Source organism: Periplaneta americana, chromosome 4, assembly GCF_040183065.1.
Source record: "Periplaneta americana isolate PAMFEO1 chromosome 4, P.americana_PAMFEO1_priV1, whole genome shotgun sequence".
NCBI lineage: Eukaryota > Metazoa > Arthropoda > Insecta > Blattodea > Blattidae > Periplaneta > Periplaneta americana.
In genome coordinates, this window is record NC_091120.1 from 151,378,028 (window position 1) to 151,522,206 (window position 144,179).

General features: G+C 36.0%; 30 non-coding genes across 30 annotated transcripts; 13 read left to right on the forward strand and 17 right to left on the reverse strand.

The window, feature by feature from the left end:
• Positions 1–1,993: 1,993 nt before the first annotated feature.
• Positions 1,994–2,065, reverse strand: TRNAQ-CUG (transfer RNA glutamine (anticodon CUG)). The gene has a single exon. It is a non-coding gene; the product is annotated as a tRNA-Gln (tRNA).
• Positions 2,066–3,265: 1,200 nt separating this feature from the next.
• TRNAQ-UUG (transfer RNA glutamine (anticodon UUG)) lies at positions 3,266–3,337 on the reverse strand. The gene has a single exon. It is a non-coding gene; the product is annotated as a tRNA-Gln (tRNA).
• Positions 3,338–7,574: 4,237 nt separating this feature from the next.
• TRNAQ-UUG (transfer RNA glutamine (anticodon UUG)) lies at positions 7,575–7,646 on the reverse strand. Its single transcript has one exon. It is a non-coding gene; the product is annotated as a tRNA-Gln (tRNA).
• A 3,301-nt stretch (positions 7,647–10,947) lies between these two features.
• On the reverse strand, positions 10,948–11,019 carry TRNAQ-UUG (transfer RNA glutamine (anticodon UUG)). Its single transcript has one exon. It is a non-coding gene; the product is annotated as a tRNA-Gln (tRNA).
• A 44,841-nt stretch (positions 11,020–55,860) lies between these two features.
• Positions 55,861–55,932, forward strand: TRNAQ-CUG (transfer RNA glutamine (anticodon CUG)). Its single transcript has one exon. It is a non-coding gene; the product is annotated as a tRNA-Gln (tRNA).
• Positions 55,933–56,000: 68 nt separating this feature from the next.
• TRNAQ-UUG (transfer RNA glutamine (anticodon UUG)) lies at positions 56,001–56,072 on the forward strand. The gene has a single exon. It is a non-coding gene; the product is annotated as a tRNA-Gln (tRNA).
• Positions 56,073–56,140: 68 nt separating this feature from the next.
• TRNAQ-CUG (transfer RNA glutamine (anticodon CUG)) lies at positions 56,141–56,212 on the forward strand. Its single transcript has one exon. It is a non-coding gene; the product is annotated as a tRNA-Gln (tRNA).
• Positions 56,213–56,419: 207 nt separating this feature from the next.
• TRNAQ-CUG (transfer RNA glutamine (anticodon CUG)) lies at positions 56,420–56,491 on the forward strand. Its single transcript has one exon. It is a non-coding gene; the product is annotated as a tRNA-Gln (tRNA).
• A 68-nt stretch (positions 56,492–56,559) lies between these two features.
• Positions 56,560–56,631, forward strand: TRNAQ-UUG (transfer RNA glutamine (anticodon UUG)). Its single transcript has one exon. It is a non-coding gene; the product is annotated as a tRNA-Gln (tRNA).
• A 347-nt stretch (positions 56,632–56,978) lies between these two features.
• On the forward strand, positions 56,979–57,050 carry TRNAQ-CUG (transfer RNA glutamine (anticodon CUG)). The gene has a single exon. It is a non-coding gene; the product is annotated as a tRNA-Gln (tRNA).
• A 476-nt stretch (positions 57,051–57,526) lies between these two features.
• On the forward strand, positions 57,527–57,598 carry TRNAQ-UUG (transfer RNA glutamine (anticodon UUG)). Its single transcript has one exon. It is a non-coding gene; the product is annotated as a tRNA-Gln (tRNA).
• A 209-nt stretch (positions 57,599–57,807) lies between these two features.
• On the forward strand, positions 57,808–57,879 carry TRNAQ-UUG (transfer RNA glutamine (anticodon UUG)). Its single transcript has one exon. It is a non-coding gene; the product is annotated as a tRNA-Gln (tRNA).
• A 348-nt stretch (positions 57,880–58,227) lies between these two features.
• TRNAQ-UUG (transfer RNA glutamine (anticodon UUG)) lies at positions 58,228–58,299 on the forward strand. Its single transcript has one exon. It is a non-coding gene; the product is annotated as a tRNA-Gln (tRNA).
• A 19,282-nt stretch (positions 58,300–77,581) lies between these two features.
• On the reverse strand, positions 77,582–77,653 carry TRNAQ-CUG (transfer RNA glutamine (anticodon CUG)). Its single transcript has one exon. It is a non-coding gene; the product is annotated as a tRNA-Gln (tRNA).
• Positions 77,654–77,707: 54 nt separating this feature from the next.
• Positions 77,708–77,779, reverse strand: TRNAQ-CUG (transfer RNA glutamine (anticodon CUG)). The gene has a single exon. It is a non-coding gene; the product is annotated as a tRNA-Gln (tRNA).
• A 69-nt stretch (positions 77,780–77,848) lies between these two features.
• TRNAQ-CUG (transfer RNA glutamine (anticodon CUG)) lies at positions 77,849–77,920 on the reverse strand. The gene has a single exon. It is a non-coding gene; the product is annotated as a tRNA-Gln (tRNA).
• A 69-nt stretch (positions 77,921–77,989) lies between these two features.
• TRNAQ-CUG (transfer RNA glutamine (anticodon CUG)) lies at positions 77,990–78,061 on the reverse strand. Its single transcript has one exon. It is a non-coding gene; the product is annotated as a tRNA-Gln (tRNA).
• Positions 78,062–78,130: 69 nt separating this feature from the next.
• Positions 78,131–78,202, reverse strand: TRNAQ-CUG (transfer RNA glutamine (anticodon CUG)). The gene has a single exon. It is a non-coding gene; the product is annotated as a tRNA-Gln (tRNA).
• Positions 78,203–78,269: 67 nt separating this feature from the next.
• TRNAQ-CUG (transfer RNA glutamine (anticodon CUG)) lies at positions 78,270–78,341 on the reverse strand. The gene has a single exon. It is a non-coding gene; the product is annotated as a tRNA-Gln (tRNA).
• Positions 78,342–78,548: 207 nt separating this feature from the next.
• Positions 78,549–78,620, reverse strand: TRNAQ-UUG (transfer RNA glutamine (anticodon UUG)). Its single transcript has one exon. It is a non-coding gene; the product is annotated as a tRNA-Gln (tRNA).
• A 68-nt stretch (positions 78,621–78,688) lies between these two features.
• Positions 78,689–78,760, reverse strand: TRNAQ-CUG (transfer RNA glutamine (anticodon CUG)). The gene has a single exon. It is a non-coding gene; the product is annotated as a tRNA-Gln (tRNA).
• Positions 78,761–78,826: 66 nt separating this feature from the next.
• Positions 78,827–78,898, reverse strand: TRNAQ-CUG (transfer RNA glutamine (anticodon CUG)). The gene has a single exon. It is a non-coding gene; the product is annotated as a tRNA-Gln (tRNA).
• A 68-nt stretch (positions 78,899–78,966) lies between these two features.
• On the reverse strand, positions 78,967–79,038 carry TRNAQ-UUG (transfer RNA glutamine (anticodon UUG)). The gene has a single exon. It is a non-coding gene; the product is annotated as a tRNA-Gln (tRNA).
• A 67-nt stretch (positions 79,039–79,105) lies between these two features.
• TRNAQ-CUG (transfer RNA glutamine (anticodon CUG)) lies at positions 79,106–79,177 on the reverse strand. Its single transcript has one exon. It is a non-coding gene; the product is annotated as a tRNA-Gln (tRNA).
• A 106-nt stretch (positions 79,178–79,283) lies between these two features.
• On the reverse strand, positions 79,284–79,355 carry TRNAQ-UUG (transfer RNA glutamine (anticodon UUG)). The gene has a single exon. It is a non-coding gene; the product is annotated as a tRNA-Gln (tRNA).
• Positions 79,356–90,957: 11,602 nt separating this feature from the next.
• On the forward strand, positions 90,958–91,029 carry TRNAC-GCA (transfer RNA cysteine (anticodon GCA)). The gene has a single exon. It is a non-coding gene; the product is annotated as a tRNA-Cys (tRNA).
• A 2,972-nt stretch (positions 91,030–94,001) lies between these two features.
• TRNAC-GCA (transfer RNA cysteine (anticodon GCA)) lies at positions 94,002–94,073 on the reverse strand. Its single transcript has one exon. It is a non-coding gene; the product is annotated as a tRNA-Cys (tRNA).
• A 2,207-nt stretch (positions 94,074–96,280) lies between these two features.
• Positions 96,281–96,352, forward strand: TRNAC-GCA (transfer RNA cysteine (anticodon GCA)). Its single transcript has one exon. It is a non-coding gene; the product is annotated as a tRNA-Cys (tRNA).
• A 4,279-nt stretch (positions 96,353–100,631) lies between these two features.
• Positions 100,632–100,703, forward strand: TRNAC-GCA (transfer RNA cysteine (anticodon GCA)). Its single transcript has one exon. It is a non-coding gene; the product is annotated as a tRNA-Cys (tRNA).
• A 4,848-nt stretch (positions 100,704–105,551) lies between these two features.
• On the forward strand, positions 105,552–105,634 carry TRNAL-CAG (transfer RNA leucine (anticodon CAG)). Its single transcript has one exon. It is a non-coding gene; the product is annotated as a tRNA-Leu (tRNA).
• The last annotated feature ends 38,545 nt before the right edge of the window (positions 105,635–144,179 follow it).

Here is a 144,179-nt window from a genome sequence, read left to right on the forward strand (position 1 = left end):
AATAATGTGCTGTAGACAGTATAATATACACTGCATAATGAATACGTCCGAATGGATAGCTCAGTTCGTGAGTAAAAACACTTATTGTTAATACAGTAGTTTATTTTGATTAAACAAAAACCTGATGAAAATTATCAAACTCAAAATCGCGATATTTCCTAGTTTACGTAAATGGATGAACTACTTTTCTTCCATCCTATACCTAGTAAAGTGATTTGTTTGTATTTTACGACAGTGTCATCGAACTCCAGTCGTGGAAGGGTGTAGCAAACGGTATTTCCGGTTCTCAATCGTTAATCCAAAAGTATAGCCAGTTAATATTAGAAATTTTAGTAAAAATAAAATGATGTCCCTGTATAACCTTATTGCTAAAGTGGCACTTTAACTACCTGAATATGTGCCAATGATTTCCGTCATGTTCTCTGCAAGGTAGACGCACAAAAATATGTTGAGACAGTCATTCGTCTTTATCGCTAGTGTCTCTTACCCGCGGGGAAGAGACTGCACTATGGTGCATCCGTGGCTACTGGCGGGTATGCTCTCTACCTCTTCCTGCTGCACGACGAGTCATATTATGTTGCTCCGCTTACTCTTTACCTATTTCAGCGAGTGCTTACGACCACTGCCTTAAAGCATCATGTCTAGACGCGAAATTTTTCTCGTGGTAACAAAATCCGGTTCCGAAAACCAGCTATAAAGGTTAGGGTCATCATAGTGGTGACCACATGTACTTTCTAACCACGGGATAAGTCAGAACCAAAGATATAATAATTGAGCAAATTTCGAAATAGTTCCGCTAATTCTCAATAGGTGACAATATTATTGAGACGGGTAAAAAAAAGTGTTGGGGAAAATGGTGGTGTAGATTAAGTAGAAATTTATCCTCCTAATGGACAATGCCAGCGGTTTCCCGCTAAACAATCATTAGAGAGGAATGAAATTTTGAATTCTATAATGCGGGTATATTTATGTACAGGGCATATCAAAAGTCCGGTAACACATTCAATATTTTATTACACAAAAACTACTAATGATAGCACTTTCAAACACATGTCAGCTTAAAGTCAAACTCTCAAAGTTCGTTTTACACCTTACAGAGATTCAATGTGTGAACCACGAGTGACTCGGCAGATGTCCAAACGATAATCAAACTCTTCCCATACCCTTTTCAACATATCCTCTGTGACCGTGACGGCAGCTTCTCGAATTCTGGTTTTTAGTTCCTCTAAATCACGTGGCAAAGGCGGTACAAACACACGGTCCTTTAGTTACCCATATAGAAAAAAAGTCACATGCAGTCATATCGGGTGACCTTGGTGGCCATGTCATGAAACATCTGTCCCTTACTCCAGCACGTCCTATCCAACGATCAGACATCTCCGTATTCAGGTAAGCATGAACTGCATTGTGGAAATGTGGCGGAGCCCCATCTTGCTGAAAGATGAAATCGTCATCGCGATCTTGTCTAAGTTGAGGCACCAACCATTGCTCCAACATGTCCAGATATGAATGTCCAGTCACAGTAGCCTCAATGAAGAAGAAAGGTCCGTACAGTTTTCGTTGTGACAACGCGCAGAAAACATTCACCTTTGGTGAATCACGCTCATGTTCAATGATTCTGTGAGGTTTCTGTGTACCCCCGACACGACAGTTGTGCTTGTTAATTTTCCCACTCGTATGGAATGTCGCTTCATCGCTGAAAATTAAGCGGCTGAATAACTTTGAGAGTTTGACTTTAAACTGACGTGTGTTTGAAAGTGCTATCATTAGTAGTTTTTGTGTAATAAAATATTGAAAGTGTTACCAGACTTTTGATATGCTCTGTACTTTTGGCGACACTGAATTATCTTCGCTTTCTATTAATAAGCGTAATAAGTAAATGAAACCCACAATTACATCTTTGAAGGTCAGTGTACAAAGTTAGCTTTAACGATAAAATCTTATTGTAATATTAACCTTAACGCTGATGATGACCAAATTAAAAATAGCTTTAAGGTCCCACCGAGATTTGAACTCGGATCGCTGGATTCAGAGTCCAGAGTGCTAACCATTACACCATGGGACCTGTTGTGTGTATGCTTGTTAGATATTGTACTCCGTCAACAGTCCTGCGCCATATAGTCGCGGTCTAAGGCATCATGTCTGGTTAAGGAATTTTCTCATGAAATTTCGGCCAGGTTATGGGAGCGGTGGCTACCTAGGATTGTGATGTATTTGGGGAGTTACGCTAAGTAACAAAATCCGGTTTCGAAAACCAGCTGTAAAGGCTGGCGTGTTTATCGTGCTCAACACACGTTACCTCATTCCGGTTGGATGATCTTTCACCTCCAGCTGAGGCATGTGGGCTTGAGACCAGCAGCAGGATAGTTGGCCTTGGCCCTTCATGGGTTGTCGCACCACGCATTACTTATTCCGTAATAGTGAATTTAAGTGAAAAAAAAATCAAGACTATTAGGACTCGGTTAAATTCTGAAATGTAGCAGACATTATAAAAAAATGGAAATAATTGGAATGGAATAAGACAAAATAATTAAAGAGTTTAATAGAAATCAAGATGTAGAAGAGATTATTTGGAAGAGATAGAAAAATCAATTACTGTATAATCTAAATGAAGGCTAATAAATTACAAGTGCAGAATATGTAGTATGTGGTTAAATGGAATAACTTTTTACCAGACAGGGTAGCTTTGTATCTCTTTTAGATTTAGTTTTAAATTTCTAGCGTTTCGTCAGTTTATTATATTTCTGTATAACAATGCACCTTTTTCCGTCTTGTACAAAAATTTTGTAAAGGAAAAATTAATAATAATAATAATAATAATAATAATAATAATAATAATAATAATAATAATAATAATAATAATAATAATAATAATAATAATTGGCTTTTAAGGAACCCGGAGGTTCATTGCCGCCCTCACATAAGCCCGCCATTGGTCCCTATCCTGAGCAAGATTAATCCAGTCTCTATCATCATATCCCACCTCCCTCAAATCCATTTTAATGTTATAGTCCCATAATTCACTTTGAAACAAATGTTTGGGTTGGTACAGACCCAAAAACAAAATTTGGGCCACTGAAGGTCCAGTTGTAACATACTGAGCATGCTCGGTACTTATGCGCAGATTGTTATAACTGGAACTTGGAAAATTCAGGTGGCCCAAATTTTGTTTTTGGGTCCGTACAAAATTACACGTAGTCTATCGATAAAATCTTACTCCAATTAACTGTAACATCGATGATGACCAAACTAAAAACTAGCTCTAAGGTCCCACCGAGATTTGAACTCGGATCGCTGGATTCAAAGTCCAGAGTGCTAACCATTACACCATGGGACCGACTACACTTTATCGCTGGCTGTCATGGCAGTCAGTCATATTCATAGCTGAAATGCTCAGGAGATTCTCATATTTGCTCTCAACGTGTGGCGTCTCACATCAGTGTACTGTACCATCATCATTCTAGTCTTTCTATAATGTACTTCTTCCAATAGCTTAACATTAGGAGCAAATAGTAGTAGAATGCGGGTAGACATATTATCGGATTTCTTAATTCTCGCGCATCTAATCCGCAGTCTCAAACACTTCACATCCACTCTATGTTTTTGTTTCAGTTTTTTGTTTATTATTATTATTATTATTATTATTATTATTATTATTATTATTATTATTATTATTATTATTATCATTATCAGTGCTTTTTTTCTGGAAAAAGGTTTACCGGAACTCTATCACTCGATCACATTATACAACAAAAACGTGGGTTTAAAAATATTAGGCCTACATACTTTATATTACAATAAATTCCAAACGGAGCTCATCGCTTTTAAGCATAACGGAAATTTTGTGATTTCGAGCTATAGTTTCAGGATCAATAACGGAAGATGGCAGCACTAGATTGCATGAGTTACTTTTGCACCAACGATAATAATGAGAAAATGTAAACTCTTGGACTCGGCAGTGGCGGTAATTTTAATTTTCAATTTCGCTTATAAAATATATCTCGTTGGAATTTGTAATGGAAAAAAGTTTACCGGAACGCGTTCCGGACCGTTCCGGCTGAAAAAAAGCGCTGATTATTATTATTATTATTATTATTATTATTATTATTATTATTATTATTATTATTATTATTATTACTAGTCTGCTCTCAAAAAATCTGAAAGATAGAATTTATAAAACAGTTACGGTATATTACTGATTGTTCTGTATGGTTGTGAAACTTGGGCTCTCACTTTGAGAGAGGAACAGAGATTGAGGGTCTTTGAGAATAAGGTGCTTAGGAAAATATTTGGGGCTAAAAGGGATGAAGTTACAGGAGAATGGAGAAAGTTACATAACGCTGAATTGCACGCATTGTATTCTTCACCTGACATAATTAGGAACATTAAATCTAGATGTTTGAGATGGACAGGGCATGTAGCACGTACGGGCGAATCCAGAAATGCATATAGAGTGTTAGTTGGGAGGCCGGAGGGAAAAAGACCTTTGGGGAGGCCGAGACGTAGATGGGAGAATAATATTAAAATGGATTTGAGGGAGGTGCGATATGATGGTAGAGAATGGATTAATCTTGCTCAGGATAGGGACCGATGGCGGGCTTATGTGAGGGAGGCAATGAACCTCCGGGTTCCTTAAAAGTCATTTGTAAGTTATTATTATTATTATTATTATTATTATTATTATTATTATTATTATTACTATTATATCATCATCATCATCATCATCATCAATATTTCTCTAGCAGTTTTAGTATAGCAAATGTTTTATAAAATATATAATTTTTCCCTCTGGATATGTTCTTATACACATGTAGGTATGGTTTGAAATTTGTTCATTTTATTGCTCAAGGCTTCAAAGATTTCATGTACAGAGTGAGCATTCAATAGGAAACATTCTCATGGGCAGATAAAAAAGTTATTTTTTTCTTCCATCATGTTAATGTCAAAACAAGTGCTTACACAAATTTTGGCTATTCGAACGCAATTATGAGAGCCGTAAAAGAGTAAGTTTCCCTGGGAACGTTTACAGAAAGAAAAGACAATTTCATGGAAATATTTATTGGAACAGATACAGCAATTGTTGAACTATTTTTCAGCATATTCCCCACCGGAATTGAGACATTTGTCATATCGTGGAACCAACTTTTGTATCCCTGTGTCTGCAGCCTGGAATCGAAACAAGTGTGTGGCAGCCGTCTGCATTTCTCTGCCGATCCCATGGTGTGACATTTCATTTAGTTCATTTAGTGTTATGTCCAAGGGCAAGTCTTTCACTGCAAACCCGGCTTTCTCCAATCTTTACTATTTTCTGCCTTCCTCTTTATTTCCTCATATGATCTATATACCAGTATTAAGAATTTTATTAGTGTTATTTCACTTCCTATTAAAATGATTAATTAATAAATTAAATTTGATATGACCTATCATTCATAATGATATTGTTAAGTTAACATTGAATAAATTAGAAAGCAATTAATATATTTTCTTCAATATTTGTTGTCCTAATATTCATTCATATGACGAGTCCTCGGCATCACTTCATTTCACCCCTTTGATTTGATTATCTGATTGGGTTTTTCCGAGGTTTTCCCCAACCAAAAGGCAAATGCCGGGTAATCTTTTGGCGAATCCTCGGACCTCACCTCATCATTGTAGAAAATTACTAAATTGTAAAACTGTAAAAATTGTAAAATATTGTAAAATTTTGTAAAAATTTGTAAAAATTGTAATTGTAATATTGTAAAATGTTAACTAGTTCCACATTTTAAAGCTTCATTGCTCATGTAAGATCTATGGAATAAAATGAATGAATGAAAGAAGGAATGAATGAATGAATCCTAGGCCTATATGTTCAATTTAAGACTAGGTTGAGATATTTCGAATATAAATCTGATTTAACCGTCCAATAGAAGCATCTGTCTCACTTCTATCACACTAGCTATCATATATGAACATTTTTCAAGAAAAAAAAAGTCGAGAAATGAATACAACAGTGTTTAATCAACTGTTCGAAGACAGGTTTGAACCTTATAATTGAAACCAATAAGGCATCATTCATGAGGAAACTAGGCCAGGAGATAATGGGATATGATAGCCAGTTCCTTTCACTCTCCATTGCATAAATTACTGACTACTTACATACTACGCTAATCAGATTTCAGATGCATACAAACAATTATTGTTCTTCCTCTGATACATATCGTCAAGTGAGATGTACTGCCAGTTAATAAATGTACATATCAGCCAGAACCAATAAGGTGGTTAAGGAGAAACAAGCAAGACGTCCGGAGTCGAAAAGGAGGGGAAGTAAAAAAGATTTGGGTAGTCCATCTACTTGTGAGGGGAAGAAAGGAGGAAATAAGGAACCGCAGAACTACAGTCTACGAAGTTGGTGCTTAAGAGGGGGAAGTGATAAAAGAATGGCAAAAGATAGAAACAATTGAGTAAGTGTTCAAGAAGGAAGAGTAACTATCAAAATAATCGGAGGGGAAATGTATGAACGAATGTGTCCAGAGAAACAATAAATGATAAAGGAGGTGAATAGAGGAAATTGAAAGTGTTTGTTAATAGGAATTGGTAGTGAAATGTTACTAATATTGGAAGTGTCGATTAAGTTAGCGTACTATCAGAGAAATTAAAACGATAGGAAGAGAGGAAGTATTTCAATGTAAGCTTACAAATGAAGGTTGAGTTGACTTACAAAAATAGTGCCTAACGGAAAATTTATCGGGATGAAAGTGAACAAATAAACATGTAATTCAGTAACTAATGGAGAAATAGGGGATAAGAGTAATGACAGAAGTGAGGAGAGGTAGAAGTGATTGTAAATTAGTGATGAAAGTGAATGATTATGATTAAGTAGTGTTAGTAAAAGTTAGTTTAAAATTAGGGAAATATTAGACGATAGGAAGTACTTCAATATAAGTAAACAATAAAAGCGGTGAGGTGTTCACTAGATAGAAGGGAACATTTTTAAGGTGAGAGGTTAGAGAGCAAATTGAGGGTATGTATTGTAGTAATAGCGGTACCAAGGGAAAATAAGATGACTGCACACGTCAATGAAAGTTTGTATATGTTACTGTAATTAGAAGTTGATTGGGAGCACGAATACAGAGATGTGGTGGCGACCCATTACTGAATAAGAGCTGTAGAAATAAATATATCATATCATATCATATCATATCATATCATATCATATCATATCATATCATATCATATCATATCATATATCATATATCATATATCATATATCATATCATATCATATCATATCATATCATATCATATCATATCATATCATATCATATCATATCATATCATATCATATATCAGCCAGAACCTCAATTAGAGAATATATATGAGTGTAGAATATGAAAGTGTATGGGAATAAAACGTTCAAAAGTAATAAACTCATTGCTAAATTTTTGCAGCTTGTACAATATTTCGTAATTGGCTTCCTTTCCTTAAATTATTAAGTGTAACATACTGAATCCAGATAGTTATTGATGTAATTTTGGTAATTAATGATATTATACAAGATACAGTTGACTGTTAAAATATCAAAGATAAACAGATAGGTCCCACCGAGATTTGAACTCGGATCGCTGGATTCAAAGTCCAGAGTGCTAACCATTACACCATGGGACCGACAGAATAACTTGCTTACTATCATAGTGAGTGTGGTGCTGTCGCGATTGTGGCTGAAGCGTTGCTGCCAAGTCATGAAGGAATTGAAATATTGATAGCAAAAATAGGACAAGTCCAAAATATTAACTTTTCAGAAAACGAAAAAAAAAAAGCTATCCCTCACGTTTCTCATACAACATAATCTGACATATTGTGTATATAGATATTCATAATTATGTATACCATACCAACTTTGGTACAAAGTTTCACTGTCCTCTTTTATATGGTTTCTTGGAGATAGAGGGAGAGGGAGAGGGAGAGAGAGGAATGAGAGAGAAAGCATTTGGACATATCAACTTTTTGCAGAAAAATTTTATATGCATACACATTAATTGAGAAAAAGTATATGAGATCATGTTTCATTCATATTGACAACTGTATCAACATACAAATAAATACTTTATAAGTGTTTTATTAAATAAAAAAATTAATGTTGAAATGATTTTCTGAACAAGGAGAACAATATTATTTTTCTCTTTCTAAATTTGTGTTCTTCAGTCTTTGAATTCTTGGCAAGTCAGATAGCCTATATCAAGTACCGAAAAAAAAATGATTGTAATAACAATACAATAAACTGGGCTCAATAAAAATATTATTATTATTATTATTATTATTATTATTATTATTATTATTATTGTTATTATTATTATTATTATTATTATTATTATTATTATTATTATTATTATTATTATTATTATTATAGCTGTTTTCACTCATCACACACACTCTTATTGTCATGTTCTGCCATCTCAACATTCTCCTCATTCTGATGACTTGCTCTTTTTTTTTTTTTTGGATCTGATTCGTTTTGATGATTGTTCATTTGTAAAACGAAATATTTAACCAATAACACCGACAATAACAGCTAATATGAGAATAGATACTGAACTTGAAGTTACCTCAACTGTTAGTTACAATCGCTGATAAATCCACATTCAACTTTCCGGAAACTCCTGAAAGCTATCAGAGCAGTTAAATTTATAAGAGCAGTTCAGTAACTGAGAGTTAACTGAGGTATACCAGAAACCGGGCGTGACTCCGAACACTAGTTAGTGATGTAAATAAAATAAGACAGGAAGCAACAGTAGCGAACCGTAGTTGGATTTTCGAAGCTTCTTAGGATATGTAAGAATAAGGGACAGTAATTGGCTTCAGCGTGTCTATGGAATAGAAGAAGATGAAAAACATAAGTTATGGAGTTGAGGCAGCAGATATTCATGACGTTTCACTTATTTATATGAATTTGATTAATCTCTAGCCCCCCCGCTTTTTTTTTTACAACTTTGCAATTCAATGTTTCTATACAACGATACTGTAAAGATGCTGTAAAGACAGGGTTGCCACACATCCCGGTTTTTCGGGATTCTCACCGCTTTTGTGTCCACTGTCCTGTTGCCCCGACAAATTTGTTCGGGACGGCCAGATGTCCCGATTTTGAGTTGGTTTACAGCTTCCTTGTATTTTAAGGTTATTACAATATGTGACCCGTTGCGCGAAAAGGGATCTAAAGCCGCGAAAGGAAATTTTACAGGAGAACAAAATAACGAGTTTGCGGTTTAAAAACTGCATTTCTATGCTTTGATATCTTGCGCTACCTGTAGGCTTTCTTTACATACTAAACCAGGTCATAGTTTTACACAGTGCTTTATATACTGTACACCTAAATCTTTCTTATAGTTGCTAAGAAAACAAGTGAAAACTTTAATTGCATTTTTCTCGACAAGTACATAATGTAATATCAACATTCAATAAGTAATATATTAGTAGCACATAGAACCATGATTTTTTAAATGCTCAATATTTGATCCTCTTTTTGAAATCACAAAAAAAAAAAAAAAAAAAAAAAAATCCGACTTTAGGTCCCATTTCCTGCAACTGGTCACATATACTGTATATCTATTGTGTGATTTAGCCGAACTTGTTGAAAACTTTAAATGATGATACAGAATATTGGTAAGTATGATCATGTTTCCTCGTCTTTCCAAAATCTGTCTTGGCTGAGACTAAGTGATCGACGAGCCCTGAATTCTCTTATTTCAAATTCTGCGCACCACTACCCCAATCTATTTGGCTTCTCGTTTTGAAAATTTATCCGCATATCATCAGCTAAGTACCAGGTCTCATCATAACAATTTACTCATTATACCCTACCACAAGACATCTTTATATTCTTCATCTTATACAGTTTCAGTTGCTAGAAATTGGAACTCTCTTCCGAGTGATGTAAGGGGTTGTTGGACAATAACTTCATTTAGGTCAAAATTACATAAATTCTTATTTAACAGATGAACTACTGATTAATATTTGTTACTTATAATGAAACAAACATCTGTCCATTCTTATTATCATCATTAATTTCTCTAAATATAATACAAAACCTCTAATCGCAAAATTTCATTACATTAATATTCTCATTATATAAATATATTTTAGATTTATATTTTTTCTCCCTGTAACATAATTCTAGGAAACCTATATTTAATTATCATTTTTCTGGCTATCTCAACTTAACAGCAATTGATTGAATTAAATTAGCTCATAAATTATGTTATTACTTTATCTTATAGATTTGTCTCAATTTAAATAGACATGTACATGTACTAGTCGTTAAAACTGAACTGAAGAATATTGCTGGAGAATCTTTTAAGTGTAGTGTAAATATTCGTAATTTAAAAATGTATTGTATTGATTAAGGCTGGTTGAGTGGAAGAGAAGGCCTTATGGCCTTAACTCTGCCAGCGAAAATAAATCATTCTATTCTATTCAGAAGTGATATAACTATATAGAAGAGACATTGACATGTTAAAAAAAAAGAAAGAAATAAGTTTAGCTTCCAGAATCTGAAGTGTTTTGATCAGTTTGTTTCAAAATATTTTTGAGTACAAACTTGGATGTTCATGAATGGGAAAGCGGAAAAGTTCAAGACAAGTGGCTTAAATTTTTTGAGACTGTAAACCATACAGAAAAGCATTCAGAATTATTAGAAAGTTGTCAGTATATTTTCGCTGTGCCTGCTCACAACGCAAATTTTGAACGCAAATTTTACTGTGATGGCAGCTAAAAATCAATTTTTGCACTATGAGCGGTTGTTTTAATTATATGTCCCGGTTTTAGTTTCAAAGTTAATGGCAACTCTGTCTATAGACATACTACAAAACTCACTTTAAAACAACGGAACGTGGTATGATGGTTCATCCTAAACGGTAAAATCTAATTACAAATATTTAAACTCTGATTGTGATTAAAGTAAAACCTTACGTTCAGGTCCCACCGAGATTTGAACTCAGATCGCTGGATTCAAAGTCCAGAGTGCTAACCATTACACCATGGGACCACGGGAACTCTGTGTCTTCAGTCGCGCTTTCAGTGAAATGTGGCCACATGAACCATTTGCCTTCAGCCGCGCTTTCCAGTTTAATGTTGGTTTCGGTTGCAGTACTGTTGGTTGGAACTGTACTCTGGCTCTTGTTATCTGTTGGAAGCCAGACTGCTCGGCGCCACCGCAACCTAACCTTGAGTCGATGCCCCTCTCGGATATCAATGTTGCCACATCTTCAAGCCTGAGCAGCCAGAAACAGGTCCATTTTATCCTGGAACCAGTCAAACTGAAAATACTGCTAAAAGAAACGCGGGTTTTCTTGTTCCACTCTGTGAGCACATAAACAGAGCTGCAAACACCCCTGCTTCACGGCTTTTAAAACTGTGTTCACGACGGCGGGCAATGACGTCTTGTACATTTACAATCTGAATATTCACTTGCTCTGCTCTCAAAGTCCGATGTTGTTTTTTTACACAAACACTTGAAATTTTATCTCCTCTATTAGATATACTACATATTATTATGTATAACGTAATGCTTAAGGAATGTTGTCCTAGAGAGAAGACAATTTCCCGTCAGTGAATTCAGTGCTGGATTTATAGTTTAGTTTAGTTTATAGTTTATTTAAGAAGTCATTAAATGACATAAAATTGCACTAGGCTTAGCCAATTTTTTTAGTGGGTTATTTTGCGACGCTGTACAAACATATCAGGTTATTTAGCGTCTGAATGAAATTAAGGTGACTGTTATACTTTTACTACGTCATACTACTTTTGACAAATAAAACGGCACGAAAGGACGTCTTTCAACTAATCATGGCTGCTTATCGCACAATTTTATGGCTTCCCTAGTATTTGTTTAATTTTATCGCTTCCCTGGCATTTGTTTGTTTTTGTCACTACCCTAGCATTTGTTTCTTTGTTTGCCAATATTTCAAACTGCAAATTCTTTACGGTACTATAAAACCTGCTTTGCGATCGTCATTTGTTTACAGCATAGACAGTCAACTGAAAATGGTGGCTCCGTTCAAACGTTTTGGCGAAGCTAACATTAGTGAAATAGAATTTCAGTAAGTCAATTAATATTTGATTGTATTAGAATACCTTATTTCTTCTAATCTTGATATACTTTCTTCTAATCGTGCATTAGTCAATTAAATCCAGCTCTAGTTTTGATTTTCTCTAGATAAATCAAAACTTCTAGTGAGATTACTGTTGATAATGCCGGTGAAATGAGTCCGGGGTCCAGCGCCGATAGTTACCTAGCATTTGCTCTTAATAGGTTGAGGAAAAACCACGGAAAAACCTCAACCAGGTAACATATCCCGACCAGGATTCGAACCCGGGCCACCTGGTTTCCAGACGTGCTAACCGATACTCCATAGGTGTGAACTTTAGTCAAATACTACTACTACTACTACTACTACTACTACTACTACTACTACTACTACTACTACTACTACTACTACTACTACTACTACTAATAATAATAATAATAATAATAATGACTTTATTTAACCTGGCAGAATTAAGGCCGTAAGGCCTTCTCTTACACTCAACCAGGATTAAAACTTGCTTACATAGTTGAACATACAACTGGATCGGAATTACGTAATTACACACTGATACAATTTAGGTACATAATGAAATCAAAAGAGGTAGTTACATAAAAATTTACCTCATATAATAAAAATAAACATAGTGGAATACATATTAATGTTGTTAGAATCAAATACGAATCACATAAAAACAGAAGCCGATAATTCAATAAAAAATGTACACAGTAAAAATAAAAATAAACACATTAGTATACATATTAGTATTAGATTACAATTAAGTAGGATTCACATAATTAAACCAGAAACCGACAATTGAATAAAATGTACACAAAAAGTAGATTAATAATAAAAAAACAACACAGTGGGATACATATTGGCGTTAAGTGATAAATAAATACGATTTACATGATTACACAATAAAAATAAGAAATAAAATAAAAAGAAATAAAATTGAATACAGTGGAACACATTCCATTAAATATTTGCAACGCGTTAGGTCTGGCAACTCATCATAAGATAATTTTTCTAATTTACATTTAAAGGAAATTAAAGTTCGGCAGCCCTTGACTTCAGGCGGCAGAGAATTCCAGTGACGAGAAGTAGCAACAATGAAAGATGAAGAATAAAGAGTTGATGTGTGGAGTGGTATTTCTAGCGTGTTATCATATTGTGACCGAGTATTTAAGTTATGATACCGAGAAACACTGTGGAATCTGACAGATAAGTAAGAGGGGGTAGAGGTGTGCAAAATTCGGTATAACAGAGAAAGGCAATGTAACTTTCTCCTCTCATTTAGCCTGAGCCACAATAATTTATCGAAAGAAGGCGAAATAATAATAATAATAATAATAATAATAATAATAATAATAATAATAATAATAATAATAATAATAATCATCATCATCATCATCATCATCATGATCAAGGTTTAGGCCTATAATCCTGTTCCGTTTCCAGTGTTCAATTGAAGTTTTTTTTAAAGAACCATAATCCAAATAATGCAGTTTTGAGATATTAAGCATATGGTGAGCATATTGTAGCGGCCATCTACTGAATTAGTTGTTACGGAGAAAATACTCCATAGGCCTTTATTATAGGAGTAGAAATTTTCAATGATTTTCGTAAAACAACCGTAGTCCAAAGAATTTTTTTTTTTTGTGAAACTGTCATTGTCCAGCCAGGACTATGGTAGCATTCACAAATATCGTTCATACCTGTAGAGTAACGGTTAGCGCGTCTGGCCGTGAAACCAGGTGGCTGGGTTCGAATCCCGGTTCGGGGCAAGTTACCTGGTTGAGGTTTTTCCCGAGGTTTTCCCTCAACCCAATTTGAGCAAATGCTGGGTAACTTTCGGTGCTGGACCTCTGACTCATTTCACAGGCATTGTCACCTTCATCTCATTCAGACACTAAATAACCTAATATGTTGATACAGCGTCGTAAAATAACCTACTTCACAAATATCCCATTTATATCTTGAAACATTTATTTACACAGTTTTAAACTGTAGTAGATTGACAGTACTGCTTCTTATGTACGCGGTAAAAGCCATCTCAGAGACAAATACTTTGGCAGATGAATTTTCGTATTAGTTATGGAATCATCCTTAGGTGCAGATGTAATCCCATTGAAGAAACATAAGCAATGAAAGGAGAAGAAACAGGATATAATAATAAAAAAAAGATTAAAGGAGAGACTCACTTCAGCCACAACAAAATATTATTTCTTAAAACAACCATTGCCCAGAGTTACCTGCATTTACACATGTATTTCTGTGAGGCAATTTAAGCTGTTATAAATGTACTTCAGTTTTCCCACGTTTCTACAACATCTTAAGAAACGGCATGATGAATTTCATACTTGAAGTGTCAACAACACCCGTGTCAGATAGCTTTTTTTTTTTTGTTTCTCCTGAAAATTTATATTTTTGAACTATGGTTGTTCTTTAAAAAAAGTTCAATTGGTCTCTCCAGCGTTTCCTTGGTCGTCCAGTGTTCTCCTTCCATTCTGTCTGTACTGTCATAATTACTCTCAACGGAATTCTTTCACTACTCATTCTATTTACATGGTCCAAACAGTTTTGCCGGTATTTATCAGTTATGCACTCCGTTTATAATAATAAAATTTATGTCGAATGTCTTTATTTCGAATATGGTCTAGTATTGTATTCATTCATTCTTTCATAGTGTTCTGCCCAAGGGCAGGTCTTTCACTGCAAACCCTGCTTTCTCCAGTCTTTACTATTTTCTGCCTTAGTCTTTGTGTTTCTTCATATGACCCATCTACTCGTATCTTAATGTCGTCTATCATCTTATATCTTCTTCTGTCCCGAATTCTTCTCCAATCCCCATCCATTCCATTGCATCTTTCAGAAGATAGTTTCTTCTCAACCAGTGACCCAACCAACTCCTTTTTCTTTTTTTTTTTTTGATCAGTTACAGTATCATTCTTTCTTCATCTCTTTCCAACACAGCTTCATTTCTTATTCTGTCTGTCCATTTCACATGTTCCATCCTTCTCCATGTCCACATTTCAAATGTTTCTAGTCGCTTCTCTTCACTTCATCGCAATGTCCATGTTTCTGACCCATACAATGCTTGTGTGTCAATCCGTCTGGAGAAGTCCAAGTATATTTATGTATATCCTTATGTACTTTTGACAATTAAATTTTTTGATGTGGCTAAGTTGACTAACCTAACTCCATTGTCATTACTAGTTACGTGTAGGTTCTCTTTTCCAATAGTTGGTTTAAAAATATCCTCCCGTTCTACTTTAGCGTTGAAATCTCCCAGTAAAATTTTCATATGGTATCTAGATAACTGATCAAAAGTATGTTTCAATTCCTCATAGAAGCTATCTTTTATATCGTCGTCTTTCTCTTCTGTAGAGGCGTGAGCATTTATAACTACGATATCGCACCATCTACCCTTAAGTACTAAATATGATAACCTTTCACTGATAAATTCGACCTTTTTTACTGCTGATTTTATTCTTTTATGAATAAAGAATCCTGGTGATTATTGTTTCCTTCCCCATAATACAACAAATAATTTCCTATTTGTGATATGGCATTCCCATCTAACCTAACCTCTTGTACTCCCACGAAGTTTATTCTATATATAGCTAGTTTTTTTGCTACGAATATTACCCCTCCTGTTCTATAAAGACTAGTTACGTTCCACATACCAAATCTCATAACTTTATTCCTTTGCTGTGGTCGTGCCAGAGAATCAGTCCCAGTCCGAGGCTTTTTGTATGGTTTCGTAACAAGCTGTTTTTTTACGGTGATGGGCGTTTGAGAATAAGGTCCTTAGGAAAATATTTGGAGTTAAGAGGGATGAAGAATGGAGAAAATTATACAACGCAGAACTGCACGCATTGTATTCTTCATCTGACATAATTAGGAACATTAAATCCAGACTTTGAGATGGGCAGGGCATGTAGCATGTATGGGCGAATCCAGAAATGAATATAGGTTGTTAGTTGAGAGACCGGAGGGAAAAAGGCCTTTGGAGAGACCGAGACGTAGATGGAAGGATAATATTAAAATGGATTTGAGGGAAGTGGGATGTGATGGTAGAGAATGGATTAATGTTGCACAGTATAGGGACCGATGGCGGGCTTATATGAGGGCGGCAAGGAACCTGCGGGTTCCTTAAAAGCCAAATGTAAGTAAGATATTAATAATTTTACTGTCGCTGTTACGCTGTTACTAACGATATTGTTGATATTACTGGTGGTAATTTTGCTTCTGAAATTACTACTGTTGCAAGGGAGGTAATGAAAGGAGTCCCACTTTTGGCAGATGAAATTGAGTCGATGAGTGAAAAAGTGATAACATTCCAAAATCATGCTTTCGAGATAATAAAAGAAAACTGTGTTGTGAGTTTTTTTCCAATTTAATCAAAAAACTTATAATGGGTCACATTTACTACAAGTTACAAGTATCTCAGCCTTTATATTTGTTTGTTTTATATATATAAATTGGTTTTTTAGATTTGATTGTTTAAAGTTTGGGAATATTACTCTTTTTCCAGTCAAATGGAATATTGGTTAAAATGAACAGAAATATTTTGAACAATTAGTAAGTTTTCTTTATAGCGTAACTTCGAAAAAATGTACAAATACTTTTTTCCAATGTGGAAAAAGAAATAATCATAAAAACGGTGTTACAATATTGTTTTTTGGTCTCGACTAACACACCTTTGTAGGTTACAAACTCTTCTTCCCTACTCCTAGATATTTTCTACATTTCTTTTGTATGTGTATTTTTGTTCACCTTTCCTTTCTTTCTTCTTGGCTCATTATCTTCCTCTTCTGACATTGTTGTTTTTTACTCGAAGACACCAACTTCAAAACCTATTTTCTAAATCTTGCAGACAGAATACCGATGATCAAACAGTCCACATCAGTGGAGTAACGGCTAGCGCGCCTGGCCGGAAAATCAGGTGACCCGGGTTCGATTCTCGGTTGGGACGAGTTACCTGGTTGAGGTTTCTTCCGGGGGTTTTCCTCAACCCAATATAAGCAAATGCTGAGTAACTTTTGGTACTGGACCTCGGACTCATTTCACCGGCATTATCACCTTCATCCCATTCAGACGCTAAATAACCTAGATGTTGATAAAGCGTCCTAAAATAATCTACTAAAAAAAGGATGATCAAACATATCCTGCAACACCTGTGATAACAAAGCACTAAAACAGTTGAGAAACTAAACGATTATTACAGTGTTTGCCAGCGCTCCAAGCATACCGTATGAAAACTAACACAATAGTGCTCCACTATTGAGTGGAATAATAGTAATATACGTTACAAGAGCGGTATGTTGACGTTTTCATGCTCGAGGAAAAGATTAAAAAAGCGAAACGTAGTTGAGCTTTTTTAATTTCCGAGAACATGAAAACAAACATACCGCTCGTGTATCGTACCTTATTTTGTGCGAAGATCGTTTATTACATACCTGAAAGAGGAATTTCTAATCAGTTGCAATGAAATCTCCATCTTGGTTTCTGTTCAATGACGGCAAATTTGCAAAACAAAAATATCTATCTTCAACATTGTTGCTTTAAAATGTTTTCTGTGTCTACTATACTTCAGCAGGCCGTGATATACGTCTGTCTTTTTTTTCCCCCAGTCTATAAATGCGAACTTAAAACAAACAGTAAGGTTATGTAATGATTTATTTTTCATTTTAATATTTTAACAATATTATTTATATAACATATTGCAGTAATAACATCGGCATCTGAAATCTTGTTGATTTTTTCACGGCTTCCTTAATGTTACTTGCATCAAGAATGCAGTAACTTTATTGGAGTTGTAGAGTTTACTTAATTTTTGCAAATATTTGAAAACAATAACTAACAGTGCAATTTAGGTGAAATTGCAGTGGTAAGTTTCCAATTTATAATTATTACTATATTGAACGTCTCTAAAAATAATATGTTAAAAGCCTAAAGCAGTAAAATCAATATGTCACTTAAGCGGTAAGAAGAGGGAAATTGTTATGTGTGTTAGGTTGGGAATACTGAATATGGAATTTTAGACTTACCGCGGATTGGTTTTGTGCGGAAACCAAGCAAATACGCACGATCTCGCACAAAAGTAACATTCCTGGAATGTTACCGTTCTTCTACTCAACTGCAAAACACGGGTCATGCCATTGGCATTAGCATGATAGGAATATTACTCTTTTTTTGCTCAATAGTTAGGCCTATGATAAGTGAACAATTGTGCTATCTCAGTTTATTTTCGCATTTTTTGGAATGTTACCCCCTTTTCCACTCACCGATTCAATTATGGTCTCCTTATGAAATGATCATATGACACATTGTTTGGTTCCTAAATTATTTGTGACGGGAAATGAATTGTAACTGTACATTTTTCTACTAGCACAGTTGAGAATCTCAGAACAGTGCTATGGGAACGATTCTCACGCCATTGTTTGCAGCCATTCCCAACAAAATGACGTTAAAAGCAGTGTTATAAAAGTATTTAATGAAAGGAATTTACTTCCATGACTCACACAATATTCTGCGCTCATATACTGAACCTACGTGTAAGTCAGGATACAAGCCAAGGCACCTGTTTTTTTACTTCAAGTTGAACAAACAGATTAGACATCGGCATGCATACATTACCACCCACTGCTTGCTCGATCTTCTGACGTAGGCACCTTACAGTCGCCACCAAGTCTGCTGGAGCAGCCATGTGAATCATCTCGAATACATCCACCATTACGTGTCATTTACCTGCTATCTTGCGACAGCTGCAAGGACCAAGGAGCTGCGCAAGATTTCTTAAAATAAATCGTAGCACATGAGAGAAAACATGGCTTCTCTCAGCTGATTAGATAAAGCTAATTCACGTACAGCAGGTTTCATTAAAAAATAAACACGGCATATCCACAATTATCGATTATTATTATTATTATTATTATTATTATTATTATTATTATTATTATTATTATTATTACTATTATTATTATTATTATCATCATCATCATCATTATCATCATCAATTAGCTTTATTAGTAGACTATTCCGGAGATGGAAAAATTCAAATATCTTGGAGCAACAGTAACAAATATGGGCAATGCCTGTTATTATTCGGTTGAGAAGCTTTTGTCATCTAGTCTGCTGTCAAAAAAATCTTAAAGTTAGAAGGAATTTATAAAACAGTTATATTATCGGTTGTTCTGTATGATTGTGAAACTTGGATTCTCACTTTGAGAGAGGAACCGAGATTAAGGATGTCTGAGAATAATGTTCTTAGGAAAATATGTGGGGCTAAGAGGGATGAAGTTACAGGAGAATGGAGAAAGTTATACAACGCAGAACTGGACGCATTGTATCTTTCACCTGACATAATTAGGAACATTATATTAATGAAGTGTCTACATCTGTAGAGTAACTGTTAGCACGTCTGGTCGCGAAACCAGGTGGAACGGGTTCGATTTGCGATTGGGGCAAGTTACCTGGTTGAGGTTTTTTTTCCGGGGTTTTCCCCTCAACCCAATATGAGCAAATGCTGGATAACTATCGGTGTTGGACCCTGGACTCATTTCAGCAGCATTATCACCTTCACCTCATTCAGATGCTAAATAACTTAAGATGTTGATAAAGCGTCGTAAAATAACCTATTGAAAATAAAAAATAAACATGTAGTTAGCCAACACCTTCACTAAGGATAGTAACTACTTGACTTGGCCTAGTGAACCTCTGAGGGATTTCAAAGACTTATAAAATACGAGTAAACAATATTCTGCATATAATAAATAATTTCTCCAAAACATAATGAGGGCATATACTGCTCAGCTCGTTTAATGTACCGGTATCTCTTCATCTTATGTAAGAAACGAAATTTGAAAAAGTCTGTGTTGGTTTGAAGTACATTTCCATTTTTCGTATTTTTGTACTCAAAGAAATGCCCACTAGATTTTTTTTTATTGAAATAATGTTGTATAGTGTACTTAATTTCAGACCAGCAGATATTGAATATGTACAAAATTCGTCCAATAATTCTAGAATAAATTGTTTTAAGTATACGGATAGATAGGCGGGATTTCGAAAACCACTTTTTATTTACCGTATCTGTCAGAGATGCTAAAACGAGCAAAATAAGATCTTATTCTTTTTATATCTAAGTTAAGAACTGTTAGGCATTTGTGATTTATAAAATACAGAAACATTTGCAGACTTACGAGGTGTTATCAGCAGACATATTTTGAAAATGTACACAGATTTCTACATTCAGAGAGAATTGGCCTTATGGAGTTTTTAAAATAAGCCAGTAATATTATTTTTCCTAACCTGAATCATGGAGCACAATATGAAATGAAAGTATTGCAATAAAAAACACATTTGATGAAATTCAGACCTTTACATAGTCATGCGTCGCGTAAACCTTGTCAATCATAGCTCTGCGTTAATCTGACATATTCACGACAGAATGCTTTCAATTAACTGTCAGTCATTCTAGATACGATCAAATGGAAATTAGGTTAGTCACAAAAGTGATCATAGTTTAAACTTAATGGCGAAATTGTTAAACTACTAAATTGATTATAAGTTGGAATGAAATTTTATGAAATTTCAATTAGCAATTAATTTCCCTGTCATAGCTCCGTCAGCGTCCCCATTGTTATTCCGTCTCTTTGGTTATCTTCGGTAAACTCGAATCAAACATACTTTTCGATATCTATATGAGGCGTTCAGAAGTCAACATGATTAACTCCTTTTCCAAAGATTTTGAGATATTCAAGGTTAAAGTTGAATACACACAATTGATTCTGTGTTATAGTCAAGAATAATATTGCATTCTGTGGGCTTTTTACTGAACTATGGAGTTAATCACTTTGACCACTGAAAATATGGTCAATTTAATACATTGCCAACTTAGAAACTCTGAAATAACCAAAAGTGGAGTTAATCATGTTGACTTCTGAACGCCTCATATATATAATTTGAACTGCTAATAGAAATTACGGGAAAACGGCTGAACGGATTTTAATAAATGACCCCTCATTTTGAAGCTTGGAACCCAAAGTTTTTCAGAAAAATAGTAATTTTTAATGAAATGTCAATTTTCCTACATCATTTTCCCATTTTTCAAAATCCATCTTTCGTCAGTTTTGAGAAATAGGTAATGGCCCTTTCAGAATAAAAGACAACAAAACACAAACATACTACAATCACGGCCGACTTGATGCTCGCTTTGCTTCTTCCTTACCGGCCTTGACAATTCATGTTGATCCCTGTGTTAAAGCTGTAATCGAGAAAATGTGAAATTTCCGCCAGATGGCATTAGTTGTCAAGGTTCGCTGAGGAATGTGTGTTTGGTTTCTTGGGCGATTATACTAAAATATTGTGCTTCTTTCTACTGGTAAGTGAGTTTATTGTGATGTGATTCAAAATGACGAATTGTTGTGTACCATTGTGTACTTCGAATAGAAAAAAGAGTGGAGGAACAATATCATTCCACGAATTTCCGAGTGATAGGGAAAGATGCGAAACATGGCTTAAAGTGATTTCACGTCAAGACTTCGTTCCAAACAGCAACTCCCCATCTTCAGTCGTTTGTAGTTTACATTTCAAGGAAGAAGATTATTCTAATAATGGAAAATTTAGACGATTAAAACCAAATGCTGTGCCAACAATATTCCATCATTATCCTACGTATAAAGTGACAAATATCAAAAGACCAAGACGAACGATTATTAAAACTGATCTCCCTCCACCAAAGAAACGCAAATCTTTTAGTAATATTGGTTTTTCACTATTTGAGCAAGATGTCCCGAGTGGCTCAACATCAGTTAGTGACATTTCCTTCTTGCCAGTTGAAAATGACCATAAAGCCACGCAAACAGACGCTGTCAACATTGACGAGCTAAAAAGAAGTATTAACAGATTGCGTGTGAAAATGACACGACTTAATCGGGTGTTACAAGAGAAGCAAGATGAGATAACGAAAACAACCGAAAAACTCCAACTAATTGAAAGAGATCCGTTACATAAGGAACTGGAAAATGTAATGAAAGAGGCAGATGAAGGCAGTATTCATGCAAAATTTATCCTAGATCAGCTGCTTAATCATCGAAAGAGAATACCAAGGTGGAATAGTGAGACAATCAGAGAATGCATAATACTGCAATACATATCTCCTAAAGGTTATTCCCATATACGATCAAGAGGTTTTTTTTAAATTGCCTTCTAAGAGAACACTCACGAGATATTCTGGCCCTACGGATTGCTCGTCTGGTGTCACTCCTTTGATTAAAGAAATGTTGGTCTTAGAGGCAAAAAGCCTCACTATAGTTGAGCGGTTTTCATCACTTATTGTAGACGAGGCTGCAATCAACCCCAAGATAATATACGATCGCAAGCTTGATACTTTTTTGGTTATAAGGAAACAACAGAAGCACAAAGAAATGAGGATGAAATACTTGATATTCCCAAGAAAGAAGTAGTGGCTAATCGAGTCTTGTGTTTTGTTTTAAGGGGGCTCTCAAGCAGCTACCGTATACCATGTGCATTTTTCTTCACAAAACAATTATCAGGGCAAGAGTTACATATACTAACATTGCAAGTGATTAGTGAAGTCGAGAAATGTGGTTTTATAGTTATTAGAATTGTTTCTGACAACCATAAAAGCAATACTACAATGATGAAGCATCTTTCAGGTGGTTCATTAAACCCGTGACCACACACCCTTGTGATGGAAACAGAAAGTTATTTCTAAGTTTTGACCAGTGCCACATATTGAAAAACATCAGAACCCAATTCCTGGAACGTGAAATGTCTGATGGTACTGGAACAATCTTAGGGAAATATGTGAAATTGTTATACAAACTCCAAAAAGATGATACAGTGAAACCTGTCAGATATCTCACGAAAAAACACGTTGAGCCTACTGCATTTGAAAAAATGAACGTTCGAAGGGCAAAAGAAATATTTTCCCTATGTATAATTGCTGCTATCAGAACATTGAAAGAAAATGCAAGCTCACATCCTGAAGCCCACAAATTCAAAGATTCTGATGCGACATTGACTTTTATGGAAAATATCAACAAGTGGTTCGCAATGCATGATATTAGCAATACACATTATCATGTGGAAAGTAGAAATCATGATAAGCAACAGTTCTTCTCTTTGGATGATTATCGTCTAGATTGGCTAGAAAATTATTTCCTTTCTTATCTCCATACAACGAAGTGTGCAAGTAGCACACGTCAAAAAGATTTCCTAACTAACGAGACATATGAAGCTATCACGTTGACAACAAAATCAACTGTTCTCTGCATTAAATATCTTTTAGAAAATGGGTACCATTATGTTCTTACTAGAGCATTTTCAAGTGATCCTGTTGAGTCGCTCTTTAGTACATTGCGCCGTATGTCCGGATCAAATGACATGTTGGATGCAAGGGCAGTGAACTTCAGTTTGCAAAAGATATTGAAAACGGGTATTTTGTGCATGTCAAACTTTAGCAGTGTAGAGAACCATGCATCTGACATCAAAGATGGACGACCTATTCAAGAAGTAGATATGCCAGATACAGCTGCTGCACCATATAGTATTCCTGAGTCAGTTTTAAACATCCTGTAAAAGCTACTAAACCAATCAGGTAAGCTACAGGCATATTCAATGACAATTAGTCATTTTATTTACTAGTAACTGTTTCAGTGTTTCATTGAAAAATTTTCTGTGGTTTTTATTATTTATTATTGCAATTTTTTTGTAAACCAGTAATGGATTTTTTTTTACAGACATACCATTACCAACAATGAAAACAGCAAGTTTGACATACATTGGTGGCTATATAGTACGAATAGTGGAAGAAAGGGTCTCCTACATAGGGTGCTTAGATTGTATAGCTGAAAACACTAATAGCTCTCCACTGATGAGTCTTATTGCAAATCAAGATTTAGGAGCTCTGCGATATCCGAAACCTACCTTTGTTTCAGTATTATCAGTCATTCATCGTTTTGTTGAACGGGCAGTACCATTCATACCAAACAAGAATATATTAGAAAATTTGTGTTCGGAAATTGAGCCGTTACTGTGTAGATGCCCTCTCTTGCAATGCCCAATTTGTGACGAAGACGGCCAAAAACGACTTGCTAATATCATTACTGTGAAATTTGTTAGGCCACTTCTAGATAACATTGCAGCAGCTTTAACTGAAAAGCTTGTTCCTTCGAAGAATGCGGCTTATAATCCACTGAGTCGCAAAATCTTGAAACTATGATTCTTGAATTTGCAATATCAAGTGGAATGTACCAGGGCAGTGAGTGAAATTATAAAACTTAGTACAAGTTATGGTAAATATTTACCCTAAATGATTATTTAGAAACATCGCAGTTTAGGCTAGGGGTGCTACTCAGCGAATGAACTACAAAATTACACCTCTGTCATCATGCTACTTAAAATGAAAAGGTTACTATGTGTTATCTTCCCTGCTTTTAAACTCACGCTTTTACCATAATTAACAGAACTAAACATAATAATACTTATTATTTTCTTATTTATTATTTATAAGTGTTATTATTACTCTTTAATCATTTATTTTAATTCATATTGAGCATTTCTTCTGTGGACACCAGAGCTTGGCAGACAGAGCAATTTCAAGAAAACATTACTATTGTCTAGGCCGTATACAAAAAAAGCGAAGGGACATCAAGTCGGCCGTGGTCTAATTAGTACATCAGTAATTCAGAGAATAAACTATTGAAATCTTAAGGATAGTCCACAATAAACCGGGAACGGAAACGATAACGAGTACGGAAATATTGTTGAACTAAATTTATTTAAATGTGTGCATTCACAATAATATAAATGACATTCGGGAGGAAATTAAACGCAAAATAAATATGGGAAATGCGTGTTATTATTCGGTTGAGAAGCTTTTGTCATCTAGCCTAGCCACCGGCGTGGCTCAGTCTGTTAAGGCGCTTGCCTGCCGGTCTGAAGTTGCGTTCGGACGCGGGTTCAATCCCCGCTTGGGCTGATTACCTGGTTGGGTTTTTCCGAGGTTTTCCCCAACCGTAATGTGAATACAAGGTAATCTCTGGCGAATCCTCGGCCTCATCTCGCCAAATATCATCTCGCTATCACCAATCTCATCGACGTTAAATAACCTAGTAGTTGATACAGCGTCATTAAATAACCAACTAAAATAAAAAAAATCTCTAGTCTGCTGTCAAAAAATCTGAAAGTTAGAATTTATATTACCGGTAGTTCTGTATGGTTGTGAAACTTGGACTCTCTTTGAGAGAGGTACAGAGATTAAGGGTGTTTGAAAATAAGGTTCTTAGGAAAATATTTTGGGCTAAGAGGGATGAAGTTACAGGAGAATGGAGAAAGTTACACAACGCAGAACTGCACGCATTATATTCTTCACCTGACATAATTAGGAACATTAAATCCAGACGTTTGAGATGGGCATGGCATGTAGCACGTATGAGCGAATCCAGAAATGCATATAGAGTGTTAGTTGGGAGGCCGGAGGGAAAAAGACCTTTGGGAAGGCCGAGACGTAGGTGGGAGGATAATATTAAAATGTATTTTAGGAAGGTGGGATATGATGATAGAGACTGGATTAATCTTGCACAGGATAGGGACCGATGGCGGGCTTATGTGAGGTCAACAATGAAGCTGTGGGTTCCTTAAAAGCCATGTGTAAGTAAGTGCATTCACTATTAACGAGAAGCTTGCCGGAGCCCGGAAACGGGAACGTGAAAGTTAATTGTGAAAGCTCACATTTAAATACAATATTTTAACAATATTTCCGTTCTCGTTCTCGTTGTCGCTTCCGTTCCCGCTTTATTCTCACTCCGTCGGGACTAGGTCTTTTCAATTCCTATTTTCCAGCTTTGAGGAGAGTGAAGATGATTTTCGAACAGTATTGAATATTATAGGAGGCTGAGTGGATTTAAAAAATAAATTGCATAAAACGCGCAAGTCATCTGCGATATTAACTCACCATTTTTTAATTCAATTTTGTGACATTTATTCTTTCCTCTTACTCTTCTTAGAATGAATGAATAGTTGGATTCTTCTGAATGACAGGACAAAGTCGTGATGTAGCCTATTATCTAATAGAGCAATACTGCTTCGCATCTTAGCCATTTCATTCCATTAACCTGACAACATAGTTGATCGCAACCTTGATAACGTAATTGATGAGTCAAGTGTATTACATCATAGTTGCTATCCGTACATACACGAACGAAGCTGATTTTCATTTGCAGGTAAAGTACTGTAGCCTTTTTGAAAGAGTTGTTCTAAGACTCGAGTTATGCATTGTGTTTAAGACAGTAAGTTTCAATTGGCTATTTGTAAATGCTCTCTTCACTGCGTTTTACACAAGAAAATTTTGCAAGGAAAAATGTCATGTGATTAAAAATACATCGAACTGCACTGACAACTATTTTATTTTCTGAATAGGTTCAGAGAAATTAATTTAAAAAATTCTAAAATGTGTGTAAATTAATATTTTAGATCTGTTTCCCCTACAGTCAGTTGTTTTTTTTTATTTCTGTTGAATTTAACATCGAATTTCACACTTATATAGGGTCATGGTAGAACTATTTCTGGAATTAAACAAGGGAACATAAAACATATAGGTTATGTATTCCTACTACTGATCTTATTTCATTAAGATATCATTTACAAAATTTAGAATATAATTTTTAAGTGTAAATATTTCAATTTTTTTTTCGATTATCTTAATTTTATTAATTCTGTCGTAAATTTGCAAAAAATCTAAAATAACAAAGTGTTGGAAACTCGCAAAAACTATAACTAGGCCTAAGTTAACAAATTAAATGTTCATATTCTTTTTCTAATTAGATCACTATGGGTACATACATTCAGAATCCATGAACATTATATTTTTTTAAGTCTGTTATGTTTTTTTTTTGTTTTTTTGTTTTTTTTTTTTTTTGCGATTTCTCAACACTTCGTCATTTTGGATGTGTCCCCTTTTGCAAATCGACGACAGAATTGATAGCATAATGAAATCAGATCAGAAAGTACGTTCAGCGGAACAATTCAAATGCATCTGGAGTTGTGATTATTTATATTAGCTGTGGAAATAATATAATGTAATTTCTATTTTCTTCGGTATTGGTTCTGAAAAGAAAAAACTAAATTAATGAAGAACATTTTATTATGGGCTGAAAAGTAGTTGGAACAGACACAACTACATATTTATTTCCTCCTTCTGAATTAGGCTCCATAAAAAATTCGTCCCGTGCCGTGGCGTCGTGGTCTAAGGCATCCTGCCTTGGACTCGAGTTACGGAATGCACACTGGTTCGAGTTTTATGGAGGAAGAAATTTTCTCATGAAATTTCGGCCAGTGAATGGGACCGGTACCCACTCAGCATCGTGATGCACTTGGATAGCTACGATAGGTAAAGAAATCCGGTTGCGCAAGCCAGCTATAACGGCTGGCAGGATCATCGTGCTAACCACACGATACCTCCATTCTGGTTGGATGATCGTCCACCTCTGCTTCGGCATGTTGGCGTGAGGCCAGCAGCCGGCTGGTCCAGATTATTATTAAAAAATTCCTCATTGTCTTTCGTGACGAAAAGTATCGAATTTACAATGGTAAATGTATAGAAATTTAAGCAACCATCTATGAATATTCGCAAAAATGGAATTCACAACACTAATCAGTTCTGAATTCAAGACAAGTGATTAATTACTTTTTGCGAGTACTTATCACGAGGGCTACATTTCTATAATTATTTTATTAACTATTTTAGAGTTCATCATTTAGTGTTCTGCCCTAGGGCAGGTCTATCACTGCAAATCCAGTTACTACAATATTTCCTATTTTATGCCTAATATGTACTGAAAGGTAAATTAAGATTTTACTAGCTGATTTATCCCAACTTTAATGTTTTTCAAATTGAACAAAAATATTATTAAAATATTTTCATAAAATCGTAAAAAATATAAAGCAGAATCGCATGCTTATGCTACCAGAAGAAATTTGACATTCCCTTTAGCTGATCCTAAATGTCACACAACCACTGGATTAAATCACAGAATGCAACGCTGTGGAGTAAAGGTTAGCATGCCTGACCGTAAACGAGGGGGTCCGGGTTCAAATCATAGTTGGGACAAGTTACCTGGTTGATGTTTTTCCGGGGGTTTTCCTCAACCCACAAAAGAAAATGCTGGATAACTTCCAGCTTTGGACCCGGATTTTTTTCGCTGACATTATCACCTTCATCCCATTCAGACGCTATACAACCATAGCAGTGGAAAAGCGTCGTAAAATAACCAATTAAAAATTACAGACAGAGTTACGGGCCAAGGTATACGACTCCATTTTGCTAATAAACCCAGATCTAGGTACTTTTAATTTGAAAATTTAGTAACAAAATTATAAAATTGTTTATTATTCATGTCCCTCTTTTTTTCTCTACACTTGAATATCTAGTAGCCTACTTATTCTTTTGAACTTATATTTTGTTCTTGGCTTGATTCTCCACTTTCTCTTCGCAATTATTATTCTTTTTTTGTAATAATTTTATTGGGTCTTGTAATGTTATTGAATCGTTGTTATATTCCATTTAGTACAAAATAGTTATTTATAGGAACTGTCCCCGAATGCGAGTTTGCTCAAACGGGCTGATCTATATCCATTATATGTATTTATTTTGTATTGTATGTAGCAATAAATACTAATACTAATACATCTCCTTTCAACACGCGGGAGAGTCAAAAAGTAACCTTAGGGAGAGTCGGGTAGTATCGGACAGTGCGTTTCTTTCATCTACTACCATATGGTAGTACCTCAATGACATGGTTACGGTTCTCTATGCGACATCACAAAAAGGTAACCATGTCAATCAGGTACTATCATCGTGTGGAAGATGACAGAAACTCACTGTCCGATGTTACCCGATGTCCGATACTACCCGACTCTCCCCTAATAGCCTAATTGTTTTATTAATTGAATATGTACAATGAGACAACAAACACTTAATCAATTTTCAACATAATCCCCATTACGTTCAATGCAAGTGTTCCTGTTATACTATGTTGAAAAGGGATGAAGTGTTTGTAGGCTTATTTTATATATTCAATTAAAAAAACAATTATTAAGGTTACTTTTTGACTCTCCCTCATAAAGTTAAGAATAGTAGCAGTTAATTAATTTTAATTACATTAAATAACGATTGTCTAAAATAGTATGCAATACACAAGTTAAGTGCATTTAATAGAATCTCAGAGATGTCTCGTTCTTTTTTAAACTTTACTCCATTCTGTAATAAGCAATAACGCACTTACCACACACGTATCGAAATATACTACAATATTACGTAACGCTCATCCAGTTCGTAGTCTATAATTGCATACCAACGTTTGTCATGTGTATATAAAAAAGTTAATGTCAGTATTAATGGCCAAAAAAAAAATTCTTATCGCAATAATTTGATCCCTTTACTTTGTAATGAGTGTAGTCTATGAAAGAAGCGATTCAGCTTTTTTATACGGCACTGATTGACAAAAGCACACTTGAGCGTGGTGTGTACACAAAAAAAAATATCCTAGCTCGTTTTTATTATTATTATTTTTTACTTAACTGGAGCCAGAACTCGTGAAATATTTTGTCGAGCTGTTACTCTGTATCAAATGTTTCAACGCATGTAATCAAATGGAAACAAAACACAATCCTACTCGTGGCTACTTCCGTCATTGACTTCTAGCTGAATGTGGTGCCCACAAGTGGCGTGGTAACACGTTAAAGTACGGAGTGTCCAACATGCCCGACTGTCCAACAGACCCTAGTTTACCCTATGCCTTCTTTGTCCAACCAGATGCACAACATTAGTTTACGGGAATGGACACTAGCTTTAGCACGGCTCATCCATTCCTTTCTGTTCTGGATGTTGATGTATAGGCACCATTTTTCGTTATCAGTAGCAATCTGTTACAAAAACCATCGATGTTGTTGACGAGCTGAACGATGATGAACAAACAAAGAAACACAAATGGTATTATCCCGATTTTTGTTATTTTCGCTCAAAATGTTTGGTCCCCATACACTCAGTTTTTTAACCTTGCCCATGTAATGCAAATGTGTTACGGTGGTTCATTGGTCACATTCATCATATTGGTCAGTTTCCAATTTGATAGACGTAAATCCAAGCGTTTGAACCAGACGTCTCAATAGGGCCTTCTCGGAGCACTTCCTCCTTTCTCTCTTTTTTAATGTAAGAGTGGAACAAGATGCGCGAGCAGTTGGTGTATCTCAGGATGACGTTATTGACCGCGGCGTTTGGATAGACATCTGGAACCGCTACAATGTGACGGTCAGTTACCGAAGACAGAATGTCCTTATGACCGCAAATGTATGAAGAAATAAAAGCTTTCATAGGAAAAGTGAAATTGTGGGAGACGCAAGTTTCAGTGGATAACATTACCACTTCATTAATCTAAAATATTTACCTAATTTGAATCAAGACCAGTGTAACAAAAAGGTATAGTGAAATACTGAAGGACTTGAGGAAAGAATTTGAAACCAGATATAAGATTTAAATAGTTTTAATTTAAAATAATTATTTGTGAATTCCTAAAATTTTTTGGTTATTTTTAATTATTAAAAACATTAAGAAACATATTATTTAACTATTATTGTAATGAATATATTAATATTGGCCTATCATAATAATACGTAGACTACTTTAACAACCAAGAAGTTTAATAATTGCAATTTAATTATTATTAGTATTATTATTTAATTCAATTTTATTTTATTAAATATAGTATAAACTTAAAAGAAAAAAGAGATACTAAAACCCATTTACTAGAAATGAAGTATTTTGTTGTTTAGTCAACTGTCCGAAGACAGGTTTGAATCTTACAAGTGATATCAACAAGGCACCACTTACGAGGCAACTAGGTCAGGAGATAATGCCGTACGGTGGTCACTTTCTTGTGCTTAAATAATTACGTAACGTTCTTCATGCTTCAGATTTCTTGTTTTTACTCATTGATATGTCATTAGAAAATAAATTTATTATTATTATTATTATTATTATTATTATTATTATTATTATTATTATTATTATTATTGCAAACTACTTTAAGAAATTCCTTCCGCAAACAACCGTCTATTGTGAAATGCATATTAAGTACACTCAAAAGTGCACCTTTGTAGCATTTCTCCCGCGACAGATACAGTACAACTTAGTTCGCTCACGCTTGTAACATGAACCAACGATCGGCTACCTTCGGGTATTGCGCTTATCTCTTCAGCTGAGTACGCTATCTACACTTGCTGTCTGCAACAACTTATATGCGTTTTCCTTGAGACGCCTGGTTTAAACGGTCTACATCAGCGGTCGTCAATTCACTGCACTCTCGGGCTAGCGTCTCTTACCCGCAGGTCTCTTACAACACTAGCGTGCATTCGTGGCTGCTGGCGGGTATGCTCTCTACCTCTTTCTGCTGCACGACGGGGCAAATCATTTTGCTCCGCTTACCCTTTACCCATTTCAGCGAGTGGTGACGACCACTGGTCTACATCAAAGTCGGATGGTCATCCTGAACGTGGAGAATCATTCATGTCAAAATGGCCTTTTCTGAAACATGAAAACCATTTTCGTGTCATACTGCAGCCGATGGTGTTCTCCCCGTAAACAACACAAATATTTCTAGCGGCTTCAGATGCTTTTTGTCCTCGGTTAAACTCAAAAGGATAGGTCGGAAATGTTAGTATTTTTATACCTGACACTCCATTTTATTTAGTTCATAATTATTAACACAAGCATTTTTACAAATTGAACATTCAAGATAGTATACTCAGTGATACAATACCATGACATTAAAATGACAAATGGCAAATCCCAACGAAATGTCTTACAAACGCGCTATTGCCAAGAAAAACTACGAACTATGCATAAACGTGCTAAAATAAGTTTTAATTACAGAAGCTGGGTAGTTCAAATGCTAAAGTGACTGGGTTTGGAATGGAAAGTATCGGGTTCAGTCCTTGGCATTGGTAGTATTCTCCTCGTTGTCAAAATCACATCGTGCTTCTTGCACTTTTGTTGTAGTCTTGCAATAGTTTTCTCCTCTTTTTGTTTTACGATTACACAAAGTATGAAGAGAAATATTATCTACAGTTGAAATAAAATGTTTTTCGTGTCAGCGTGACTTACAGGCTATTTTGTGTCTTGCGCAGATTTGTGGGTACAGTATACATTTTTCAACTTTAAAATGCTATTAATAAACACTGAATAACTTACGGATAGAAACACTATTAGAGAGTTTTCGCACCCTCTTATTCCGCTAGCGTGTTAACGCTATGACAATAAAATACACAATTTGGTCAATATTCAACAGTGTTCATTAAAGTTCATAAAATACAATAAAATATAATTAACAATACAATAGGTGTATGAACACGTGTACTTGTCGAGCTTCTTTAATTATTAAAATCAGACATGTTAAGAGGATTGCATTCCCATCATCAGTGATGGTGAAGACAGGGATTTCAGGTATGTATCCTCCTGTATGACATGATGTGTGTTAATGCTATGTTGACGTCAGAAGTGACTTATTTGGTGACGTTTGTTTACGTTCTTGAAACTTCGGAAAGAATCGTGTAAGAGATCAGTGTACGTATTCCTTTAACTTTAACGCAAGGGTATATTATACGATATTTCCCCGTCCTGTTAAATATTTATCATGTCGTAACCCCTATGATAATCGCACTATATTTTTTTTAGTTGATATCTCAATGTCTAAAGAAAGCATAGAAATAAATTCGAAATGAAAATCTTTTTTGAAAAGTGAGAAAAAAAATGAAAACTTCTATGTGATTTGTTCAGATAGACATTTACAACTTAAGTTGGTAAGCGGCAAACTAGTTTATTTTTCACATTAGATATTGGTCAAAGTGAGAGAAATGTTGAGAAAGAATGGAAATTACTTTTAAAAGTGGTCGCTACTCAAAGTCTTTACTGGTTTCTGAGTTACGGCGAGTTAAACAAAGGAGCGTTTTCGCTTGGCGGAGTACTCACTCAATCTTTTGTCTGTTGGAATCTCTACGAAAAATACTTTCCTGAGCCTTCTTGTACTACGGTCTGAATAATTTATACATCTTGAGCTATTTTAAGTAGATGAATGTCATCCACAGTGGTAAATCTCAAACGAAAGGCCATGTTTTAACACCGAGTTAGTCTTACGGTAAACTTTGTTCATGTCCACGTAATCCGTCTAGAGATAGAGGGTCCGCTTTTGAAAAATAATGTGAAGTGAATGACTCTGATTTACTCTTTCGTCAGTGACATCAACCGCGTTAACCGTCAAGCGGACTAGGAAGGTGCGAGAACTTTCTATTAAGCCTAGAATCTTCGCAAATAGTGTGTATTACACAACAGAAAAGTCACCGAGCAATAGCTGATCGATTGCGGACCAGGAGGGTGCCAGAACTCTCTGTTAAGTCTAGAAAATTCGCAAAAGGTGTGTATTACACAACAGAAAAGTCGCCGGGCAATAGCTGATCGATTGCGAATCAGGAGGGTGCGAAAATCTCTATTAAGTCTAGAACATTCGCAAAAGGTGTGTATTACACAACAGAAAAGTCGCTGGGAAATAGATTGTGGGGACTCGAGCTAGGTATGCTGCGTGTTTTGTACAGTAATGCGTAGGTGATGAGCTGCAATACTGAAGAGCTGTCGGAGTGATGCAGATTATTTTCTAAAAAATATGAACATTGAGTCAATAAACTACTTAGGTTTGACACATATCGGCAGGAATATAAAGTTTTCTAAATTTAGAATGAACCTATATACAAATTCACTTTTACATCACTTTACCGACGACTCTCTACAGACTGCGTGTAATAAACGGATTTATTATGTTGGATATTGAGAATAGTAGAGAGAAAATATAGAAGATTCAAGAAAAACACCGACAAATAATTTAGGCCAAAATCACTCTTTTTCAGGAAGATTGTAAATAGGGTACTCTCTCTCTCTCTCTCCCCCCCTCTCTCCCTTTTCCAGTACCAGTACAATTTAGATTCTTCTAAAATTGAAGTCATTCGCTAAACTGTCTTTGTAGTATGTAAACCTCGTAAGTGGTTAAAGTGTTTGTTTATTCTGTTTGCGTGTGTTAATGTGGTTCTAATATGCCTCCAATTAAGGTTTCAAAAGTACGAGTATACTCTTTGCACAGTGAATTAAGGGAAAGGATTTTATTAGATCAAATAATGGGGATGTCGTATTCTGCGATTGTTGCAGTAAACAGGTAAGCACTGCTATTCTGTTTCCGAATATTTTCTATGACAGTTGTTCTTTGTAAAACATTACAAAACTTCTTTAAAATAAACTGGACAGGGTCATAAACGCGAACCCGGACTACAGATTCTTTTGTTCAGTGAATTAGGTTATTTGTGGCGAATTTCCGCCCAGGGAAATGTCCTCTAACATCTTATTGTGAAAATCTTAACATTTTATTTCATTTTATTGTTAGTTAGGTTTCTTTTCCTTCGTCAATCCTGATATCTGAAGCTAAAATAAGGGACATAAAAATCGAGAAACTGAGGTGTCCACTCAAAACCATTAAAACATGCATTTAAATAGAATGTAATGTCTATTTTATGCGTGATTAAGCTAAAAATTGCTTAAATATGCATTATGTATGTTTTTATCCCCAAAAAGGCCAAAACATGCAAATATGCACGAAAAAGTACACATATTTGTAACCAGAAAGTAATGAAATGGTTAAATACTAAGTTTGAGCTATGTCCCATGTTCCTATAAAGCGGCTACACACGACCCAATCTGCAGGGTCCGATTTGCAGGGCGGTTGGGTCGGACGAATTGGTTCTGCTCTCCACACGACCCAACTTGCAGTAGGCTGATCCGCTCCGTTGTGAAAAGATATATCATGGCTCGTTCACTTTCCAAGTTTCAAAAAGTTGGAATTGCATTGAGTTTGTTGTTACAGAACGATGAACAGGTACTATATGAAGAAAATTTTTTCCGATTAAAAAAATATTTAGGCATATATATATATATATATATATATATATATATATATATATATATTTTTTTTTTTCAAGATTAAAAATGTTGAGAGTTCACTGTGCAGTGATGAAGCGTTTCTCTCATAACTTAAAAACTTGTTAACTTTTCATGTTCCCTCTTTTTTTATTTTATTGCTGAAACTCATGTTTACAATATCATGCTCTTTCAACTACAGTCCTTAATAAACAATATTTTTTTTTTATTTTGTGTAATAGAAAATACTGATGTTTGACCACTTTTTAAAATGAATTTATTTTTTATCAGACAATCTACTAACGGTAGAGAAGTGATCTTACATCATATTGTAGATATGACGTGCATAAATACACACAACAAAAATTCCTTCACAGAATGTTGGATAGTTTTTTAGTTATGTGGGAAACGCATCATCACTGCACAGTGAGCTGAATTTAAAAAAAAAAAAAAAAAAAAAAGTAAATAATTTTTTAAACGTATATTTTTTTTTTTTCACAGAGAAGGAGGACAGTTGTCTATGCGGATGACGTGAATTTGTTAGGAGAAAATCCATAAACGATTAGGGAAAACACGGAAATTTTACTTGCAGCAAGTAAAGAGATAGGTTTGGAAGTAAATCCCGAAAAGAAAAAGCATATGATTATGACTCGTGAACAGAATATTGTACGAAATGGAAATATAAATATTGGAAATTTATCTTTTGAAGAGGCGGAAAAATTCAAATACCTGGGAGCAAAAGTAACAAATATAAATAATACTCGGGAGGAGATTAAACACAGAATAAATATGCGAAATGCCTGTTATTATTCGGTTGAGAAGCTTTTATCATCCAGTCTGCTGTCAAAAATCTGAAAGTTAGAATTTATAAAACAGTTATATTACCAGTTGTTCTTTATGGTTGTGAAACGTGGACTCTTACTTTGAGAGAGGAACATAGGTTAAGGGTGTTTGAGAATAAAGTATTTAGCAAAATATTTGGGGCTAAGAGGGATGAAGTTACAGGAGAATGGAGAAAGTTACACAACTGCATGCATTGTATTCTTCACCTGACATAATTAGGAACATTAAATCCAGACGTTTGAGATGGGCAGGGCATGTAGCACGTATGGGCGAATCCAGAAATTAACTTAGAAAGCATGTTGTAAATATTCAGATTGTCAATGTTAATACAGATAATACAATATAGTATTTGTTTTATTCAGTCTTATGACAAATCAATTATTAAAACAATGACTTATATTTCATAACATGTAGCCATTGAGATTTACACAAATAAGTTACGAACGTTTTCGCCCATTCAGGCATCTTCAGGTTCAGTGTTAAACTTTAATAATGAGATATTGTACACTGAACTTGAAGATGCCTGAATGGGCGAAAACGTTCGTAACTTAATTGTATAAAACTCAATGACTACATGTTATGAAATATAAGTCATTGTTTTAATAATTGATTTGTCATAAGACTGAATAAAACAAATATTATATTGTATTATCTGAATCCAGAAATGCATATAAAGTGTTAGTTGGGAGGCCGGAGAGAAAAAGGCCTTTGGGGAGGCCGAGACGTAGATGGGAAGATAATATTAAAATGGATAGGGAGGTGGGATTTGATGATAGAGACGATTTATCTTGCTCAGGATAGGGACCAATGGCGGGTTTAAGTGAGGGCGGCAATGAACCTCCGGGTTCCTTAAAAGCCAGTAAGTAAGTAAGCAGAAGGACATTGTTTTATACATATTAATTTTCATTATTGCACAAGATACAGTAATGGAGGAAAAAAATGTTTAATATTTCCAAAATTTTACTGCTGTAAGCTGTATCTAACCTCTTAAAAATAAGAAAACATTTAAACTCTTCTCATATTTTCGACAAAGCATAGGTGTGCATATTGATAACGTTGATCCTATTGTGTTGGCATGCTGTGCACTACATAATTTGTATTTTTAGAGAAGAATTTCTAAAGCCTGATTACGCATATCTCTGTTCAGATAATTTGCGTTTGAAATGTCCCTTAAACAAGGCATATCTTTATACAGTTCAAAAATATCCTTCCAGACTTCTTTTTCCTTTTCCGTCATTTCACGTGGCACTCACTGTCACTGCTCTCAGTTCTTCATAAACGCCACTTCTGCAAGCTGCAACTGACAAGAAATCGGCCCGATCGTGCTACACACGACCCAACTTGCAGGGTGTTGGAGTGGGGGAGTCGGCAGATTGGGTGGCTGCCCGAACCAACCACCCGACAAGAGGTTTGTTGTCCCTGCAAGCCTACACACCACCCGATCGGCAGGGTCCCTGCAAATCGGACCCTGCAGATTGGGTCGTGTGTAGCCGCTTATAAAAACATGCATTTGTATGAAATTCTCGTCTTTATATATAATACTAGCCGTATCCGTGCGCTCCGCTGCACCCGTTAGAAATAAATAAAAAGTAATTACATAATTAATAATAATTAAAATAGGACATTTGATCCAGGGAACATTCGTGTTTGATAGAAGAATAAATCGTTTAATATGTTACTTAATTTAAATTGTATTTAAAAATTAAAATGCGATCATTTTGATCCAGAGACCACTCATTTGGTGCAATGACAATTCCTTTAACATGTTACTTTTATTGTTATTACATGCAACCATAGTTTAATGAAGATAGACGTATCTTTTAGTTTTAATGTGTATACTTTATATTACTTCATGTATGTTTCCATTAAATTATGGACTAATAACTTAATTTTAACCCTTGTTTTCTACGTCTTCAGTAAATGGTGCTTGGCCCACTATGGTTCTGAACCCTTCAAATAAATTAAATAGTGATACGTGATATTAAATTATATTTCTTTCTTTCGAAAATGTAAGAATTCACGATTTCCTATGTACCATTGCCATGGAATGAATAAATGTGTTTTTTCTTTCTACTAAAAAATTATATATTTTGCACATAGGAGTTACTGCAGGAATAACAACACTATAATCTGAGGCGGCGGTGAAGATGTATTGTTATTTTAAAAGTATTGTATAATCTTAAATATTAGTCCTATCAAAATTTTGCATAGAATAAAAATATACAGAATAGCCTATCACGTTTTCTGTGCATAAGAAGCTATTTTAATCTTACCAGTCCTCGATTCACTCAGAAGTTACTGTAATAACATTATAGCATTATGTCCATCTAGAGAAACTACACTTTCCAATGGTGAACTAATAATTAATTATACAAATCGGTTAATTTAGCTTCCGATATTAATTCATACAAACACAAACATTCTCTGTAGGCTATGCTTCATAGCTTTCGATTGTTATTGTCCAAGGACCCTTATAGACTAAGTAATTTGTTTTTTATTTCATTACACCGCCTTAGATGGCAGTTATTTTAATTTTAAAACTCATTTATCTCATTAAATATGAGTACTATCAAAATTTTTCAAAGAATAAAACTTATCGGAAATCAGAGTTAAAGAAACTTTTGTTATGTAACATATTTCACAAAAATTAATAATAAGTGAGATATTTTGATTTATTTAATTCAGGCCCCCTTACAACCCCCCTTTTAAATAACGTATTTTGAATGCCATATAGCCTAAAATCTAAATTACAACAAACTTAATTTATATTCCAATTTTCATCGCAATCCGTTCAGCCAATATCGCGTGAAAAGGTAACAAACATCCAGACAGACAGATAGACAGACAGATGGACAGACAGACAGACAGACAGACAAAAATTTCAAAAAAGCGATTTTCGGTTTCAGGATGGTTAATTATACATGTTAACACCAATTATTTTTTGGAAAATCGAAAATTACCAGAAAAAATTTGGCTACAGATTTATTATTAGTATAGATTATAAGCTCGCTATACTCAGAGGGGTTAGTCAAGCACTAGCAGAACAAAAATTTTATGCTATTCGTCAAACCAATTTTATATCATACAGTTTATATAGACAGCTAAGTTTTCGTGTGCCTATTTTCCTTTTCAATATTTATTGTAGCCTATAATTTTCAAGGAGGATAGGCGCATCGATCTGAACTATGTCCCGCATGGTATTAAAATTATGATTTTTACATTGGAATAGCGAATTAAAAGACGATTATATGTGTATTCTATTCAAGTTTCATAACTCTCATTGGGTACGTCTAGGGAACAAAAATTTTCTGCAACCATGATGAAGCAACTCTAGAAAAAATACAGCAGCAGCGAAGAGCAAACCAATCAGAAGAATATAAAAAGAGCCTTCTAGATGTGACACCGTCAATTGAAATGGATGATCACTCCGCTGTCTCATGCGTAAAACATATGTCAGACGTTCCTTTTGTTTTCTTTGATATATGTCAATGAGCCCAGAACTGAAATATCGTTGTATAAGTAAATTAATTCGCCAATTTATCATAATATTTCTTTCAACAGCGAAACTAATATATGCTGTCTCCATATCTTCTTCAAGAGATTTTGATATTAATCCTTTACCGTGGAAATAGAAAGCAAATGTATAGTCTTCCAAGTTCACTTTTGGAGAAAGAATCGCAACGTCTCGTCTTTCTTGCATTCTCTCAATGCAATGAAGTATACTACAAACATGATATTTTCTTTCTTCACAACAAATTGTCATATTCTCATTCTCGTAAACAGCATTAATCAATTTGATTCCAGACTCTTTCAATTCACTGAATGTTTTTATCGGTGGATATACTCCAGGCTGGGTAAGGAATCCTATTAGAGATGATTGATAAGCTGTGTTTATTATTAGACAGTAAAATAACCACAGCATGAAAAAAGAAGCAGGGATATTCCTTGTATGATTCTGTGATATTCCCATCGACAGATGTGTTTGAAGAGTGTCCATTAGAGTCACAGCAATGGGAATACCACTCTCTTCAAAAGTGATACCATGAACATGCGACTTTGATAATATCCAGAAAGCAATGGATCCCAGGATATATATGGTACATACCAAGAACCACAGCATAGGATTAAATATTTTGAGGAGTCCCAACCATCGAGGCACTGGGGTACCAGCGGGGACGAACCAAGTGATACTTTCCGAAAAGTAGGGATAAGTAAGTGCATAGTTATTAGAAAACACATTACCGTCAACAATTTGTTCATATCTGACTGGAAATATTATGTGGTGATGGCGGGACTTCATTGCATAGGACAGTGTGAAGTTGAGATCAGTAGCTAGGGACATGATAATATTTGCTGCAGGACCATCGTAAAAATAATTATAATCATTTGAAATATATATCATGCTATACGGTTTAAGAGCACTTATACCAATATTAAGCGTGCAACCCTTCATATCTTTATACTGCTTGGAAGGGAACAAGTCTACATTACGAAGAAAGCTTCTGTTTGCAGATACCCAACGATCCAGAAGTGTGACGTGATTTGGTAGTCCCTTGCAAAGATCATCTTGTAAGTCTGGGAGCCATGTGTACACGTTGATGTCCGGTTCCAGTGATTCTTTCTGCGGGATGAGCACAATCGCTTGAGATATCTTTAGAAAATCAAACGCTACTATCAGAAGCTTCAATGCCCAGGCTTCTCTGGTAAATGTGTCGTAAGGACCAGACTCTGATATTATCACTAGACGACATGCTGGATTCCATGCTTCTATATAGAATCGGGTGAAATGATAGCGGGCCTCTCTGAATTGTTCGTCGTCATTGTTTTTGTGAATAGTTAGAATAGCAGATCCTGGTTTCAAAATATTCTTTTTGGATTTTAAATCGTCTATGTGTCCAAGTATTATGAGTGGGAAATTGGCAGCTCTAGTCAGTATCCTCAGCAAAGTGTCGTCATTTACGTGATTTGTTTCCCCACCGTCTGTTCGAAATTCTCTCAATCTTCCCGTCTGCACCGTCACAGCTATATCCTTTCTGAAGAATCTGTTGCCGATATTGAGGACGCAATAAGCAATGCTTTCTTCAAGCGACGTGTAAGTGGTCGCAGTAGAAAGGCAGTTATTAAAAGACACACAGAAAAGAATCAACAATGCAACCGTAGCAACTGGCATGATATCACGGACACCAAGTGTACATGAGACGGGTACACTAAGCTGTGAGCCTTTTGAATTCAGATTAACTACTTTTTCCGGTTCCTCTATTGTTTGATAATGCTGTTGCGATTGAAATTAATTTTGAATAACAGCTCCGAAGGTTTTGTTACAACTGAAGTTACAATCAACAATGTAGCAATGGGTATGATGCCACGGGCACCAACTGTGCATGAGGCGGATTCATAGGCTGTGTTCTTTTGAACTCAGATAACTTTCACTGATTCCTATATTGGTTAACGATACTGATTCATTCGGTTGTGTCTTTGAATTCAGTTGTTTTTTCCGCGGTGCCTCTATTGATTGGCAATATTGTTGTGTATGAAGTTGATAAATATAATGAATAACAGTTCTTGAGGCTTTGTCAATTCTAAAGTTACAGTCACCAATGCAACAGTCGGTTAAGATGTTTACTTTTTTCAGTTATTCTATTGACCGACGATAATGTTGAGTATGAAGTTTATAATATATAGAATAACAGCTCCGAAGACTTTATCTCTCATAAAGTTCCTGTTACGTATGAAGTTGATACTGAATAAGAACTCCGACAGCTCTGTCACTCCGAAGTTTGCAAGTGCAAGGTAAAACATAAAAGATATGTAAATATGTAAATTGTAGAAATTCTATTTAAAAATAAAGAAAAAATATATATACTATATCTTTGTGTAAAATTGTTGTAAAGTGTGTAATGTAAGGGTTTAAATTGATTTGCTTGTATGTACTCTGTTTGTGATCTATTATATAATAAATATAAAAAAAATATCACTCCGAAGTTTCTGTTGCGTTTAAAACCGATATTCAATAACAGCTCCGAAGGCTTTATCAGTCACTCATGAAGTTCCTGTTGCATATGAAGTTAATATTGAATAACAGCTCCGAAGCCTCTGTCACTGCGAAGTCCCTGTTGCTTTTAAAATCGATATTCAATAACAGCTCCGAAGGCTTCATCACTCATGAAGTTCCTATTATGTATGAAGTTGATATTGAATAACAGCTCCGAAGGCTCTGTCACTCCGAAATTCCTGTTGCGTTTAAATCGATATTAAATAACAGCTCCGAAGGCTTTATCACTCATGAAGTTCCTATTATGTATGAAGTTGATATTGAATAATAGCTTCGAAAGCTCTGTCACTCCAAAGTTCCTGTTGAGTTTAAAGTCAATATTCAATAACAGCTCCGAAGGCTTTATCACTCATGAAATTCCTGTTGCGTATGAAGTTGATATTGAATAACAGCTCCGAAGACTCTGTCACTCCGAAATTCCTATTGCGTTTAAATCGATATTAAATAACAACTCCGAAGGTTTTATCACTCATGAAATTCCTATTGCGTATGAAGTTGATATTGAATAACAGCTCCGAAGGCTCTGTCACTCCGAAATTCCTATTGCGTTTAAATCGATATTAAATAACAGCTCCGAAGGCTTTATCACTCATGAAGTTCCTATTATGTATGAAGTTGATATTGAATAACAACTCCGAAGGCTATCACTCCTGAAGTTACTATCAACAATGTAGCAAATGGTGTAGTGGTACGGAATCAACCGTGCGTGAGGTCGGATTCACTGAAGCGTGTGTTATTGAATTTTGATATCTTTTCGCGGCTCCAAAGACTTAGTCACTCCTAAAGCGACTATAGACACTGTAGCAATCGGTTTGATGCCGCGGACACCAACTGTGCGTGAGACGGATTCACTGGTTGTGTGTTTGAACTCAAGTCTTTTCCCCGTTCCTCTATTGATTGACGATACTGTTGCGTATGATATTGAATGAAAGCTTCTAGGGCTTTGTCACATCAGAAATTGACCGCTATTGAAATCCACATAGCTGTTCTTTGTGACAGGTCTTACGTTAAATGTGGATAATAGTTTTTTTTCGTATGCTGCTATAAAGTATGCTATACTGTTTCGTTTCTCTCTTTACAATATTTTAGTATGTCGCTGTTTGCTTTTACAATAGCGTAATGTTCTCTGGCTTCGATCTAACTCAGATTTTAATTTTTTTCTGGATATTGAAGAAAGTATTTCACTGATCACTTTGTATTTGTTTACGATAACGTTACAGCAGCATAATTTTATTTTTTAACCGTTATTGCTGAAAATGTGGTATAGCTTCTTACAACCACAGACACTTGAATTTTTACATTTTCAATGTGGTGAAAGTCCGCTTAAAATATCACCACCTAAATGAAATTAATAATAACTTCCAATTAATAATAAGCTTAATGATGTTGATGATGATAATGATGATAATAATAATAGTAGTAAGAGTAATAATAATAATTTAAATCTTATCTTTACGTTGCCCAGTAACAGTTGATAATGAATGATATCAACACGTATTAGAATTCGATACTATCTATATATCTGATGCAATGACAGTAGAATTGATTTAACGTTTCCGTTATTTCAGTATGAGTATTAATTTAGTTTATTTAGTTGTTGCATACGTACAGAATTGCAAGAGCAGGCATTCTGATTTCATAGCTATCTCAAGTAGAAAGATGTTTAGGTACTTCATTTTAGAAGCTGGGGAATTCAAGTTTCCTTCACACTGGAATCTACATATTATCATAGTCCTTCTGGACAAGACTTTTACTATGTGTTGCGTTGTTACGTCAAGGATCATAATAATTTTAACCAACTCCAGCTTATGGTTAAATAACCACACTGGACTATTTACTGTAGAACTATATACAAAACTTGGGCTACCAATTCGAGGTTTGAGGAGACTCATGATGCACAATTGATACAGCAAACAGTATGGTACTCACATTGCTGTAAAGCACTTAGCAGGAACTGAACTACCAGTTGTATGTGTTATGTTGGGCTTCAGTAATATAATTCAAGGGTTTTTATTTCTCTATAGTTTATACTTTCTGTAAAAATATTTAAGTTCAATTGATTTAAAGGGTATGTTTTCTTGTGGACACTCGGAACATTATGTAAGCTTAATATTTGGAAACAAGAAGAATAACTTTCTGTTAATCCCGACCACTAACTACATACATACATACATACATACATACATACATACATACATACATACATACATACATACATACATACATACATACATACATACACACATACACACACACATACATACATACATACATACATACATACATACATACATACATACATACATACATACATACATACATACATACATACATACATACATACATACATACATACATACATACATACATACATACATACAATACGGTCTCTATGTACTATAAGCAGTAACATGAGCTGCAGCCAGGAAGTCAAAAGGAGAAGCTTTTAATAGAAAAAAGGAGCAACTTCTGTGGACCTCTGGAAAAAGAACTAAGGAAGAGACTAGTGAAGTGCTTTGTGTGGCATTGGATGGGACAGAAACATGGACATTACGACGAAATGAAAAGAAAAGAATATAATCATTTGAAATGTGGATATGGAGAAGAATGGAACGTGTGAAGTGGACAGACAGAATAAGAAATGAAGTTATGTTGGAAAGAGTGGGTGAGGAAAGAATGATGTTGAAACTAATCAGAAAGAGAAAAAGGAATTGGTTGGGTCACTGGCTGAGAAGAAACTGTCTACTGAAGGACGCATTGGAAGAAATGGTAAACAGAAGAAGAGTTCGGGCCAGAAGAAGATATCAGATGATAGCCGACATTAAGATATGTGGATCATATGCGGAGACTAAGAGGAAGGCAGAAAATAGGAAAGATTGGAGAAAGATGGGTTTGCATTGAAAGATCTGGCCTTGGACAGAACACTTATGTATGTATATGTAAGTTATATTTTGTCTGTTACCACTCTCCTCAATTCAAATTGAAGGAAGAACTTTCGTTTATAGTGGACTTCGGAAATAGCAATCAAAATATCTGAGTCCCTAGAGGACTAGAATTGAAAGTGATTATAATTGGAAGTATAGATATTAAAAAAAAATCAAAGAAAATGCTGTGGCTTGGTAGAGGGGGGGAATTTCAATATCTGAAATAGACACTGTATGAGAAGATGCTATGAAAAGTAAACCTGAAGTTTACCATTCAAATACGATATTTAATCACTGCGTTTTTTTTAAATTCTAGTGCACATTTATTTGGCGAAGTGCATGAAATAGAAGTTTATTGTGTAACCAAAGATATCTTTTTTCGTTTCAGGAACTCTGACTGCATTCCAGATAGGGTGTTCAGAAGAAAATACTTCTGAATGTGAGTAAATAATTATGCTTTACATTCTGTGAGTTACTTACGTTGCATTAGGGGTTGGAAAGTAAAGATAATAGTAATATGCCTTAGAAGAGCGGTATGTTATGTTTTCATGTTCGAGGAAAAGATTGAAAAAGCGGAACGTAGTTGAGCTTTTTTAATTTCCGAGAACATGAAAACAAACATACCGCTCGTGTATCGTACATTATTTTGTGTGAAGATCGTTTATTACATACCTGAAAGAGGAATTTCTAATTAGTTGCAATGAAATCTCCATCTTGTTTTCTGTTCAATGACGGCAACTTTTAAAAACTAAAATATCTATCTTCAAATTGTTGCTATAAAATGTTTGCTGTGTTTACTATATTCCAGCAGGCCGTGATATACGTCTGTCTTTTTTTCCCCCAGTCTATAAATGCGAACATAAAACAAACGGTAAGGTTATGTAATGATTTATTTTTCATTTTAATATTTTAACAATATTATTTATATAACATATTGCAGTAATAACATCGGCATCTGGAATCTTGTTGATTTTTTCACGGCTTCCTTAATGTTACTTGCATTACAAATGCAGTAACTTTTGTGGTGTTGTAGAGTTTACTTAATTTTTGCAAATATTTAAAAACAATTTATTAACATTGCAATTTAGGTGAAATTGCAGTGGTAAGTTTCCAATTTATAATTATTACTATGTTAAACGTCTCTAAAAATAATATGTTAAAAGCCTAAAGCAGTAAAATGAATATGGCGCTTAAGCGGTAGGAAGAGGGAAATTGTTATGTGTGTTAGGTTGGGAATACTGAATGTGGTATTTCACACTTACCGCGTATTGGTTTTGTGCGGAAAGCAAGCAAATACGCACGATCTCGCACAAAATATATTTATTTTACAATTATTTTTGTCACCTTAACAGTAAGACATGGGTTTTAATTATTTTGAAGATAATGGATTAACTTGAATATGTTCATTGACCCTTAGTTATATTTCAGTTTTAGACGAACTGAAATGCATTTAGGCTACATTTGTCTTCATTCCATGTAAGCTTAATAGAGATGAACATTATTTGTTATGATTAAGTTCCAACAGTAAGAAATTTACAATAGCTTATGCATATCGATTCTCATTGGCTCTGCGATTAATGACATAACAATAGCGTTAACGAATTACGGACAGGTGAAGTGCGAAAAATCTCTAATATTGCAATATCGTCCGCAAATTACTATGCATCTTTGCCATTAATTTGTACAACTTTTACTTTTCGTTAAAACTTTTTATAGCGTCTTCAATGTGCATATTAAATAAATAAGGTACAAGTGACATCCCTGCCTTACGACCTATCATTATATTTTTAATTGTTTATTTTGCGACGCTTTATCAACTGCTATGATTATCTAGCGTTTGAATGAGATGAATATGATAATGCCAGCGAAAGGAGTCCAGGGTCCAGCGTCAAAAATTACCCAGTATTTGCCCTTAATGGGTTTGAGGGGAAACCCCGGAAAACCTCAACCAGGTAAATTGTCCCAACGAGAATTTGAACCCGGGCGCGCTCGTTCCACGATCAGGCATGCTAACCGTTACTCCACAGCGGTGGACTCTTCATATTATTTTATTATATGACAAATTCATATTTTTACAAACAATAGATTCCAACGTATAAAGAATGGCTATAGTTTTTGTGATGTATTAGTTGTGTTGGATATTCTATTACTTACTTACTTAGGAATGGCTTTTAAGGGACCCGCAGGTTCATTGCCGCCCTCACATAAGCCCGCCATCGGTCCCTATTCTGTGCAAGATTAATTCAGTCTATATCATCATATCCACCTTCCTCAAATCCATTTTAATATTATCTTCCCATCTACGTCTCGACCTCCCCAAAGGTATTTTTCCCTCCGGTCTACCAACTAACACTTTATATGAATTTCTGGATTCACCCATACGTGCTACATGCCCTGCTCATCTCAAACGTCTGGATTTAATGTTCCTAATTATGTCAGGTGAAGAAAACAAGCAAAGCGAAGGGACATCAAGTCGGCCGTGCTACAATAAACAATATCACACGAAGGCTATGACCTGCAGGACTGCTGACATATTTAGAGTTCAGATGGTTGACATAATGCCAATATGTCGATCTTCATTTGTGTAACTTTTTCTGAACGTTTCTGTAATATTGGTTATTAAAAACTTCAGGATTTACTAAAAGAAGATTCTCTGGTGTGTAATTTTCTGAGTACAGCTGTCTGTGTATTGGATATTAAAAAACTACAAAACTTAAGAATGTTTGATGACATTATTACCATTAAAAATGAAATATTATTATAGTGAATGACATGATGTATTTGTCACCAATTATACAGATTAATGCTTTATTGATGATATGAAAGTGAAACCTTTTGGGGTTATATAAATAGGCGTAGAGAATATCTGAAGTTAGATTTTCATTTCTATAATATTTACTGAGTGACGGCTATATAGAAGTCTACACAAAACTTACGTAAGATAACAATATTGTTATTAAAGTCAGATATTTTTACAGTTATTAATCAAGTGGTATGGATCTTTTCCATATATTTAATGGTGGTGTGGTGTAGAGATTTAAAGCTGAAAGTTAGAATTTATAAACCAATTATGCTGCCGGTTGTTCTTTATGGTTGTGAAACTTGGATTTTCACTTTGAGAGAGGAACAGAGATTAAGGGTGTTCGAAAATAAGATGCTTAGGAAAATATTTTGGGCTAAGAGGGATGAAGTCATAGGGGAATGGAGAAAGTTACACCATGTAGAACTACACGCATTGTATTCTTCACCTAACATAATTAGGAACATTAAATCCAGACATTTGAGATGGCAGCGCATGTAGCACGTATGGGTTAATCTAGAAATGGTATAGAGTGTTAGTTGGAAGACCTGAAGGGAAAAGACCTTGAGGGAGGCAGACGTAGATGGGAGGATAATATTAAAATCGATTTGAGAGAGGTGGAATATGATGGTAGAGACTGAATTAATCTTGCTTGAAGATGTAATAGTAATAGTATAGGTTAATAAAAAGTATTTAGCATACAGAACACGATTCAGACGGGTATGTTTCTTTATTATGGAAGCAAGTAACTTCCAAAATGTCTGGTATTCTTCATTGGCATTAAATTTGAAAAATTTTAATTTGAATTGTAATGAATTTAGTTTGCAACATTTGCTGCACAAGCCACTAGTAACTTCTAATTGCATTCTTTAGTAGCTATATATTATGCAACATTATGTGACAACTTAATATCTAGCATTACAGTAGCAAAATTACTTCTGCAAATATTCAATTTTTTAAAATGTATTTAATATATTACGTACGAAAGTCATCAAATATTAGGTTTATGCATATACAGGGTGTAAATGAAATAGTCCTGAAGATTGAAAGGGACGATAGGGTACACTGAAATTATTACGTTTTGTGATTAAATACACGGTTAATTAGACAGTTTAATTAGAAGTTCCAGCAGTTCGACGACCTCGCCGCTAACACAGTCTCTTTTCTTCTCGTAATACAGATGTAAGAGGTCAACGAACTCGGCCTACATGAACTGCCTCCCACCTTCCTTTTTGACTACAACGTTGCAATCTGGTTGCATCGTTCAGTGTCTTGAAATTTGTTGGATTTTAAATTAAATTTACACGAAAACCGTCCACGCTATTGAAATACGCAAGAGATATAAATGAATCGATTTTTCTATCGATGTGGGCAAAAATCACCATCCTATTCACAATAGTTATCGAATAAGGTGTTAAACATGTGGGGGGGGGGACATGTTTCTGAGAAAACTATGAATCTTTCACAAATATGGTATTAGGCCTACAGTTTTTTTGTTATATACAACATGAGCTATTCGGTCTAAAAATATGCAGGATTACTTCACTTCCAACCTGTATTCTTAGTAAAAATACACAAACTAATCGATAATACATTTTCCTGTATAGTTTATGACTAGCTCCCAGCGTTCTGACAGTTTTCCGATTTTACGTCTTAAGGAATCTGGTGGTTTGGAGTTACAGTAAACGTTAAGTCGATTTTGAATAGTAGCTTCGTTATTAAAGGAGATTTCCCTTGAGATTTTTGAGTAGAGAACGGAAAAGATTTGGTATAGCGCTGGCCTTCTATGCCCAAGGTTGCGGGTTCGATCCCGGGCCAGGTCGATGGCCTTTAAGTGTGCTTAAATGCGACAGGCTCATGTCAGTAGATTTACTGGCATGTAAAAGAACTCCTGCGGGACAAAATTCCGGCACATCCGGCGACGCTGATATAACCTCTGCAGTTGCGAGCGTCGTTAAATAAAACATAACATAACATTTAACGGAAAAGATGATGTGGTTCTAGCGGCCTTCGACGCCTTTACTCTTCGGTTAAACTCGAAGAAAAGAATATGTCGGAAATGTTAGTTTTTCTTTAGCACATAACACAAATGCTCTTAAAAATTTAAACTTCAAGACGTATTCAGTAACACAATACTATGACATAAAAATGGAAAACGACAAATTTTATTCCATACACCTTTCTTATAAAGGTCTTATTACCATAAAAACAGAAACGGTACGGTACGAACTTACGTATCAATTTGTTATTTTTTTTGGAAACATGTTCATTGCAAGCTATCAGAGTGGGCCATGTCTAATATTTACTGTCATTGTATAATCTTCTCTTCTGCTAACAAATTGTAGTCTAATCTTGTCATTGTATCATTTCCTCTTCTAGTAACAAATTGTACTTTAATCTTGTCATTGTATCAGCTCCTCTTGTGCTAACAAATTGTAGTTTTATCTTGTATTAATACAACCATGAACTGTAAAATTTCTGCATTTTACTTGATAGTACTCATTAAATTTTGAGTATGAGTGTGCGCCCTCAACCATGCTAACAAGACTGTGAAAGAGTACATTTATTAAAGTTCAAGTTCACTGGTGGCAAAATTCAGCCCAATGTATAACACTGATCTGCTACTCTAAGACTAAATACCCTTCATTCCTCGTAACAAAGCGCGGTGCCATATTTCTGCGGCGATATCAAGCTCCGCAAATATACATTCAAACTCCGCAAATATACATTCAAACTCCGCAAATATACATTCAAACTCCACAAATCGATGGCTCAGAACGAGACTGTTACAACTCAAAAATAGAGATTTTTCAGTAGAGCCATTTAAAGTTTTCCATTCTATTTGGCCAATCAGAGAATCATGGCACAACAATGTGCATTTATGTCCCACTAGGAAATTTTTAAATTTTTAACACTTTCACATAGCATAGCTCTCAATTCAAGTGTTCAAATGATGGTAATAACTCAAAAAGTGAATTTTTTTGAGTTGTAACAGTCTCGTTCTGAGCCATCGAAATATGCTTCGCGGTCACAACAACAAGAAGTACCCCCACCGTTTTCGTTTCCCCTACTGTGAAAGCTCGGATATTATTTTCCGTGTGCGCGTGCAGTACTGATTATTCCGCGCGAAGCTATGGCACAGTCACTCCTCCACAGCTGGCGCACTCTTATTTTGTACGTACCTCGGCCTGCAGCAACTACAAGCAATATGACTGAACTGTAGTTGATGGATGAAAGTACAGGATTTATTACAAGAGCAAAGAAGAACAGAAATGGAGCTGCAGTAACTATTCTTAGGTATTTAGGACAAAAATCAACAATTTTAGTGGATGACACATTTAATTACAGTGTAAAATATGTTCTGCAATTACCGTGATAAGAATTCTCAGTGTGGTAGATGGTTGACATGGGTATTCGGGTTAGCATTATTGTATTCTTCAGAAGTGCAAGATGCTTTTGTTGATGATCTTATGTTCGTACAAACCCGTGAAGCTGAATCTTCCTCAGATAACTTAGTTGAGAATTACATTGACATAAATGTAGCATTTCCTCCCTCATTGTGGACATGCACATATTAAGAAGCATTTTTAGTCTACATTCGAATATATTTGTACTTATTCGAGCTGTACAGGTAGATGTTGATGTTAAAATGAAAAGGCACAAGATGGATTTTGTCCTGATTGTTTTCAACATCAGCAGTAAGCAATTTTTAAACCGCCAGCATTGATCGATATAAAGGTATAATATGCTGCTGGTCCTAAGCCTAGAACAGAGTACACACTATTGACATTACTAATTTGTTTACTCTGAAGTATGGAAGGAATTTGCTCAATATTGATGTGGAAGAGTGGGTCACTGATGAGGGGAGATAGTTGCGCCCTTTGATACAAGGTTGACAGGGGATTCTTTTGTTGCGGAGCTTGGTTTAAATTTTTGTTGCGGAGCTTGATAGTACCCTATTCCTGTCCCTGTGACAGAGACACTTCAGAATTGGCAGATGGAAGTGTTAGGTTTCTTTTCTCTTGAAGAAAAGCAGTAATATGAATTACATTTGAAATCCACTTGGAATTTTTGAATTCCACTTGAAATCACTTACAAATACAAAAGACATAGTACAGGGACATCATTTTATTTTTACTTCAATTTTTATTGTACCTGAGTTTTTTAATGTACTTCACTCCCACCCCTTCTACTAATGAAGTTCCAACTCCACACAGAGCCAAGACAGCAGATAGTAAGCAGTACTGAGTTACTGAGTATAGTACGTTCCAGAAATATGTTCGCGTTTTGCAGTGACGAAAGAGCTTTCAGTATTGAATCATATTTTCTAACAGGTACTGTCCTTTTGCCTACGTCGCATCCCGATTTCCCCCACCTGCTTCTGCTCGCCCCTCTGTAAAAGCTGGGCTGTCTTAGCTCTTTTCTGAAAACATTAATTTCTCTTAGGAATTGGGCTTTTACGTAATATTATACAGCTGTTTAATTTAACTTAAATAAAAGGGCCTCGTTAAGTAATTAACTGTCACGTGATTTCCTCCCTTTCTACAATCATGCGGCATAACCACTTGGACGGACAGTAGATAGCATGTCTGAGTAATTTTATATTTTCGGGTCGGGCAGAAGTGAAGATTGAATTAACAGTACGTAGTATAGAATTATTTCAACATGAGTTACTAGTACGAAGGACGAAACTGGCAATTGGAAATAGATGCAATAGTCTATAGTGCGATAATATGCACAAAAGAACTGAAGCCTGTATCGAAATGAACGGCCACCATTTTCAAAATTGTGTTTAAATATTTATATTATGATTATTTTTCAATTTAACATCTTTCTCTATATTGTACTCTAATGTGGTGTAGAGAGTATACACTGCATAATGAATACGTTCGCATGGATAACTTACTTCGTGAGTAAACACACTTATTCTTAATACAGTACTGTACTTTGATTAAAGAAAAACCTAATGAAAATTATCAAACTCAAAATCGCGATATTTCCTAGTTTACGTAAATGGATGAACTACTTTTCTTCCTTCCTATACCTAGTAGAGTGATTTGTGTTTTACGCCAGTATCATCGAACTCCAGTCTTGGAGGGGGGAGCAAGCGGTGTTTCCGGTTCTCTAAAGGTATAGACAGGTTAATATTAAAAATGTTAGTAAAAATAAAATGATGTCCCTGTACATGAAAGTCGTGAGTATTGTAGATTATACACTTATTTTGTTTCGTTACTCTCAGTTACAGTTACTACGGTATAATATAGAATGAATTCTTGGACCGCGAGTAACGAAGTGATGACAGAAGTATAAAATGCGGCAAGTGCATCTGGGTACTTCCAAATGTTTGTTTCTATCACACAATGAATCGATTTCCACACTTTTACTCGGACTCCAAACGGTGCTGTTCGATTTCGTTCGGTTTCCGATACAGTTGTGTGGTCTTTTCTAAATACTTGTACGCTCAGCCACCATTCTTAGTGCATTTCGCTGCTTGCGATGATATTTTTCTTCGAATTTTTTGGACGTTTGAAATTTTCACCATTACTCTCACAGACTCGATCTCGTAACCCTCATAATTTAACTCCCAGCTGAATAGTACTTTTATTCACATATGGCGTTGTCTTGAAGCTACAGAAGGAGATACTGCTCGTTTTCATTTCTCAAGTTACACTGAGGCGCAGTAAAACGGCCATTTTCGCCGCGCTCCCCTCGTCCCTCACAGAACTGGTTCAACTGGTTTCATTCTCGTTAAGAAGCGGTATCTGTTCTCTCTCCAACTGTAAATAAAAAATTAACGTAGCTCTTATATTTTTCGTACAGTAAGAGTTTCAAATTTGGGACATCCGAAACTCCGTACTTACCTACTCATCCACATTTGGGGAAAGACATCAAAATTGAATGGTTAGCAGGAACTTCATAAAACATCGTCCTAAATATGTAGACTTCAGTGATTGCGAACAACTCCTTATCTCTATTGTCAAGATAAGATACAGCGTTCCAAGGTAGCTCTTTGTCACTGCATATCTTCTGTATTTTGTCAACTGTTTCATGCATTAACTGTTTCTGTTAGTGGTATTGCGTTTTGTTTCAGGAGTAGTTACCTACCGGTTCTATATTTAACTTATCCTAACCACATTTTTATCTGTCCGATCCCTGATATACGGAAATGTAGGTTACGATATGAAAATGAATAACTTTTTAAGACTCGCAAACAATGTCTGATGACAATTTTAGTGTGGGAAAGGAAGCATCTGTCACTATTGTGTAACGTATCGCAATAATGCGCAAATGAAGTGCTTGACGTCAGGAAAGGCATATATGTAGGTACCTTCATTTGTTATTTGTTGCAGATAATACAGCACGTAAATGTGGCTGGTTTTCCACGAATAAACAAAGTATTCTCGTATTGCGTGGAGTAGGCCTACTGCGCAGAAACGTAGGATTTACTGTCAATAAACAGCGTAAATTGAGGAGCTCTCGTGAAGAGATGTAGTCCTGTTTTAATGTTGGTCTTTCTTTCACTTTCTTCCTCCATTTCTTCACCTCGTTCTCTTACTGCATTTATATCTTTCTTTCTACTTTTCTCCCTTTTCTTCTTTCATTTTCTCCATTTATATTCTAATTTTTCTATCCACACTTTCTTTCTCCTCCTGATTTCCACCTACATATTTTCGACTCCTTTTTTTTTTCTCATATTGCTTTCAATCTTTTCCTGCTCTCCTTCTCATCCTTCTTTCACTATCTCCTTTACTTCCCTTCTCTATTGTTTCTCCAATTGATTCCCTTCCCTCCTAAATCCCTTCTCTTCCTGCTTTCCATCTCGCCTTCTACTCCTTTTCTTACTGATTCTTCTCTCTTCCCGCTTTCTTCCTCTGCTTTGATTCTCTTTCTTTTTACATTTCTTCTTCTCCTGTTTTTCTTATTCATTTCCCTACTGATTCTTTTTTAAATCTTCTTCCTTATCCTGCCTTCCTTCTCCTGATTTCAATTCTCTTCCGATTTTCTTTACCTCTCTATGGCTTTCCCTACTAATTTCCTTTTCATCTTGATTTTCTCCTCTTATTTCCTTTCTCTTCCTGCTTTCCTCCCCATTCCTGCTGATTCTCTTCTCTTCCCGAGCTCCTTCTTCTACTCTATGACTTTTTCTACTGATTTATTTTTCAACTTGATACCTTTCTCCTCCTGTTTCCCTTCTCTTTCTGCTTTCCTTCCCTTTCCTGCTGATTCTCTTCTCCTCCCGTTTTCCTTGTCCTCCTCTACGACTTCTCCTACCGATTTCTTGTTCACCTTGATACCCTTCACCTCCTGTTTCCCTTCTCTTCCTACTTTCATTCCCTTCCTGCTCATCTTCCCCCTCTATTCCTTCCCCTACTGATTCCCTTCTCATCCTGATTTCCTTCTCCTTCTCTATTCTTTCTCCCACTGATACTTTTCTTATCTTTTTTTCTTCACTTGCTTTCTTTCTCCTTCTGCTTTCATTCTCTTCTTGCTTATCTTCCCATTTTAATACCTTCCCCTACTGATTCACTTCTCCTCCTGCTTTCCTTCTCTTCCTCTAATCCTTGCCCTACCAGTTTCCTTTTCCTCCTGCTTTCATTCCCTACCTGCTTTTCTTCCCCTCTCTATTCCTTCTGCTACTGATACCCATCTTAGTCTGATTTTCTTCTTTTTCATTCCTTTCTCTCCTGATTTCATTCTACAAATTTCCTTCTCCAAAAATGCTTTCTTTCTTCCCCTTGCCTTCTCCTCCTGCATTCCTTCTCCTACTGGTTTCCATCTCATCAGTCTCTCTTTCTGCTTCTGCTCTTCTTCTTCACCCGATCCTGATGATGTAGTCAACATGTAGTTCCGAAATGTTTGATGTCTCAAGCCCAAGTAGATTCCACGTTACTCTTTATAGTATACAAAATTCAGATATCCGTGTTAAAATATTTCCGAGACCTTATATTATAATTCTTTTTATCTCTTAAAAATTGCTGACAAATTTATTGTGATGTTGAGTAAAACAATTTAGGAGATCGCATAGTGTAATCAGAATAGCACTCAGAGCTCCGCATTAAACAAACGACTAAATGTTCGTTTTTAATTTCAAAATAAGCTTATAAGTAACTCACTACTGTGGTAATAAACAGAATATTGTGCGGTCCCATGGTGTAATGGTTAGCACTCTGGACTCTGAATCCAGCGATCCGAGTTCAAATCTCGGTGGGACCTTCCTGTTACATTTTAGTTTTAAGGCTTTAATTGATGACTACTGTTGAGGAAAAAAGTAAATATCCCCCGGTCCCATGGTGTAATGGTTAGCACTCTGGACTTTGAATCCAGCGATCCGAGTTCAAATCTCGGTGGGACCTTCCTATTACATTTTAATTTTAATGCTTCAATTGATAGCTACTGTCGAAGAAAGAAGGACGTTTTCATCGGTCCTATGGTGTAATGGTTAGCACTCTGGACTCTGAATCCAGCGATCCGAGTTCAAATCTCGGTGGGACCTTCCTGTTATATTTTAATTTTAAGGCTTTAATTGATGGCTACTGTCGAAGAAAGAAGTAAGAAGTAAGTTCTGTAATGGTTAGCACTCTGGACTCTGGATCCAGCGATCCGACTTCAAATCTCGGTGGGACCTTCCTGTTTCATTTTAATTTTAAGGCTTTAATTGATGGTTACTGTCGAAGAAAGAAGTAAGAAGTAAGTTTTCATCGGTCCCATGGTGTAATGGTTAGCACTCTGGACTCTGAATCCAGCGATCCGAGTTCAAATCTCGGTGGGACCTTCCTGTTACATTTTAGGTTTAAGGCTTTAATTGATGACTACTGTTGAGGAAAAAAGTAAATTTCCCCCGGTCCCCTGGTGTAATGGTTAGCACTCTGGACTTTGAATCCAGCGATCCGAGTTCAAATCTCGGTGGGGCCTTCCTGTTACATTTTAATTTTAAGGCTTTAATTGATAGCTGCTATCGAAGAAAGAAGGAAGTTTTCATCGGTCCTATGATGTAATGGTTAGCACTCTGGACTCTGAATCCAGCGATCTGAGTTCAAATATCGGTGAGACCTTTCTGTAACATTTTAATTTTAATGCTTTAATTGACGGTTACTATCGAAGAAAGAAGGAAGTTTTCATCGTTCCCATAGTGTATTGTTTAGTACTCTGGACTTTGAATTCAGCGATCCGAGTTCAAATCTCGGTGGGACATGCCTGTTTTATTTTAATTTAAGGCTTTAATTCATGGCTACTGTCGAAGAAAGAAGTAAGTTTGCATCGGTCCCATGGTGTAATGGTTAGCACTCTGGACTCTGAATCCAGCGATCCGAGTTCAAATCGCGGTGGGACCTTCCTTCAACATTTTAATTTTAATGCTTTAATTGACGGCTACTATCGAAGAAAGAAGGAAGTTTTCATCGTTCCCATGGTGTAATGGTTAGCACTCTGGACTCTGAATCCAGCGATCCGATTTCAAATTTCGGTGGCCCCTTCCTGTTACATTTTAATTTTAAGGCTTTAATTGATGGCTACTGTCGAAGAAAGAAGGAAGCTTTCATCGGTCCCATGGTGTAATGGTTAGCACTCTGGACTCTGAATCCAGCGATCTCGGTGGGACCTTATTGTTGCATTTTAGTTTTAAGGCTTTAATTGATGACTACTTTTGAGGAAAGAAGTAGGTTTCCGTCGGTCCCGTGGTGTAATGGTTAGCACTTTGTACTTTGAATCCAGCGATCCGAGTTGAAATCTCGGTGGGACCTTCCTGTTACATTTTAATTTTAAGGCTTTAATTGATAGCTGCTGTCGAAGAAAGAAGTAAGTTTTCATCGGTCCCATGGTGTAATGGTTAGCACTCTGGACTTTGAATCCAGCGATCCGAGTTCAAATCTCGGTGAGACCTTTCTGTTTCATTTTAATTTTAAGGCTTTAATTGATGGCTACTGTCGAAGAAAGAAGTAAGCTTTAATCGGTCCCATAGTGTAATGGTTAGCATTCTGGACTCTGAATCTAGTGATCTGAGTTCAAACCTCGGTGAGACCTTTTTGTTGCATTTTAGTTTTAAGACTTTATATTGATGACTACTGTTGAGGAAAGAAGTAGGTTTTCGTCGGTCCCATGGTGTAATGGTTAGCACTTTGGACTTTGCATCCAGAGATCCAAGTTCAAATCTCGGTGGGACCTTCCTGTTACGTTTTAGTTTTAAGGCTTTAAATTATGACTACTATCGAGGAAAGAAGTAAACTTCCATCGGTCCTATGATGTAATGGTTAGCACTCTGGACTCTGAATCCAGCGATCTGAGTTCAACTCCCGGTGGGACTTTCCTGTTACATTTTAGTTTTAAGGCTTTAAATTATGACTACTGTCGAGGAAAGAAATAAATTTCCATCGGTCCCATGGTGTAATGGTTAGTACTTTGGACTTTGAATCCAGCGAGCCGAGTTCAAATCTTGTTGAGACCTTCCTGTTGCATTTTAGTTTTAAGGCTTTAAATTATGACTACTATCGAGGAAAGAAGTAAAATTCCCTCGGTCCCATGGTGTAATGGTTAGCACTCTGGACTTTGAATCCAGCGATCCGAGTTCAAATCTCGGTGGGACCTTCCTGTTACATTTTAGTTTTAAGACTTTAATTGATGACTACTGTTTAGGAAAGAAGTTGGTTTCCAGCGATCCCATGGTGTAATGGTTAGCACTCTGGACTTTGAATCCAGCGATCCGGGTTTAAATCGGTGAGATCTTCCTGTTACATTTTAGTTTTAAGGCTTTAATTTATGACTACTGTTTAGGAAAGAAGTAATTTTCCATCTATTCCATGGGGTAATGGTTAGGACTCTGGGCTTTGGATCCAGCGATCCGAATTCAAATCACGGTGGTACCGTTCTGGTACTTTTTAATTTTAAGGCTACTGTCGAGGAAAAAAGGAAGTTTTCGTCCTTTTTATAGTGTAATGGTTAGCACTCTGGACCGCGAATCCAGCGATCTGAGTTCAACTCTCGGCGGGACCTTCCTCTTAAAAAAAAGGGTTCTTCTCGTTTTCGTGGTGTAAGGCTTAGCACTTTTGATTCTGAATCCAGCGATCCGAGTTCAAATTTTGGTGGGTCCTTACTTCAGATTTTATTTTTAACACTTATTTGCTGACTGTTTCGATAGAAAGAAACTATCTTTTGTCGGTCTCGTGGTGTAATGGTTGCACTCTGGACTTTGAATCCAGATTTTCGAATTGAAATATTGTTGGGATTTGTTGTTTGTCGGTCTCATGGTGTAATTTTTAACACTCTTGACTTTGAATCCGACGATTCCATTTGAAATCTCGGGAGAAGCTTGTGGCTCGATTTTAATTCTAACACTTTTAATTGATGATTGTTATGATGGAAGGAAAGGAGTCTTCGTTGGTCTCATGGTGTAATGGTTAACGCTATACTCTGGATTCTGCTATCTGTGTTCAAATCTCGGTGAGACGCGGTAACTGTTACTCCACAGATGTGGACGGTAGATTATTAGGTGGATACATAAATGGATGGAGGAATGGGTATAAAGTTAGTCAGATACATAATACAGGTAGCTATAAACGCCTACAAGTAAAGCTATTGTGGTTGGTTCTTCGGCTAATTGATTTCATGACATTGATTACTTGAGTATTTTCAATCAATGAACACAGGACCCGAATAGCCAGAAGATTTTTAGGCATATGTAAGAGAGGACGACATAGATTTGTTGAACTTCGCAGAATGGACAGAATCAATTGAGTCAACAGCAGATAAATCTTTGAAGTGACAAGCTGGAGAAAAAAAGTTAACACACAGAGCGAGGTGTCAGAGTCTTATGCGACTGTTGAGAGTGCCGACTTGGTAATCCCGCTAATTTCTCCAGTTCAATCTACAGCTCAATGCAGGAATGCAATAAGAAGTTAAGTAGTGTTAATGTAATTTTCCCTCCGCGATCATGTTGCCGCTGTCACTTGCAACGGAGGTCTGCTGAAATATCGCGGTCGTGCCTTGGCAATAATTGAATCGTGACGCTGTATCAATTCTAAGCTGCTGAACCCTGAGGTTCAAGCTGCACATTTGCCGGAGAGTACAAGTTTCTCGGTTTTCAATCTTATACAGTATCATCGAAAAGGAAATTCCATAGTTTCAATGGGTAATATATCAGTAAATTCGAAATGGGCAACGATCATATCAGTGGCGGCTCCTGCATATTTCTTAAGAGGAGGAAAGAAGTTAACAGTACAAAATGACACTTTCTTGAATGAAACATGCTATAACTTAGCCTAAATGCATACATGTAAGACCAGGTAATGTTGGGATTGGCCTCCCCTTTTGTATAGCAATGATCTGTTCTTGTAAACTGAGTTTCCTAAATTGTCCAAAATGTAATATATTTTCATGTCTATTCATTGTTGAATAATTGCACAAATTAACAATTACAAGGAAATTCACAACCTCGCAGAATTTTTCGCGCACACTACAGCATCACACGTGTTGGAAGAGACTAGCTACTAACACGTAACCGGAACCGTTTTACGGAAGTGGGAATGGGGAATAATTGCTAGTATTTAGTATTTATTTATTTAACCTGGTAGAGATAAGGCCGTCAGGCCTTCTCTGCCCCTCTACCAGGAGATTCCAACTATAATATGAAGAATAAAATTACAATTATTAGTATTAAATTTACAATTACAATTACAATAAAAATCAAAGTACGAAAAGATTACCTGACTAATTAAAGCTAGATAATTTATCATAGAAAAACAAAGCATATTTTATATTTACTGAATTACAAATTAAACCTAGAATAACAAAATTGTATACTGATGAAATTACTTGATAGTGAAATATTTTGTGATAGATTAAGGAAACTACAAGAAATCAATTACTGACCAAGTGCATAGTAAGTTTGCGTTTGAATTCAATTTTATTTCGACAGTCCCTAGTACTAGCAGGTAGCGAATTCCAGAGTCTTGGCAGGGCTATAATCTGTCAGGAAAGCAAGAATACTGCACTCACCCACGTGGTCTGTGTTGCCACATGTACATTTTACAAGTTCAGTATCACATGCTTTTGAAGAGTGTCCGTTCTTGTGAAGTCGTACTACCATTATTGTTAAAATATAATTTGAGGATTCAGGGTGCTATTCATAGACATTTCGCTAGCCCGGGCTACGAGCGTGCTAAACAGGATTCATATCATATCATATCATATCATATCATATCATATCATATCATATCATATCATATCATATCATATCATATCATATCATATCATATCATATCATATCATATCATATCATATCATATCATATCATATCATATCATATCGCTGACACTGGTTTATGAATACGAAAAACGTTAGTTCGCTGATTATCCACCGAAAGTCCGCGCTAAGAATGTCTATGAATACGGCCCTTAAGGTTTAAGTGAGCTGCAGGTGGCCGATTAATTTTTTTATGTTAAAATAATGTAGTTTGGAGTACTTTCAATTTCAAATGTTTTTGTACAAAACTGACAACTTTCCTGCCGCCCTGTCTAGTAGACAATGAATGGAAGTGAATTTCACGAGCCAAAAGATCTGCGATACTAACGTAAAACTACTTCGTCTTTGTTTTATATACTGTAAACCCGACTTTAATTTTCAAATATCCTCGAAAGGTTCAAATCATGAATAGTAGCCTATATAAACTGCAATTAATAATATTTAATTTATAATTTAAAGCTGTTTTATTATGCTTTCTGTGTGTTGTAGTATGATTGTATGCAACATCGCTAGATCACAGCGGTAGCAAGCTTGCTGCACGACCAGTCGGTTTCCTTGGGTTTCTGTCTGCTAAACTATTTCCCGCCCATGCGCAGAATCAGAGGAGGATCTCCTCCCTATATGTTCATTTACTTGCTTTAAAACTCTCCTTCTTTCTCTGGCCGCTAGTGCGCTGTTGTCTATGTGTATTAACTGCAGTAAAGGAGGAACGAATTGACTTTCCTCCTCACAAACAATCTCATATTCTTCTCAGAGTTTTCACGCAACATATGAGCACACGTCGTTTAAAACTCGATAAAGCGAGGTTTTCTGACAGCTGTGAACTTAAAAATTAACGAATCTTCCTCGAATTTCAAGGTACATATTTTATTTGGTATTTACTTTGAAAAGAAGAAAAAGTTTAGGAGGACGTTCCTCCCTTCCTCCTCAAGGAACCGCCACTGAATCATATTGTAAGAGTATGCACTACTATAGAAGATTTCACTTTAAGAAAATAGCTTTGAACATATGCAGGCTGTTCCATAAACTATTTTTAAGTATTTTTCTTGAGAACTGGGAATTAATTAGTTTCACCTGATTCATAGGGCATAATTTCATTGAGGACTAGATCGATTTCGTGTGCTAGAATTGTGTTACACCTCTAAAATTACCTTATATTTAATTTACGAATAACGGGGTAACAGCCAAATTGATGAAATAGTCTTCCGCTCTCTTGCCGAACATCTCCGTTGAAAAACTTAACAGATAAGTAGGGGTGGTACAGTTAAGGCTAAGATTTCACACTGTTAAAACACGTACATTGTCAGCGCTTATTTAAAGAAGTACACAAATTGTAAGTAAGAGGCTGAAGGAGCTATAAGTGAAAAAAGCAGACAAAAACAATTGTGACGAATAAGATAAATATACGGGCTATTCCATCTCAAATCGACCGAAATCTAGAGAAAATTGACCTTGCAATTTTTAAATACAATGAAACTTTTTCTGTCCGTTGACAACTGTGATACAATGCTTTGTACAAAGTTTGAGGCATCAGAACTTCGTAGTGTTTAAATTAAAAATATTTAAATCTGTCGTATTTTCATAAAATTAGCAACTTTAAACTGTTGTGGCTCCGAAACCCTTTCACCCAGTGATCAAAATCATTGTTTATTTTGATGCTGAGAAGTTAAAGTTTATATTGACATGTAAACAGTTTTTCTTACTTTTTATGGAAATGGAGAAATTTAGATTTTTCTTCATTAAGACGCCCTTGCCCACGAAAAAATATTTTTAAAATATATGGTTAGATTCCGCATTGGAAGTACAAATAAACATATTTTTTACTGGTGCACCGTTGATAAGAAAGTATTGAAAATATCAAAGAAAGAAAATAAATAGTACGCGCGTGAACTAACCAGCTGACTGTAGGTAGTCGAGACAAGCAAGGCCAGGAGACAAACACGTGATGTGCCGTCTAGCAGTCATGGCTGGGCTAGCTTTATCACAAGTTTTCGTAAACACAGGAGTAAAATGACACCCAATGCTCGCTTATCTTCATCTCTCGGCCAGTTCGTGCGGTACTGCGCCGTTCAAGTCCAGGCGTGTGAATATAATTTATTTAATACCCTCGAAACTTCTTGCCGAGCCACTAAGCAAACAATGCCGAATCCCTCTTAATAATGCAAGGTTTTTTCTCAATATTTTTTACATTTTTACAAATGGGCAAAAAGCTTAAAAGTAAGTAAAATCAGATTATCTGTCTCTCTGTATACAATAAAAATAAGGATTACTTCTTAACATAATCTACCAAATGTCAGCTTCAAAATGAGCTCCCGTTCAATGTTCTGCAGTAAATGGTTCCAGAGGTCTGAGCGCTGAAAGAGGATTGTTTCTATAAAATACGCTAAATTTGTCGCTCAATAATACGAAAACCGTTTGACTTTCGATAGTATATTTTTGAAAATGCACTCTCCTCAGCACCTTGTATAAATAGGGAAAAAATTAGAGTATTAAAAAATGCGAGGTTTTTTACTGATCGATTTCATAATATGGAATAGCCCATACGCAGTGTGGAACTTTATTACAACAACCACTATCGTTCAAAGATCCGCGCGCGCATATTTCTCTCAGCTTGTCAAAGCTTTAATTCACATAAAATAGGCATTTGACTAAACATCTGACGTCTACTTATACAGTAGCTACTAGAAATGCTTTTGACAAGTTAATCACACAGCATGGTCGTGTGAGATCGTGGCTGCACAGCAGACGTTCTGTAGTTATCGCTCTCTGTCCGCCTTCCTGCAGATGATAAATTACTACATGAAGACCAGAGATCTTCACCACCCATGCTTCTTGGGAGTGGCCTGCACTACATGCATCCACTAATGAGATTTAGTGCATTCTCTTGAATGCATGATACCAACTAATATAGACGACTACTGCAATCCTGTATGTTCACAGTCCAGCACTGAAGACATAAGCCGACCAAGTCCAGATTATTGAGACCAGCACAATTAGAAGACAATTTTGCCAGAATATGATAGGCCTATTTATTTTGGCAGAATATGAAGATATGAAATAAATAATTCTATGCCAAAATATCTTCATTCATAAACCATTTGGAAAACGTTTACTTTATAATTTTACAAAATAAGCCTTTAAAGATGAATAGTTTTCTCTATATTTAATATACTACCAAGTCAAATGCCATAAGTCTACATAATTATCAGTGACGTCGCCAGGATCAGAGCAAGGGGGTGCGGATGGGGTGCGAGCAGCAAAAATGTGGTACAAAAAATCCAAAATGTTTTTTCATGCACTTGCGCGCATACTATACATCTGTTTATTATTATTATTATTATTATTATTATTATTATTATTATTATTATTATTATTATTATTATTATTATTGCTCATCATATCCATTACGATACACTACGGGACGTAGTTTTTTCACATCCAAGAAATTGTTTGTTTGTTTTTGTTCTTCAAATTAATTTATGCCTAGTATTTAGTTAATAAATTGCCCTTTGGGGTGCGGAAAGGGGTGCTACGATTTTTATGGGGTACTTGCGCACCCTTTCGCAACCCCCTAGCGACGTCCCTGATAATTATACAGTTTGCAGCATCATAAAATCCTAATCTGAATGCAAAAACTAGATAACTTAATTGTTTTTACACTAAAGAGAAAAAAGAAATCTTCTTACATTGGTTGAACTCGAAACTATTTACAATAAAACACTAGTAATTTTTCTATTTTTCTAGTGAAAGATTACACCTTCTGTCAGTTAATATTGTTTTGCACGGTGAGAAATCAATGAAGTTGCAAAAAAAACATAAATGGAATAGAACACCTGTGGAATAAACGGTTAGCGCATCTGGCCGCGAAACCAGGTGGCCCGGGTTCGATTCTCGGTCGGGGCAAGTTGCCTGGTTGAGGTTTTTTCCGGGGTTTTCCCTCCACCCATTACGAGCAAATGCTGGGTAACTATCGTTGCTGAACCCCGGACTCATTTTACCGGCATTATCACCGTCATCTCATTCAGACGCGAAATAACCTAAGATGTTGATAAAGCGTCGTAAAATAACCTACTAAAATAAAAAAATAAATAAATGGAATAGACAGCAAAATTGTTAGTTGAAACCCGCTTGAAACATTAATGTAGACGTAAGATATGAATAGACACGGCAACACTGAAAGACTTTCACTGGATTCGAAAGAATGAGCAAAGGTGGAAAAGAAACTACGTACCGGTACTTATTTTGTTGACTTCTCGAGCTCAATGACTCTAAAAGGGAATTTGAATATTTCAGTTATCCTTGGATATAACAGAATGTTGGTGGAATAAGTGGCTAGGACGTTTCAAAGATTTTATGGAAAATATCCCTAGTGTGTCCTTATTTTATCAGAAAAGCCCAGTTGAGTGATAGTTATAGAAATATTAACAGAGGGGGAAAATAGTGCAAAAATATGAGAAGAGTTATTAAGATTTCTACGAAATATGACAGTTTTACCACAACATTATGAAATATGAACATTTTTGGCCTTAATTGCATTCTATATATCGTGAATCATAAAAACCCTTGTTCCCATGCTGCTAGCAGAAATGGTATAAAATATGAAATTTCATGTTTTGCCTGTTTCTGGTACTATTTGGAACTTTCATTGTGTCCAATGGCAAGATCTTTTAAATTTTACATACTCATAGTTATAGAATCAAGGGGGAAGAAATTTTCTCATGAAATTTCGGCCAGTGTATGGGACCAGTGCCTACCCAGCGTCGTGATGCACTTGGGGAGCTGCGATAGGTAGCGAAATCCAATTGAGAAAGCCAGCTATAACGGCTGGGGGGAGCATCGTGCTAACCACACAATACCTCCATTCTGGTTGGATGATCGTGCACCTCTGCTTTGGCATGTGAACGTGAGGTCAGCAGCCAGCTGGTCGGTCTGGGTCCTTCAAGTGCTGTAACGCTACGGATTATTATTATTATTATTATTATTATTATTATTATTATTATTATTTATAGTTATAGAAACGTCCAGTTTCTCAAAGATACTTACCGGCTCCATCACCCGAGAAGACAGGTTTTCCTGAACCTATTAGATACGTTACCAAAACTGGAGATTAGCTCTGATTATTATCAGGCCTATTAATTTAACTTGTACACTTCCACTTTTCTTGACTTCTCTGATGATAGAGCGGATACATTAGCTTTTTACAGATATGTAACACATTGTAAGATGTCAAAAATCTTGCACAATATTCTCTAAACGTTTGTACCGTAAATTGATCCAAAATATTTTTATATTGTGCTGTAAAAAATCTTGGATTGTTAATGGACCGAGATCTAAACTGAAATAGTCAAGTAACCCACATCTGTAAGAAAATATTTTCATTGCTCCACTCTCTAAATCATTTGCGAAACTGCCTGCCTCTTTCCATAAAAAGAAACATTATTCAATCGCTAGTGATGCCCCATTTTGATTACTGCGATTCTCTCTTGACAAATATAACTGTCAATTTAAATGAAAGACTACAACGTGTTCATAATGTGTGTGTCCGCTTCATCTGTAATACTTGTAAATTTGGCCATATAACGCCATCTTTTGAAGTTCTTTCATGGGTCCGCCTAAAAGAACGTAGAACAGCACATTATTTATCTGTTCTGTTTAGAATATTACTCACTTCTGTTTCAAAATATCTGAGAACTCGCTTTGAATATCTTGCAACGTTACGGAGTCAACATCAGGCCTTATTATCCATTCCTCGTCACCGTACCTCTTTCTATTCATCCTCTTTCACAGTGTCAGTTTGTCGCCTATGGAACTCCTTACCTCGCCACGTCAGGAATTGCCGAACGGTTAATGAAATTCAATTAAAGATTAAGAATTGCATACTATTACATGAAATTGATTTATGAAGGTTAGCCGATTTTTATAGGTTATTCTCTGTGTTTGTATAAATTGTCATTTAGGCCAATCATAAAGTAGAATTAGGATATGAATTGTAAATCACTTAATTATGTATAATGTTTAGTCAATATATCTTTATATGTAAGCTTGTTAACGTGCATGAAAATGATTTTTATATTTAAGTAGGCCTATTCATTCATTCATAGTATTCTGCCCAAAGGCAGGTCTTTCACTGCAAACCCAGCAATCTCCAGTCTTTCATATTTTCTGCCTTCCTCTTTATCTCCTCATATGATCCATATATCTTAATGTCGTCTATCACCTGATATCTTCTTCTGCCCCGAACTCTTCTCCCGTTCACTATTCCTTCCAGTGCATCCTTCAGAAGACAGTTTCTTCTCAACCAGTGACCCAGCCAGTTCCTTTTCCTCTTTCTAATTAGTTTCAGCATCATTTTTTCTTCATCCACTCTTTCCAACACAGCTTCGTTTCTTATTCTGTCTGTTCATTTCACACGCTCCAGCCTTCTCCATACCCACATTTCAAATGCTTCTAGTCGCTTCTCTTCACTTCGTCGTAATGTCCTATTTCTGCTACATACAATACTACACTCCACACAAAGCACTTAATTAGTCTCTTGCTTAGTTCTTTCTTCAGAGGTCCGCAGAAGATGCTCCTTTTTCTATTAAAATCTTTCTTTGCCATTGCTATTCTCCTTTTGATTTCCTGGGAGCATAGGGTTACCATGAGAAGAAATTCTATAGGAGGACATGGAATCTAAAATAAGAGGACATTGCTGAAAAAGGAGGACTTTTTAAAAATTGGTATGAACAAAATTAAAGATAAAAACAATGGCTCACCTTTGTTTTCTCACTAGTTGCTGGATCAGTATTACATCTGTACCCTAATTATCGGTGGATCCCACTTTGTACACAAGAGCCTGAAGAGACAAACTTATATCTTGTAACAATAACTATGGAACTGTTCACAAGACATGTCCTTGAAATTATATTTCACCATGATGATACCTCTGGCTGTCTTCGTTAGCATGCGATTTCTTTTGTCCATTGAGCAGATATTAGAGAAAATACTCTCTCAGCACTTCCATTGTGACTTGGAATAAATAAATAGAATTGACATATTTTTAAGAGTTCTGAGAAAGTTTCAGTGCTCACAGAACTATTGGAACTGAAGAATTTGCACCATTGTTTATCTGAACTTAAATCTTTGTCCAAATTAACTTCATTTGCATATATTTGTACATTGTAGAATAAAGTTGATAAAATTCCTTAGAATCATGAATAGTGACTAATTTTAAGGGAAAAATTGTTCCGGGGCCGGGTATCGATCCCGGGACCTCTGGTTGAACGTACCAGCGCTCTGCCAACTGAGATACCCGGGAACTCCACCCGACACAGTCTCAACTTCTCCCTTTATATCCACACAACTCGCGTGGGCTGACGAAACGCCAGAGACCCACATCGAGTGCACACAATCCCTGTGTGACTTGGTATTGTGGTTTTCTGTTAACGTACACAGTGACGTATATATTATGCAAATCTAGTCTTTCAGGTAAAGCTCCCTGTAAAGCAGATTTGAATAATTTCAACATATATATTATGCAAATTTAGTCTTTCAGGTAGACTAAAGCTCCTGTAAAGCAGATTTGAATAATTTCAATAATTATTCAAATCTGCTTTACAGGGAGCTTTACCTGAAAGACTAGATTTGCATGAATAGTGACGTTTTTAGAGTGTAAGAATTCAATGCATGTCAATAGGTCATCATATGTTATGTTTTTTATGTCCTCCAGCTTCAACCATTGAAAGCAGTTAAATTCTTTCATAGGTTTTCACCATTTGTTTAGATATTCTATGCATAATATCGCCTATTATTCAATATTCATATTAATTCTAGTGAAATGCGAAATGCCGGACATTTCAATTTTTTTTAATGCCTGCCGGACAGGATAAAATGATTAAAAAAGAGGACATGTCCTCCTTTTACCGGACGGATGATAACCCTATGGAAGTAGCTCATGTTACTGCTTATAGCAACCGTGGCTCGCAATGATAGCTATGCATTTCTCTTGCTTCCTATCTCCCCCAACCCCCACCCTCTCACTCACTGGAGTCAAACACCGTTCCATTTGCATTTGTCTCTGATCTGCGAGTGGCGTATCGTCGCAATGTCTCTCTCGAAACCATGTACTTCCACAAAAACGAAAATTTCAAGTAAGATGGGAGGACGCATTTTTCTGCTGCCAATATGATGAGAATATTAAATGTATCATTTGTTCACAAGATTACGAGGAAAACGGTTGTGTAACATAAAACGGCATTATACTACATGTTACTGATGAAACATTAAAAGGTTAAGTGTTATTATTATTATTATTATTATTATTATTATTATTATTATTATTATTATTATTATTATTATTATTATTATTATCTCTGCAGGTCGATCCTTTTTAAGCAGATGTACGAATAATGCGGTTAGCTCACAGATTTAGAATGTGATGTTAAATGAAAGCTAGATGTAAGAACTTGACAAATGTTGAACTTTCAAATCTTTGCCAAAAAATAAATATCCGAAGCTTCGTTCTTTCGCTTGCTCTGTTGAAGCCATGTTCGCTATAACTTACGTTTGTGAAAAATTGTTTTCAACAATGAAATTAGTAAAAACCAAATTTAGATCACGACTGACAGACAAATACCTTCGTGATCAACTACGACTGGCAGGATGTGACATAATTCCTGATTTTGAAACTCTGTCGCAGAGATATTCTGAAGACAGTTAATTTTAAGTTGTGATAATGTGTCCTATGTTTTATTGTTCAGTTCTTTCTTCGTTACACGTACTAAACATTAGTTTGTAGCTTTGTACTGTATAAAATTAAATTTAAGTGCTTGACGTAAGGAAAATGAAAATCTGTTAATAAGTCAGACAGTTGCTTCACTTCCCCTTCGGGTGTCCGCCTCCCTCCATAGGTGCTATGCACGTTGCAGGTTACACAATGGCTCGGGGCACGATCACATTTTCGCCACGGCTGGCTTATAGTTATACCCCAAGTATTTGAAGCTGTCTACTTCTCTACTGTCTCATTTAGAATTCGCAACAGAAAAAGATATCAGATGATTGACGACATTAAGATATAAGGCTCATATGCGGAGACTAAGAGGAAGGTAGAAAATAGGAAAGACTGGGGAAAACTGAGTTTACAGTGGAAAACCTGCCCGTGAGCGGAACACTATGAATTAATGAATACATGCCTACTTAATTAAACACACATAATCACAGGCAAGCATAGACATAATAATTATGAATTAATGTAACAGATGTGGTACAGATTTTGCAGCGTTTATTTTTATAGAATTATTTGTGAACAGCTGTGTACCTCCATGCTGGAGAGCAGTGAACTGCAGGTCCGCGTAATGAATCCACTATAAGAACTGTCGCGACGTGATGAAGAACTGCTCCGCGCGGGGCGTGACGGCAGGCAGCGCACATGCTGATCGCTACACGCGCTACTGTGAGGCAGGGACAGTCCCTGCCTCAAGTCACTAGCCTCAGCTTCTGATTCTCATGCATAAATTTTCATATGGGCTATTCCATATGAAATCGATCAGTAAAAAACCTCGCATTTTTTATACTCTAATTTGTTTCCCTATTTATACAAGGTGCTGAGGAGAGTGCATTTTCAAAAATATACCATCGAAAGTCAAACGATTTTCGTATTTTGAGCGACAAATTTAGCGTATTGTAAATTTTATACTAGACAACAATGTAATTTTATTATCTTAACAATAACTCTTCACTTTCTACAATTCAATTCTACTCCCGTCAACAATGGGATTTGCTCTCCACACAGTAATACAGTATTCTTTAGTGCACTCCACAGACGACAATGACAATTTACTTGGACTATTACGAACAACAATGAACTGTTAATCTTAACTAATATTCACAAAGCACTATTTACAACACAGAACTGTCAGTTCTCAGTTCACAGCTCGTTTGTCTTGGCTAGTTCTTCTAGCTCAGTCACTCGAGTTCACAGAATCTCGAACCCCAGACCTTCAGAGACGATCCGCTGAACTTCGAACTCAGGTCCCCCAACTGCGGTCCACTGCACTCGAACTCCGGGCTTCAGGCTCCACAGTTACGGACACAACTCAAGTCGCGCTCTGGTCTCGAAGCTGGCTTCACTGCTACTCAAAACTAACTCGCTTACTGTCCAGATCTGCCTGTAATAACACTGGCTTACTGACTGACTGACTCGCGTTCACTTGCGCGTTGTATTTATAACTAAGCCATAGTTTCTGGAGAGTTCGCGGTCGGTCGACAGATGCCTAGAAGATAACGACTATCCAGACTTCTCTGGATCTTTCTCCTCAGTCACCAGCTGCTTTACTTTCCCCTCTCTGCCGCGGAACAGCGTGTCGCAACCTCCCCTCTCCTTCACGCCGCGCGCCGTCCCCCAGTGCTCCGTGGAGCCCGTGTCGACTCACGCGTGACCTGCTCTCTTGCGGGACGCGTGATCGAGTCTCGATGTGGCTGTCACAGTATTTTATAAAAACAAGCCTCTTTCAGCGCTCAGAACTCTGGAACCATTTACTGTACTGCAGAACATTGAACGGGAGCTCATTTTAAAGCTGACATTTGATAGGTTATGTTAAAGAAGTAATCCTTATTTTTATTGCATACAGAGAGACAGATAATCTGATTGTACTTACTTTTAGGCTTTTTGCCAATTTGTAAAAATGTAAAAACATTTTGAGAAAAAACCTTGCATTATTAAGAGGGATTCGGCATTATTTGCTTAGTGATATGGCAATAAGTTTCGAGGGTATTAAATAGATTATTTTCACACGCCTGGACTTGAACGGCGCAGTACCGCACGCACTGGCCGAGAGCTGAAGATAAGCGAGCGTTGGGCGTCATTTTACTCCTGTGTTGATGAAAATCGTGATAACGCTAGCATAGCCATGCGCTGCTAGACGACACATCACGTGTTTATGTCTCCTGGCCTTGCTTGTCCCGGCTAACTCCCGTCTCACAGTCAGCTGATTAGTTCACGCGCGTACTATTTATTTCCTTTATTTGATATTTTCAAGACTTTCTTATCAATATACCATCAGTAAAAAATATGTTTATTTGTACTTTCAATGTGGAATCTAACTATATGTTTTTAAAATATTTTTTCGTGGGCAAAGCCGTCTTAATGAGGAAAAATCTAAATTTCTCCATTTCCATAAAAAGTAAGAAAGTCTGTTTATATGTTAATATAAACTTTAATTTCTCAGCATCAAAATAAACCATGATTTTGATCATTGGGTGAAAGGGTTTCGGAGCTACAACAGTTTAAAGTTGCTAATTTTATGAAAATACGACAAATTTAAATGTTTTTAATTTAAACACTATGAAGTTCTGATGCCTCAAACTTTGCACAAAGCATTGTAGCACAGTTCTCTACGTCCAAAAAACTTTTCATTGTATTTAGAAATTGTAAGGTCAATTTTCTCTATATTTCGGTCGATTTGAGATGGAATAGCTCATATGCAAATTATAACGTATAGAATATTACTCGTAACTGTAATCATTCCTAGTTGCACCTTCAGAAAATGTTACAAACGTTATCGAAAAGAGGTATTCAATTCTTTAAACATCCCATTCATTTGTTCTCACATCTTTTGTTTTCTATCGTCGCTGGCAACCTGGATTGTTGTTATTGTTGATCAGAACTGAAGAGATTAAAATGACAAAGACTATAATAGTTGATTACAGGTCATTTCAGGTAGTAAGACAAACAAATGTTAAGAAATACAGAACGATCAATATAAACCTTTACCATAAAGTGGGGCTACTTGGACAGCGTTTTAGCATATTTTTCCATGTAAAATATGGGACTTTTATATTACAACGATTAAAAATATACACTGCACCTACTTGCCCTACAAGATTACATAGATTGGAAAATATCTTTCACAAACTTGAACAATATATATATATATATATATATATATATATATATATATATATTTTAGATGTCCAAATAGCCCCGGTTTTGGTTTACTTGGACATTTAACTGTTTTAGGCATAAAACGTTTGGTATGCCTGTCAGGTGCTCATGTTACCCCGTAATATGTGGCAGAAGTCTTCAGAAGTGTATTATCTTTATGAATATATGATATATGTATATAATGTAATATTTTAAAGGAAAAGTAAAGTCTACTGAACTTCGATTTATTCTCGCAACATTTTAAAGGAAAACTAAGATTTATTGAAATTCATTTACTCTCACAAATTTTTTATTAAAAAAATTACAAGTGACCTGAATAATCGTCTAATTAAAAGTACAAAGAAGTAAAAGTAAAAATAGCCACCATTCCCAGAGTTTCTGCAATAACGTCCTCTTCAGACTTACTTAAAACAATTGGATGTCCAATAGATTCTGGATTCTTTCCAAGTACAGTACCTTCCGTACTAACGTCGCCCGAAGTACTTTAAATTTTTCTGCTGTCCCTTTCGACCCCCCTCCCCTAACTGTCCCTATCCCTTTTTCCATATCTCCTGTTTTGTAATTGATATAGGGTTTTGATCCTGGAGTCTTTTTATAAGTTCTTAACCATTAGCTACCTATATCAATGAAAAATAAAATACAATAATACAAAAGTAAGTGAAAATATAGATATTAAATATAATGTCTCAATTTGTCATGTTGTGTCCAAGTAGCCCCGCGGTGGTCAAGTAGCCCCACTTTTCGGTATAATTTTAATGACTTATAACTTGTGAACCAATAATAGCAAACGTGTACAATATGTTCTGAATTACAGAGTAACTGTGGGAGATACCACAGAGTAAGTGTTGAAAATGTCTTCTACCTGCATCCATACACAACTGTACCATATTCCGTGACATTCTCCGAAGTATATCCTCGTCAATGTTGCTGATTTCATTCCTAACGGCATCATGGAGTTCAGCAAATAGTAACCGAGGGTGTATTCTTGTATACTCAGTCCTTAAGTTAGCCCCATAAGAAGAAGTTCGGAGAGGTTAGGTCAGGTGATCTGGGAGGGGGGGTACAGACTTTTTCAGATTAGGCGAACACCGAAGAAGCTGGCTATAAGTTTCATCGAATCGTTAGCCGTATGACATGTTGCGCCATCTGACTCAATAGGCGCAATGATTTCTTTGGTGAGTTCACTGAACGACCTCGAACATCACCAACACAATCTTGACTCATTGCAGGTCTGTGTTTACATTTCCGCTGAGGAGCGAGCCAGTTGTCTTCAGCTTTCTTGTCATCGATAAAATTGTTACCCTGGTTGTAACATTGCGCATACCGAATTCTCTTTGAAATGCCCGTTGTGTTTGAATCAAGAAATTGGACTTCTAATACGTTTTGACAATAAAAACACGCTGCCGAATTGAGAACAGCATTTTCGTGTTATGACTGGAAAAAGTAGAGATTGTGAACTAATTATTAATATCCAACAATAGTTATAATAGTCAACAATAGATGGTAGGGGTGTCAATATAGATTCTCCCAGAGCCACTGAGATCATTAAACTCAATTTCAAGTTTATAATAGTTTCCAGAGAGAAATTATAACTAATTAAATTTGTAAATCTTTAGGCCTATATGGATCGCTCTGTATTATGGCTATGCATTATAAACCTATTCTTTAAAATTTAAAACACGATAGAATATAATAAAAGCTGAAGTTTGGATTTACATTATTTATACAGGGATAACATTTTATTTTTACTTCAGTTTTTATTGTACCTGAGTTTTTTAATGTACTTCACTCCCACCCCCTCTAATAGTAAACTTCCAACCGTCCTCCACACAGAACCAAGGCCGCGTATACAAAGTTAGTGAGTATATTACGTTCCAGAAATATGTTCGCGTTTTCCAGTGACGAAAGAGCTTTCAATATTTAATCATATTTTCGCACAGGTACTGTCTTCCGTTTGTCTACGTCGCATCCCGGTTTCCCCCACCCGCTTCTGCTCGCTCCCCTTTAAAGGCTAGTGGCTGGGCAGTCTTAGCTCTTTTCTGAAAACATAAATTTCTGTTAGGAATTGGACGTCTGCGGTATATTATACAACTGTTTAAAATAACTTAAATAAAAGGGCCTCGTTGAGTAATTAACTGTCATGTGATTTCCTCCCTTTCTACGCCGCTACGACATAACCACTTGGACGGACAGTAGATAGCATGTCTGAGTAATTTTATCTTTTCGGATCGAGCAGAAGTGAAGATTGAATTTACAGTACGCAAGGTACTCTTTTCTAGAGTAGGTACAGAATTATTTCAACATGAATTACTAGTACGAAGGACGAAACTGGTAATTGGAATTGGGTATAATGGCCTGTAGTGCGATAATATGCACGGAAGAACTGAAGCCTGTATCGAAATGAACGGCTACCATTTTCAAAAATGTATTTAAATATCCACATTATGATTATCTTTCAATTTAACTTCATTCTCTATATTGTACGTTAATGTGCTGTAGACAGTATAATATATACTGCATAATGAATACTCCGAATGGATAGTTCGGTTCGTGAGTAAAAAGACTAAAGGCTGGTTCACAATAAACCGGGAACGAGAACCAGAAGGAAAACGAGAAGCAGAGAACGTGAATACGAAAATTTTTGATTCACAATAAACCGAGAACCTAGACGACTATGTATATCGATATGTATGTCAATAACGATATGTAAAGTTGATATTACGCATTCTGATATTATTTGTGTATAATTGACCAATGACGTTCTCTTATGAGTACAAGGCAGACAACATAAACACAGATTAACCAACTTCGAAATTTCAACTGAAACATTTCATTAGGTAGGCTACGGTACTATAAATATGCCCATGCATCTTTATTATCACAACCTATTTTAAGTCTAACATAACATAAAATAATTAGAGAAGAAACATTTGTAATAGAACAAAAATGAACACAACAGTAGTTATTGAATTGAAGCATGAATATGTAGTGTGTAATACAACCAATACAGTAATAAAATATGATTGGCTTCCGATCGGTGTTCAAAGATGCAGCTATTGAAAGCCACGTATTCTCCTTCATTTTCTCATCTTTATACGAGGCGCGACGCTTATCGTAAACGTGAGGATTTTCCTCAACACTCAATATTAGAATCTCATCAAATAAAACTTGCTCCATGATTCACAGCACAGAACAAAATAATGCATAGGTTATGTCACGGTCTTCTTGCTACAAAATATACGACGACAAAATAGCTTTTAGATGGCAATATAATGAATCTAGTGGGCTGTGATCGGAAACGTGAACGCCAAAGTTGAAACTTGGCCAACTCTCCGTTCCCGATCCCGGGCTTCGGCAAGCTTGTCGTTAATTGTGAATGCTCACATTTAAATGTACACATTTTAACAATTCTACCGTTTTCGTTTTCGTTCCGATTCTCGTTTCCGGTTTATTGTGAACCAGCCTTTATTGTTAATACCGTATTTTGATTAAACGAAAACCTAATGAAAATTATCAAACTCAAAATCGCGATATTTCCTAGTTTACGTAAATGGATGAAATACTTTTCTTCCCTCCTATACCTAGTAAAGTGATTTGTTTGTATTTTACGCCAATATCACCGAACTCCAGTCGTGGAAGGGGGTAGCAAACGGTGTTTCCGGTTCTCAACTGTTAATCCTAAGGTGTAGCCAGGTTAATATTAGAAATGTTAGTAAAAAATAAAATGATGTCCCGGTACATAATTTCGTCAATATCTCTCCAATGCGTCAACATTCTTATCTACGACATTCCCCAAACGCCGGCAGCCAACGTATGGAGAGTCTGATCTAAGAACGAGAGTGGTTGCCTGCTGGAAACCTGGGTACGGAGCGAACTTTCATGTAGTCGGCCGGTGTAGGTTAGGACTGCAACTAGCTCGAATTTTACCGCAGTAGATTTTCTGAGCCCTCACTACCCCCTCCTGAAATTCAATTCAGTTCAATTCAGAAGTTTTTAAAAAATGGTTTGTATTGGTCTGCAAAACCACTCTTCTACAATAGGCCTAATACGATGCAAATACAAAATCATAGAATTCCTGGAATAATTTACGAGTTTTTCTTTACACCAAGGAAATCGGCTTTAACGTGGTATAATCTGATGTTTAAACACACAATAATATTTGTAATGAAATAAGAATCAAACACGAAAGTCCCACCGAGACTCAAACTCGGATCGCTGGATTTAGAGTCCAGAGTACTAACCATTACACCATGGGACCGACAAAAAATATTTTCTTCCAATTACAACATGTAGGCCTACTAGTTGAAGTGTTAATACTAAAACGAAATACATAGGTCCCACCCAGACTTCAATCCAGATCGCTGGATTTAAAGTCCAGAGTGGTAACCGTACACCATGGGACCGCCGAAGAGTCTTTCCTTCCCGTTGCAACATATGAGCCGTTCTGAGCAGAAGTGGTGTAAGTCAAAATTGGGTTATGAGGTTTAAAGTAAAAATTCTGTAAAATACAGCGAAAAGTAGCAATTAATATGTCCCTCATGCTATCCACTGACTACTAATGGTTTAAATACATTGAATATTAATTGCTACTTTGCGCTGTATTTTACAGAATGTTTACTTTAAAACTCATTACCCAATTTTGACTTACACCACTTTTGCTCTGAACGCCTCATATACTAGTTGAAGTGATAAAAATACAAAAAACCAGAAAGGTCCCACTGAGATTTGAACTCGGAAATCTGGATTCAGAGTCCAGAGTGCTAACCATTACACTATGAGACCGATGAAAACTTACTTCTTTCCTCAACAGTAGTCATCAATTAAAAAGTAAGAGGAAGGTCCCACCGAGATTTGAACTCGGATCCCTGGATTCAGAATCCAGAGTACTAACCATTACACCATGGGACCGATGAAAACTTACTTCTTTCCTCAACAATAGTCATAAATTAAAAGTCTCAAAATTAAACTGTAACATGAAGGTCCCACCGAGATTTGAACTCGGATCGCTGGATTCAGAGTCCAGAGTGCTAACCATTACACCATGGGACCGATAAAAACTTACTTCTTTCCTCAACAGTAGTCATCAATTAAAAGTCTCTAAATTAAACTATAACATGAAGGTCCCACCGAGATTTGAACTCGGATCGCTGGATTCAGAGTCCAGAGTGCTAACCATTACACCATGGGACCGACAAAAACTTACTTCTTTCCTCAACAGTAGTCATCAATTAAAAGTCTCTAAATTAAACTGTAACACGAAGGTCCCACCGAGATTTGAACTCGGATCGCTGGATTCAGAGTCCAGAGTGCTAACCATTACACCATGGGACCGATGCAAACTTATTTCTTTCTTCGACAGTAGCGATCAATTAAAGCCTAAAATTAAAATGAAACAGAAAGGTTCCACCGAGATTTGAACTCGGATCGCTGGGTTCAGAGTCCAGAGTGCTAACCATTACACCATGGGACCGATCCAAACTTACTTCTTTCTTCGACAGTAGCCATCAATTAAAGCCTAAAATTAAAATGAAACAGGAAGGTCCCACCGAGATGTGAACTCGGATCGCTGGATTGAAAGTCCAAAGTGCTAACCATTACAACGTGGGACCGGGGGAAATTTAGTTTTTTCCTCAACAGTAGTCATCAATTAAAGCCTTAAAACTAAAATGTAACAGGAAAGTCCCACCGAGATTTGAACTCGGATCGCTGGATTCAAAGTCCAGAGTGCTAACCATTACACCATGGGACCGATGCAAACTTACTTCTTTCTTCGACAGTAGCCATCAATTAAAGCCTTAAAATTAAAATGTTACAGGAAGGTCCAACCGAGATTTGAACTCGGATCGCTGCATTCAGAGTCCAGAGTGCTAACCATTACACCATGGGACCGATGGAAGTTTACCTCTTTCCTCGATAGTAGTCATAATTTTAAGCCTTAAAAATAATGTAACAGGAAGGTCCCACCGAGATTTGAACTCGGATCGCTGGATTCAGAGTCCAGAGTGCTAACCATTACACCATGGGACCGATACAAACTTACTTCTTTCTTCGACAGTAGTCATCAATTAAAGCCTTAAAACTAAATTGTAACAGGAAGGTCCCACCGAGATTTGAACTCGGATCGCTGGATTCAAAGTCCAGAGTGCTAACCATTACACCATGGGACCGATGCACGCTTACTTCTTTCTTCGACAGTAGCCATCAATTAAAGCCTAAAATTAAAATGAAACAGAAAGGTCCCACCGAGATTTGAACTCGGATCGCTGGATTCAGAGTCCAGAGTGCTTACCATTATACCATGGGACCGATGAAAACTTACTTCTTTCGTCTACAGTAGTCATCAATTAAAAAGTCTCAAAATTAAACTGCAACAGGAAGGTCCCACCGAGATTTGAACAGTAGTCATAAAAAAAGGTCCCACCGAGATTTGAACTCGCATCGTTGGATTCAAAGTCCAGAGTGCTGACCATTACACCATGGGACCGGGCGTTCCAGCGTTTGCCATTATAATGAATTATGGTTGCTATAATATTTAGTGGGAAACGTCTTTGCGAGTTGAGACAGAGTGAACGGGTTCTGTTCCTGATACAGTTCATCACTTTAATATTCGAGCGGCTTGTGTTTCCCCCAATTTTAGGCTTTAGTTTTTTCACCTGAACAAAAATACGAACTGCAATTATAGAATATTATTTGACAGATTGCCACTATATTCATATTAAAAAAATTATAACTCTAAATCATGATATATTTTTCATTTTATGCATATAGAATGATTATACTCCACTTTAATGTTCGGACAACTGCTGATTGTACACATTTCTTCCTTTGTTTACATTCCGCATCTACTAGAACAGGCCTTACAAGGTTTGCGCTCTTCGAGCCGGCTCGCAGCTCATGAGCGGAATGCAGGTATTAGCTGCGCTCTGTATAGGGTGGACCGGAAGAAGGAGTGATCTCGTACAAAATGTTCACAAAAGGAAGTAGTATTGAGAGGTTCATGAAATGAATTCCCGTTCAGTGTTTGCAAAACTTGGACTTATTAATTGATACAGAAATATTATTTTACAGAAATAATAGAAATTTTATACCTACTTAAATGTACAGTATCATTTTCTTATATTTTTATTTATCAGTACATGAAAACAAGGTTTTATGCTGTTGGCAGCTGAAAGGAACAGTAGCCTACTTATCGTAATGAAACATCAGTTACAGATGTTCGATGCCTGCCTTTATTAATGTTGATTATAGAAAACAGTTGCTCACAAATATAAATGTTGAACCAAACATAGCAATCATTTTCACAGCTAGCCTGTGTAGTCGTAGATATTATTGCTAATGTTTAGTCTTGTAAAACTCAACCAGGCTAGTAGTATTATTCAAACGATCTTTAGCCCTTAGGCCACATTGAAGATCAATAAGTCCGAGCTGTAAATCGTTAAATGTTATGTTTTATTTAACGACGCTCGCAACTGCCGAGATTATGAGCACTCTTAAATGCAATCGACCTGGCCTGGAATCGAACCCGCAACCTCGGGCATAGAAGGCCAGCGCTATACCAACTGCGCCAACCAGGCCCACCTGTAACTTAAATGACATTGTTTCAACTGGTGTTGAAGGAATTTATTATGGTAACTTTAAACTTCTTTTCAATTAAGACAAGATTTTTAGTAGGTTATTTTACGACGCTTTATGAACAGCTTATATCATTTAGCGTCTGAATGAGAAGAAGGTGATAATGCCGGTGAAATGAGTCCGGGGTTCAACACCGAAAGTTACTCAGCGTTTGCTCATACTGGATTGAGTGAAAACCCCGGAAAAACTTCAACCAGGTAACTTGTCCCGACCGGGAATCGAACCTTGGCCACCTGGTTACGCGGCTAGACGCGGTAACCGTTACTCAACAGGTGTGAACCTTAAGACAAGATCTTGGAACCTAGAATTAAATTCATTTTGAATTTCAATTAATATTTGCACATAATCGTTTCACATGGCTTCATCATGAGCAGTTTCTATCATTCGAAAGTAAGACACATTACCTTCCCGAAACTGACTTACGAAAAGTGTAAGTTTACGACTGAAATCCCGTAATTTATTCAACATATCAACAATGAGCTGGCCTTTTCCCTGAAGAGAGATATTTAAATTGTTGAAGATTAATATCTAAACTCGTAATGACGTATTATGTTACGTTTCTTTCTACCTTTCAAAATGTTGTGGCAGATAAAGCACTGAGTATTTACTCCAGCAGCTATGAAAAAATAAGCATTTTCCCATGCAACATTGAAAGAATTTGTCTGATTACCACTTTTCCGTCTTTTAGATTCCTTCATACTGTACTGTAGCAGTAGTAAGCAACGTGAAACAGTTACTGAGAATACGCACTGCACTCCACTAGATAACTGAGTGGTCATTTCCCTCTCCTCTACTTATATACAGTATAGCAAGTCTATGTCATTCTGACGTATCTTCCTCTCCGTTTCGGCGAGCGGTAAACACCGCTCTCCCGCCCCGAACGAGCGCGCGCGCTCGTTGAGCGCTGTTTGTGCAGGCGTGTACTAGAAGAAGGGGTAGGAGTGGCTTGTCTTACCGGTCCTCTACTGTGTTCAGTTTCTGTAAAGACGTCACTAAATGGGATGAAAAGGAATAAATACGACATTTGAACAACGTCAGCATGTGATTTTCCATCACACAAAGGTCACGCTGAAAGACAAATTGCACAGACGTTGCAAACGTGTAAAAGTACAGTTCATGATATAATAAGGCACTATGAAAAAGAGGACAGAATAGTTTCTACATCTCAAAAAGGTCGACCAGAAATTCTCATCAGAAGAGAAAAAAAATCTTCTCATCAGAAAAATCCAGGTAGAACCAAAACTGAGTGCATCGAAACTAACCGCCAAACTTAATCAAGAAACATCCTGAAACTGTGCGTAGACATAATAAGAAAGCCGGATACAATGGAAGAGTGGCAAGGAAGAAGTCGTTTATTAGTGAAAGTATAAGTACACGTAAAAAATGATGAAAATTAGTGGCGAAGTGTAATATTTTCAGATGAAAGCAAGTTCAACGTGTTGACATCGGATGGAAGAAAATATGTTTGGTGGAAACCGAGTGAGGAACTCAATACTAAGAGCATGAGACCAGCAGTATAACATGGTTGTGAAAATGTCATGTTATGGGTTTATTTTTCTTCAGCTGGAGTCGGAAAAATGGAATTTATAGAACACATAAAGAATCATATGGATTATTTGAATATCCTGAGAAATAATTTACGCAGTAGTGCAGAGAAACTAGATATCAGAAATATTTTCCGTTTGTACCAGGACAACGATCCAAAACATAGGCTTGTAATGTGAGAGCTTGGCTACTTCATAATAAATTGTGATCTCCACTCCACCTCAGTCACCTGATCTCAATCCTATTGAGAATTTGTGGCAGGAACTTGATGTCAGGGTCAGGAAATTTGAAAGAAAGAACTCAGGAGAAGAATCAGAGAACTATGGGACAAAATTGATTGTGAAAATACGGAAAAATTAGTTGCCTTCATGCCGAAGAGACTGGAAACTGTGATAAAAGAGAATGAACGTCACCAAATACTAGGGCTTAGTTCTTAGGCACAAGTGTGAGCTTATATTTTATTTTATTCAAATTTGTTTTATATTTTGCCCGAATATTAAAGTGGCTGTGATAAATGTATAGTAAAGAAAAAAACTATTTCAGTTAATGTTATATTGTAATATAGATTTATTGTTTATTATGTTATGAGATGCATCACAAGTAGAAGTTTCGTTTTATTTCTTGTGATACAATTTTGTTGTATTTAATTTCCGTGTAACGGCATAAAACTGATTAAATAGCAGTTGCCCGAATATTGAAGTGAGCCACTGTATCTATGTAATATGAGGAGGTATTGATAAGTTATTAGCGTAATATTGTAAAATATACTGTACCCAAAAACAATGCTCAACATATTCATCTTTTAACTGTATGCAAATAGCACAACGGTCATTAAGCAATTCCAAGTCTTTTTAAATTATCGTTATGGTCTGCAAACCACTCTTCCACAGTACTATTACTGCCTCATCTGCATTCGATGAAACTTATTTCCTTCCAATTTCTTTTTACTTTTGGAGAATGATAGTAGTTGGTGAATATGGGGATGGTCAGTCAGGTCAACACCAACTTGATAAGTTTTTTGCAATGCAGTCAGAGATTTGTGAGCGAATGACTGATCACATTTTTTGGAATTTCACGAAGATCTTTATCAACAATTTTACCCGAACCTTAGTCAGCAGTGAATGGTAATACAGTTTTTCCTTGTTCTTAGTAGTATGCCATAATTGTTTCGTCTTTGTTCCATAAGACAGATGCTAGGACCTTTAGTGCCAATTTTTGAACGAGAAATTTCTTGAGCTGGGAGAATCAGGATATTTCCATTCTTTGGATTGTACTTTCATTTGTGGATCGTAATTTTCGTCCATATTTACAATACGATCCAAAAATTTGGAAGAATCCTCTTCAAAATGGCGGCTAAGCGAGTTGAAAATTATCACTATGAATCGTTTTTGATCAGCATTCAGACATTTAAGGTTCTGAATAATTTCAAGGGAAAAATTGTTCCGGGGCCGGGTATCGATCCCGGGACCTCTGGTTGAACGTACCAGCGCTCTCCCAACTGAGCTACCCGGGAACTCCACCCGACACTGTCTCAATTTTTCCCTTTATATCCACATAGCTCGCGTGGGCTGACGAAACGCCAGAGACCACATCGAATGCACACAAACTCTGTGTGACTTGGAATTGTGGTTTTCTGTTAACGTACACAGTGACGTATATATTATGCAAATCTAGTCTTTCAGGTGAAGCTCCCTGTAAAGCAGATACCCGGCCCCGGAACAATTTTTCCCTTGAAATTATTCAAATCTGCTTTACAGGGAGCTTCACCTGAAAGACTAGATTTGCATAATTTAAGGTTCTATTTAGAATTCTAACTTTCCCAGACGCAAATCATGATGTGCAATATGAAAGACACGTTCAAAAGAAATTTTCAGAGTATCTGATCCTGCGAGATAATTTTATGCACGGAATCGATAATTTCTGAAGTGGTCGCAGAAACAGACCTTCCAATACGGTATTCATTTCTGATCTCTGTTCTTTCACTTAAATTCCGCAACCCAACTTCTGGTAGCATACAAAGGACAGTAATTCATTAATGTATTCATCATATCCATATAAATTTCCTTACAGGAAAATCCTTACAGAAAATAGTACATTATGCAACGAGCCTATAATGGTAGTAACTGAGACGCAAGTATGTTTGTTTATGAAACGAGCGCAAGCGAGTTTCATAATTTTCATACGAGCGTCTTAATTACCATTATAGGCAAGTTTCATCAGTAAATATTACACACTTTATTCTTCTTTCTCCTACTATCACTTTTCCCATGTTCTGAAAACAGTTCTTCACTAAATCCTCCAAGTAGATGTTGAACAGGCAGGTGATAAAGGGCATCCTTGTCGTACTCCTTTCCCTATTTCACTTCTCCTATCCTGACTTTGACTCGCTGTTTCACACAAAGGTTACTCTTTCCAATCCAAGCCAATTTTCTTTAGGATCCCCATCAGTTTATGCCAATCCACTATGTTAAAAGCCTTTTCTAGGTCCATAAATACTACATAGACTTCTTTATTCTTCTCTAGGTATCTTTCGTCGATTGTTCGAAGCAGTCCAATTGCATCTCTTGTTCCTTTTCTCTTCCTGAAGCCAAACTGCATGTAGATGCTAAAATATATATGTGTAATGCTTTAGTGTTCTCAAATTGTGATAAGAACACAATGGATTACACTACATTATGCACGAATAAGTAATTCCTTTAGGTCATAAGAGACTGCGGTGAACTAAATGCATGCAACATCCGACAAACGCCCTTGAAGGTCACGCGAATGACAGGCGCACCATGGGAGGCAACGTTTCTGTACGTTTCGTTACGTCATATACGAAGGACTCTCTGTACCACTTCTATTACTAAAGTTACGACTACTAATACCACTGCCAGTGCTAAGTTGTTGTAAATGTTGTACTATGTTACTGTAAAGCTGTCAACTAACTAACATCATATTGCTCTTTTGAAACTTAGTCTACCATTCAGTGCGATTTTTATAGACAATATAATTTGTGTCACGTTTCAGTACTGTTTACCAGAAGAGAGAAGACTTCTGCAGAAAATTTCTGAGAGTCAGTGACGGGGAAAGGTATTTTACCGCGCGGACATCTGTAGCAGCTATCGTCTCATTGTATTTCGCAACTTTCAAACAAGATTCACGTGCATCAAACAGCGAACTGCCGCATTCAGTTCAGTGATCTTTCATTAGAAATAAATACCCCTGAATTCTACTTAAAAATTTTAGTCTACAATGAACAGTGAGTAGTAGTAGTAGTAGTAGTAGTAGTAGTAGTAGTAGTAGTAGTAGTAGTAGTAGTAGTAGTAGTAATAGTAGTAGTAGTAGTAGTGGTGGTGGTGGTAGTGGTAGTGGTAGTGGTAGTGGTAGTAGTGGTAGTTGTAGTAGTAGTGGTAGTGGTGGTGGTAGTGGTAGTGGTGGTAGTAGTGGTGGTAGTGGTAGTAGTAGTGGTAGTAGTGGTAGTGGTAGTAGTAGTGGTGGTGGTAGTAGTAGTGGTAGAGGTAGTAGTGGTAATAGTGGTGGTGGTGGTAATAGTAGTGGTAGTGGTGGTAGTGGTAGTAGTAGTGGTGGTGGTGGTAGTGGTAGTAGTAGTAGTAGTAGTAGTAGTGGTGGTAGTGGTAGTAGTAGTGGTAGTGGTGGTGGTGGTAGTGGTAGTGGTAGTAGTGGTGGTAGTAGTGGTAATAGTGGTGGTAGTGGTGGTGGTAGTGGTAATAGTGGTAGTAGTGATGGTAGTAGTAGTGGTGGTGGTGGTAGTGGTAGTAGTAATAGTGGTAGTGGTGGTGGTAGTAGTAGTGTTAGTGGTAGTAGTGGTGATAGTAGTGGTAGTGGTAGTGGTAGAAGTGGTAGTAGTAGTGGTGGTGGTGGTAGTAGTGGTGGTAGTGGTAGTAGTGGTGGTGGTGATGGTAGTAGTAGTGGTGGTGGTGGTAGTGGTGGTGGTGGTGGTGGTGGTGGTAGTGGTAGTAGTATTAGTGGCAGTAGTAGTAGTAGTAGCTTTATTTTGTCTGGCAGAATTAAGGCTACAAGGCCTTTTCTTCCACTCAACTATGTTTGAAACATATTATTGTTAATTATAGTTAACAATACAATTTAACCTTATAACATGTTAGTCTAAGGAAGAGACCAGTGAAATGCTTTGTGTGGAGTGTAGCATTGTATGGTGCAGAAACATGGACATTACGACCAAGTGAAGAGAAGCGACTAGAAGCATTTGAAATGTGGATATGGAAAAGGATGGAGCGTGTGAAGTGGACAGAGAATTGGCTAAGTCACTGTTTGAGAAGAAATTGACTTCTGAAGGATGCACTGGAAGGAATGGTGAACGGGAGAAGAGTTCGGGAAAGAAGAAGATATCAGATGATAGACGACATTATGGATCATATGAGGAGACAAAGAGGAAGGCAGAAAATAGGAAAGACTAGAGAATGCTGGGTTTGCAGTGAAATACCTGTTCTTGGACAGAATACTATGCATTAATGAATATGATATTGATAATCATTCATTTTTTTATAGGTCATGTTTTTTGTGAAGAACAAATATGTATTTAACCATTCTACCCTACGTTCACTTTTGTGAAGTGTTAAAGGCTTTTGAAGTTTTTTGAATCTATATGTCCACGTCTTTTTGTATATTTTTCCATGAGGCATTACATCGTTATTAATTCTGCCATTGTTTTTCAGACATAACTTTAAACTAAACACAAATCAACAAATACTCAGGACAGAGTCTACTACAAATCATCTTCAAAATAGTATGAGAACGAACTTATAAAAATGAGACGTCGCAGATTAAAATAGGCTACTATTACTATTCTACCACCGCTATCATCTCTACTACTACCACTACCAATATTAATATCACAACTACTGCTACCACTACTATAACCACCACTACCATTACCACTGCTACTAAAGTCTGTGTGATGTATCTTGTCTCACTGTGAAAAGAGAGAGAAAGGAGATATGTCTTACGTCATCTGTGTTGTTATGGCAATGGGGGAGTGAAGCGATGCCGTTCATCCATCCAGTGGCGGAAGGGACCAGTTGATACATTCTGTAGCGCAAAATAAAATTACAAAATATCTCTCTTCGTACTGTGTAGTTCCGTCACTGAGCTTGTCTTTGAAGAAACTGAGTTCCGGCAGCCTGTACAATAACAAGATTTTGAAAGGAATCCTGAAAATTTACAACCCTCCTATAATCTCCACCCTCATTTGAAGGGACTTGGTTTTATTGCTACTGAGACAAGATAAACCTTACCAGGTATACTACTACCAAGATTGTCACTACTATTAGCACCAATACTACTGCCACTACTACTACTACTATATTTTTAAAACAATGCGGTTGGAATCCACTTCGGGTAAATCGCAATATTTTATGTTTTTTTTTTTAATTACATTAAGCCCATTGACTATTAATGTAAGAATAATATAATTATTTCACATGCAGCATTTCCTGTTGAATTGAGTATCAGATAATATACTATATATTATTATAAGGAAAATTCGTATAATAGTTTATGAAAAATCACAGTACATAGAAAAACAAACAAACAAAAAGACGACATATAGAAATCTACTTTCTCGCTGTAAGGCGTACAGAAGACATGTAATATTAATTCTGAGCGCGATCGAGTCAGATTTAGAATCTTTCCGAATCAAGTCGATTAGGTTGTTGGTAGAGACGAACAACGATCGAGAAAGCAAGACAAACAGTGTCCGCAAAGCCGAAAACGCGCACGACAATGATGTATACGTCACGTCGTTGACGTAAAGACTACTTGTGAGTGTTTCGAGACATCGAGATTGATCACTCCCGAAGTCCCGAACGTCAAATAGCCTTGAATCGCCACAGTTGTTTATACCTGACTGAACTTTTATCTACATTGGCAACTGTTATATATGTATAAACAATCAAGTAGCCTACTATTTGAAACTTCATCTCTACCTTTCAGTGTATAATAATCCGTTTCCCAATCTTTATTTAATTACTAGGGCCTTATTAAAGGCTAGGAATTTTCTTTTCATATGTTTGAGATCAAGATATTAACGTTATGTTTTATGTTTCTTAGAAATGAAAATTTATTTGAGAATTGTTTTTTCTTTCTCTTTATATGACCATAGGTAATATCATAACTATAGTAGAACCAGAACATTTTGATAACTAAGGTACTGTTCTGTTTTGTCTTTTTGTCCCAATTAAAAGTTTATAATGTTATTTATGTCAATTATGTACTCTATCCAAAGTTACTAAATCTTTCCACGCCGACCAAATGATATTTCGAGAATGATGAGCGAGACTCGAAGCGCACGAGAATGACGAGACAAGACTCGAAAGACAAATGCAACGAACACAGCGAGCGAGAGCGGCAGTTTTGTTCATTTCTAGTTATTTTAATGTAGCTACTCTTTCTTCATCTCTAGTTGTTGGGTTTGTCGCGCTAGCATTCTGTCTGGACTGTACATGAGATCTTTTCAGACAAACGGGTGCTGTGGAACCATTGAACTGGAAACAGAACTCGATGGCCATGCTATTCTTTTTAATTCCTCAGAAATATATATTTTTTTCTCTGTCTGAGGCAGAACAAGGGACACCTGGGTGGACGGTGGATGACGTCATCGTGTGATGAAATGAAAATACTGTGCTAAGTAACACACCTCTAACTTTCGGACTTATTATTTTGAGTGCGTATTTTATGAGCTAAGGAGAAAAAATTAACTGAAAAATAAACATAACGCTTTCTAAATGAAGAGTCCACTGCAAGAATGATGGATGCCACTTTCTTGTCGAAAATGAACCAGACTGTCAATGCATAGCTTAAGACATATAGAATGTATATAGAGAGTTATATGGCATTAACACTGATAGTCATTGTTCAGTAATGATCGGAAAATCACAGTTAAGCTTTGAGAGCTAAGCATTTCAAACTTTCAATTGCTTCTCCTGCAAAATGTATTCCAAAAGACATCCATCATTCTTGCAGTGGACTCTTCAAATGTTGTATGGCTTTCTATGAACACGAGACTAGTCTTACCAATTCGCACGAGGTTAGGCCTACATCATTGTCCTCAGTGTCGTCATATTTCTATTATTTAATAGCAGTATTAGTAGTAGTATTTATTTATCTAACCTAGTAGAGATAAGGCCGTCAGGCCTTCTCTGCCCCTCTACCAGGGGATTACAACTATAATATGAAGAATAAAATTACAATTAATATTAAATTTACAATTACAATTACAATAAAAATTAAAGTACGACAAGATTACCTGATTAATGAAAGCTAGACAATTTATCATAGAAGTTAATAACAAAGAATATTTTTGTATTTACTGAATTACAAATTAAACCTACAATAACAAAATTCTATAGTGATGAAATTACCATATATTGAAGTATTTTATGATAGATTAAGGGAACTATTTACAAGAAACCATGTCTGAACGAGTCTTAATTACTAACCAAGTGGCTAGTAAGTTTTCGTTTGAATTCAATTTTATTTCGACAGTCCCTGATGCTAGCAGGTAACGAATTCCAGAGTCTTGGCAGGGCTATTGTGAAAGAGGATGAGTATGAGGAGGTGCGATGGGATGGTATTGTTAGTATTGTTTCATGGCGAGAGCGTGTGTTCAGATTGTGATGGGAAGAAAGGTAAGTGAAGCGAGACTACAGGTACGAAGGAATAGAAGGGATCAAGATTTCGAAGAGAAAGAGAAGTGAATGTAAATTTCTTTTCTTGTCTAGTTTAAGCCAACCTATTGTTTCCAGGGATGGGGTAATATGATCATATTTACGAACATTGCTTACAAAACATTCACACAAATTATGAGCACGTTGAAGTTTCGTTTAGTATGAGTTCATTGAAATATTTTAAGTTAAAGTTACAAAATTATCTCATGATGAGTTGCCAAACTTACAGTTATGACAAGAGTTGTATGTTTCCACGTATCCTCTATCTACACTTAGATATTCTAGTGATTCTTTATTTTATTTAACTTTATTTATTTTTGTTTAATTATTTTTCCCGATATTGCTTTTCAGAGAGAAGTCGTGCTACTTGTTATCTTAACATTTCTTTTTATGCATCTATATATTATTTTTATTGTATGCTCTGTACTTTACTATCTTTTATTATTACTATTTTACTATTATTTCATATTTCTATACATTGTTTACATCTCATTCATTTTGGCTTTTTGTTTACGTTTCGTTATACTTTTTTCTTTTTGTTTGTTTCTTTCTTCCTTTCTTCATTTTACTTTCTCTTTTTCTTCCTTCCTATATGTTGTAAACGTAAGTAATGGCATTAATTTCAAGGGGTTATTCTTTGAGATATTTGAAACAAAAATTTCAATACAAGTTTACTCGTTTTGCTTCCTTTCGAGAATTTTTTTTATGTGAAACTTTCATAGAGTGTTTTTGGAAACCCAGAGTTAATGATTATGTCCCGTGACCAAAATATTGTACGAAATGGAAATATAAAAATTGGAGACTCATCCTTGGAAGAGGTGGAAAAATTCAAATATCTTGGAGCAACAGCAACAAATATAAATGACACTCGGGAGGAAATTAAACGCAGAAATCACCAAAATGTTTTTCGAATGGCTCAACATTGGCTTCCAGGAAATATCCAAGACTAACATGCCTAAATGTAGGTTGTTTCGTTAGTAGTTTAATTAGCCTTTCTTGTTGAAGGAAAAAAAACCGCCAAATCAAATCAGAAAACTTTGTTTAAACCTTCAGCCAAAGATCAAAACAAGACTTGGATATTGAAATAATAAATTGTAACGATCCTTGTACGGCGTAATATTATAATGAAGAGAGCCATCCAATCTGTTCCTGATAACGCTTGTCTCAAGCTCAATTTGACAAGTACACTCATGTTATTGATTGTTATTAGGAAACTGTCGTGGGGGTATAGCTCAGTGGTAGAGCATTCGACTGCAGGTCGAGAGGTCCCCGGTTCAAACCCGGGTGCCCCCTACTCATTTTTCGTTCGAATTGTGGTAACGGTAATAGGCCTACATTTATTTTACCTGTGAAAACTTACTTTATACTTTGTGAAATTTCGGGCATTTGTACTCTTTTATTTTTGTAGAATAATTATTTTCCAATATGTTTATTATGTTTACTAGCTCTGCACATTTACCTTAATCTGTAACAAGAATTATTAAATATTAAATTTCTTTATAATCAGAGAGCGAAACTTTTTGCCCCATGGGAGAGAAGCAAGTCATTGTTGTTCCTGCAATAATTCCTATGTGCAAAATATAAAATTTTTCAGTAGGAAGGAAAAACGCATTTATTCATTCTACGGCTGCCAAACTTAGACGTTGTCCGAGAGACAACGATCAAGTATACAAACATGCCAGAGGAAGATGCAAAGAAAAATACGAGACAGAATGACAAACGAAACACTACAAAGACTGACGAACACTACTGACACAGCAGAACGAGCCACGGCAACGAAGTGGACCTGGGGCTGACATGTGGCGAGACTACACCAGGCAAGATGGACCCATGCAGTCACGATGTGGGACCCCTTCGTCGGAAAGAGAGGACAGGGAAGACCACGGCTCAGATGGTCTGACATGTTTACCAAAGAGGCGGGGAAACAATGGTCGATGACAGCAAAGAACAGAGTTTTGTGGAAAGAACTAGGGAAGATCATTGTAAATAGATAACGTAATAAGTATTAAGATACTGTAAATAGTAAAGTCAGTTTTAGTGAAAGTGTAAGATAAGTTTTGTAAATAGTAAAGTCAGTGTTGAGAAAGTGTCAGGTAAATAGTGTAAATAGCAATCAGTGTTTGTCAAAGTGCCGGTGTCAGCAGTACCTATAATGTGTGTAGTGCAAGAAAAAAAAAAGAACAAAGAACAGAGTCCTGAGACTAGTTAAAGTTGAACAGGGTTATTAACCATGTCACAAAAGTAGTGTACACGACAAGCTCACCTGGATTGGCTCACCAAGCGAGTACACTTGAGCCATCCCTGTCGAGGGAGGCCTGTGCCCAACATGGGACATCATGGCTAACATTCATTCATTCATTCATTCATTCATTCATTCATTCATTCATTCATTCATTCATTCATTCATCGCAGTGGTACATAGGAGACTGTGAATTCTTACATTTTCGAAAGAAAAAAATATAATTACATATAGAAGATTTTATTACTTGCTGTATTACTATTTAAGTTATTTAATAAAGCAAAAATCTGAAAATCGATAAATATGTCACGTAGGAGTTATTTCAGGAACAACGACGAAGTGTTTCAGGCAAACTGTGTTCTAGAGTCCCTCTACTGTGTGCTATAGAAGGCGGCGTGGTCGTGCTCCGTTGAACTTGTTCTCTATTTACATGTGTTGCAGTCGACGAGTAACTTTTTTAATCAGTTGTTTTACGAAATTTTATTGACTGCGACGAGTAACTTATATCATGGGCTAGAGATCGCAGAATTCCGTATTAATTTCGAAAAAAAGTGATAAAAATATCATATTTCGAGTTTTATGGCTAATTAATAATTGTAAGATAATCGCAACAATTTCGTATAAATTGAAAAGAGATTTTTACGTGAAAAACTAACCCAATATTATGCATTAGGCAACAAAATAATGATGAAAAAGGTTTTCATACACCAATTTATTCAACAGATGAACAAGAAACCCAAACACATTTCAATACGGCAGATGTAAATTCAGGGTAATTCAACGTAAGAGCTCGTAATGCCTCAATCACGTCAAGTTTAACATTGAAAGTGTTGGCTGATTGTTTCAAAACAATTCCTTTCAAAGTGATACTGCATTCAGTACGTTTTATATCCTTGAAGTAACTCAGTGTTTTAACCCTTTTTGTGAGTGCATTAACATTACAAACATTCGTCTTTACAATATTTGCTGGGTTGAATAAGTCATTTAAATTTACAAACAATGAATATGAATCATGTAGCTCGTATTTTTCAATTTTCTGAATCATAAGTTTACTGACATGCTTAAATAATTTTTATATTTCAAAACTTATGTACTTTATACTCGTATATTTAAGCGTAGTGACCTAAAAGCATACAAACGTACAATTTATAAAGTATCTATATGTATACAGCGTTATTACTTACTTACTGGCCTTTATGGAATCCGGAGGTTCATTGCCGCCCTCACATAAGCCCGCCATCGGTCCCTATCCTGAGCAAGACCAATCCAGTCTCTATCATCACATCCCACCTCCCTCAAATCCATTTTAATATTATTCTCCCATTTAGGTCTCGGCCTCCCCAAAGGTCTTTTTCCCTCCGGCCTCCCAAATAACACTATATGCATTTATAAATTCGCCCATACGTGCTACATTCCCTGCCCATCTCAAACGTCTGGATTTAATGTTCCTAATTATGCCAGGTGAAGAATACAATGCCTGCAGTTCTGTGTTGTGTAACTTTCTCCAGTCTCCTGTAACCTCATCCCTCTTAGCCCCAAATATTTTCCGAAGCATCTTATTCTCAAACGCCCTTAACCTATGTTCCTCTCTCAAAGTGAGAATACAAGTTTCACAACCATACAGAACAACCGGTAATATAACTGTTTTATAAATTCTAACTTTCAGATTTTTTGACAGCAGACTGGATGATAAAAACTTCTCAACCGAATAATAACAGGCATTTCCCATATTTATTCTGTGTTTAATTTCCTCCCGAGTATCATATATATTTGTTACTGTTGCTCCCAGATATTTTAATTTTTCCACCTCTTCGAAGGATAAATATACAGCATTATAAAAAAATTAATATTCATTAATACTACAGGTAGTTGCAGATTAAGGAGAATGTGTATAACTAATAAATAGTACGAAAGTATCCAAATTAATTATTCTCACAAAACATCACAATTACCCGAAACCTCACAAAGTATAAACTAAACTTCCGTATATAAAATATATTACTACAATTCGAACTAAAAGATTACAAGGGGGCACCCGGGTTTGAACCGGGGACCTCTCGATCTGCAGTCGAATGCTCTACCACTGAGCTATACCCCCACGAATGTCTACCTATTTTGTTATTACTAGTAGCATGAGTTTCCCTGTCAGATCGAGATTGAGACAAGCGATATCAGGAACGGATTGGGTGGGTCTCTTCATTATGATACAAGGGTCATTATAATTTGAAATATTTAAGACTTTTTTTTACCTTTGACTGTTGGTCTGAACCATTCAATTTTTCTGACTTGATTTTGGCGTCATTTCCTTTGAACAAGAAAAGCTGACGGAACTTTAAGCGAAACATTCTACGTTTAGGCCGGTTAATCTTGAACAATTCTTGTTCGGGGCCATATGAGCCTGTTAGTCACAACTCACATGCTCCAAACAGTGAAAAATTGACATACCGTTATATTTCCATGCAGTTACCTGCGTAGAGCACGATTCAGAGGTTAATTTTTCACATTTCTTAAATGATGCTTGTGTAAACGGACGACAAACGACCCGGTTTTTGTCAAAAGTCTCATGATCCACTGGATCTTGTGAGTTCTGTTGTTTAGCGCTTCTCGACCAATCACCGATCAGGATTTCCCTTTCTCTTCTCCACTTCTTGTTGTGTAGAGTAGGGTTGTGGATTAGTATCTTGCATGTGCCTTGTTATTTTTATAAATATCAGTGAATTTAGGTGACTTATTTAAGAATAGTTATAGTTACTTTATGCTCGACCATGCCGAAATGTAGTAATTATACACCTGGTAGCAGCCCTTTAATGGACCTCGTATGAAAATTAAGAAACTCGCTTGCGCTCGTTTCATAAACATACTCGCGCCTTAATTACTACCATTATAGGCTTGTTGCATAATGTACTATTGCATTATACTTATTTTATCGCCTTGGATGGAGTCGTATTGCGCTGAATGATATCGAGGGCATCATGCCAGAAGGTGTATCAACAAAACTGCAACTTTACATTTTTTTTTTTTAGTCAACTGTCCTAAGACAGATCTGGACTCCACAAGTAACACCAACAACACATCACTCAACTAGGCCAGGAGATAATGGGGTAGGGTGGCCAGTTCCTTTCTCCTCCATTACATACATCGTTGACTAATATTACACTAAACAAACTTCAGATGTATACAAACAATGACTGTTTTTTCTCCGACACATACCGTTAATATAATCATTCAATATTATACTGTAAATTCGGTGTGTTCAAAGTAGAAAATAACTACAAACACAATAATTATTCAATTGCATATTAATTTTCTACATAATAGGAATAAACTATGAATATACCTGTAATAATTATTTGACAGTACATTTAACTATAACTATTATTTCAGTAATTAAATAATTTACCTTTGTATTTGGTAGAATGAACTATTATTTTCATTTTATTGGGTTATTTTACGACGCTGTATCAACATCTAGGTTATTTAGCGTCTGAATGATATGAAGGTGACAATGCCGGTGAAATGAGTCCGGGGTCCAGCACCGAAAGTTACCCAGCATTTGCTCGTATTGAGTTGAGGGAAAACCCCGGGAAAAACCTCAACCAGATAACTTGCCCCGACCGGGATTCGAACCCGGGCCACCTGGTTTCGCAGCCAGACGCGCTGACCGTTACTCCACAGGTGTGGACATGAACTATTATTATTGTAAATGATGCTGTAGGTTATAGTTAATTTAAGTTCCGTGCAGTAGATTTTAACTATAATCGTTACTTGTATTTTTACAAAATATTACATCACACCGTGTATAAATATACATTTTATTCTAAAGTGCCCACGTGTAAACAGTGTTACAAACAGGGAGCGAAACTTGTTGTCCCATGAAACAGGTTTGCTATTCCTTGACTGTAGATACGGGTTTGTTTATTTGCGCGTGAGTAATCATGGTCAGCGGTGGAGAGGGGTAGGTAGAGACTACAAATTTCAGGATAATGACATGACGCGTAGAATGAATATAGTAATTTCAGGTAATGTAGGAGACTTGGTAACCAAATTAATTAACCATTTCAGTTTGGACTTAAAGTTCCATTACCTTTTCTTGTTCAAGGGAAATGATGCCAAAATCAAGTCAGGAAAATTGTATGGTTCAGACTAACAGTCAAAGATCAAAAAAAGGCTTAAATATTCAATTATAACGACCCTTGTAGCATAATGAAGAGACCCACCCAGTCCGTTCCTGATATCGCTTGTCTCAATCTCCATCTGACAAGGAAACTCATGCTACTTGTAACAACAAAATACGTAATCCTACATGGGGGTATAGCTCAGTGGTAGAGCATTCGACTGCAGATCGAGAGGTCCCCGGTTCAAACCCGGGTGCCCCCTTGTAATTTTTTAGTTAGAATTATAGTAATATATTTTACATACGGAAGTTTAGTTTATACTTTGTGAGGTTTCGGGTAAGTATGATGTTTTGTGAGAATAATTATTTTGAATATTTTCGTACTGTTTATTAGTTATACACATTTTCCTTAATCTGCAACTACTTGTAGTATTAATAAGTATTATTTTTTTTATAACGCTGTATACACATAGACCAGCGGTGACGAAAATGTAATCGTGCGCCAAGCCACTGTGTAACCTGCAACGTGCATAGCACCTATGGAGGGAGGCGGACACCCGAAGGGGAAGTGAAGCAATTGTCTGACTTATTGACGGATTTTCATTTTCCTTACGTCAAGCACTTAAATATAATTTTATACAGTACAAGGCTACAAACTAATGTTTAGTACGTGTAATGAAGAAAGAAATGAACAATATCACACCCTAAAATTAACTGTCTTCAGAATGTCTCTGCGACAAAGTTTCAAAATCAGTAATTATGTCACTTACTGCCAGTCGTAGTTGATCACGAAGGTATTTGTCTGTCAGTCGTGATTTAAATTTGGGTTTTACTATTTTACTATTACAATATTGTTGAAAATAATTTTTCCCAAACGTAAGTTGTAGCGAACATGGCTTCAACAGAGCAAGCGAAAGAACGAAGCTTCGGATATTTATTTTTTGGCAAAGATTTGAAAGTTCAACATTTGTCAAGTCCTTACATCTAGCTTTCATTTGACATCACATAGTAAATCAGTGAGTTCAAATTGAAGAGCTAACCGCATTATTCATACATCTGCTGAAAAAGGGTCGACGTACAGCGATGATGATGATGATGATGATGATGATGATGATGATGATGATGATGATGATGATGATGATGATGATAACAATAACACTTAACCTTTTAATGTTTCATCAGTAACATGTAGTATAATGCCGTTTTATGTTATACAACCGTTTCCTCGTAATACTTGTGAACAAATCACACATTTAATATTCTCATCATATTGACAGCAAAAAAATGCGTCCTCCCATCCTACTTGAAACTTTCGTACATGTTTTCGAGAGAGACATATGCTACAAGCAGGTCACAGACAAATACAAATTGAACGGGGTTTGACTCCAGTGAGTGAGAGAGTGGAGGTTGGCGGAGGTTAGAAGCAAGCGAAATGCACTGCGAGTCACAATGTCTCGCGAGTCACATTCTCGCCACGGCGGACATAGATACTTTAGAATTGTACGTCTGTATGCTTTGAGGTCACTATGCTTAAATGTATGAAGTATAACACACATAATGTCTAATAAGCAATTAAGTCTAATGGAAAATGAGTTTATTTATCCATGTATAATATCATGCCAAAATGTTTAATTTGAATTAAGTATAATCACAAATGTCTACTGATGTCTAATCGGAAATAATGTCTATTCGTTGTCTAAAATCGTCTTATGAGAAAAGGACTCATGCCAAAATGTTTAATTTTGAATTAGGTCTAATCTCAAATGATTTTAGTGACGCAATGGTTTACATTTGTAGTAACAATATCCATTAACTTCATGTTACAAAAAGGCCAATTGAAAAATAATGGATAAATAACATTGCAACTTCTAAATAAGCATACTATCAATCTACCAGTGTTACCACTGTCTGATCCGACAAAACCATATAGCATTGCCTAATTGGAAACAATTTATAGGCTAAAATTTCAGACTGAACTATTGGAGGAAAATTAAAACCTTGAACTATCAATTGAATATATATGTATATATATATATATATTATATTACGGTTACAGATATAAGAATGCAATTTTTACTATGTATAAATATATAATTTTCTCTATTCAAAGATTCTTCTCCTTCTTCTTCTTCTTCTTCTTCTTCTTCTTCTTCTTCTTCTTCTTCTTCTTCTTCTTTCACTACCTCCTTATTGCCGCCTAAGCAGCGTGAAGGGGTTGCCTCTGATCAATTTCTTATATTGATCCCGGTCAACTGCAAGAAGTTTTATTTGTGCAATCGACTTTCCCCATTCAAAGATTCTAGGAGTCGAAATCTGTTGTACATTTTTTACCTTTTTCACAACTTTAAATAACACTGAAAGTTAGACATAGACATGATTGTAAGTTAGACGTAGTTGAACATAATTTTACATTAGACAGATTGATATTAGACCCTCCTTCTTGGATCTTCAGTTGTTAGATCTAAGAAATTAGACTTTATTTTATTAGCAAATAAATTTTTAAACGTACTGACCGCAAACCGCCTGTGTACAGTAATTACTTACTCATGGATTTTAAGGAACCCGCAGGTTCATTGCCACCCTCACATAAGCCCTCTATCGGTCCCTATCCTGAGCAAGATTAATCCAGTCTCTACCATCATATCCCACCTCCCTCAAATCCATTTTAATATTATCCTCTCATCTACTTCTCGGCCTTCCCAAAGGTTTTATGCCCTCCAGCCTCCCAATTAACACTCAATATACATTTCTGGATTTGCCCATACCTGCTACATTCGCTGCCATCTAAAACTTCTGGATTTAATGTTCCTAATTAAGTCAGGTGAAGAATAAAATGCATGCAGTTCTGCGTTGTGTAACTTTTCCATTCTCCTGTAACTTTAGCCCTCTTAGGCCCAAATATTTTCATAAGAACCTTATTTTCAAATACCCTTAATCTCTGTTCCTCTCTCAAAGTGAGAATCGAAGTTTCACAACCATACAGAAGAACCGGTAATATAATTGTTTTATAAATTCTAACTTTCAGCTTTTTGAGAGCAGACTGGATGACAAAAGCTTCTCAACCGAATAATAACATGCATTTCCCACATTTATTTTGCGTTTAATTTCCTCCCGAGCATCATTTATATTTGTTACTGTTGCTCCAAGACATTTGAATTTTTCCACGTCTTCATAGGATAAATTTTAATTTTTTATATTTCCATTTCGTACAATATTCTGGTCATTAAACATAATCATACACTTTGTCTTTTCGGGATTTACTTCCAAACCTATCTCTTTGCTTGCATCAAGTAAAATTCCCGTGATTTCCCAAATAGTTTGTGCACTTTCTCTTAACTTCGTCACGTCATCCGCATAAACAATTCAATTCCAAACCCTTTCTGTTATCCTGAACTTTCCTAATGGGATATTCTAGAGCAAAGTTAAAAAGTAAAGGTGATAGTGCATATGCTTGCTTTAGCTCGCAGTCGATTGGAAAAGCATCTGGCAGAAACTGGCCCATACGGACTGTGCTGTACTTCTCACTGAAACACGTTTTAATTAATCGAATTAGTTTCTTGGAAATACCAAATTCAATAAGAATATTATATAAAACTTCTCTCTTAACCGAGTCATATGCCTTTTTGAAATCTATGAATAACTAATGTATTTTACGCTTATATTCCCATTTTTTCTCCAATATCTGTCGAATACAAAAATTCTGATCAATAGTATACAGTAATATGTATTAATTAGAAAATTAAAGTTAAACATAGCAATAACTATAGTTAAAATCTATTATACGAAAACTTAAATTAGGGTCTAACTGTACAGAATGAAAGGCATTCATTGACAGTCCTTTTAAGGGCGAATCCTGAGCATATGATGAAGAAAATTGTTTTCTAATATTTTGTTCCTTTGCGCTTATACTTCCCAGAAATAATTACTTTACATGTTACATTTTGATCCCATTCTCTTCTAAATACATTTAGAAAATACATAGTTTATGAACGTCTTTACATTTGAGTTCTCGGCTTCAACAAATAATTTTGCACAGCGTTTCTATTACTTTTACGATTTGAAAATATTTTATGCTTTAATAAAAGTATTAATAAATCACAAATAATAATGAATCTTTGGCAAAGCGTGCCTTAACCTAAGGCTTGATACCTCTTTTTCCAATTACTGTATCTGTTAGTGTTCTTTCTAACAATAAGACAATTTCAAGTGTATTTGGACAATCGAACATTAATTATATCAAAGCCTCTATTAACAGATGGTGAATTTAGAGGACAAATTTTCTGTCTATTGAGGAAGCAACATAATACAAAGTGCTGAATTACTCTGTGTCTTCATATTGACCTCTTACGAACTTTATAAACTTTCTGGATAATTCTCGTTACAGTGTGATGCAAATACTATAAAACTCTGTCATAATTCAATTACAAAAGCGGCTAATGTCTTCTTTGTCGTATTCACACTACAGGTAACAAATTTTCTAGTAGCTTTCATAAGCCTATAATGGGAATATTAATGTTGTCATCTTGGGGTAACACAGAGACTGGGGGTATAGCGCAGTGGTAGAGCATTCGACTGCAGATTGAGAGGTCCTTGGTTCAAACCCGGGTGCCCCCTGAAGTATTGTTTTGGAATGTTCGGAATTATGTTACATTACAAAGAAATTAAAATGTTAATTGATGGAACGTTTGGGAGTGTACTTAAGGGGTTAGGTACAGCTTACAACAGTAAAATTTTGGAAATATTCAACATTCTTTTCCTCCATTACTGTATCTTGTACAATAATGAAAATTAGTATGTGTAAAACATTGCCCCACTGCTAAATTCAAAATATATTTTTTCGATTAAAAATTATTTACATTTTTGTTTTCAAAATTCAGTTCACTGTGCAGTGATGAAGCGTTTCCCACATAACTCAAAAACTATCCAACATTCTGTGATGAAATATTTTGTGTGTATTGTATTAATGCATTTCATATCTACAATATATGCAAGATCATTCTCTACCTTTGATAGATTATCTTGTAAAAAAATAAATTCATTTAAAAATGGTTAAATATTATTACTACATTTTTGTTTTCAAAATTCAGTTCACTGTGCAGTGATGAAGCGTTTCCAACATAACTCAAAAACTATTCAACATTCTGTGATGAAAATTTTTGTGTGTATTTATGCATGTTATATCTACAATATGATGCAAGATCACTTCTCTACCTTAGATAGATTGTCTGATGAAAAATAAATTCATTTAAAAATTGTTGTAGGGGTGGGGATGTGTTCTCCTATGGTGGGGGGTGATAAAAACAAACAACTGACGAATGAAAATGGCAGTATGAAAGGTCAACAGGAACATCAGTAGTTCGTAGGACACTGAAGATGACGCAGAACCGGCGTCGAAACGGGCCGTCTTTCTAAGGTACATAACCTTTTTTAAAAATTTTAACACTTTTAAGGTGTCGTTAAACAATTTTAAGTTTTTTAAACAAAGTGTTAACGTGAGCCAGAATCAAGGAAAAATTATACATTTTCACTTCACCCTAATACAGGTTCAAACATTTGAAGGCAGATAATATTTTCTGTACATTCCGGGAATACAGAACAAGGAGCAAAAAAGAGCACAAGTTTCCAGTGCATCTGTGGCGGCATTGTGGCGTTATTTGCCACAGAGGCCGCCTGTGCAAGTTCATAATTAAGAGTAATTCATGAAGCTCAGAGTCGCTTGTGCAGAGAACTGTAATATCGACGATAACCTCGTCGAGTTCAAAGAGGGTGTGACCCCGTCTGTCTGAAGACATTGACAAATCACAGAGCATTACAGCAATTAGAAGACGCTTGTTCGTCTGTCAATACGGGCGATGACAACTCTTGAGAGCCACTTGTCGCGTCACATGCGATGTGCTACCGATAGAGTGTAGCACTGTCCGGTTTCAGGCAAAAAGGGATTATATTGAAGTGTAATTATTATTTATAGCAAAAGTGCTGAAAGTTTGAACAGTATGCAACTTCTGATTACGAAAGTTATCAACGCTTCAGGAATTCCAATTTATTGATTAACGCATAACGAACAGTTAGAGCAGCCATCGTCAACTGGCCTGCATACTAGTTCGGAGCGCCGAGACGCTGGCTGAGGAGGCAGTACTGTGCAGTGTGTCGAGCCAAGCCAACGCATCCCATCACAGAAGCCAACTTTCTGACCATAATTTACAATGTCTTCTTCGATTGTGTTCTACACGAGCATTGACACCTAACATAAACCAGTTAGTGAGGGAAAAACGAATTAAAAAATCCAGGAAAACCAATGCTAATATGATCAGCGAAAATAATTTTTATCATTTGTTATTTATATTGTAATAAAATAATTTAGGCCTATTTCAGTCTTGTAACAGAAACAACAATATGTTTCATATGTTATACAAAATAACAAATACAGTAATTGGTTTAGTGATATATAGTGTCAGATAAAAAATAGATAATTAATTTTACATTATTGACGACACTTAAACAAAGGAATAGGATGACAGGATTTAAATATTAATAATGGATTCGATTTGTTTAATATTTAGTAGCAGTGAAAATGCGTTATAGGTCTGTAAGTTCTCAATTATTTTAATATGAAAAAAAAAAACTATTTGCTTTCAAAACCACTGCAATAGATAACAAATAAGTACAACTTGCTTGTTGTCTTAAACTAAAAAGTGATTTAAAAAACCAGGAAAACCAATGCTAACGAACAGCGAAAATAAATTTTATAATTTGTTATTTAGATTGTAATAAAATAATTTAAGCCTACTTTAGCCTTGTAACAGAAACGATAATATGTTATTATGTTATACATAATAACAAATAATTGGTTTTGTGATATATAGTGTCAGATAAAAAAAGGATAATTAATTTTATTTTATTGACGACACTTGAACAAAGGAATAGGATGACATGATTTAAATATTACTAATGGATTCGATTTGTTTAATATTTCGTAATAGTGAAAATGCATTAGGCCTATAGGTCTGTAAATTCTCAATTACTTTAATATAAAAAAAAACTATTTACTTTCAAAACCGATACAATACATAAGGGAAAAATACATATTGTTTCTTGTCTTAAACTGAAAAGTGGTTTACTTATTACACAGTTCCTCTTAATAGTACATTATGCAACGAGCCTATAATGATAGTAATTAAGACGCAAGTATGGTTGTTTATGAAACGAGCGCAAGCGAGTTTCATAATATTCATACGAGCGCCTCAATTACCATTATAGGCAAGTTTCATACCACTTTTTATGCTCGACCATATTTCTAACTTGAAATTATTCAGATGTATACATTTTATTTGTATCTGACAAGATCGGAAGTGACCTTGTTCTAGGTCGTGAATTGTGAGATGTGCGCAGATGCGAAAGTATTGATTTGACAAATTGAATTTATTTGAATATTATTTACAATTAACGCTAATTATTATAGTAACAGAACATAACCTTCTGCGACAGTATTGGATTTCCAGCCTCCGTGACTTTTCGCTAATTGTCTTTCGATTGCATATCCGAGAATAATTGATACTTGCGGTTTTATAACGGTACAAAGCTGAATTGACATTGGCTGAACACCTGTAAGCTGAGTTCTCATTGGCTGAACACCTGTACTTTAATGAGTAGGTGTATTTTAATGACATGCATTAAAGGACTGCTACCAGGTGTATAATTACTACATTTCGGCATGGTCGAGCATAAAATAAATTAAGTACATGCTTCTTCCGTGTTTATTATAATTATAATTATAATAAACACGGAAGAAGCATGTACTTAATTTATTTTTATCAGTCCTACTGCTGCACAGTTGATGTCTAAGGGATAGAACTGAGCTAGCGAGCAAACTATCCCTGCACCATAGTGCACTGAGATGACGACTCCTGAGTAAGAACATCGAACTTCTTTCCAGAAATAAAGATTCAAATTCCAGAGGTCACCTTTTAGAACTTGCGCTGAAGAACGACCGTGTAATACTGATTTTCTTGGGTACTATCGCCCTCTCTGTATTCGTTTCATCTTGTGTGCAAAACACACACTAATCTTTACCTAGTCGTTAGGCTAACGTAGAGGTCATATTGTTTGAACAAAGATTAAAATATCTACGTAAGATTATTATTTTCTGGTCTTACAGAATACATCTGTTATGGTAACAATTAATATTAGAGGAGAAAAATTCGCTCCGGCGCCGGGGATCGAATCTTTACGTAGATTCTTCGAGCAACAGTGCATATTACTGCACAGATTACTGCGCATATTACAGTGAAATCCCGGCCACCAAGTCACTCAACTGAGTGCGCTCCTTGTATAATGGCAGTTGTATTAATATAAAATGTCAGCATACATGTCCAACTTGGAGTCAGACCACAAAGGGAAAAAGAAACACTGGAGGAGAGGGTTCGATCCGGTGCTGTGCATTGAAGTTCGGAGTAGCTAAATGGTCAAAGCGCTTGATAAGTAGAACCAAGGACCCGGGTTCGATCCCCGACGCTGGAGCGAATTTTTCTCCTATAATATTAAAAGATAAATCTATTTTTGATCACTAGAGACGAGAATTCCATGCAAATGCGTGTTTTATAAGACATAGCTCAAACTTAGTACTTATCCATTTCATTAATATCAGGTTCCAAATATGTGTACGTTTTCCGTGCATATTTGCATGTTTTGGCCTTTTTGGGAATAAAAACATGCATAATGCATATTTAAGCAATATTTAACTTAATCATGCAATATAGACTACATTATATTCAGTTTAATAAAGGTATGTTTTAATGGTTTTGAGTGGACTCCTCATTTTCTCCATTTTTATGACCCTCATTTTAGCTTCAGGAATCAGGATTGAAAAAAGAAAAGAAAAAAAAAAGTAACAGAAAAAGGTTCTTTCAAGCTTGCACCCATAACTTCTTCCGATGTAGAGAGGTAATTCTCTGCCTACAAAACATATTGACTGACAAGCGCAGGATCTCACAGAAACCAATTTACAAATACTCTAAGTTGTTAACTGTGGCCAAAACGATATTTGGAACAAAAATGAAAGTGCATGTTTTAATGTATTTTTCGCTTGATCGTGCATGTTTCATAGTGCATGAATGCATGCATATTTTGGAATTTTACAGTGCATGAAATTCTCGTCTCTAATAACCACGCTACTAATAATATTGAATGAGGACGGAGCGAATGATAGTTGCGCGACAAGGAAAGGGTTAAGCGATCAGAAAAAAGAGTTCGTAGACATGGTATAGTTGCTTTTGTTGGTAACGTAAGAAAAGGCAACATGGCGGATAGCAGTGGGAAATGGTCTAAGGTTTCTCCAGCATTTTAATTGTTATTAATGAACGAGAATAAATAAGTCTCAAAACCATCTCCAACTCTTTAGAGCGCAATATTGAATTACGCCCATTTGTGTTATTATTCAATATGTGCACGTACTGTAAACATGTTGTCAGGATGGCCGAGCGGTCTAAGGCGCTGCGTTCAGGTCGCAGTCCACTCTGTGGGCGTGGGTTCGAATCCCACTTCTGACATACATTTTTATTTTCTCATCATAAGAAGTACAGAAAATGTATTTTGAAAGTATAAAAGAGTATGCTACATATAGATATTTAGACTTATTGGTAGATACATTTAGGCTTATAGATGGACAATCAGAGTAAGCTAGAAAGCTAGAAAATAATTAACTGTGCAATAAAACTTGTGCAACATTCTAAATAATTATTCGCATATATATATATATATATATATATATATATATATATATATATATATATACATAGGGACATCATTTTATTTTTACTAACATTTCTAATATTAACCTGGCTATACCTTTGGATCAACGGTTGCTACCCCTTTCCACGACTGGAGTTCGATGATACTGGCGTAATATACAAAGAAATCACTTTACTAGGTGTAGGAAGGAAGAAAAGTAGTTCATCCATTTGCATAAACTAGGAAATATCGTGCTTTTGAGTTTAATAATTTTCATTAGGTCTTTGTTTAATCAAAATACAGTACAGTATTAACAAGGAGTGTTTTTACTCACGAACTGAGCTATCCATTCGGAAGTATTCATTATGCAGTTTATATTATACTGTCTACAGCACATTAGCGTACAATGTAGAGAATGAAGTTAAATTGAAAAAGAATCATAATATGGATATTTAAACACATTTTTCAAAATGATGGCCGTTCATTTTGATATAAACTTCAGTTCTAATTCCAATTACCAGTTTTGTCCTTCGTACTAGTAACACATGTTGAAATAATTCTGTACCTACTCTATAAAAGAGTACCTTACGTACTGTAAATTCAATCTTCACTTCTGCCCGATCCGAAAAAATAAAATTACTCAGACATGCTATCTACAGTCCGTCCAAGTGGTTATGTCGCAGGATCGTAGAAAGGGGGAAAATCACGTGAAAGTTAATTACTTAACGAGGCCCTTTTATTTAAGTTATTTTAAACAGTTGTATGGGTATAATATTACGTAGACATCCAATTCGTAACAGAAATTAATGTTCTCAGAAAAGAGCTAAGACAGCCCAACCACTAGCCTTTACAGAGAGGCGAATTGAAGCTGGTGGGGAAAACCGGAATGCAACGTAGGCAATAGGACGAAAGTACCTGTGCGAAAATTATGCAATATTGAAAGCTCTTTCGTCACTGGAAAACGCGAACATATTTTTGGAACGTACTGTTTACTATGACCGTAAGGCTACTATGACTGTATATGCAGTCTTGGTTCTGTGTGGAGGACGGTTGAATTTCATTAGTAGAAGAGGTGGGAGTGAAGTACATTAAAAACTCAGGTACAATAAAAATTGAAGTAAAAATAAAATGATGTCCCTGTATATATATAGACGGATGTCGTCCAGACGGTCTGAGACGGGCAGTCGGAAACACAGACGGATGTACAGACGGAATGGGAAGACGGACAGAAAGTACGTCAGCATCCTCTTTCTCGGTGTCAGGGAAGTTGAAAAATGTATACTATTTGAATAAAAATCTCTAAGTCGATATCTTACGGCATCTCAATATTTTCCCTATACTCCACAGAATGACAAAGCAAAAATCTCTGTCTGCCCCTTGCTATTTGCAACGAGACTCTTCAGTATGTGAATTTATAATAATAACTTGTAATTACATTACCATTCTCTTGAGGAGTTTGACATGTATACATGCAGTTTAAAAATGTTCCCCCCTCCCGCTGTCTAGGTTACACGCATATAAAAATGTAATTTAGCGTGCGCTGTGGTGACGGATTAGCATGACAGTCTGCAGCGGGGTGGAATTAGTTCGAGTATCGGCTTTGTGACAGCTGAAACAATCGCCCCCGCACTGTCACTTACACGGAGTCGATTCTTTAGTCTCAGCCACTTGCAAGTACCAACAGACAACTGCACGCCTCAGTGCTACAGTGGCACAAGTATACCAAATATTTCGTTCGAAATCCTTAATGATACTCGTATCATATAGTGCTCGTCACATTAGAAAGTGACTTGTTTGATAACATTTATATGCATGTGAAGTAGATTATATTTTGTAGTTTCAGCCAAGCTAATTTCGTGTAGCCTACATGTTGTGTCTATTTTTTTTATTTTTTATTTTATTGGGTTATTTTACGACGCTGTATCAACATCTAGGTTATTTACCGTCTGAATGATATGAAGGGTGATAATGCCGGTGAAATGAGCTCCGGGTCCAGCACCGAAAGTTACCCAGCATTTGCTCGTATTGGGTTGAGGGAAAACCCCGGAAAAAACCTCAACCAGGTAAATTGCCCCGACCGGGATTCGAACCCGGGCCACCTGGTTTCGCAGCCAGACGCGCTGACCGGCTGTAGCTATGATAAAATAAAATTTAACCATTTTGTTCATAGGATGATGCTACTAGATTAGGGGCCGGTTTCACCAACAAATATTAAAATGTAACTATGGTGTGACCAAAACTACTTCCGACTTGGCAGCTTACAGGGAAGAGAGAGCAATGTTGTCATGTTGTCCATCTTACGTGTAAGCGAGTGCGCTGCCGATAGAGTGCAGTAACGAACAGCTAACATGAACGTATACATTGCTAACCAATTTGTTGAATACTTACCTGCTTACAAATGGCTTTTAAGGAACCTGAAGGTTCATTGCCGCCCTCACATAAGCCCGCCATCGGTCCCTATCCTATGCAAGATTAATCCAGTCTCTATCATCATATCCAACCTCCCTCAAATCCATTTTAACATTATCCTCCCATCTACGTCTCGGCCTCCCTAAAGGTCTTTTTTCCCTACGGTCTCCCAACTAACACTCTATATGCATTTCTGGATTCGCCCATACGTGCTACATGCCCTGCCCATCTCAAACGTCTGGATTTAATTTTCCTAATTATGTCAGGTGAAGAATACAATGCGTGCAGTTCTGCGTTGTGTAACTTTCTCCATTCTCCTGTAACTTCATCCCGCTTAGCTCCAAATATTTTCCTAAGCACCTTATTCTCTAACACCCTTAACCTATGTTCCTCTCTCAGAGTGAGAGTCCAAGTTTCACAACCATACAGAAGAACCGGTAATATAACTGTTTTATAAATTCTAACTTTCAGATTTTTGGGCAGCAGACTGGATGATAAGAGCTTCTCAACCGAATAATAACAGGCATTTCCCATATTTATTCTGCGTTTAATTTCCTCCCGAGTGTCATTTATATTTGTTACTGTTGCTTCAAGATATTTGAATTTTTCCACCTCTTCGAAGGATAAAACTCCAATTTTTATGTTTCCATTTCGTACAATATTCTGGTCACGAGACATAATCATATACTTAGTCTTTTCGGGATTTACTTCCAAACCGATCGCTTTACTTGCTTCAAATTTGTTGAATACTATGCATTAAAATTAGTGTACTTTATAATTTTTATTATTTTTAGCAGCAGCAGCACCGGTATTCTTTAATGTAATGTAATATTGTTAGAAAAGCGTTGAAAGAACTGTAAACTGTAAAACCAAGTTTAAATTTAATGCGCTACCTTTACTTTTATGATTGCCAGTATTCGTCCATGTAATATTGTTAGGAAAGCATCTTCCTGGAAAGCATTTATATTTGTTACATTTTTCTCCACTTTTCCCTTTTCCCCGGAGTTTCAAGTCTTGAGGACCCTGCGTCATCTTCATCTATACGGCCTTTTTCTTTTCCAATATCGATAACAGCGCTCTTATTAATTTTAACACAAGCTGCAGTTCTCATTACGACTTGCGCCGAGAGGTAAAGGAGGCCCGCCATTTTCTTTTTCCCTCTCAAAATACTCTCTTACATTACATTCCATCTTTTGCGCTTTACTCTTTAACGGGACACCTTGTACAAAATTCTTTGTACTCCGCCCGTCTTTCCTTCCTTCCGACATTGCACAAGTCACCTGTTTAGGAACTCTCGCAGAAACTAGAAAACACATATTAGTCACACACTCCACCAATGACAAGGAAGGTAATACATTCAATATAATTTAAACACAATAATTATCGATACACTAAAACAATAATAAAACTAAATATTTTTAATTCACACAACGCACGCGCTAACCAGCCAACTCAAAGTCATCCCGGACATTGTATTCACGTGCAACTTACAGACACGACAACACCGTCCCATTACCATGGTTACACGTCTCTTGTGATTGATTGATTTGAATGATTGCCATGGTAACATGCTAAAGGCGCCATTTGTCATGTCGGAAGTAGTTTTGGACACACAACAGTTGCTATACTTGGTTAGCAATAAATTTAACACAAAAACTATTTAATGAACAGTTCTTAACTTTAATAATTTGTTAAACTGTGTTAATTCATTCCTAGTGTTCTGCCCAAGGGCAGGTCTTTCACTGCAAACCCAGCATTCTCCAGTCTTTCCTATTTTCTGCCTTCGTCTTAGTCTTCATGTTAAAACCTTAACAAAATTGTTCGAACTTGAACTATGGCTAGTGTAAATTATATAAGCTGTAGATGCAAAACTGCTGTATTTAGACCTTTTAAATATATTTCGTCGGGATAGAAGTGTAACTTAACGATTAGTGATTTCGAAAACATACCTGAGGATGCATTTTTACTGACAAGGAAACCTTAAAAAACCTGTCATGTTAAGGATTTTATTCAATTTTTGTATAAAGGAATGCTGAAAAGAAAGAGCGAATACAAAAAAAAAAAAAAGGCTTATTATGTGAATTACAAGGTTCTCAAAAGGTGGTGTGAAAATACTGAAAATCGCTTGAGTAGCCCAATGGCCCTATTCGTACGGTTGGCTTTCTGAGAGCCTGGTATAGGCCATTGCCATTCGATATTTCGTGAAACCTACTTACGCGTGAGGGGAAGAAAAAGTTGACTATGATTCTTCCCTCCATCGCTACGCTCACTTGCAGTTAGCTAGGTAACTTGACCCCACCATAAGGTTTTTATTATGAGCTACGGTAGAGCACGTATCTATTTCATTTCACGAGATAACGAACGACCTATAGCCCTCTTGCCAGATGAATCTGAAACTGCGCTGGGACTTGGGTTCGATTCCGGCTTAGGCTGGTATCTAGTTCGGTTTTGGAGGTTATCCACAACTGTAATGCGAATGTCAGGTTATCCTTGGCGATTTCTGGCCTTATCTCGCCAAATACATCTTGCTATAGCAATTTCATCTATTCTAAATAACCTAGTAGTTGATACAGCGTCGTTAAGTAACTGAATTAAAAAGTCATTCCATCTTGTTGACTGCAACGATCGATCGATAGGTAACCTTGGACAAAAGTTTCATGGCTATTTCACAATTCGAACGTAGGCCTAATTCATTGCAAATACGAGTACATAAGCATTCAAAACCTCATTATTACATGACTAGGATACAATGTATAGCCACCGGCGTGGCTCAGTCGGTTAAGGCGCTTGCCTGCCGGTCTGAAGTTGCGCTTGGGTGAAGGTTCGATCCCCGCTTGGGCTGATTACCTGGTTGGATTTTTTTCCGAGGTTTTTCCCAATCGTAAGGTGAATGCCAGGTAATCTATGGCGAATCCTCGGCATCATCTCGCTATCATCAATCTCATCGACGCTAAATAACCTAGTAGTTGATACAGCGTCGTTAAATAACCAACTAAAAATACACGCCTATAGATGTGAAGTAAGAAATACCTAAGCTCCGAAAGAATATGAGGAAATAAAACTATTATATCATAGTACAGTGATGTCAAAGCAAGCGCTTTTTTCTGCCCTTGACGTCGTGCGCTGGCATCAAGCGCTCGGTATGAAAGGAGGAAGGATTATGTATATGAATAAGCAGCTTGTTGGATTAAGAAGACAGTGGTGTACAAACTTCAAACGGAACGTGATATTCTATATCGTTATTTTTGTAGGCCCTATGACTTCTTTCTGTTTAATATTATCTATATTGTTTGTAAAACAAAAGTATTTACACAAATTTCTTAATATTGCTGTTGTGTTTTAAGCGTTAATAACATAATAAAGATTTAAGAAGGAATATTCACATAAATTCCATAGTAGTTTAACTATGCTGTACTAAGTGAATGAAACACATCATTCATAAAGAAAGTGATATCCCAAGGAAAGATAGTGCGTATGAATTGGTAAGTTGGAATTGATATTGATGCTATCTTTAGCCTTATAAAAGTAATCAATACACTAATCAAAACAATATTACAGTACAAAGCAAAGTTACCTAGGTACTGTATCTGTTTTAAGTGTAACTAATATTACACAACTAAACTCTTATCACATTATGCTTTTAAGGTGATATTGGTGAGCACCTTCCTATCATCAGGATATTAAATTATTTTCTCGAAATCTGTTGAAGCTATAGAGCTGACTTTTTTACAACACATCGTCACGTAGGCTATCTTTCGTTTATGATGTAATAACAGTTTCTTTGTTAATTCATTTCCTTACAAACATTTTCAAAATTTGTAATCCCATCTTCAGTTATACGTATTTACGATGGATTAGGTTTACGAAAACATTGTTTCAGTACCTGTGAGGCTACTAAACAAACATATCTGATAATTTCACTTTCTGTAAAAAGAAAAAAGTAGAGAAAATATTCCATTTGAATAAAGAAGCAAACTTATAATGCAATTATACTTCTCAAACAAATCTAAAAATTAACATGGATACAGTGTTAATAAGTTCTCTCCCCTTTATCCATTGAATCAGTGCTGGCCATCCCTGTATATAGCTCGAGCAAGCGGCATATACTACCTCTTTCGTCTGTCTCTTTTCTTTCCGCTATAAAGCGCTCAGGCTCTCATGAGCTCTAAAGCGCGCACTTGCTCCCATGGACATCAGTTGACATGAATGTCATGGTCCATTCTTAGATTTATTATGTGTCATACAGTCCACATAGTTGGTGTTGTCTATTTATAGCCCTTTCAGAATAAAGGATACAATGAGCTACCCATACCCATCGTTACCAGAATGCAGCAGCATTAGGCTGAAACTGCTGTGAATATTCTTGTGTCCAAGATGCAGAATATGTGATGTAAGTGAAATAACCCTGCAGATTGGAAGGGACGATAGAGTACGTTTAAAGGAATAGAAAACCTATATTTCGTTTTGTGATTAAACGCACGGTTATTAGAAAATTAAGTAGGAAGTTTCATCAGTCCGGCAACCCCTGCTAACTCAGTAATCTTTCTTCTACTATTAAAGACTTAAGAGGCCAACGAACTCAGGTCTGTCTCTGTACGCGAGCCTCCCTGTCTAGCTACGACGTTGCAATCTGTTCGCATCGTTCAGTGGCTTGAAATTGCTTTTAATTAAATTTACGCGAAAACCGACCGTGCTATTTAGATACGCTAGAGAGATAAATTATTCTTTATTAGGTTTTCTTTCAATTTGGACAAAAATCACGGTCCTACTCACAATAGTTATCGAATAAGAAAGTGTTAAACATTTGGAAATAAAAAAATTCTGAGAAAACTATGAATTTCAACCAGTGTGGTATTGCACTTTTTTGTTATATACTATATAAACTATTCACTCTGAAAAATCTGCTGGGTTATTTCACTTTACTCTGTATAGATCATATTCGAGGTAGCCTTATTTTGTTAGAAGCATATTGAAGTTTAACCAATTTGGAAGGAATATATGCATTGTAAAAAGATGTACAGGCTATGAGAATGTGAAATTTTTTAAGTTGTCCTACATATAGCCTATCACGTGTAAATTAATGATTCTTGACAGACAAACGGAAGTTTTGATCTTATGTAGCGGGGATATATGCCATTTTAGCATTCCGTAAGTTGAAGGTGTTGTTTGAACGAGTGGATAGGAAAGTGATACGTGTCAGTTCTGGGCACCACCCCCTTTTTACAGTTAGGGCTCCTTCACCCCTTACAAGTGGTCCCTTAATTACCATACATTTCACGCATCTAAAGACATCAAAAGACCTATCTGATCGATATTGCATCAAAACGTCACCAGGGAATATTGTCTTGGAACTACACGGTTTGAGTGGCATTGTGTCTCCGCCCCACATATGTTACCTTGCAGCTCTCGATTCACATGTGGGGCGCCGAGGTGAGCAAACTGAACTGTCACTCAAAGTTCGATTGGATTCGACAAAACATTCAGCAGTAAAACGCACAATATGTTAGGTTAAAGATATATAAAGTAGAGTCTCCGTCTGTGATAATTTAATTTCGTTGGTTTGTTTGTTTTAATTGGTTTTCTACGACGCTTTATGCATATATGTATGTAGACTATGTATATAAGTAGGCCTAAGTGTGTGTGTAAATGTATGACGCTATGGTTATCTAGTGTCTGAGAGAGATGAAGGTGATTGTGCTAGCGAAATGAGTCCAGGGTCCAGCACCGAAAGTTACCCAGCATTTGCTGGGTAGAAAAAACTTCAACCAGGTAAATTGTCCCAACTGGAATTTGAACAGGGATCCGCTTGTTTTACGGACAGACATGCTAACCGTTACTTCACAGCGGTGAACTATTATATTGTTTTGTATTTATTAACATTCCATGGTATTCATACATTGCTTCACAGCTAGATTATAGAACAAGTCAAAAAACTTAATACTATTATAAAGTCGTAATTTATAGTCACAGTGTAGATGAAATATATACAGACGAGGTTTACAATATATGTAGTCTACTAGTACAACACATAGTTTTAGTATCAATTTCATGAAGTGTTGTTGAATGTCATGAATTCACCTACAGAATAGAAGGCGTGAGAAATTAGAATAGATGTACATATCAGCCAGAACCTCAGTCAGAGGTTGAAGTATAATAAGTTCTATCTAGTATTTGATATATAAAATTAAAATTAAATTATTGTTTATTTAACGACGCTCGTAACTGCAGAGGTTATATCAGCGTTGCCGGTGTGCCGGAATTTTGTCCCGCAGGAGTTCTTTTACATGCCAGTAAATCTACTGACATGAGCCTGTCGCATTTAAACACAATTCAATTCATCGACCTAGGCCAGGATCGAACCCGCAACCTCGAGCACAGAAGGCCACCGCTATACCGACTACGCTACCTAGACCGACTATTTGATATAGGCTATATGAACTTTAATTTTTAGTATTTTCTGGAAAAAAATCTGAATTGCCTGGACATATGGGCTTTCTACAATTTTCTACTAGCAACAATCATTTTATTTATTTAAAACCATTTTTAGGTGAAAAAGGACAATTTGTTATATTGTAAACAACTTTAGATGTAGGGGAGAGTCGGGTAGTATCGGACATCGGGTAGTATCGGACAGTGCGTTTCTTTCATCTACAACCATATGGTAGTACCTGAATGACATGGTTACGTTTCTCTATGCGACATCAGAGAAACGTAACCATGTCAATCAGGTACTATCATCGTGTGGTAGATGAAAGAAACTCACTGTCCGATATTACCCGATGTCCGATACTACCCGACTCTCCCCTATATTTAAGCCAAGAAATTGAAAAACGTAGCCTACACAACCTTATAAAGATGCAAAATTGTGTAAATAGCATATTTAATTCCTAAAATGCCTTTGAATCTATAAAAACAACAAAGAAAAGTAAACTGAAATTTTGTTTTAGTTTCCAAAAAATTCCACATGTCCTGGATTTGTGTTATTCCTGCAATTTATTGCAGTGTACACTGTGCCGCTATGATATAGACCGAGCGCTGGAGGAGTGCTGTATCTGCACCACTTAAAAAGCATTTCTATGAATATTACAACTATATGAAAAACTGAATTTTAGAAGAATTGTGAATTCTGGGGCTTTTGCAATTCATATATAGGAATATTGGCATTTCCTCGTCGAAACCTACACCATTGTATGGATTAAAACATGTCTTCGTAGTGACACTAACCAATTAGGACACTACTATACTACAATTACTACAATCTTTACTTCCATTAAAAATAAATGTCATCCTTCAATTGTCTAAAGAATAGCAAGGCAATGGTCGTACGAATCGCAATGTTTAGGCCTACGTTAATGTGTATTGATTTTACAGCCACCGACGTGGGTCAGACGGTAGGACACATTTTCATGCTGAACCGGAGCTGCGCTCGGTCGTGGGTTCGATGCCCGCTCGGATTGATTACCTGGTTTGGTTTTTCCGAGGTTTTCCCCAACTGTATGGTGAATGTCAAATAATCTATGGTGGAACCTAGGCCTCAACTCGCCAAGTAGGCCTACCATCTTACTATCACGAATTATTCCTCGGTGCTAAGTAACCTAGTAGTTGATGTAGTATTGTTAAATAACCAACTAGAAAAATAGTCTATAATATAATATGTTCAGTCAAAATGACTTATCGATATTTAAAAAAAACAACAAATTAATTATAAATATAAATATTTCATTGAAGTTAAAAGATTTAATGCTAATGTTTTCGTCTATTTGGCATCTTCAGGCACATATTCAAACTATCTCATGTGGTACATTAATTTTACAGTGATTGGAATAACCATTATATATATATGAACAATCTTAAAATAAACACATTAAAACCATATACACAAATAAAATAAAATAATAAACAACAGCTGAGATAATTATTATTTTTAATTAATTTATTAGTGTGATGGTTAAAACCAAATCAATATTCATATCTAGGCCTTCTTCAATTTATAACAATAATTTTTAAACAACTATAGAAACATAAAAAGGTTCAAATTATATAAATGTTACCTTATGTTTAAGATTAATTACTTCTAAACACAAGGTAACATTTATAATTTGAACCTGTTTTAATGTCCATAATTTTTTACTTTTGTCTTTCTATAGTTGTTTTAAGACGTGAATATATTAGGAGAAAATCCACGAACGGTTAGGGAAAAGACGGGAATTTTACTGGAAGCAAGTAAAGAGATAGGTTTCGAAGTAAATCCCGAAAAGACAAAGTATATGATTATGTCTTGTGACGAGAATATTGTACGAAATGGAAATATAAAGATTGGAGATTTATCTTTTGAAGAGGTTGAAAAATTCAAATACCTGGGAGCAACAGTAACAAATATAAATAATACTCGGGAGGAAATTAAACACACAATAAATATGGGAAATGTCTGTTATTATTCGGTTGAGAAGCTTTTATCATCCAGTCTGCTGTCAAAAAATCTGAAAGTTAGAATTTATAAAACAGTTATATTACCGATTGTTCTTCATGGTTGTGAAACTTGGACTCTCACTTTGAGAGAGGAACATAGGTTAAAGGTGTTTGAGAATAAGGTTCTTAGGAAAATATTTTGGGCTAAGAGGGATGACGTTACAGGAGAATAGTGGAAGTTACACAACACAGAACTGCACGCATTGTATTCTTCACCTGACATAATTAGGAACATTAAATCCAGACGTTTGAGATGGACAGAGCATGTAGCACGTATGGGCGAATCTAGAAATGCATATAGAGTGTTAGTTGGGAGGCCGGAGGGAAAAAAGACCTTGGGGGAGGCCGAGACGTAGATGGGAGGATAATATTAAAATGGATTTGAGGGAGGTGGGATATGATGATAGAAACTGGATTAATCTTGCTGAGGATAGGGACCAATAGCGGGCTTATGTAAGGGCGGCAATGAACCTCCTGGTTCCTTAAAAGCCAGCAAGTAAGTAGGCCTAAGTATAGTTGTTCTAATTATTGTTATAAATTGAAGTAGATATGAATATTGATTTGGTTTTAACCATCACACAAATAAATTAATTAAAAACAATGATTAACTCAACTGTTGTTTATTAGTTTATTATTTCATTTAATTTGTTCTGGTTGGATGATCGTCTATCTGTGCTTCGGCATGTGGCCATGAGGCTAGCAGCCGGTTGGTCGATCTTGGACCTTCGTGGGCTCTAGCGCCACGGATTATTATTATTATTATTATTATTATTATTATTATCATTATTATTATTTAATTTGTATTTAAGATTGTTCATGTATATATATATATATATATATATATATATATATATATATATATATTTAATGGTTATTCCTATCACTGTAAAATTAATGTACCATATGAGATAGTTTGATTATGTGCCTGAAGATGCCAAATAGGCGAAAACATTAGCATTAAATCTTATAACTTTAATGAATTATTTATATTTATAAATATTTGTTGTTGTTTTTTAAATATTGATAAGTCATTTCGACTGAACATATAAAGTAAATATTCCTATATTATATTATATTATACAGAGTGATTTATATAGAACTGACACATTTCTTTCTTTAATTATTCCGTTGGAAATTCATTCAATGACCCAATTTTAGCACCAAATTAAGCAGAATGTTCTGGAGTTTCGATTTCTTGTCACTAGATACACAGATGTTTATGTTTTATTCCTATTGTTGGCAGTACTGACCCAATTTTAGCACCAAATTAAGCAGAATGTTCTGGAGTTTCGATTCCTTGTCACTAGATGGGCATATGTTTGTTTTATTCCTATTGTTGGCAACACTAGATGCGCAGATGTTTATGTTTCACTCCTATTGTTGGCAGCTGTTTTCGACATTTTGTGTCAACGTAAAAATGCAGTACACATTAAATCAACGACTCTTCCTTGTGAAGCAATACTGTGTTACGAATTCAATTTCAGCTACTCAAAGGGCATGCCAGAGAGAATTTTGTGTTCGCAATCCTCCCAAAAGAAACATAATACTGGGACTGGTAAACAAATTGGAAACAACTGGATCTCTAGTGAGTGAAAAGGGCAAGCATCTTTCATCTAGGCTTCCCACGGTTGTTGTTGACGTAAGAGCACGACTGGAGCAGTCACCCAAAAAATCATTAAGACGTTTGTCGCAGGAGACAGGGTAGACCTACTCAATGTGTCAGACTGTGAACACTGCAGAGTACCGAATGATTTTCATGGAGTTTGTTGAGCAACTGGACGATGTAGAGCTGAGTCAAGGATATTTTCAGCAAGATGGCGCTACATGCCATACATCAAATGAATCCATGGAACTAATTGCAAGTTTCTTTGGCGACCGAATAATTTCCAGGAACCTGTGGCCACCGAAATCTCCGGATTTGACAACGCCGGACTTCTTTCTATGGGGTTACTTAAAAGACAGGATTTATGCCACACGTCCCCAGACATTGGACGATCTGAAGCACAACATCACACAGGAGATTCAAGCTATTGACAACAGAGTCCTCCAACGAGTGGCCAGTAACATGGAACGACGTGTTGAGTTGTGCCTTATGCAGGATGGAGGACATTTCAACATTTGCTATAGAGGTAAATAATCTCCCAAAATTCCTCTACATTTTAGGTATAATAAGTTGTCGCTAGCACAATTCGTTTTGAAACAATCAATGAAAGAAATGTGTCAGTTCTATATAAATCACTCTGTATTATATTATATTATATTATATTATATTATATTATATTATATTATATTATATTATATTGTGTTTTGACTTATCTGAATATTATCACAATGCTTTCTAAGACAACTAGAAAAGTTCTGATTTTAACAATAGTAACGAAAGAAACGATAATGGTAAACAGTCGATATCGGATTCTTATGCAAATGTATGTATTGTTTGCTTCACACATGATATGCAAAGTAGGCTGAAGTATGTTTCGCGTTATTCTAAATCCGTATGTGAAGTTTTATGTGCATAATATAATATATTATGCATCTGCGTATTTCGGTTGTTATGGCATATTACAGGAATACAGGCTTAGACATGTATATTTTAAAGTAAATATGAATTAAACACGTAGGCTACATATTTTAACACATTGCGTTTCGGTAACATCCAATTCGTGATATCATAAAAAATGTCATCTCTGTGCCATGTAGGGTAAAGTTACCTTTTTCTGTGATACACCTAGCTAGTGCAAGATAAAACAAAGTATGTTAATAGGTAAAATGTAGAAATTGTATTTAAATAATAATATATCTTTGTGTAAAATTGTTTTATGTAATGTGTCTGTGTTCTATTATATATAATAAACCAATTAAAACCGTGATACACCTAAACCCGTGATACTTTTACAAAATTGAATGTCAATCAAATCTTTGCCGTTCGACCATAGCGCCAGACATCTTTCTCGAAAGAGTGCATCTTTCGCCTACTTTTGAGACAACGGTGAACTTGCTAGCAAAATACCCAATCCCGTGACATTCAGTGAAAAAAACGTATCACGGAATTAGGAGTACAACGGAATTAGGCAACTTTACCCTATTATCTGGATCAGCTCAGAAGCGAACTATCAGCGTGGGTGTAGGCCTAAGCGTAGTGGAGGTCACTAAGTCTATTTGCAAAGTATCTGCTCGGAAATATTTCCTTATTAGACTAATTTTATTAATTTTAATTTATATTAAGTAAGCAACATCTTTTATAACTTTTAATGGCATAATAAAGTGTTTATTTGACTTTAGTGGATATTTTTCTTTAGTGGCATATTTAATTGCATATTTCTTCGATTTTAACTGTGTATTTGTACAGATATTTTAACTACAATTGGTGCATGAAAATCCAATGTCTAGTAATCAATGTTGCCATTCGTCAAGAGTTTTATCTCGAACTGTGTAAGCAAAAGCAACACTGTGACCAAATGTATATTTGTTGAAGGGTCAAATGTCGACTTCGTCATGTTGCAGACGAGGTCTTGTGACCTGAGAGTGGTCACCGCTCGTAAATAATCAATCAGGCAGTACACAACACCCACGTAGTTGCTGTCAGCTCCGCATCTTTATTAGTTCCCGTTCCCACCACACGTCGCCCACCAGATCCATTATCTGCAGGCCTATCAGTTTGTTGAACCGATTTATAGGCGGGAAACTGCCATTAACATTAAGCACAAAATAAACCCAGGCAATGGACTCAATTGAAATGTCATTTCAATTCCAATTACAAACGAAATAAAGTCTTAAGAGTCCTGGGGAGCGTAAATGGCGCCCAATGTCAAAAGTATCCCCACGTTGCACGCAGCTGATGTATGCATAAACACAACACGTAACATTTGTATTCACAACGTTAAAACTGAGCTTACAAGAAGAGTCTCGGGTTTCTAAGACCTCATACGCACCGCAACTTAGACCTAAACATTGCGTTGATTAGGAAGATAGTTACCATACTATTAAATACTACCGTTACAGTTGTTCTTTGTTCAAACTCCGATCAAAAACGAAGGATTGTAAAGGACGATAAAATTCTTAGCACAGTTTTCTCGGGGAGAGGAATATAGCTAGGAGGCTGTCGTAGATTTACGGCATGTATAGTGATCCTGTTTCCCACAGAGGGCTCCAAGGATAATTTTGTCGAACTTTTCTCGCTTACGTTGAATAAACGCTGCAGTTGAAAGTGTCAAATAAAATACTGCTACTGCTACTACAACAACTAATGCTACTACTCCTACTGCTGCTAGTACTGCTACTACTACTGCTACTGCTGCTATTACAACTAATGCTACTACTACTACTACTGCTAGTACTGCTACTACTACTACTACTACTACTACTACTACAACTAATGCTACTACTACTACTGCTACTGCTACTGCTACTACTAATACTACTGCTACTACTACTACTACTACTGCTATTACAACAACTAATGCTACTACTACTACTGCTAGTACTCCTACTACTACTACTACTACTACTGCTACTACAACAACTAATGCTACTACTACTACTGCTACTACAGCTACTACTGCTACTACTACTACTACTACTGCTACTACTACTACTTCCACTGCTACTACAACTACTACTGCTACTACTACTACTAGTTCTACTACTACTACTACTACTACTACTACTTCCACTACAACTACAACTACTACTGCTACTGCTATTGCTACTACTACTAATACTACTACTACTTCTACTACTGCTACTACTACTACTAGTTCTACTACTACTACTACTACTACTACTACTTCTACTACTACAACTACTACTGCTACTACAACTACTACTACTACTACTACTACAACTACTACTACTAATACTACTGCTACTGCTACTACTTCTACTACTGCTACTACTACTAGTTCTACTGCTACTACTACTACTTCTACTACTACTACTACTTCTACTACTACTACAACTACTACTTCTACTACTACTGCTACTACTAATACTACTACTGCTACTACTACTACTACTTCTACTACTGCTACTACTACTACTAGTTCTACTACTACTACAACTACTACTGCTACTACTACTGCTACTGCTACTACTACTACCGCTACTGCTACTACTGCTGCTACTACTACTACTACTACTACTACTACTACTGCTACTACTACTGCTACTACTACAACTGCTACTACAACTACTACCGCTACTGCTACTACTGCTGCTAGTATTGCTACTACTACCACTACTACTACTACTACTACTGCTACTGCTACTACGACTACTGCTACTGCTGCTAGTACTGCTACTACTACTATTATTTCTGCTACTGCTACTGCTGCTTCTGCTGCTACTGCTACTACTACTACTACCACTACTGCTACTACTACTGCTGCTGCTGCTACTACTACTACTGCTACTACTGCTACTGCTACTACTAATATACTGCTGCTACTACTACTACTACTACTACTACTACTACCTCTACTACTACTGCTACTGCTACTATTACTGCTGCTGCTGCTGCTACTACTACTACTACTACTACTACTACTACTACTACTACTACTACTATTACTACGGTACTGTATTTACAATGCCTTCATGTAGACAAAGCCATAATGATATAACATGAGAACAATGGAATCACAAAAGAAAACTACAAAATTGTTTCCCCTTTGGCACGCATAGTCTATAAGGAACCAAACAACACTGACAAATATGTTTGCAACATCAGATGCTGGTCTAATATCCAGTCTCCTGGACATGGAAGGAATGGAAACAAAGCATTGCTAAGAAAGCTAGATAGCTCGCTAGCCAGACAGACAGGTAGATACGTAGGTATGTTTGTAGGTAGGTATTATGTTGAGTGATGTATGTATGTATGTATGTATGTATGTATGTATGTATGTATGTATCTATGTATGTATGTATGTATGTATGTATGTATGTATGTATGTATGTATGTATGTATGTATGTATGTATGTGTGTATGTATGTAGAAGTGAATAGATAGGTAGATAGATGGATAAGTAGCTAGATGGGTAGTTAGGATAGGTGGATGAATGGTTAGATGGATCGATGGATGGATGGATGAATGTATGAATGGATAGATCGATCGATGGATGGATGGATGAATGAATCACAATATTACCAACCTTACCCTATACAGGTAAGTAGGGAGTTAGATTATATAGAGTGGATGGATGGATGAGTGATTGATAGTTAGCTGGTGGGCAGGCGTTGACTTACGGGAAATGTTAGGATACGTAAATTAGAGTTCGCTGAAAGAAACAAATATAAAATAAATGTTGGTAAATTGTGATACTAATAATATTATGATAGTTCTTTTTGAAAATACTGAGCGAGAAGAAGATCGGCTTTTTTGCGTCAACGTATTAAGAGAAATGTTCGTGGACAAGTTTCTGCACAAAACCGGCCCTTCTCTCGCTCAGTAAAATTGTAAAAAATTCTCAAAAATTGCTATCATAATATTGTTAATATCACAATATTACCAACTTTACCTTATCTTTGATCACAGAAAATTACAAATTTTTTGATCTATGATTAGAATTGTAGTCTTAAATAAGCGCTTTAATTGAAATTGCAACTCAATTAAGTAAATTATTAACTTTTTTTAAATTTTCCTTGTTGCAGTGCCTGCAGTCTTTCTCACATTTTAAGCAGATTGTAAGTAATAGACATATTTACATGAAATATAGACAGGACACCTGCCTCTATATTTTCAGTAGACATATTTCATTTCATTCTCTTTACAGATCATTTCTTATCACAAAGTTGACAATCAATCCCTTAGTCCCAGACATTGTCACACGTTAGATAATGTAACAAAGATAAATCACTACAAGCTTGACACCTCCAATATTTGATGATGGTACAATTGCGTAGTAATATTGCGTAATAAACACATTCATAATAACTCTAAAAATTGGAAGTGACTGGGATTTACTAGACAACGAGTACTTAAATCAGACTTAATTAATAGTGATGGACAGAATACTGTGGTCAGTTGAGACCAACTTTACTCTAAATAATGGAATCATCATCATCATCATCATCATCATCATCATCATCATCATCATCATCATCATCATCATCATCATCATCATCTAGTGGCCTGTTACGGCCTCCGTCCATATTTTCAGGGGGCGTCCCAAAGATCGTCTTCCATGTGGTATATAGCGGAGAATTTGTCTTGGGTGTCTGGAACGGTCCATCCTATTAACATGGTTAAGCCATTTTTTGTCTACAGTGGTTGAGATGTTCATAAATAGGTTTAATTTTCAATCCTTTTGTAATTAGTTAATTCCTTTTGTGGTCAAGCAAGCTGTAGCAGGCAGTCCTCCTTAGAAATCTCATTTCCGCTGTTGTTAGGCGTTGAACATCTGAGTTTCGGACAGTCCAGGCCTCACTACCATACATGAGGACAGGTCTTGCTAGAACTTTATATGCTTTTAACTTGGTATGTTTTTGGGGTTTCGTGGTTGTGAAAATCTGGTTGGTGGTTCTTAAGGCTCCATTAAAAATGTTGAATATTTTCAGGTATATCAGTAACAGGTAAATATGTCAAATTATAACCTAAATGAGTTTACCTGTTCTAACGTATGGGTTCCAATGCAAATTTTACTCCTAACTGGCTGTTTACCTTGGAACGCCATAATTTTTGTTTTGTTTGGGGAAATTTTCATATTGAAATTTTGTGCTATTATATTCAGGTGATGTATTGAGTATTGCAGCTCATCTTCATTTGTAGCAAAAAGGACTAGATCGCCTGCATATAATAATGTATCTAGAGTACAATTTCGGAAGAGCGGGATGTTTCCATGAATTGTTAGTCGCCAATGTCTGATGATGAAGTTGATGTATATATTGAATACAAGTGGTGAGAGGGGGTATCCTCGACAAACTCCACAGCTTATCGGTCTCCATTCGGTATGTTTTGATCCGATAGTAATTTTGATAATATTGTGGTTATATAATTCGTAAATTGTTCTTATAATTGCGTTTGGAACTGAATCTTCTGCCAAAATTTGAAACAGCTTATTTCTGTCAATATGGTCGAAAGCTTTTTCGTAATCAATAAAAGCCAAGTGAGTTTCTTTATTAAATTCCCTATGATTTTCGATCAAAATCTTCAAAGTAAAATATCCATCTGCACAAGATCTGCCTTTTCGAAAACCGTTTTGTTATTCACCAATGAGGGTTTTGTAGTGAGCTTCAATGGAGTCAATTTTCAAAATGTCGAATACGGACAACAGAAAATCCACGTGCAGGGACTAAGTCCCATATTTAGCACATTCCTATTTCTAAATTTTCGGTAGCTATATTAATTCTAATTATGTTAGTTACCTTATGTTATAGTCTACAATTTATAATTTCATTCATAGTTTTCTGCTCAAGGGCAGGTCTTTCACTACAAACCCAGCATTCTCCAATCTTTCCTATTTTCTGCCTTTCTCTTAATCTCCAAATATGATCCATAAGTTATATCTTACTGTCGTCTATCATCATCTTCTTCTGCCTCAAACTTTTCTCCTGTTAATCATTCATTCCAATGCATCCTTTAGTATATAGTTTCTGCTCAGCTAGATGCTCAACCAATTCCTTTTTCTCTTCCTGATCAGTTTCAACATCATTATTTTCTTCACCCACTCTTTCCAACACAGCTTCATTTCTTATTCTGTCTGTCCACTTTGCACGCTCCATTCTTCTCCATATCCACATTTCAAATGCTTCTATTCGCTTCTCTTCACTTCATCGTAAAGTCCATGTTTCTGCCGAATGCAATGCCACAATCCACACAAAGCACTTCATTAGTCTCTTCCTCAGTTCTTTTTCCAGAGATCGGCAGAAGATATTCCTTTTTCTATCAAAAGCTTCCTTGGTCATTACTATTCTTCTTTTGATTTCCTGGCAGGAGTTCATGTTACTGCTTACAGTACACCCCAAGAATATGAAGCTGTCCACTTGATCTATTGCCTCATTTAGAATTCGCAAGTTTACTTTCTTTACTTTTCTTGCGACAGCCATAGTCTTCGTCTTGTTTGCATTTATCTTAATCCCATACTACTCACAGCTGACATTTAGGCCTAATTCCAATAGAGTATCTCTTACTATCATCTTCTCTTCTGCTAACAACGCCATATCAGTAGCAAATTTTATGCATTTTATTCTTCTTCCTTCTACTGTCACCCCTCCAGTGTTCTTCATCAAATCCTTCAAGTATATGTTGAACAGGGTAGATGATAAAGGACATCTTTGTTGTACTCCTCTCCCTATTTCACTTCCTTCTGACATTTCTCCTATCCTGACTTTGACGCGTTGATTCATATACAGGTTATAGAACAGTCTTTTCTCTTTCCAACTTTTTCTTCAGGATCTCCATCAGTTTATTCCAATCCACTCTGTCAAGTGCCTTTTCTAAGTCCACAAATGCTATATACACTTCTTTATTTTTCTCGAGGTATCTTTCTTCGATTGTAACTCTATATTATTACGAACAGGATTAGCCCTATAGCCTAAATGATAGGGGAAAGAAGATTCTTGTAACATTACAACACTTTCACTTTACTGTTCGTGTACTGGGAAAGTAAAACAATTAAAACATATATTACTACATTACGTGTCTGGGCGAAAGAAAGAAGAATGGCTTCAAACAAAATGACCAGTAGTGGACCATCCACATATCTGAGAACAGAGTCTCTCAAGAACGAAGAAACCAGTAGCGCTGCCGGTTGTCATCAGGATAAATATTTACTGACAAGAGACGAGAGAACGAGGTGGCGCCTTTGTGTTTGAGTCGTGTGGCGCCTCTATCAGGCACAGCTGTAAAAACGTCACTTAAACAAACATTTTAAAAATACAAGTAATAAACAACGGTAAGGAATAAGCGAGCGTATATATAAAAGGAAGGAGACGCAAATTAACATAACCCTGCTTGGAAATCTCCAAAAGTTACTTCTTAATTGGCGTCTGTTGTCCTTGCGCGTAGGGTCAAGTTTTTAATGGCGCAGCTGTTACAGAGATACTGCAGTACGGGACTGATATTTTATTTACATTTCAAGAGCCATAACCGTAGCTAAAGGAATGGGAAGACTTATATTTTCAATGTTTTAAGTGCGTAATAAAGAGTTTATATCCCGGAGCCATAGATATACTGTCTCCACAAAACTGTTTACGTGGCTAGAAAGCTCAGCTAGAATGACATGTGTTTCTTAATATAACATTTCACGAAATACCTACACTCTAAGATGGGAGAAAATTAAATCTGTATATTATTATAAATGTTAGTGACATACAAAAGCAACTTATGTATTGTCATTATGCAGTGTGTTTTAAAAATAAAGAGCATAATTTCAGTATATATTCCCCATGTGTGGACAATACAAAAAGTTCATTACAACATGTGTCCGGATATGCTTGGTTTCCGAGTTATGGCCTTCAAAACTGCGATATTCACCGGAACGTCTTTCTTCCGCCAGGTAGGTGCCGAAGATATTAACAGAGGACACTCTGACAGTTCATTCCGAGGCGAAGAGTACCTTGAGTGTTGTGTTTGCCGTTGCACTATGCGACATGTACTCAGATCAGGAGCTGGCAGAAGTGCACTTCATGTACGGCAGGCATGTCAATTGATGCCCACAGGAGCAAGCGCGCGCTTTAGAGCTCAGGAGAGCCTGAGCGCTTTACAGCGGAAAGGAAAGAGACAGACGAAAGATAAAGTATATGCCGCTTGGTCGAGCTATATTCAGGGATGACCAGCACTGATTCAATAGATAAAGGGAAGAGAACTTATTAAAACTGTATCCATGCTAATTTTTAGATTTGCCTGAGAAGTATAAGTGCATTATAAGAATGTAAGTTTTAATTTTAATGCTCATTTTTCACAAGTTTGATTTTTTTATTCAAAAGAAATATTTTCTCAACTTTTCGTATAGAAAAGTCAAATTTTCAGGTATAGGCCTATTTATTTAGTAGCCTTACAGAATGTTTTCGTAAATCTAATATACCGTATATACGTATTACTGAAGATAGTGTATTGAAAATTTTGAAAATATTCTCATGGAAATTGTTTGTAAGGAAATGAATTAACAAACCAACTACTGTTACATCATAAGCAAAAGATACGTACCCATGTGTTGTAAAAATGTCAGCTCTATAACTTGAGCAGATTTCGAAAAAATAATTTAATATTCTGATGATAGGAAGTTGCTCACAAATATCACCTTAAAAGCATAATGCGATAAGAGTTTTGTTATGCAATATTAGTTACACTTAAAACAGATACAGTACCTAGGTAACTTTGCTTTGTACTGTAATATTGTTTTGATTAGTTTATTGATTACTTTTGTAAGGCTAAAGGTACCATCAATATAAATTCCAACTTGTCATGTCATACTCGATCTCTTTCTTTGGAATGTCACTTTCTTTATGAATGATGTGTTTCATCCACTTAATACAGTATAATATTATACTACTATGGAATTTAAGTGAATATTCCTCCTTAACTCTCTATTATGTTGTTTAGATTTAAAACACAAGTGCAATATTAAGAAATCAGTGTTAGTACTTTTGTTTTACAGACAATATAGATAATATTAAACAGAAAGAAGCCATATAAAAATAACGACGTAAAATTTCACGTTCCGTTTGAAGTTTGTGCACCACAGTTTTCTTAATCCAACAGGTTGCTTATTCATATACACAACCCTTCCTCTTTCCATACTTAGCGCTTGCTGCCCGCGCACGACGTCAAGGTCAGAAAAATGCGCTTGCTTTGACATCACAGACGTACGGTAAGGCGGATAGAATGCTACGCTGGCTCGTCGTTTGTACCAGGAGAGGTACCCTGATCGATGGATAGGTAGAGATGACCCAATTGCTTGGTCTCCACGCTCATATGATTTCAGCCCTATATTGGTGTATTCGTCTTATGTGCCTGACATGGAATCCCTTCGGAATCGAATTGTGGCAGGTTGTGAGGAAATACGCAATAGGCCTACTCCTGGAATTTGGGATCGTGTTCGCAGGGCCATGAGACATCGATGTGAGGCCTGTATTCAAGCAGGAGGTGGACATTTTGAACATCTGCTGTAAAGGTAACTACCTGCGGGAAGAAAAACGTTCCAGTAAATATCAGTTTTGAAGGCCGTAACTCGAAAATCAAGCATTTCCGGATACATGTTGTAATGAACTTTTTGTATTGTCTACATATGGGGAATGTATACCTGAAATTATGCTCTCTATTTTTTAAACACTCTGTATACTCTGCCCAAAAAAGTTTTGCACTACTACAATTTTTTTATAACTACTATTTTAAACGATCATTTTAAAATGAATATACAGTGGAACTCCACAAATAGACACTCCACAAATAGACGCCCACTCTCGTGTACTTCACGATACAAGGTAAGTCAACGCATCCTGTCCCGTGCTGCACAGGGCTAACCAGTTGAACCAGTGCAGTAGTGTGCAGATACTCGTACACGTTGGCAGCATGGCAGGGAACAAAAAATGTGTACTTATGTTGAAGCAGAAGTTACAAATATTGGAACGGTTTAAAAAAAGTGAATCAATCAGAGCCATCCCTCAAGAATTTGACATTTCGATCTGAACAGTGCATAGGATAAAACAAAATTCATCTAATTACGAGCATTCTGTAGTGATTATAAGAAGCTTTGTTATTATCAGTTGATTGTAGGATGAAAACGCAGCTTATTTTGTGTATTTCCTAAATTTAATCAATAGGGATGATTTATGTTCTGTTTTGAAGTGTATACACCATTTTAAAATAATTTAATACACAAACACAACTATTACAAGAAATACTCAATAAGTTTTTGTAGCTTTATTCTCTTCGGCTCTAATCAACAATGACAAAAATGTAGATTACCAGGCGACGATAGAAAAGAAAAGATGCGAAAACAAATGAATGTGGTGTATAAATAATTGAATGCTTTTTCATATTCAAGTATTAAAATATAGGAGTGCCATTTGAAATTTCAAAGTGGGAGTGGCTGGGGGTGGGAGGTGAAATCTAAAATGCAATTAAGCCTTTTTTAAGACTTCCCCCTTGATATCTAAATTTACATGTTTTTTTTTTGTTTAAATTGAATTCAATTTAATTAACTAGTTATTTAAAGTGGGAAGTTTTGAAATGAAAGTCCCGTATGTAGATATATTTAGAGAGTTTTTCCTCCAGAAGTTTGTTTTATGTTTCAGATGTATCACGTAGGCCTATATATTATACTTAATCACGGATTTGTTTTGTTATATATTTTGCATATACTACAATATATTATTTAAAATTATATACGTTAATTATTTGTGTTTCTGCCCGCACGCCGTAAAAAACATAGTACAGCCCTTATGTTTATCAATGTCCGCAGCGTAGAAAGACAGCGTTCGTACCTCGTCTCGCACACGGACCATTGCTGTGTATATTTGTGGAATTCCACTGTAAATACAAGATGCTATCTCGAAACAAATGAGTATCTGTTATTCAATTGTCTCAATATTACACACCATTAGTGCGCAGCTTATTGATTGATAACAAAGTCAATTAAATGACACAAGTCACTTTCCCATCGAAAACATAATTTTAAGCAGATTTTGAATTGAGTTACCAATGTACAGAGTAGCACGACAGCCTATTCTGCCATTTGAGAGACAGAAGATAGTATTCCTTCATGAGCAAGGCTTCATCATGAAGGAAATCGGTCGCGAGATCGAAAAAAAGTCATAGTGATGTTGTTAGGACAGGGAACCGCTATCGTGTGACACAAACTGCGTATTCCGAATCTCACCGGACTGGTGGACATCAATGACGTCACGCTGCAGCGAAATAGGAACAAAACTGCTGGAAGGTTCAATGGCTATCATGTCGGCTGTACAAGTTGTATGTGCTACGCTAGCAAGATTTTGCGAAATTTCCATACTGCCATCTCGTTCAAAGAAAAGAGAGCATAAACAATTTATTTCTTGAACCAGTAGTAATAACTGGTCCGTTGATATGTTCGCTCTTAAGCCATTAACATATTTATATATATTATTTTAATGTACCGAAGTACATATGATATTTCCATGCAGATATTCTGCGTCATCATTACTCTTTCATCGTATTAACATATTGTTTTTACGTTATGCTCATTACAAACAATACAGCAGAACACACCGCCATGACACAACAGTGCACGATGTCATTCGTCTGCTAATTCTCGCCCTATACAAGAACCAGTCAGGTTCACTGATGGAGACTGCCACCACCTCTGCAAGCTGATGGAATCGGTGCGACAGCGGTGGAGCATCAGTGACGTCATGGCTGAATTTTTTTAGTTGGTTATTGAACGGGTTACATCAGCTTCTTGTCTATGCGGATGACGTGAATATGTTAGGAGAAAATCCACAAACGATTAGGGAAAACACGGGAATTTTACTGGAAGCAAGTAAAGAGATAGGTTTGGAAGTAAATCCCGAAAAGACAAAGTATATGATTATGTCTCGTGACCAGAATATTGTACGAAATGGAAATATAACACTTGGAAATTTATATTTTGAAGAGGTGGAGAATTTCAAGTATCTGGGAGCAACAGTAACAAATATAAATGACAGTCGGGAGGAAATTAAACACAGAATAAATATGGGAAATGCCTGTTCTTATTCGGTTGAGAAATTTTTATCATCCAGTCTGCTGTCAAAAAATCTGAAAGTTAGAATTTATAAAACAGTTATATTACCGATTGTTCTGTATGGTTGTGAAACTTGGACTCTCACTTTGAGAGAGGAACATAGGTTAAGGGTGTTTGAGAATAAGGTGCTTCGGAAAATATTTAGGGCTAAGAGGGATGAAGTTACAGGAGAATGGAGAAAGTTACACAACACAGAACTGCACGCATTGTATTCTTCACCTGACATAATTAGGAACATTAAATCCAGACGTTTGAGATGGGCGGGGCATGTAGCACGTATGGGCGAATCCAGAAATACATATAGAGTGTTAGTTGGGAGGCCGGAGGGAAAAAGACCTTTAGGGAGGCCGAGGCGTACATTGGAAGATAATATTAAAATGGATTTGAGGGAGGTGGGATATGAAGATAAAGTAGAGAATGGATTAATCTTGCTCAGGATAGGGACCAATGGCGGGCTTATGTGAGGGCGGCAATGAACCTCCGGGTTCCTTAAAAGCCAGTAAGTAAGTAAGGTTATTTAACGACGCTGTATCAACTATTAGGTTATTTAGCGTCGATGAGATTGTGATAGTGAGATGGTATTTGGCGAGATGAGGTCGAGGATTCGCCATAGATTACCTGGAATTCACCTTACGGTTGGGGAAATCCTCGGAAAAAACCCAACCAGGCAATCAGCCCAAGCGAGGATCGAACCCGCGCCCGAGCGCAACTCCAGACCGGCAGGCAAGCGCCTTAACCAACTGAGCCACGCCGGTGGCTAGCTCGTTCTCTTGTCTTACAACGAAGGAGAGTTTTATAAAAGCGTAATGATCAAGGCGGCTGAAATAATTTGTCCAATGAAAGTTGTTAATTAATTTTGAAAAACTGAGCATTTCTCGACTAAATATCCAGAAGAGAATTCAGGAAATTTCTGATTGTGTTCATTGAGGGGGAGGGGAAAAAATTGTATATATTTTTGATTGATTCTTGATGGCAATAGTGATATTACTGATACAGCAAAACTTGCTATTTTTATTCGCGGGGCTGATGAAGAAATTGTTAGTGCATGAACCACCACTGGTTGTAATTTTCATGCCATGTACCTCTCCCCCGCCTCCTTACTTCCTAACTCTCTCTCGCGTGTAATCACTGCCGTTCGAATTTTGGTCACCGCTGATGTAGACTAATATGTAAATTTTCGAATATTATTTTGACATTTCTTCCCGGAACAGTTGAAATAAAACTGTAGTTTCTGGTCGCTAACTCTGATTTGTCCTATTAAGAAACATGCTGTACTCTCAAATATGACCGCTTGCTTACAACTCAGTGGAGCATTAATCCATTAACAGATATACAAATGGTTTTGAACCACGGAGAAATGGCTGAGCACTTTAAACCTTAACAAAGGAACATAAAGACTTACATCTTCAATATATTTTGTGAACTACGTAACAGTTTCTCTTTCTTCTTTACTGTAATTAAGTAAAAACAGAATGCAACAGTAAAAAGAAGAGTTGATAACAATTCAGGGATGTCCATATCTCTTTTTTGGCACGTTACAGCTCAATCACCATGCGAATTATCAATGAAGAAAGTACGGTTTTGGGCCCGGTAGGCATTAATTAGTTTTTCCGGCAGTTAAAGATAAGTTACTTTTAGTCAGATCTCTTTGTCCACTTGAGTTTCTTTCGATATCAACATTTGTACTAAAAATCAACATATATCAGGAACTATCAAAGAAGATTTTAGACTAAAAGAAGCATTATATGGGTCTAAGTACGGAAGTTATTTTCATTCTTATTTACTTCTAATAGCATAAAATGGAATTTGTTGTGAGAGACAGCTCGATTCCAAAATACCTAAGGTGCTATTCATAGACATTTCGCTAGGCCACGCTACGAGCGTGCTAAAGTAGCCCCTGCTATCGACTGGTTACTTGTACAGGATTCATACCATATCATATCGCTAACACTGGTTTATGAATACGAACAACGTTAGTTCGCTGATCGTCCACCGGAAGCCCGGGATAAGAATGTCTATGAATATGGCCCATAGTGTCTCTAAAGTAAGTTCGAATTTAATCATATTCCTTTATTCAAATACTATCTTATGTTACGCAATGCTTGATAGCTCATATTATATGGAAGGTGTCCAGGTTTTTTTTTCATTAAAGTGATTCGATGTGTGTACCGTGTGTGACGTAAAAATTATCGACGCGATAATCCAACTCCTGCCAGACTGTGGATAACATGTCAGGTGTCAACTCCTTCAGGTCTCGCGGTAAAGATAGCACAGACTCTGTCTTTTATGTAACCCCACAAGAAATCACATAGGGTTAAATCTGGGGATCGCTGAGGCCATTTCATGAAAGCATTTTTTATGTTTCCCATTCGTCCTATTCAACGTTCTGGAAGCGCACTCTTGTTTACAAATTTTTTACCCTTAGAGCGTTGCATATAGGAGTCTTATATATACAATTACTGCTAATAGAGTATAATACCACTAATACTTTACAACTTACAAATAACACATTTCAGCTACCACTCCAACTCATACTGCCATCTTACATTAGTCACCGCTAGAGAAGCTGAATGCTAGCATCGTTGCCACTGATTTTCGAATGACTTGTGTATTTTACTGGACCTAGGATTCCAATTCTATGATACTGAAAAAAAAACATTAGGCCTAAATAGAAATACTCAATGACTCACTACAGGTTCTACAATATAATTTGTTTTACTGTAATGGTTGATATAATATGTCTGATTCATGAAATTATGTCATTACCCTCTATTACTTACTTACGTACCAAAATATTTATTTATTTATGTATTTATATATTAATTAATTAATTGAATTTAATAAAGGTGTTATTAAATACAGTAATAAATACAAATATTTAGGTGTTACAATCACAGATGATGGAAGGAACCATGTAGAATTGAAAGAACGTTTGAAGAAAGGAAAATATGCAATATCCACTCTTAATCAAGTATTATGGGATAATAAAATCAGAATTGAAACTAAACATAAAATTTATAAATCAATTGTGAGAAGTACAACTTTATATGGGACAGAAACTTGGCAATTGCAAAACGCATTCAAAAATAAATTTTTGACCTTAGAAACGGATTATTGGAGACGATCAGCAGGCATTTCAAGAAGAGATAGAATTAGAAACGATATAATCAGAGAGAAAATGCAAGTTAAGAATGATATTGTAGAGAATATTTTCACAAAACAACTAATATGGTATGGACATATGATGCGAATGAATACGGAAAGATTACCAAGGTTGGCATATGACTGGACCCCATCAAGAAGAAGAAGAAAAAGAGAAAGACCTGTGACACCATGGAAAAAGGACATTCTGGAAGCTATGGAAAGAAGACAATTAGGAGAAGACCTATGGAGAGATAGAGGAGAGTGGTATCTTGCAGTGCGATGCATTTATCATTGACTGTAAATTAATATTTGGCTGCCAGAAAATTTCAAAAGGCATTGTAAACTGACTAATACGTATATAGCCTATATAAATATTTTTTTATTTATTTTTTTTATTTATTTAGGCCTACTTATCTATGTTGGCGAAGTTAAGATCATCAGGTCTTTTTCTTCCACACAGCCAGAAACAAAATATTATTGTAACGTACAAACAAATTAATAATTACAAACTACAATATTAAACATAGAAACAATCACAAACTCAATATTAAGATAGGTAAGGCTAATTAAACAAGTCTCTAAGGACATTATAAAGAGTGAAGGGCTAAGAAAACATAACTCTTAGATACAAGCTAAATATTACAAAATAAAATAAAATTGAAAGCAAATAGTAATCAACTCTCGAAGAACATTAAGATATTGGAATGTATTCTGCATCCTAATGGTCACCCTGATTGGAGGACATATTATTTAAATTAATTTTGTCTCTTGTAATGTAGGTACTTCACTTCTGAAAGTCTACGTGAAATTTCAGCTTTCTAACATACTGTAATTTGTTTTTGAAATGTGCGCACTACAGTATAAACAAATCATTAATATTTTTTTCATTAATGAGTAAATGAAACTATCCAACTAAAAGTTATGTTTCACTCTTTAAGATATTCCTAAATGATCCTTTATAGGGCTATAAAAATTGGATAGAATTAAGGCTGCAACTTTGTCTGCACTTGGAGTTTAAATATTAGCTAATTCACAATGATTTTTTTCCATGCGTTCACGTACAAGTCCTCCTCAGGCATTTTCGCCAAGTAGACAAACCATGCCACATTGCACTTTCGGACGGCATTCGTGGGAGACAGTAAATTTATTTTAAACATGCTGAAGTAGTGTGGCCTTGCAACACAGGAAACTCCGCGTCTGGGATATTTTATTTACACGACGGGCACAGATATCTCAGTAGGCTAATAAGGTCTCCCAGCTTCCGTGTCCATTCAAATGTCGTTAAGATAAAAATTATAGGTGGATTTGTAACAACTTGAATCTTACCACTCCTAAGCGTTGGTATCTTAATGGATTTCAAATGCTTTCACGTTCTTGTCATAACCACACTGCCATCTATTTCAACATTGCTTCACTAGCGCTTTTATAATCTATTGTTTAGATGCGAACAGCAAGACTGTGGGACTTCTAAAACTTCAGATATTTACTTTCTCATTAACCAAGTAAAAAGGTGAAATATTTTGATGCTCTGTTCCTGATTTTTCAAGGAAATAAAGGTTTTCAGTATCTTTATGATTTATTTATATTTTATTTATATATTTATCTATTTATTTACTTATTTGTTTGTTTCTTTATTTATTATCTTACTTGCTTATTTATTTATTTATTTATTTATTTATTTATTTATTTATTTATTTATTTATTTATTTATTTATTTATTTATTTATTTATTTATTTATTTATTTATTTAATCTGACAGGATTATGGCCTTAAGGCTTTCTCTTCAACTTACCAGATAACGCATACAAATGCAATCAGTAGGCCTAATAGTAAATAATTCAAATGATATGAAAATCCAGTATAATATAATTTATTTCCAAGATAGTCTGTCCAGGCATAATGGGTTGCCAAAAACACAGAATAATACACATATAAGAATAATAACGATTACAGTAAATAGATGAGTCAAATTAAATGGGAACTTAGAGCTTAAATTTGAGAAATAATAAAATTGTACATATATTTGTAACAATCACACACTAACGAATAGAAAAAGGGGGCGGGAGTTATGATATTCTATATAAATGATTTTTCAGAATTGCCACAGACCCTTTAATGCTAGAAGTAATTATTTTTGGAATGATATCGTGGATTCCAAGTGTTTTGATAGTGTTTACAGTTGATCGTGGGATGGTGCCCCTCGCTCCGGTCATTAAACCATGTACTTCCCAGGTGCCTTCCATTTGATACTTTTCACGAAAATACGGAATAATAGGCTCATAAATATGTTGTTTCTCTTTGTTGACCTCAGTTGGTTGGGTCTGACTCATCTCAAATCTAACAGTTGGGTCAAATATAATACCTTTACTATTAGTCTTGTCTAGAGCCACGATGTCCGCTCTTCTAATTCCCCCGCCTTCAGACGCAACGCAGTGCACCTCTTCATGGACCCCAAAGGATCTTTTTCTAAGGGTCTGTGCTATTAGTTTTTGGATGTTATGATAGCGTGAATTTCTCAGGAGTTCTCCATGTTGGCAGGATCCTAGGAAGTGTGCTAAGGTTTCAGTCTCGTTGTTAAAATGTTAAAGAGCACTTATTACACAAATAAAAAAATAGCTGTAATAGCACTACTACTACTACTACTACTACTACTACTACTACTACTACTACTACTACTACTACTACTACTACTACTACTACTACTACTACTACGACTACGACTACGACTACGATTACTACTGCTACTACTACTACTACTACTACTACTACTACTACTACTACTACTACTACTACCACTACCACCATTAATCTTATTAGAGATTTTGATTTATCTAGAGAAAATCAAAACTCGAGTGGGATTTAATTGCTTATTACACGATTAGAAGGAAGTATATAAAAATTAGAAGAAATAAAGTACTCTAATACAACATAATATTAATTGACTTACTAAAATTTTGTTTCACTATTCTGTTAGCTTCATCAAAAGGTTAGAACGGAGCCGGCATTTTCAGTTAACTATGTATGCGGTAAACAAATGACGATCGTAAAGAGTGTTTATATAGGGTTACCATCCGTCCGGCAAAAGGAGTACATGTCCTCTTTTTTAATCATTTTATCCTGTCCGGCAGGCATTTAAAAAAAATTAAATATCCGGCAATATCGCATTTGAATTAGAATTAATATGAATATTGACTAATGTGCGATATTATGCATAGAATATCTAAACAAATGGTGAAAACCTATGAAAGAATTTAACTGCTTTCAATGGTTGAAGCTGGAGCACATAAAAGCATAAAATATGATGACCTATTAACATGCATTGAATTCTTACATTCGAAAAATGCCACTATTCATGATTCTAAGCTATTTTATCAATTTTATTCTACAATGTACAAAGATATGCCAATCAAGTTAATTTTGATAAAGATTTAAGTTTAGATAAATAATGGTGCAAATTCTTCAATTCCAATAGTTCTGCTAGCACTGAAACTTTCTCAGAACTCTTAAAAATATGTCAGTTCTATTTATTTATCCCAAGTCACAATGGAACATCTAATTAATCTTTAATAGGAGCTATTCTTTCACTAATGTGCATGCTTCTACATAATTCATGTGAATTGTAACTGTGACCACTATTTTGTATCATCACTTTACTATTGTTTATTGGTTATAAAATATGTATTTTGATGCCAACTATAACCCTAATATACCTCAGGGTGAAATGGGTTTTATTACATTGGATAAAAAAAAGTCACAATGGAAGTGCTGAGATAGTATTTTCCCTAATATCTGCTCAATGGACAAAAGAAATCGCATGCTAACGGAGACAGTCAGAAGTATCATCATGGTGAAATATAATTTCAAGGACATGTCCTGTGAACAGTTCCATAGTTATTTGTTACAAGATAGAAGTTTGTCCCTTCAGGCTCTTGTGCACAAAGTGGGCTCCACCGATAAGTAGGGTACAGATGTAATATTTATCCAGCAACTAGTGAAAAACTGACTAAGGTGAGCCATTGTTTTTATCTTTAATCTTGTTCATACCAATTTTTAAAAAGTCCTCCTTTTTTCAGCAATGTCCTCTTATTTTAGATTCCATGTCCTCCTATAGAATTTCTTCTCATGGTAATCATAGTTTTATATTACCGTAAGGAATTTGCAGTTTGAAATGTTGGCAAACAAAGAAACATATGGTAAGGAGGTGATAAAAACAGAAGAAAGTATATACAGATTAGAAGAAATAAAGTACTCTAATACAATAAAATACACATTAATTGAATTCCTGAAATTCTATTTCACTAATGTTAACTTCACCAAAAGTTTGAACGGAGCCGCCATTTGCAGTCGACTATCTATGCAGGAAAAACAATGAATATCGCAAAGTATTTTTATAGTATCTTAAACAATTTTCAGTTTGAAATGTTAGCAAACAAAGAAACAAATGGTAAGGAGGTGATAAAAACAGAAGAAAGTATATAAAGATTAGAAGAAATAAAGTACTCTAATACAATAAAATAGACATTAATTGAATTCCTGAAATTCTATTTCATTAATGTTAACTTCACCAAAAGTTTTAACGGAGACGCCATTTTCAGTCGACTATCTATGCAGGCAAAACAATGAATATCGCAAAGTATTTTCATAGTACCTTAAAGAATTTGCAGTTTAAAATGTTGGCAAACAAAGAAACAAGTGCTAGGGAAGTGATAAAAACAAACAAATGATAGCGAAGTGATAAAAATAAACAAATGCTAGGGAAATCATAAAATTGTTGCGATAAACAGCCATGGTTGCTTGAATCACGTACTTTCACACTGTTTTATAGTATGACGTAGTAAGAGTGTAATAGTAGTCATAAACTTCCATATGGAATATTATACAGTAATCATAATAGTACAGCGTTCTCTGCTTGTTAGATAAGCGTCTTCTTTTGTTTGTTGTTGTTACTTTACGTCATCCGCTGCTGTATGAGCACGCGAGATGCAGAAAAGTTAATGTTAGAGCACGTTAAAACAACAGCGATAAATAAAAAGTGCCGCGGGCCTGAGGAATGACACCCCTGTGTACTTGTATTACCTCAGCTGATGCTTGTTTAAATATACAAGTGTGTGTATACATCTCTGTAAGAGGCTCTGGCTCTCGAGTGTTTGGTTTTCCCCGATTTTATTAGTCATATTGTATGACGAAGCTTCCAACTTTGCACTGAGCTTCTTCGTTTGCATCTTCAGACAGAAAAACGGATAATTTGCACCTTGGAATACACCGTTATACCAGAGTGTAGAGCATTGGCTTTTCATGACGTAGGTCCAGGTTTAGATCCACGGAGAGTCTTTAGATTCGGAATTTATTATTTACATAATAATAATAATAATAATAATAATAATAATAATAATAATAATAATAATAATAACAATAATAATACTTACTACTAGATTACTACTTACTGGTTTTTAAGGAACCCGGAGCTTCATTGCCGCCCTCACATAAGCCCGCCATCGGTCCCTATCCTGTGCAAGATTAATCCAGTCTCTACCATCCCTCAAATCCATTTTAATATTATCTTCCCATCTACGTCTCGGCCTCCCCAAAGGTCATTTTCCCTCCGGCCTCCCAACTAACACTCTATATGCATTTCTGGCTTCGCCCATACGTGCTACATGCCCTGCCCATCTCAAACGTCTGGATTTAATGTACTTAATTATGTCAGGTGAAGAATACAATGCGTGCAGCTCTGCGTTGTGTAACTTTCTCCATTCTCCTGTAACTTCATCCCTCTTAGCCCCAAATATTTTCCTAAGAACCTTATTCTCAAACATCCTTAACCTATGTTCCTGTGTCAAAGTGAGACTCCAAGTTTCATAGCCATACAGAACAGCTGGTAATATAACTGTTTTATAGATTCTAACTTTCAGATTTTTTGACAGCAGACTAGATGACAAAAGCTTCTCAACCGAATAATAACAGGCATTTCCCATATTTATTCTGCGTTTAATTTCCTCCCGTGTCTCGTTTATTTGTTACTGTTGCTCCAAGATATTTGAATTTTTCCACCTCTTCGAAGGATAAATCTCCAATTTTTATAGTTCCATTTCGTAATAATAATAATAATAATAATAATAATAATAATAATAATAATAATAATAATACTAATAATAATAATAGAATTATAATATAATAATGTAATTATAATATAATAATAATAATAATAGCGATAATAATTATTATTAATATTATTAGACCCTATTATTATTATTATTATTATTATTATTATTATTATTATTATTATTATTGTTACTATTATTATTCTGTGTTGTTTGGGTAAAGGGAGATAAGTCATAAAAATGAGTTCGGAGATAAATGAAAATTAAACTTGGAAATCTTATTGCAAATAATTTTCTACACAAATAAAACACATTAACTGCTAGTATTGTTTTGATTTTTGCACACTCATTTGTATAATTTAACTTGAGTGTTCATCTCGGGAACAAAATTCCATCTGCACAAAAAAATAACTATCCCCCTTTACCCGAACACCATAGAATTATAACAATAAATTTGTGCGGAAGAGACTAGTGAAATGGTTTGTGCGGAGTATGGGACAGAAATGTGGACGGCGAAGTGAAGAGAAACGAATAGAAGCATTTGAAATCTGGATATGGAGAAGAAGACAGGGCTGTTTTTGGTTGTCCATTCAATGGGAACACAAATTATCTCTATTATCGGAGGCAGTGATCTTGTTCTCACGGAGTTGCCACTTCATTCTGTCTGTTTTTATCTTACCTTTTGCAAAGCACATTCAAGCCTAACGTGACAGTCATTCATAAGAAGTGGCAACGTCGTATTACCTAGAAGACGTAATACAGCCACAGTCAATTATATGTCTTTCTTGCACTTCTTGAAGATTAAATCGGAAATTGTTATGGTTTATTTTAAGCGCATATTGCAGTGTTGTCAAAGCAAGCGCATTTTTCTGACCTTGACGTCGAGCGCGGGCATCAAGCGCTAAGTATGGAAAGAGAAAGGGTTGTGTATATGAATAAGCAGCCTGTTGGATTAAGAAATCAGTAGTGCACAAACTTCAAACGGAACGTGAAATTTTATGTCGTTATTTTTATATGGCTTCTTTCTGTTTGATATTATCTATATTGTCTGTAAAACAAACACCAATTTCTTAATATTGAAGTTGTGTTTTAAATGTTAATAACATAATGAAGAGTTAAGAAGGAATATTCACTTAAATTCCATAGCAGTACAAGTATACTGTAATAAATGGATGAAACACATCATTCACAAAGAAAGTGATATCCCATGAAAAGAGATTGAGTATGACATGATAAGTTGGAATTGATCTTGATGGTATCTTTAGCCTTACAAAAGTAATCAATAAACTAATGAAAACAATATTACAGTACAAACCAAAGTTGCTTAGGTGCTGTATATGTTTAAGTGCAACTAATATTCCATAAAAAACTCTTATCGCATTATGCTTTTAAGGTGATATTTGTGAGCAACTTCCTATCATCAGAATATTAAATCATTTTCTCGAAATATGCTGAAGCTATACAGCTGACATTTTTGCAACACATGAGCACATATATTCTGTTTATGACGTAACGATAGTTGCTTTGTTAATTCATTTCCTTACAAACACTTTCCATGCGAATATTTTCGAAATTTTCAATACACTATCTTCAGTAATACGTATTTACGGTATATTAGATTTACGAAAACATTCTTTCAGTACCTGCAAGACTACTAAATAAATAGGCCTATATCTGAAAATTTCACTTTTCTATAAAATAAAGGTTGAGTTTTTTCCGGGGTTTTCCCTCAACTCAATATGAGCAAATGCTGGGTAACTTTCGGTGTTGGACCCCGGATTCATTTTACCGGCATTATCACCTTCATCTCATTCAGACGCTAAATAACCTAAGCTGTTGATAAAGCGTCGTAAAATAACCTACTATAAAATAAAGTTGAGAAAATATTTCTTTTGAATAAAAAAAAGACAAACTTGTGAAAAATGAGCATTAAAATTAAAACTTACATTCTTATAATGCACTTATACTTCTCAGACAAATCTAAAAATTAACATGGATACAGTTTTAATAAGTTCTCTTCCCTTCATCTATTGAATCAGTGCTGGCCATCCCTGTATATACTGTAGCTCGATCAAGCTGCATATACTACCTCTTTCGTCTGTCTCTTTCCTTTCCGCTGTAAAGCGCTCAGGCTCTCCTGAGCTCTAAAGCGCGCGCTTGCTCCTATGGGTATCAATTGACATGACTGGCATACTGTGTTATTAATATATATAGTTGTTGATTATAGGCTAAAGTTTTTAAGCATGACACAAACTATAGGCCTATAGTATATGCAGCCTACTTTGATGTAGAATTTCATTGCAAAGAAAATATACCAATTTTGTTACACTACGTTTTCAAAGTTGTTTATTTGAATACTTCCTCTAACATTTTTGTAGATTCTCGTTAAATTATTCACTTTGTTATATACTGTGGGTGGAGAGATTACAAAGCTCTGAATGACCACAGCATTACAATGGAAGAATCATCAGTTGTATAGCGTGAAATATTATGACCCACGCTTCACAAATCCTAAAATCACATTCACCAACAAGTAGCAATTAGAGAGAGTGAGGACATTCTCGTCTCGTTACTGCTGACACAAGCAGTTCAGCATTATACCCATGTATAACTACACTATTTACTCTTCATCCCTATGACTGAGGCTGTCAACACAGCCCCCTTAAAAACCGCGTTTGATGAACCTGCCACCCCCACGCGGCTAAATCCTCAAACAATAGTGCCACAGTGACAGCTTCTCCCCGCTTCCTCCACCCTGACATCAAAGTGGTGCGAAGGGCGTAGCTATTACATTCACAACGCTCTACAATCGTCTTTTGTTTGCATCGCGCTTGCAAATCCCTCCGCGAAGAGGAAATATAGTTCCTATGATGCTGGATATTAATGTAGGAAAAAAAGTTTTTTCTACCCCTTTTTATTTAAGAAATAAATGAAAAAGAAGAATCTTGCCCATTGTTCCCTTTCGATCAAAGACGGCGTAATGTGGGGACAGCCATGTTGTACGTGCCGTCTTATGTGAAGTTACTCATCTTGAGAACTTCTTCTGTGTAAGGAGAGAAGATGAGTGCGCCTCTTTTAAGTCCTTGTAGATTTCTTTGTAATTCAGTGATAGGGAAGCCGCGTTTCTTATATTCGCTGTTATAATTCAACGCTTAGAAATATTTACTACGAAAGAAGAAATGATGTGCGGATGGATATTTACATAGGTGGAAGAATAAATAAATGAATTGATGGATATGAATTGACTGAAGATTGTATGGATGTATGGAAAAATAGATCGAAGGATGTTTATACGATAACTTATGTATGGACGGATGGACGGATAGATAAAGGATTAGATCGTTTGTTGGGTGGATGGACAGGCACACAAATAGAAAACTAGAAGGATCAACGGATAGATAAGTCGGATGCACAGTCAAGATGGATAATTGAATCGCAAGATGCGAAAAGGTGACATATGACATTTTATATGACTTGAGGCTTTCCCGGCATTTGATGTAGAATAACTCTTCTCGGGTTCTCAGCCAGGTGAGTTGGAGATT